This window comes from Benincasa hispida, chromosome 8, assembly GCF_027475165.1.
Source record: "Benincasa hispida cultivar pf3 chromosome 8, pf3_genome.v1.1, whole genome shotgun sequence".
Classification (NCBI taxonomy): Eukaryota; Viridiplantae; Streptophyta; class Magnoliopsida; order Cucurbitales; family Cucurbitaceae; genus Benincasa; species Benincasa hispida.
Genome location: NC_143485.1, coordinates 65,384,342 through 65,528,520, shown reverse-complemented (window position 1 = coordinate 65,528,520; position 144,179 = coordinate 65,384,342). Strand labels below are relative to the sequence as shown.

The following is a 144,179-nucleotide window of genomic DNA, read 5'->3' as shown; positions in this document are numbered from 1 at the left end:
AAGAAAAAAAAGAAGGTAAAGGAAAAAAATGAGAAACGAGAAACAAAAATAGTTATCAAATAAGTTCTTGTTTCTGTTTCTTTTTTTTGAAGAAACAAAAAATAGAAATAGCTACCAAACATATTTTTGTTTCTAATTCTTAAAAAAGAAGAAACATGGAATAGAAAACAAGAAATGGAAAGCGTGAATGTTATCAAACAGGCTCTAAATGTACCTTACAAAAGTACTATTCATTTTTGTTAGTTTTAATATTTCTACAACTAATAATACATATACATTAAAAAAAAGTTAGGGGAATTTTGTACGAATGGCCCAAAATAAAGAGCCTAAATGAAATTTAGCTTATTCACATATTTTCAATGATATATGGTCTTTTTTTTTGCGTCGCCGGCATATGGATTTATCATATTGCCCCCACAAAAGAGAAAGACAGACCCTCACATATATAATTATCGCTTCTCGCTCTCGATTTTTTGCTCGGGTTCTCATTTCTCATTCTTGTTCTACTTCGGTCAAATCTTTTAACTTTTTATCCATCACTCGCTCTTGGTTCTCGTACACCAATCTCGTGCCTTGTTCTTGCTCCTTGTCAACATGTTTTATGGTAATTAATGCACGTTACACATCAATCAAATCTGACAATTCACTCATTCGTTTCAAATCAATTTGAGTAAATTAAGTAAATTTTTTTAACAAGTTTCATTTGTGAAAAACCTTAGAAATCAAACCAAAGAGAAGTCCTCACGTCCAAAATTCGTGAAAAACCCATACAACCGAGCAGTTAAAAAGAATCAACAAGAAGTACGAAATCGATATTATAGTTGTCTAGCATCAAACGCCAAGTAAGTCTTCGCACCTTTTCCCTTCTTTTGAACATTGTTAATGTAATAAGTAATTATAGGGCGTCTGCAATGATATCCGAGTAACAAAAGGGTGCCCACGAGATAGAGATAGTGAATGATTAATGACCAAGAGCAAGGGACGATAGCGAGATAAGAGAGTGTTCGAGGACACGAGTTTGGGAATCGAGAGTAAAAAGCGAGAGCTCAGCCCGTAGTGCGAGAGTGAGACAATGAGAGTAATTAGTGCACCATGATTTTGAGAATCGAGAGCGAGATACACGAACGAGGGGCAAGAGACAAGAAACTGGTACCAAGAGAGAAGCGAGACTATGAATAAGTAGCGAGAATAGGGAGTTTTGTAGCTGGAGACCTTAGTAGAGAGAAATGAGGGAGAAGCGAATAGCGAGGGAAAAGCGAGAAGCTAATAAGAGAGAGCGAGAAGTGAGAGTTGTTAGTGGGTGTGTATTGAGAGTTTTAACGTAATTCTAAATTTTGGTATTGTCTTTTCTTGTTTACTATTTTGAAGGATGGATGGGAAGCAACTGCTCATTCGGAAGGACTGTGAAGTCCGATGCCTAAGCGTGGATCATGTCCCAATTTTATTTTCACAAATAATTAAAATTGCAGAGAACATTTTATGCACATCAATGAATTTACAACATGCTATATAAGGAGAAATAATTAGGGTTTGAAAAATTACTTACCCTTGAAGCCAAATTAATTTCACGAATTCCTTCTCACAAACTCTTCAATTCTTCTCGAACTAAAAACATCAATCCAAGATGGTCACCACTAAGAGGCAATTCTTTGTATTCTCCTTAGGGTAGAGTGAGAATAATAGGAGGTGTATAGGCTCTGTCTATTTTGGATGAGGGAAAAAGAAGAAAAAAATTAGATCTCTCACCACCACAAGTCTATCTGAAGAGAGAAAATAGTGAGAGGGAGTTATAACTCCCTCCTTAAAAAAATCAAAATAATTTAATAAATTATTTAATTTATTATATATAATAACCATCTTATCATACAGTGTATATTATACTATATGTTATATCGAATATAACACATAACCTATAATATTTATATTGTATCAAATACAATATAATTTATAGTTTCAATTCTCTCAATCAATCATGGTATTTAATATAAATCAAATTTATATTAAATTTAATTATATGAATCTAATCCATATAATTATTATTTGAATCATATTCAAATATTTAATTCCTCTCAAAATAAACTTTATATTATAATGTATCAACTACATTATATTAATTATATCACATATAATTAATTTAAATTAATTAATCATATATAATCAATTCTTCAATTAATTTGAATAATATAAATTAATCCAAAATTAATTCTCAATAATCCCAATAGAGCTACAAAGGGGACCTTATGGGTTTATAGATTGAAGGTCCAATAATACTTGAATAATTAATAAAACTCCATTAATGAAATTACTCAACATCTCTTAACTGTCGGTCACTCCACTAAAGACCGACAGTTGCACTCTTCGCACTACATATATATTTCTGTATCCATTGGATATAACTGATCAACAGTACAATGACCTTTCACAAATTGCTCGTAAATACAGTTAGGCCAAAATTACATTTTACCCCTATAGTTACATTTAACTCTTTAAGTACCATTGATCCCTCTAATGAATAATAAGTCATAGTCTAACTATGACCAAGCCCCTCTTGAGCCAAGGGAGGGTGTGGTGCTACATTGTTCAAGCCCCGAAATTAGTCCTTAAGGGTAGCAATTTATCTACCTATCCCAATAACTGGGAATGAGTGAATTCTATCTTGTGTAGCTGTGTTCCCAATACCCCAATCAGACGAATCCCCAAAACAGTTGGCATATTAAGTCGACAAACTGGCTACTTTCACCCATGCAAATCAAAGGATCGCCTTCATAGGCAGGAGTTCACAACTCACTCAGGATTCAGGTCATGTCATCTATGGTTATCCTGGAGAAATGTAAGTCTATACTATTAACGATATTATATAATGAGACTATTCATTTTGTGATCCGATCTTATACAAACTCTTTGTATAGGAAATTCAAATACTACATAACGATTTTGTCATTCAATAGGAAATCTGACTAGGAGGGTTGATACACCAGTTGGGTGTGGTACTTCAGGTGTTGGACCGTCTGTTAGTTTTGTCCAAACGGGAGACATTGTCATGCAATCATAGTCCTCGTCTAGGATGTCTGTGGAGGTAGGCCAAATCTTCTTTTCTAAGGATGACGTCAAGATGGGGTTGTCCATGCTAGGCATTAAGGAAATTTTTGAGATGCGGGTCCAGAAGTCAAATCAGAAACTGTACAGTATGTAGTGTATTCGCGAGATTAGTAAGTGGGTTGTCCGTGCGGTAAAAATGGATGGATGTGAAATATTTAAGATTACAAAATATACGACTATTCACACATGATCTATTGATATTTTGAACCATGATCATTGCCAAGCAAGTGCATTTGCGATTGGTGATCGACCATATGTATGAGAAGTAAAATATTTCAAATAAGCAAGGTCTAAGTGCAAGCATACATTGTTGAAGAAGTAATAATATCAGAGTATTCCGAGTATGGAACCCACAGAACTAATAGTACTTTACCCTGTGCGAGAACGTGACCTAATGAAACCGAAGGTAACAAGGGAGACTTGTGTTGTGAGAGGACAAAAATTTTAATAAAAACAATAGATAATGATGATCAAATGAGACTAACAATGCTTCAACCTTTTGGGCTCTACAATAAAAGTGATGTTGTCGCATCACATCAAGGTAGTGAAATATGTATGGGCAGAAATCTACAAGAAATCTATACCTATTCTGTCTGGTGTTAAGTTCCTTTAAGAGCTCTAAGCAGCTACTATCAAATGTTCGTATAGGTAGTTTAACCCTAGATTAATTAGAATTCAGTTTCTTATCCCTATGGTGTTCGTTATTCCTAAGGTGACGTGACCCTTCTATTCCTAGGCTCATGGTCCCATATCCCTTTGTGAGATTCGTTTATACCCTAGCCTTCTTAGTACTTGAGCTTCACAAGTTTGTTAAATTAAGTGATCAAGTTAATTTACAAAAACTTTCAATAAAATTCAACAAAGAGAATATAATAACAGCAAAGTGATGCGAGCGCAACAGTATTTAAGCCATAGAAACCCTAAGGTGTTCACATGAACCCTTAAGAGGAATCTAGTGTTGGGGTTGATGCCCTAAATATCGTAGGGTCTTATAGTTTGTAATTGTAATGTACAAACATCTTAGTTATTTAATAAAATATATGATGTTTTATTTTAATTTTAGTTGCATTAACCCCAAACCAATAAACTAAGATTCAAGGTTAACTTGTAGCTTAAACATATACAAGTGGATCATGTTTAGGTGACGACCTAAATGATCTGTAGTAGATGGATAAGTCTGGATACCTTATCCTGGTGACACTACGGGTATGACCCACTTTGTAAATGTTACAATCGTTGTAAAGTGCTATAAATGATCTGATTCTGATCATTTGTGTGGAGACATTTGAGCAGAGATATTTTATTCAAAGAAGTTTGTATAATACTGGACCACGAAATGTTTAGTCTCCTTATATAACGTTGTTCATAATAGAGACTTACATTTCACCAGGATGACCATTGGTAACATGATTTAAATACCCAGTGAGTTGTGAACTTCTACCTATGAAGACGGTCCTTTGATTTGTATGGGTGAGAGTGGCCAGCCACTGACTCAATAAGCCTACTATTTTGAGGATTCGTCTTATTGGGAAGTTGGGAACACAGCTACACAATAAGGAATTCGCTCATTCCCCAACGTCGGGGTAAGTAGATGAATTGCTCCCTTAAGGGCTAATTCTGGGGCTTGAAGAATGTGGCGCTACACCCTCTCCTGGCTCAAGTGGGATTTTGGTCATAGTTGGATTATGACTTATTGTTCATTAGAGAAATCAATGGTACTTAAAAAGTTAGATGTGACTACAGGGGTAAAACAGTAATTTTGGCCCAAATGTACTTACGAGCATTTTGTGAAGGGTCATCGTACTGTTGATTGGTTATATTCGATGGACATAGAAATATATTCATAGTGCAAAGAGTGTAGTTGTAGATCTTTAGTGGAATGTTCGACAATTAACAGATGATGAATAATTTAATTAAAAGAGTTTAATTAATTGTTCACGTTCTGTTGGAGCTTCAAGCTATAGTTTCATAAGGTCCTCTCGGTAGTTCAACGGGAATTAATGAGAATCAGTTTTTGGATTAATTTGAATTGTTCAAATTAATTGAGGGAATTAATTATATATGATATAAATAATTTAATTTTAACTATATATGATATAATTACTATAATGTATTTGATACATTATAATATAAAGTATATTTGAGAGAAAATAAATATTTGAATATGATTCAAATATTAATTATATGAATTGTATTCATATAGTTAAAATTTACTATAAATGTGATTTATATTGAAAGCCATTGGTGAGAGAAAATTGAAACTATAGGTTATATTGTATTTGATACAATATAGAAACTATAGGTTATATGTTATATTTGATATAATATATAGGTTAACATATATTATATGATAAGATAGTTATTATATAAATATATATTAAATAATTTATTCAAAAAATAAATTTATTTTAATTTAATTTATTTCTTAAAAATAATTATGGGAGGGAGTTGTAACTCACTCCCTCTTATTTCTCTCCACCACGTTAGTGAGGTTGGGGTTGGTAATCTTTTTTAGTGGGTTAACAAAGAAAGATGTAGAGATCCTTCTTCCTCTCCTCCAATTCTCCTCTCTCATTTTTTTTCCTCTCTACCAAAATAGCCAAAGCCCACAAATTCCTGGGTTTTCATCCCAGAGAATATCGAGATAGCCATTATGGTAGTGCCTATTGTTCGAGGGAATTCCATTGAAGAACGGTTTTCAAAGGTAAGGGTTCTCAAATCCTTTTATTCTTCTATATTTTGTATTTGAGCATGCTGTAAATTTTGTTTTAAATGCATAATTTTTGTTCTTCCACTGTAAAATCTAAGTTCTTGTAGAAATTGGGAAAACGGGGCAATCCGCTTTCACTCAAGAACCTTTAACTGAGTTCCTTTAATTGGTCTCAGAGCCAGACTTTTGTCCTAATTTTTCTTAAATTTCCATTTCTTTTAATTTTTTTGGTGGGTTTCTACATTCTATAACTCATGTGATAATGGTTAATGAATGTGTTTGTATTAATGGATGTTTAGGGATTGAGCAGTATAGATTTATCGCTTTATTTATTTTCTTTTGTAAAGGCCCATGTTTTTGGGGCATTAATTTGTGATCGAGTATATAATATTTATTGTTGAGTCATTCATGAAGTTTTCGGTTGAATTTTGGAGAAAACGAGACAAATTTTGGTGTTGTTTCGAAGGAGTTCGAAGTACTACAGCGGGCAATTGTACTATAGCGTCGCAACGTTGTGCCCTAGCATTGCGACGCTGCGATGTGGCAAATAAAGAAATTTTTCATAGTGTCACGATGCTAGGGCATGACGTCGCGATGCTCCGAGACGGAGTGGATGCGTGGTCCAACTCTGGTTCACACGCGGTTTGTGGCCTGCTGGTTCGATTCAGTTTGTGCGTTCTCCGATTCAAGGTTTTTGGGTTCACCTGGACCGATTCATGGTTTGGTTCGAGTGATTCAAGGTTTGATTCACCTATTTCGAACCAGATGGATATTTTTTGTAATAGTTAGATTTAAATTTCTTTTAGGTGTCCAATCCCGATCCGTTAATTGCTTTTAAATTATGCACATGATCTATGTTTTTTTTTATTATTATATGCCATAATGTGCCATATAGTATAAAATCCCACCATAGGTTATGCATTTAATTTCATGCATCATGTTATATTCTAAATGTTATAATATATCTAGTTGCATGATTTATTTTATAGCATGCTCATGCATCATATAATATAAATATGATAATATATATGCATGCATGCATCAATAACATATTCTTGCATAATTTATATTATAAGTGTTATAATATATGGTTGAATGTGTGTATGGATGATTGTTATAGTTTATTTCATTACCTTATTATATAATTGTTATATATGTTAGTAATGAAATGACTTTGCATGAAGCATGACACTACCTTATGTAACTTATAAATGTTAATTTACTAAGTAGATTAATTACATGCAATGTATTATTTTAATTTGTTCCATTTGTTTATAATTGTTATAACTAATTGAAATTAGAAATTAAAATCAATAAATCAAAATTACATGCAAACCTTAGATTAAAATCATTTTTCAAAATTGTTTTAAAATATAATTCATAGAGAGCAAAGATCACTTTTCTAATGAGATTAGAATTTTTAAGTTTAATCTTTTAATCGGTTTAATATGATTAAATTGATTCTTAATTAAAAGATTAACATTGTAACAAATGTATCTATAAGGAACCTTTTATCTAAGGCTAGTTCTGTCTGTGGTATTTAAGTTGACGGAAATGTAACACCCTTACTTGGGAACTTACCTTGAAAGGTGAATTAGATAGATTTGTTACAAGCATGTAATGTTTGATTAAATTTAGTTAAAGTGTTAAATCAACCTTAATCAAAATTGTTAAACTATCCAAAACAAGTATTGTTTTTGGGAAAATTAAACAATCATTTAGTTAAAATTAATAGCCGCAGAAAATTAAACAATCATTTAGTTAAAATTAATAGTTGTATTTTTCTAGGTTCATTAACCCTAGGTAAAACACTCAGAGGGAAGGAAATGAGGTATATGATATTTCATTTTTTCTTTTCACGTTTCTCCCTAAAAGTTCACACCGTGAGATCTATACTCAGCCTCAAGGCTCCTTGAGTATCCCCTGCAAATGGTGCTTGTATAAATCAATATCAAGGTGAATTGAGAGAGTGTTTATAGTAAGTGGGAGTGGGATGTGTAACAACACATCCCTCGGTCTCTCTCATTAGTTTGAAGTAAAGTTTCATGCACGGTCTTGTGGTACCTTGAGTCCCCCTATGGATGAAATTTTTGCATAACACTTTATTCAAACTCCAGAAATGGATAGGGTTACTTAAGTTTCATGCCCCAATTGGTTTTTTCCTATGGTTGGCTCATTGGGGCGGAACTTTAGAATCTAAAATGAGGGGGTTACACTTAAAGAAATGTTATGCGAGTTTAACAATTTTTGGACCGAACAATGGTGACTGATAGTTACAGTAACAAAGAGTTGTTTTGTCTATTGGTTGAGATTGTCTCATTCCAATGAAGGGGCACCTGATCATCCTATGGTGGCTTTTGTCCTACCTCACTTAAACATCATTGCGAAATAGATGTCACTTAAGGCACATTAGATTATTTTGCTAAAATTGATTGACTTTTCTAAGTGGTTTAATGCAAATAGACTAATATAAATAATTTGTATGGTTTCAGCAAACTAATTCATAATGACTTTCGCAACTCTAAATTTACTCGCCGCTGATAAATTAACGGGCGAAAGTTACACATCTTAGAAAGATACGATCAACACAATCCTATGATAGGAAAAACATTCAAAATGACGAAGCTAACAAAATCATTAAGCATTGTAATTACACTTAATTTGAGTTACAAAAGCATGCTAAAAATAGTTTTATAGAAATAGGGTTTCATGAGTGTATACCTTTGTAGAATCACTTCAAAATCCTTGTTGAATTCCACGAATTGGATCTCCAAAACTCTAGTAGACTACCAAGAGAGCCTTCTATACTAATCTCAGCCTTGGATTGAGTGGTGGAAACTCTCAATTGAGAAAGATTGGACAAAGGATTGGAGAGAGTTTGAGAGTTTAGGAGTTTTTTTTTTCAAAAATTTCTCAAATTCCCAAATGCTTGTCTGAATCATTTCAGAAAATGAAGCTTTTATCAAGCTCAATCATGCAAGCTTTCCTCATTCAACAATGTGACACTTCAAATTGCACTAAATGAGTGGCCTAAGTGTCAAAAAATGGAAAACTCCACTAAAACCCTCATGTGATATTTTTCCACTCAAAAAATTAAAATTAAAATTAAAATTTTATTTAAATTAATTGAAATTAATTTAGATAATAAACTCAATTTCTAAAAAAAAAATTATTAAATTTGAAATTAATTTTATTTAAATAAATAAATAATTAATTAACAATAATTTAATATCAAATATTAAATTAATAAAACACTTAATTTAAACATGAATCTTATTCATGTAATCAATATTTAAATGTGTGTGAGTCATGCCTCGAAGGAAAAATGACTAAAAAATATTTTATTAGGTCACACTGCCAAAGAACTCTTAGAGCTATTACATTCAAATCTCTGTGGTCTGATGAATGTAAAATCAAGAGGAGGGTTTAAATATTTCATCACCTTTACTGATGACTATTCAAGATATGGGTAAGTTTATTTAATGAAACATAAGATTGAATCATTTTAAAAGTTCAAATAATTTAAGGCCAAAGTTGAAAATGCATTAAATAAAACAATCAAGATATTTCGATCTGATCGAGGTGGAGAGTTTTTAGATCTTACATTCTAGAACTATTTGATAAAGTATGGAATTGTATCTCAACTCTTAGCAGCCGGTACACCTCAACAAAATGGTGTATTAGAAAGGAGAAATCAAACCTTATTGGACATGGTCCGGTTCATGATGAGTCACGCTTCCTTACCTAATTCGTTTTGGGGTTTTGCAGTACAGACTGCAATGTATATTTTGAATTGTTTTCTGTTCAAAAGTGTTACGAGAACACCTTTGGAGTTAAGAATGGTCGTAAAGCTAGTTACATCATTTAAGAATCTGGGATTGCCCATGAAGGGATTGGAATTCCTCGCAGTGGAAGTAATCAGATGCAACGATCTCTAAATTTATTTTACAGAACATATAAAATATAGATAATGGAAACCATTGATAAATATTATTAACTCAAGCATGCTACTACAGTGAAAATGGAGAAGGGGTATTAAGAAATCACTCAGCTTTGAAGACCAATTTTTCACGTTCCTTTCTGATTCAATTTGTCTTCTCCCAATCTCACGAACTCGGCATCTACGAACTCAACGAACAGGAACAGACACCACCAAGGGCTCTTCCCCGTTATTTTTAGGGACGGGAATCGTGCGGAGTTGTGGGCTTGTACTCAACCTTGGTGTGAGGGAAAAAGAAGAGATTTTTTTAGAGAAAAATATTCTTCTTTTTTAATAAATACATCTATTAACTAACTTAAAATATATAAATATTAAACTATATGTTATATCACATATAATATAACCTATAGTTTTTATATAAATCACATCATATAATTTCACATTTAAATCACATTCAAATAACGATTCCTCTCATCAAACTATATAAATTTAATATGAATCATATTCATATTAATTTTAACATATAGTTTCTATATGAATCATATTCAAATAATCAATATTTGAATCATATTCAAATATTTATTTCTCTCATAAATTTAAGATGAATCATATTCACATTAAATTCTAACATATAGTTTTTATATGAATCATACTCATATAATTAATATTTGAATCATATTCAAACATTTGTTTCTCTCATAAAACTATATAAATTTAATATAATCATATTCACACTAAATTTTAACATACAGTTTTTATATGAATCATATTCATATAATTAATATTTAAATCATATTCAAGCATTTATTTCTCTCATAAAAATGCATCAGTGTACATTATTTAACTGTATCATATACAATTAATTTTCTTTAATTTATTTGAACAATTCAAATCACACCTAAATTAATTTGATTCCCATCAGTCCTCATTAAGCTAACGAGGGAATCTTATGGACCTATAGATCGAAGCTCCTATGATACAAGATTAATTTATTAAACTCTTTTAATCAATTTAATCAACATTCATTAATTGTCGGTCACTCCAGTAAAGACCGACAACTGAACTCTTCGTACTATGGATATATTTATGTGTCCATTGGATATAACCAATCAATTGTGCGTTGACCCTACACAAATTGCCCGTAAGTACAACTGGGTCTAATTACCATTTTGCCCCTATAGTTACATCTAACTTCTTAAGTATCACTGATCCCTCTAATGAATAATTAGTCATAGTCCAACTATGACAGAACCCTCTCGAGCCAGGAGAAGGTGAGGCACCTCATTGTTCAAGCCCCAGAATCAGCCCTTAAGGGAGCAATTTATCTTCTTACCATAACTATATGGAAGAAGTGAATTCCTTCTTGTGTAGTTGTATTTCTAGCTCCCCAATCAGACAAATCCCCAAAATGGTAGACTTACTAAGTCAGCGAATCTGGCCACTCTCACCCATACAAATTAAAGGATCACCCTCATAGGAAAAAGTTCATAACTCACTCCGGATTAAGGCCAAGTCACCTATGGTAATCTTGGTGAAATGTAAGTGTCTTCTAGCAACAACGTTATAAAGAGAGACTTAATATTTCGTGGTTCGGTCTTTATACAAACTATTTTGTATAAGATACCTCTGCTCACTTGTCTCCAAAGGAATGATCAAGATCAGATCATTTGTAGCACTTTACAATAATTGTAACAATTACAAAGTAGGTCATATTCATAGTGTCACCAGGATAAGGCATCTAACATTACCCATATACTACAGACCATTCAGGTTATTACTTAAACGTGATCCACTTGCGCCAACCACATACATGTTTAAGTTACATTAAATAACCTAAGATCTTAGTTTATTGGATTTGATTCATGCAAGCTAAATGTTAAATAAAAGAACACTTTATTTTATTAAATAAATAATTCGTGTATAAATAATTTACAGACTACAAAACCCACGAGATTTAGCACATCAGCCCCATCAGTGGTGATGGTGGTGGGCCATCGATAGTGGTGGACATGGTGGTTGAAGGCTGCTTGGTAGAGGTGGACATGACGATGCGGGCTACTATACAAATGTAAAGTACTTAGTAATTGTTTTAAATAAACTAAAAAAGAATAATTTAATTTCTTGAGGTTCATACTCGACACAGTGATCTCAATAGACTAGTGATGGTCTGCAGTTGTAGTTTCGTCTCACGTATGTTGAACCTCATATACTTCAATGTAGACTTCATTCTTGCAACCCGTTCATCTAATGAATAGTGGCACTCACTATCCCCAACCCTATTGATTATAGACAACACTAGAGGGTCTATGTCAGGATGGTCGGTATCCTTGATTTGTGACTCATGTGCATCGAACAACATATCGACATGTGTATCATGATCGACGAGGTAGTGGTGCTCTTCCACTCTTCGTCCATGTCATACCGACCATTATCACTAGGTCGGAGTCAAATAGGATCAGACTGGGGAGTCTATCCTTCGTTGGGTTGTCCACTAGGGGTATTCACGGTCAGTTCGGTTTGGTTCGATTTGGGCTCAAACCGAACCGAATCGCAATTTTTAAAAAGTCTGAAATGCATGTTCGATTCGGTTTCACTTTTTTAAAAAAATTGTTTTTTTATGATTTTTCATATTTTCGAATTTCTATGATTTGAACCTAGTCGTCTTGTTCCTCTTGTCTATGTTCTAGGCTTGTGCCCATTCCCACACTCCCTACTCATGCCTCTCTTATATAAAAAAAAACATCTATTAGTGCCAGGCATGAATAAATTCATCTTTAAAACATAGAAGATTTGGGCATACATCAACCATTCTACCTCAAACTTACCAAAAAAGACTCACTAAAATTGAAAGGTTGGCGTGACATGAGGTGAGAGAGGCAAAGACTTAAGGTGAAAGAGACGAAGACGTAAGATGAAACTCACAATTTGGTTTGAACTAAGAGACAAAGTGACAACGACGAAACATGAGAGTGTGAGATAGAGCGACGACGACAAGACTCGTGAGTGAGAAACAGAGCGTCGAGCGACAATGGCAAGAGTGAGAGACAAAATGGCACCCCTATTGTCCATGTACACAACTCGTTCGTTTATTGGGGTATCCTTATACTGTCTATCCTCATCTGACATTATGAAGATTGTCGTAAACATCATCTGCATAATGAATCATGTTAGCATAAGTTCGAGTGAACACGTGTACTAACATATGAAGACAAATAATACAAAACCAAAAAAGAAGCCATTTCATACTATAATTTGTTACTTACAGTAAAGGAGTTGAAAACACCTCTCTATGATATTCTATTTAGGAGTGAGTAAGTACATGCCCAACACAAAAATGGGGCACCATGTTCTTGTTAAGTCAGACCACAGCTGAATTGGCAATCGTAGATATGGTCTTGTATGCCTAAACCTAACAAACAACCTTAGTTAGTTATAAATCAAAATGCACCAGATAATGTTAAAGCAGTGGAATGGTCGCTATCTGGAATACGTGAAGGAAGCCTGACAGATTATACTTAACCACGTACTTACTGTCGTGTTGAATTTTTAGCTTGTATGTAGAAACCTTGTCCATCAACACGGCCACTAAATATTCTCTCCCATATAAGCCCCTCTAGTCCTGACTGTTGAAGAAATCTTGGTCCTCCACATTATTAAACAAAGACTTATCGACATTGCTCTTTGTCTTGTCCTTGCCTATTAACCTAGGTTCATACATGTAGACAAGATTGACCTTCACTACACCTAGGTCATTCTCAAACTACTACCCCTTGTAATGCTCTTCAAAGTGGTCAGGTTAATCTCCTAACTGTGCACATTTTGGTAATACTTCAATCAAAGTGACCGCTCCATCACTTCAATAGTGTGAGCAAAAGTCACATATGACCTTTATAGTCTAACCACTAGTAGGAACACATCCTTGGAGAACTTCACAATATGTCTATTCAGGTCGAAGTACATAGATTCATCACCACCACCCTCATGGTGTACTTCCCTTGGTAGGATGTGGTGGACTAAGGGGCTATTGAAGACTATGTCCATGTACACAAACCTACAAAAAAACAATCCTTCTGAACATGTTGAACGGATTATCAGTAAGCTTCTCTTTGATTAACCTGTTCACAACCCAAATATGAGACGACAAGCCAATAGCTTGGGCAGGAAAATGGTATTTAAGAGCAATCTTGAAGTTTCCTTCTACTAGTATAGGAAAATATAGAATTAGAGGAAGGAAAAAATAGAGATTTCAAATTAAAGCATTATGTAAAACTCTCGTTTCTCGTTTTGATTTAAATCTCTCGTAGTCTCGCTCCCATTTCTCGGTTGCCTCTCTCGGTTTCTTTCTAGGGTCTCTCTTTTTTCACATAACTCTCGATTCTCAAAATCCTAACTCGGCTCTAGCATCTCGGCTCCGGATAATCCACCGACAGCACCCCATGACACTCGACATCACCTAACAACTCACTCTCGATTATTTTCTATAGCTATCAATTTGTTTTCTCGTCTCCTACACTTGTTTCTCATTTCATTCTCTCATCATCTCTGTCCTCTTCATCCTTATCTATCATACCATTCAAGTATTACAACATTGTATAGACCCTAACACCAGTGCATGTAGCAGAAAAGAAACCCTAAAAGTGAAAATCTGAAACCAAAACGTAAATCGAAACGAAAGAAGACGAAACGAAAATAAAGACACTACTTTTAAAGATGAAAATTTGAAGTTGAGAGGAAGTTGCACAAATGATCAATTGTTCGATAGGTGTTCGTCAAGAGATTGAGAGTGAGAGAAGTGAAAATCGAGAGAGAGAGGGAGTCTGTAGGTCCGTCAATTTATATATACCATCAGATTTTTTAAATTCATTTTAACAGTTAAGTTCGTGCTGACGGGGAGCGAGAGCAAGACATAACATTGCTGTACAAGAATTGAGAGCGAGTGATGGATAGAAAGTCAAAATATTTGACTAGAGTGGAACAAAAATGAGAACCGAGAGTCTGAGTGAAGAATCGAGAGCGAGAAGCGAGAATTATATGGGTCAGAGTTTGTCTTTCTTTTATGTGGAGAGAATGTTAGTTTCAATAAGCATGCAGCGGCAGAAAACATAATCATCAAACACTCTAATTCATCAATTTTAGCTTCAAATTAAGCATATTCATACAATATATAGAGGGTTTCAGAAATACCTTTGAAGATCTTCTTGAAACTTCAAAATCAGCTACAATCTTCTCCTCTACTGGTCGTGAACTACTAGAAGATCTTCTCTACTATCTCCCTAGGACCTTAGATTGAGTTGTGAGACTCAAAACAAGCTGGAACAAGGGAATTTTGGAGAAGAATGTGACTGGTTTTTCACACAAACTGAAGAACCCTTCTTCAATATGGAATCTTAGAAAAATCCAGTTGTTTGCATGCCTTCCCTCAGCTGAAGCTTGGGTGTATTATTCAACCTCAGCATGCTACAAGTCTTAATCAAATGAACACCACCTACTTAGTGAATTTTGTGGAATTAGGTGAGTTGTGTGGCGAAAACCCACTTAAATTGGGTTTTTCAATTAATTTTCAATTAATTATTTAATTTTAATCAAATTATAATTGAATTTCCAAAAATTCAAAATCAATTTCTATTTTAAAATTGATTAAAATCAATTAATTAAAATTTTATTAAAAATTCAATTTTTAATCTAATTTTCCAAAAATTAAATTAAACAAAATTGATTTTCTTCACAAAATCCAAATTTCAATTTTAAAATTAATTGATTTAATTAACTAAACAATTTAATTAATTCTATTAATTTAATGTCAAATATTAGATTAATTTAAAACCAATTCTACGACCATGAATCCTTATTCATGTAATTTTGATATTTAAATCGAACTTAAATATCAACCTATTCTTCAATTTCATTTAATTCATTAATTAAATGAGTAATTATATTGCATATAATTACTAATTCCCTTTATTCGTATTTGAAAGTTTCAAATTAACTATCAAGCTATTCTAAGGTTTATTCCATTTGTGAGTTAGTAGGGGACCTAATGGACCTACAGATCATGAGCTCCAACGATCCGAGATTAACCGACTAAACCCTTTAATCTAATTAACCACCATTCATTAACTACCGGATTACTCCACTAAAGCCCAGTAGTTATATTCCCTCACTGTGGATATATTGTACCCATTCGATATAACCATGATTAATAAATTAACCCTTCATAGGCTGTTCGTAATAACGGTTGGGTCAATAGTTGTTTTACCCTCGAGATTACCTCTTGTTGCTTAAGTCCCACTGATTTTCTAATGAACAATTGGTTTGAGATTCAATCATCAAACCAAGTCCTCTCGTGCCAATGAGAGGGTGGGGCCCCTTGTTCAAGACCCAGAGTCAGCACTTAAGGTAACAACCTTTATACTGACCTAAAAGTGAGTACGAGTAAATTCCATCCTACAACCGATGTCCTCAGCTATCTATTTGGTCTTACCCTTGAAATGGGAGGTTTATTGAGCCGACACTGTTGAGCCAACCCTCAGCCATGAAAATCTAAGGATAATCCCAAATAAACAGGAGTTCATAGTTAGCTCAGGATTAATGTGAAGTTACCTAGATTATCACTTTGAAATAGCCAGTCTTAAACAGTAAACAATGTTTTAAAATAAGAGTGATTATTTCTTGGTCCGATCTTATGCAAAATCATTGCACAGGACGCTCCCATTCCTCATGGCACTACCTGAACGAATCAGGATCACTCCACAACTACAGAGTGAGTCGCATCTGATAGTGTTGCCAGAATAAGGTATCCAACCTTATTCGTATACTATAGATCATTTTTTAAGGAACTCTTATAAAAAAGACCAGTGAGCGGAAGGAAGATTGTTCCAAACTCCATTGTGATAGAACATACACATTTACCACCAAATAATAATAGTTATGCAAAAACTCTAAATTACAGCATGATTCAAAAGGAAAACAACAAAGGATCAAGAGAACTTACACTTGAAGAACTTTTCTTCTTGTTCCAGCGATCTTACTGCACGATCATTCACCAACATGAACGTCACGCCTCCGCAATCTCCTTGAACAAAAACAACTCTCACTCGACCCTCGAACAGGAAGCAAACACCACTAGAAGGCTACCTTGGTATTTTTGGTGTGAGAATCTAGGAGTTGTGGGCTCTGTATGGATTTGGTAGAGGGTAGCAGGAATTTGGTAGATCGTATAGATGATCGAATAAGTGGGAGATGACTATAGTCTATCGTATAGACTGAGTACTCGATCGTTTAGAAAACAAGTGACTATCGTATAGAAAACTCATTGCACGATCGTGTATGTTCTCAAGCTATCATATAGCTAATTCTTTTGATCGTCCGATTCTCAATCGCTTAATGATTGCATTATGTAAAAATGAAAACGATTTTCATTTTATCCATCAGTTACCATAACTGATTACAACTTCCCACTTGGTTATTGGGAGAAAAAACCATAACCAATTATCTCATAATTGATTTAATTACAAATATAAATTATATATATTCATAACCTATAGTTTTAATATCACATCTCATGCAATATATAAACCATAGTTCTTTTTCTCCCTTATAGTATTTAATAATTATTCCTCCAATTAATGTATCTAATAGATTAAGTCAATTATATCTTATATAATTGATACAATTTAATTATATCATATATAATCAAATTTCTTCTTGTTAATTTGAACACTTCAAACTAACCCAAAAATTGATTCTCAACATGAATCTATTGAGTTACCAAGGGGACCTTATGGACCTGTAGCTTGAAACTCCAACGGTATGTGAATAACTGACTTAACTCTTTAATCACGATATCCTCCATCCGTTAACTGTCAGGCATTCTACTAAAGATCGACAACTACACTCTTGCTCTACAGATATATTTCTGTGTCCATTGGATATAACTAATCAACAGTACGATGACCATTCATAAATCGCTCGTAGGTACAGTCGGGCCAATTTACCGTTTTTTTCCTATAATTACATCTAACTCCTTAAGTACCATTGATTCCTCTAATGAACAATACATCATAGTCCTACTATGAGTATGTTGGGTTTTATGTCCTAAAACTCGTAGTTTGTAAAAGATAAACATATTTTATAATCAATAAACTTATTATTGGTTCTATAAATTGCATACGTAAAAGTCTAAATCCAATAAACGAAGATTCATGGTTGTTATATGAATACTTGAACTTTATGTAGAGACATAGAGATGGATCAAGTTCGAGTAAGTAGCTAAAATGATCTATGGTACATGATTAAGATTGGGTAACTTATTCTAGTAACACTATTGGATGCAGACTACTCTGTAGTTGTTACAAATTGTTGTAAAGATACTACAAATGAAGTGATCCAGATTTGTTCATCTATTGACATGAGGAGTGAGGGCATCCTATATAATGAGTTTTCATAAGATCGGACCAAGAAATAAGTCACTCTTACTTTATAACGTTGTTTACTGTATAAGACTGACTATTTCACTTAGATGACCTAGGTAACTTGAACTTAATTCTGAGCTAACTATAAGCTCATGTTTATTCAACATTATCCTTAGATTTGCATAAGTGAGGGTTGGCTCAACAGCACCAACTCAATAAGCTTCTCATTTTAGGGGTAAGACCGGGTAGATAGCTGGGGATATAGGGTGCAAAATTGAATTTACACCTACCCGATTTAGGGATAGGAGAAAGGTTGTTCTTTTAAGTACTGAATACAGGTCTTGAACAAGGGGCCCCACCCTTTCACTGGGCTAAGAGGGATTTGGTTTAGTGACTAGATCACAAACCAATTGTTCATTGGAGGATCAGTAGGAACTTAAGGAACAAGACGTAATCTTGGGGGTAAAACATACATTTGACCCAACCGTTATTACGAACAACCTGTGAAATGTCGACTTACTAATTATGGTTAAATCATGTGGACATAATATATCTACAGTGAGGGGAGTGCAACTATGGGCTTTAGTAGAGTGACCCATTAGTCAACGAATGGGGATTAATTCAGTACAAAGAGTTTAACCAATTAATCTCGGATTGTTGGAGTCATGACCTGTAGGTTTGTGAAGTCCTCCTACTGGCTCGTAAATGGATTAACTTTAGAGCAGCGTGATAAGTTTATTTGAAAGTTCAAATTAGAATTAAACAAAATAGGAGAATTAATTAATATTTAAATATGATTTAAATATTAAATTTATGAAGGTGAATTTGTGTAAAATCAATTTAATATTTGATATTAAATTAATTAGAATTAATTAAATTGTTTAAATAATTATTTATTAATTTTATTAGAAAATTAATTTATGGAATTAATTTTGCAAAATTAATAATTTTTTCAATTTTTGAAATCAAGTTTATTTTTTAAATCATTTGGTAAAATTGAAAAGTTTGAAAAGCACAAAATGAAATTATGGATTTTTCCATTAATGCCTTCAATTAGCTCACACTAAATCCACTTAAGTTTGGTTTCAATAACTCAAAGCATGAGCTGCATCTCATGCAGCCATCTTCTTTGTATGAAAGTTTTGCAATAAATAGAGAGGATTGGAGTAGAATTGAGGCATGCATCAATAGAGTTTTTGCTGAAAAATTCGAGTTGAAGAAGTTATTCTTCAAGTGGGTTGTTGCAGTGAATTCTTCTCCAAGTTCCCTTTCATTCAAGCTTATCTTGAGTCCCATAACTCAATCTAAAGCTCCAAGAGAATAGTAGGGAAGATCTTGAGGTGGTTCTCAACAAGATTTGGAGAAGGTTTGCAGTTGAGAATCGAGATTCAAGAAGTTCTACAAAGGTATTACATGAAACCCTCTTGTTATTGTATGAACATGCTTTATTTACAACCAAAATCAATGAATTAGAATGCTTATTGATCTTTGTTGCTTATGCTGCGTGTTGATATACTTCTTTAGAGTAAATCCTTCTCGGGTCTAGAGAAGGTGTGACGCCACATTGTTTAAGTCCCAGAATCAGCCCTTAAGGGAGTAATTTATCTACTTACCCTTAAATCGGGGAAGGAGTGAATTCCTTCTTATGTAGCTGAGTTCCCAGTTCCCCAATCAGATGAATCCCCAAAGTGGTAGATTTGAGACGACTATTTAGCCACTCGTACTCATACAAATCAAAAGACTACCCTCATAGGCAGGAGTTCCTAACTAACTTAGGATTAAGGTCATGTTACCTACGGTCATTCTAAGGAAATGAAAGTCTCTGTCATGAACGACGTTATATAACGAGACTAAACATTTCGTGGTCCGGTCTTATACAAACTCTTTTGTATAGAGCATTCTCGCTCGCATGTCTAATACATTAATGGTCAGGATCAGACCATTTGTAGCACTTTACAACACTTGTAACATCTACAAAGCGGGCCACATTCGTAGTGTCAACAGGATAAGGTTTCCCTACTTTATCCATATACTACAGACTTAGACTATCACTTAAAGCATGATTCACTTGTATGTCATCACATACATACTTAAGTTACAACGATAACCAAGGATCTCATATTATTACATCACAATATGTCTGTCCATACATGTGTTTACAAACTACTAGACCCTACGAGATTTAAGGCATCAACCCTAACAATTTTGACTATTTACTCAAACCTAATCCAGTCTTATGTCTCCACATAAAGTTCGAGTATTCATGTAATAATCTTGAATATTTTAGTTTGCTAGATTTATTTCTAAAACGGAACAAACAATTCATATATTCAATAACAACTTTATTAAATCAAACTTCAATAACAACTTTATCGATTTATAGAATAAGTTTTATCATTTACCAGAAGGCCGTATATCATTGAAAATCTATAAAAAAAAGCCAACTTTTATTTGGGCCCTTGATTTTGGGCCATCTTTACAAAATTTTCAAATGTAACCTCTTATTAGAAACAACCGCGTACTAAGATTTTGCTAATTTTTTCCGACTAGTTAAGTACGGATAGTTTGTGGAGGCCAGATCTAACAATTATGAATTAGATGCAAAATTTAAATATTTGATGTAACAGCTACTTTAAATTTGAAAAGTAGCGTAAAGCGCGAATCTCCTCCATTAACTTCACTCGATAAATGTTCAGCTCCACCACTAGCTCCCCACTACACCATTTACTGAAAGTTGCCCCAACAGGACAAATTTGTTCGAGGGAACACATTCCCTTTATTGCTTCCAATTTTTTTTTATGGGTTTATATTTCCTCTCTTTGTTCCCTTGTGTCAGTCGATAGAAAATTCATTTCCTATAGTATAAATATTTTTTAAATAACAAATAACATTTTTAAAAATATTGACATATATTTAAAAATGCCTAGATTTAAACTTTTTTTAACCAATACTTGAGGTGGGGAGATCGAATCTCAAACCTAAACGTCAATAGTATAAATTCGTGCTCATTGAGTTATGTTTTATTTACAAACTCATTATCAATTTAATCATATCAAGATTTTAATGAATAAGAGTTTGTCTAGGATTTTGAAGGAAAAAAAGATATAAATTTTTTTGCCACCATGAATTAGAAAAATATGAAAATAACTTTCTAGGATTATGAAGGCACGAAAATATTTCGAATTATACTTAATTACACTAACTTCACACATAATAACCCCGAATTCATTAAAATGAAACCAACGTCTCAAATCTTTTCACATTCTCCTCCATCCCCTTTCTTTTTCCAACAAAGAAAGAAAAGAAAACATAAACATGCTTCCTTTCCTATAAATACACATGATGTTTTGTACCTGGCTTGTTTTTACCTTACGTAGACTATGTATTTGCAGGTGTCAAAGCTTCCAAAATAATTGACATAAACAAAGGGTTTTTTATTATTATCTTTCTTCCTAAGGTGATTATTCCCACTCAAATCCAACCACTGCTGCGTCGACTCACGTGAGTTCATCCTATTCTGTTGTAGTTCAGTCTCATCAACCAGTTCACCACGTGGCACCACTGGTCATGTCCTGTCCCCATCCAGAACCGACCCTTCCTCCGATCTCACATCACTCAAAGCCACCGTTTTTCTCTCCTGTTGTCACGAAATCCAAACTGGAAAAATTTGAAACTGCTTATTTGATTTTGTGATGGAAGGTAATTATTAAATTTAAAAAGAGGTTTTTACGGGATGTTGTGTTACACCTTCAAAACCACTGGAAAATCTTTGAGAAAACCCAAGTAGCAAAAACAATTTTTTGAAATTAATTACTCATTAAAAAAAGGTGTGCAGTGGGCTATCTTGGAGGGTAAAAATGGAAACCAAAATGAATAAATCACAACGCGTTAGACATTTTTCCATTAAAAACTCTAATTGGATATTTTTCAAAATCACCCCTGTTGTTTAGACATGTACCATTTCTCCTTTCTTAATGGAGAATTGGTGTTTCGAGCCCGGGAAGATGAGTAATCCGCTCCAATTTTAATTGGGCCTTTTATTGTTTAAGCCCACGATCATATCTGGGCTTTCGGCCCGTTTATCCCTAAACGAAACAGTCGAAAGCCCCAATTCAATACCAATGGACAATGGAGCTTCATCGGGGCGGGTTGTGTTTTCTTCAATTCTCTTCGTTTTTCATTCACTGGCTTCGACCACCCAGGAAAACTGAAAACCCTTCTCCCCAGTATCTTCATTGATTCAAAATTCCCAAGCTTTCTGCATTCAATTGAAATCCAACTTTCGATATCTAAAATCCCGTTTCTTTTTTTTTTTTTTTTGTTAAACTGTTTCGTTCCGGGTGCCGAGGATCGAAGCTCTCATGGCATCGAAGAAGAAACAATCTGAAGGTATAGCTTTACTCTCGATGTACAATGATGAAGATGATGAGATGGAAGACGTTGAAGACCGAGAAGAAGAAGATAGTGAACTGCATCCGCAGCAGATGCAAGAAGAGGGAGGAGAGGAAGATTATGCTGGAGTTAGGGTTGCAGAAGAAGAGTTGGTTGGGAACAGTGATAGAATGATTATCAGTGATTCTGCAAATGGTTCGACGCCGCCGGTTGCTAGTGAAAATTCGACTCCAGATAAGCTCAAATTCGGGTCATCGACACCGCAGCCGCCCCAGGTTGTGGTTTCATCGTCGCCAATGCCATTACAAGCTGGGCAATTTGATAATTCTGGTAGGAGAAGGGGGACAGTTGGGATAGTTGATTACGGTCACGATGAAGTCGCAATGTCTCCTGAGGCTGAGGTACTTACAACATCTTTACTTGGTTGGTGAGAAACGGAAGACTCTACTTTTAATTTTAAAATTTTAGATTCCTTTTATTGTTGAACAAAGGTTGTAAGCATTGTTGGTTGAAGTCATTGTAGAGTGTGAAATCTACATTTTAAACAACAGGATATCAAATAAGTAAATTAAATAAAGTGTTGAACAAAGATCGACGGTTTCACGTTGAGCTGTTAGAAAAGATTTTTGTCGAGGTCAGCTTTACGGGAATTATTAAGCCAGCCTATCTGAGAGAAATTTGTTTATTGAAATTTGCGTTGTAACCTTCATCTTATTTGTATAGTGACTGTTGAAAAGTTATGTCTAATATCTCGTTCCTATTGTCTCCGATCAGGATGGAGAAATTGAAGAATCTGGTCGTGTCACATTTGGCGATGAGCTTTTAGGCACTAATGGTTTGTATGATTCTTTTAATTGTGGAATTTCAGTCTGCTTCTTCTCATTTTTAAAATCTATCAGTGCTGCAAGCTCACGGTTAATATACATCTGCTCTTGAAAACTTTTTACTCCTATCATTCCTTGCCTGTTTAGCTATTAACAATGTTTTTAAAGTTCAAGGTGGAATAAAGTGCAATGATCTTATGGGGCTTAAGCACAAACACAATAATTTGTGCTCTTTTTAGGCACACTATATATGAAAGTACTACGTGAAGAAGAGAAAGCATTGTTGAAGTAAGAATATGAAAAATAGAAGCTACCCTGAACACAAGGAAGTTTTCATTTAGACTTAGTAAGTTTTATTTTTTTGAATTAGTATTGATGGAAAAACCCTAATAATTATTGGGGAAAATATCAATTTATACCCTTGAACTTTGGGGTTGTATCAATTTAAACTCTAAACTTTAGGGGTAGTATCAATTTAAACCCCGAACTAATAATTGTATTAATTTAAATTTAAACTCTAAACTAATAATTGTATCAATTTAAACTCTGAACTTTAGGGGTAGTATCAATTTAAACTCTGAACTTTAGGGGTAGTATCAATTTAAACCCCGAACTAATAATTGTGTTAATTTAAATCTTGAACTTTCATAAGTATATCAATTTAAACCCTGAATTTTCATAAGCATATCAATTTGAACCCTAAACTTTTATAAGTGTATCCAAATATAACATAATGGAGGCTATAAATTGATACACTTGTGGAACTTCGAAGTTTGAATTGATACATTTATGAAAGTTCAGGGTTTAAATTGCTACAGTTATTAGTTTAGGATTTAAATTGTTACAACCCTCAAAGTTCTGGGGTGTAAATTGATATTTGCCCTAATTATTATAATTTTTAAAATTTTAAAATAATGAAAAAGCTCCAAATCCCAGGGCTTCACAGAAGGCGTGGGCCTAATGCACACCTTCTTTCGTGTGTCTGTGCCTTGGAGGGTTTTTTAAATCACTGACTATCAATACATATTATTTAGTTGCTTGTCTTATGAATATCTGGATTTTGTTGCTCCATCCTTAAACTTTGCTTGGTTAGTGGTATCAAGAAATATTCAGTTTTCTTGGGCATTGCCTTGTTTTGGAAGTGCAAAATGGTTTGTTTTATGACATCAACATGTTGCTAGTTGTTTACTCGAAGCATTAGTTGCGAGGGGTGGGGTTTAAGGTTGTTGACTATTTGAGGATCTACTAATGTAACTCATCATGTAGAAAGTAGAAGTGATCTTTTTGTTAAATGCTAAAATCCCTGCAGCATGTTGGCTGAAAACAGTACTTTATCTTTGAAAGACTTGCGAAGTGTAGGTATTTTTTTACCCTTTCACATTATCATAAAAATATATGTGTGGCAAACTTTTTTATTGGCACTGGTTTTCTGTTGTGTTAAATCTTTTAGGACTCAAGATTGATTATGTTATGATGATTTTTTTTTAGTTGTTTAATGAACTTGAAGAGTTATCATTGAAATACTATTTTCAGCTGACAATTTCTTGTGATGCTTATGGTCACTTTACCTAATTCATCATCGGCATATTTAATTTAATTTATTTTTATGATGCAGGTGATTTTGATAGAACATCTCCAGGAACTGTAACGGTCTCAACATCAAACAATCTATCCACTCCTCAAATTTCTGAATCACCACATTCTGGTTCAATGAACAATGTGATATTGGAATCTGAAACTGAAAAAGTTGAGGACACCGTTGAAGAAGAGAAAAAAGACATTGATCCCTTGGACAAGTTTCTTCCTCCTCCACCAAAAGAAAAATGCTCAGAGGATCTGCAAGTAAGTTCCCTTCATGATATAATAGCTACTTACTTATGTTCAGAGGAAATAGTTTGTGACTGACTAACTATTAGTCTAGATTGTGATCAGAAACATAAAGTAGTTATATATGGAATATATTTATTCCTTTTTAGTTTCTCTGTCTCAAGTGAGTAGCCTGAGTTGGTTACTAATGCGTCTGGCAGGATATGGGGTTGGGATATGTTGACATTTTGGTGGGCCTAATTCTACGCTGGTGAGTGTGTTACTTGGTTTCTGACCTTGATGGGGATTGGTTTTTGTTTGGCCCTCTTGATAGACAAAAATTTTAGAATGTGGATGCACAGGGGATTATGTAAGTGGAAGGTTTTAGTGCAATGAAAATGAAATTACTCCAGTTCTGCTGGATGTACTGGTTTCCTAATTCCTAACAACTTGGGTCTGACTTACCTTAAGGACCAGTTAAAAGGCGCCAAGCCCCTGTGGATTGCTAAGTGAAACAAAAAAAACCTTTTAGTCATTGATAACCGCATCCATCTAGTTTATCCAATAACTCAAGGCTTAATTATTTTTATTCTCCTGACATTCTTGTTCCTTTCCTTCATTTTATTTGCAGAGGAAAATCAATAAGTTTCTCGAGTATAAGAAAGCTGGAAAAAGCTTCAATGCAGAAGTACGCAATAGGAAGGACTACCGGAATCCAGATTTCTTGTTACATGCTGTGAGGTATCAAGATATTGACCAGATTGGGTCTTGCTTCAGTAAGGATGTGTTTGATCCTCATGGATATGATAAAAGTGACTACTATACTGAAATAGGTCATTGACAATTCCTTCTGTATACCTCTCTTGTGTTATTTCTTGATATCATTTATAAAAAAATCACATGCTCTTGGTCCTTGTACAACAGTACTTTAAATAATACCTTATATTAAATAATCTTTTTTTAATAAATAAATTCCATTATCATTTGTCTTGACAATTTGAATAGTTTACAAAAGATTGTATTCGAGGAATACTGGTTCTCATGTTGTGATGTTTTGCTGTCATGAACGGACTGATTAGGGTCTTTTGACATCTAGAGGTTATCAAAGAATTAAAATTTGGGCAATGGACAGAATTTATGTCTTACTCCTTTTAAGGGTAAAAAACATTTATGTTGATCTATGTTCTCTGCACATTCTACTTTAACCCATTTGCTAGATGCAAATTTAGTATGTGGTGAAGACTGGATAACATGTTACAAAGTATAAAGAATTGCATTATTTACATGCACTTATTATTAATTTCAGACATTATTTTTAAAGTTGCGTATGTTGTAGTAGAGGCTGACATGAAACGTGAAATGGAGAGGAAGGAGCTGGAAAGGAAGAAAAGTCCGAAGATGGAGTTTGTTTCAGGAGGAACACAACCTGGTGGTACGGTAGTGACTGCTCCTAAATTAAATATACCATTTTCAGGTTTGTTCTAGTCATGCTCTAGTCTCTTTCTTGATATTTTTCTTCTTGTAACCTTTTTTTTGTTGATTCCTTTTACAGGTGTTTCTGCTATCACTGGTAGTGGATTACATTCAGCAGCTCCTGCATCTGATGTCATTCCTAGGGATGGAAGACAAAACAAAAAATCAAAATGGGATAAGGTGATGATTTGCTAACGTGTAACTGTACATATTGGCAATCTATACGGTATTGCTAAGTCTTTGTTGAATGCATTTCAGGTAGATGGAGATAGAAGAAATCCAGTAATTTCCGGCGGGCCAGATGCAGCTAGTGCCCATGCAGCTTTACTATCTGCTGCTAATGTTGGCTCTGGATACATGGCTTTTGCGTAAGTTCGTTTACCCTTTCTCGAAGATTACATTGATTTTGGTTTTTTAATTAGCATTAATATCATACTGCCTAGGAGACATCTTAGATACAATAAGAGTGAAATCTTTTAGTGGTGTCTAATGTTGACTGCATCATTCCGGTTGACAGGCAACAGAGACGACGAGAAGCTGAAGAAAAAAGATCCAGCGAGAGGAAATTGGATAGAAGATCCTAAGAGCAATGAATTTTGTTCCGTAGTATTAAGTATCAAACCATTTTGAAAAACAAGGAGAATGGCTTGTAGCTTCGTATCTGTGACTAACCATGTATACGGTCAGAATGAAAATGTAATACTTCACTATTAGTTCCCTCTTGAAAATGTATTATTTATTGCTTATAAACTCATTTTTTCCATTAAATTTCTTGACTTGTAAAGATGATCCGGGGGGGAAACAAATTACACCAGAGCGAAGGAAGAAGCTCCTTTTTCTGTAAGTTTCACGAGAGTAAGAAAACTGACTACTGACAGTGTACGTGGGAACTTATTTTTAGATTTGCTTTCTCTATTGAATAGAAAATATTAATGAGATCTATAATGATTGCTCCAAGGTCAGAAGTTTAGTCAGGTTAAGGCTTTAAATACCAATCAAGAATTTACTTGCTACTTCCCTAGGCTTTGAAGGTTTAGGAATATTTGTTCACCATGTTAAGCTTTGTTCTATCTTTATTCTGTTATCTTTTTTGGCCATGTAATTTGTCTTTACAGTAGTGGATTCCCTCCTATGAATGAAAAAAAGAGGAAATCAGAACCCCTAAAGGAGATACGTAGATGTACAAAATCCATGTCCTATAACCATCAAGTCAGTGTAGAAATTGACAAATGATCCTCTCTATATAGGTTAGCCATATTGAGACAGTGACATTTTTGCCTTACAGCTTCCTGCCCTGTCCCTGTCCTTTTCCCCACGCCCCTCGATCTTCTTCAACCCTACAAACAGCCAAAATTCCAAGAAATTATGAACCCTACAATCAAGCCGCTTGATTTTAGGCTGTCTTCACATTTATCTCGTCTTCTAACTCTGTTTCTGGTTTTCCCCCACAGGCACACTATCAAACCAAACGTCACCGGATGCTTTAAAGTCAATACCATCAGGGCCTTTAATTCTTCTCTCGATGCATGTTGGCCGAAAGTTACCTCTTTCCCTAAATAATCGCAAAAGAGTAAACATGAGACCCCACACCTTGGCCTACCCCATTCATTATCTCATAACTTTGTTTGCCTTTTGTTCTAAATTAATCTATCACATTTATGTCTCAACTTAGGATATGGGAAAACCGGGCTTGATTTGAAGCAGAATTATGATGTAAATTTGGAAAAAGGAATCTTATTTCCATATTTTTACATCGAAACAAAGGAGATCCGAAGGCAGTAATGAGAAATATGGTCGGTTTGCAATTATAATGTTGTTGAATGTTGAGTCCGATCGATCCCCTCTTTTTCTTCCTGCAGGTGGTGGTTGCATATTTTCAACACAAGTACGTGTGGGTCAGCTTGAAAAGGTAAGCCATCGGCACCCGAGAATTGGTTTGGAGTCTTTTTTTTTCCCCTCCACTCGAGAATATGGGATGAGATTCCTTGGAATTGGAAGGCAAAGACTTTATTCTAATACTTCGATGCACTTGAAGTTATATTTATCTTTGTACATTCTATTTTAATAAAAAATATTAAAAAAAAAAAAAAGGTGAGAAGAGTTTGTCATATAGCAAATTGTAGACTATTGAGTGTGTTTCACAAATATGAGTGTAGTCTTGCATCTAAAAATTAAAATTTTCGTTGATTTGTCGACATTGATAGTAGAAAATAACTAATATCTTTGATATCTTTTATAAATATTCATGAAACATGATAATTTATCATTGATTAATCTCTATATGAATATGATTATTAATAACAAGATAACCATCATGAGTTAGTCTAGTAGTAAATAAACTAACATCTCCTTAATAAAGGGTTAAGAGATTATGGATTCAACCTACGGTAGTCATCTATCTAAGATTTAATATCCTATGAGTTTCTTTAACACTCAAATATTGTAAGGTGAGATGATATTTTTTTTGTCTTGATTGTTGGTAGAAGACCAAAATACCCATATTCTTTGTAGGTGGTGAAAGTGGATTTATATGTTTTTGGTCCCTTGCTTTTTGGTTAAAAATGGTGTTGTGCATGGTTGCTTTTGGAATAGAACACAAGTTTTGTTCTTTTGAGAGAGAAAAAGAAAGGGAAGAGATGCATGTGAAGGTAAAGAGTTGTCCCATGGCCATGGTTGCATGGATAAACCACTGCACGCTTTCGCCTTAGTTGAGACAGGGAAAGGGTGGCGGACTTGCCGGTGCTTCTTATTATTTTTATGCATCGCCTTTGTGTGGTTATACATCATCTATTATCTTTTTTTTATTGGGCAAATAAAATGTTTGATTAAATTATCCTCTTAGCTCTAGTTTTCGTTTGGTCTCGATGATTTTAGAATTTGGATTGTAGCCACTTTGTTATGGTTTAAATCTCTCCAAATGTCCATACAATCCCTAGAAGTTTATAATTAAAATATCATTTTGGTCCATATACTTTGAAATTTGTTCGATTTCAGTTCTCGTATTTTTAAATGTCTAATTTAGTTCTTATACTTTCAATAAGTTTGTTTTTTCTCTCTCTTTTTAAATTTAATTTTTATTTGAAATTTGTTTTTTGATAATAGTAATTTTTTTCTCACAAAAATCAGCAATAAACTAATAACAAATCTGTCCATAGATGAAGATGACTTCTTTGTCCTTGTCTTTGGCTCCCATTTCACTCACTATTCCCATGAAATTCTGAAATTCTTCATTTAATTTCGTAGTGAATGGGTGGGAATTATCTCGAAGAATTTTTTGGAATAGATAGTATGGAAGAATCAGTTAAATTATGTTTTAAGAAAGTTTTTAATTAAATTGTTAATTCTCCCCTATGAATTCTCATAAATCGTTTCAAAGAGTTGGGATCGATATAGAATACTCATGTCGATAAAATGATTTGAACTTCTTTTTTATTATTTTATGTTTTAATAAAATATTAGAATTTTTTTGTTTCATGGTTAATTCTTCTTAGAAAAAAAATATCTAAAGATGATAATAATAAAAATAAATGGTCCGGGGAACAGAGAATGGGGATGGAGTGTCCCTGTTTAGTTTGTCATGAATTTTTCTTCTAACTCCATTTCCTATTCTCATGGAAAAATGACAATAGCCACTGAAAATAAATTTAAAATGTATTGAAAGAATAAAAATTAAAATTAAAGATTTGAAAGTATATAAAGATTAAAATGGAACAAATCTTCAAGCTAAGAAGTAAAGATATTTTTAATTGGGTAAAGAATTGGTATCAAATTCATTGTTGATATGAATGCGTCTAGATACGTTGTAGAAATGTGTCCAATGCATGATTTGAAGTAACTATTTTTTTTTTAATTTTTTTAACTTTTAGATACATGTATCTCTTTTCAAGTACGTGAAGGGATACGTTAGGTCATTTTTTTTTTCAAATTTAAGTTCATTCACTTAAAAAATCCAATCTACAACCTATTTTATTTAAAAATCTACTTAAATTTAGTCATCCAAAACAAAATAGATTAAAAATAAAATAATCAAAACAAAAATAGGTAAAAAAAAATAATGGTAATTAAATCTTTATTGTTCTATTCTCTTCTCTCTCACTATCTAAATCATGATTCACACCTCAACTTCATTATTCAATTCTCATCTCCTACTTCTTTCCTCTGCTTTAGTTGCTCAACAATCGCTCCATATTGTTGGATTTTTTTCCCACTATTTTCTTAAATCCACTTTAATCTAGCTTACAATGAGTATTATAACAATTCATTGGTGTGTATATATAACGTATCTTCAAAGTAATCAAGATATTAGTTTTTTAGAAATTGGTGTATCGTCGTATCTCATCGTATCTGTATTTTGATCCATATCCATATTTGTGCTTCTTAGTTGATCAAAATAATATTTTAACATTTTTTGTTTGTGCTAGACGTGTGGCAAATGGGCACTTACAAATTTAGCTGAATATTAATAAGAAATTGCAAATCTAGCAACATATTCAACCTAAGACCTTAGGTTAGTAATTTCGTTTGCGGCATGACAAGAAAACCACCGAAAAGATATGTTTTGACATTCGGTAACAATGGTCAATAGAGAATAGTTCAGAATAATACACAACCAAATTATAGGAACAGTAATAAAATTTTTGAAATCAGAAAACCCTAATTGAAATCAAGCTCAATATAATTTAATCAGAAAAAAGTTAAAACTTTTCCAATAACATTTAAATAATTAATAGTGAAAAAATGATTTGCAATAATTAAAGACGACACAAAAGAATCCAGATAAAGCTTACCATGGCCATTAGTGAATTAAATAACATCTTTATTAGTAGATTATTTAGATAAATACAAAGAAGATCACGAGTGTCATTTAATTTAATTTAATTTTTCTTTTTTTTAAAAAAATCAGTTTTTAGAGAGAGAGAGAAAAGGCAGCGATTTCGAAGCTGCAGTAAGAGACGTTGGAAATTTACGGATTGGGGAAAGGCCGTTCCTTACAAACACACGTTGGTGTCTACTCACACTTCTGAATCCACTGCTCCTAACTTTATTTATTTATTTATTTTTCTTTCTTTTTATAAAAATTAATACAAAGATTCAAAATCTGTGGTTGATTGAGACATCAACGTAGGTAAGAGTGTTCATGGGTTAGGTTGGATTAGATTGGATTGAAAGACTTTTTAGACCCAACTCAATTATTTGGATTATAAATTTTTTCAATCAAAATAACCCTTATTAAAAAATAACCCAACCATGGATTGGGTTGGTTCGGGTTAATTTGGTCATTTATTTAAAATTTTGTTTAAGTAAAATGTAAATATGTAAAAATCTAATTTAATTATTTTTATATATTGAAATAAGATTAACAATTCAATTTCAATTTATATAGTGAAAATTTTCTTTCTAAAGTGCAAACAAACTATTTTTAAGAGTTGTTGAAGAATAAATTATTCAAAAAAATATTGAAAGTAAATAAAATTAAAATTAACATAGGTACAAATAATTTTGATATAAGTACTAAAAAATATATATTTTAAAGTTAATAATAAATTCGGGTTGGTTTGGATTATATTAGGTGAACACATGAACCAACCCAACCCAACCCATAAAATTTTCATTTATTTGAACTCAATCCAACCCAAATGAGTTGATAACCCAACCCAAACAGCACGAGTTGGATTGAGTTGATCAGTTTTTTCGGGTCATCGAGTTTTTTGAACATCCCTAAATACAGGTCTCGAATTCATGAAAATGTAAAAATGTGGACAACGTTGAAATTGAATACCATTTTATACTATCTAGTACGTTTATACTTTTAATTTTTACTTTGATTTTTATATTTTTAAAATATTCATTTTGATTCATGAAATGAAATGTCTATTTTGATCTAGTATTCTAAAAAAGTGAAAATTTTTATACTTTAAAAAGATGAAGAGACCAATAAAAAAAAGTGAATAGATCTTCTTTTCCCTTCCTTTATGAAATGTTCTATATTTTTCTTGTCTTGTCACTTTACCTTTTTTTTTTTTAATGTTAGATTTAAATTGTATTTTGGCTCTTGAACTTTAAATCTGGTTCAATTTTAGACTCTAAAATTTCGAAAACGTTAATTCTAGTCCTTCAAATTTTGGTATCTGTTATTAAGATTTAGTTAACTCATGAACATAATGGTAAAATGACTTATATTTCATTATTTTTGTGAGTTGGTTGTTGACATTTTACTTTACCTTCATATAGTGCAACCCATACTAGATGCAATTTCATACTTAAACAAATTTCATCCTAAAGAGTTAATAGAATCTTACTAGTAGGAATCAAAATAAACATTTTTTTTTTTAAAGTTTAGGGACTAAAATGAATGTTTTTAAAAGTTTAAGGATCAAAATAGAATAGATTCAAAGTTCAGAACTAAAATAGAATTTAAATCTTTATGTAATCAATTCAATTTGGTTTAAATCTTATTTTGATCACTGAACTTTGAATCTTATTCAATTTTGGTCCCTAAACTTAAAAAAAAGGTTCATTATAGTTTTGAACTTTTAAAAAAGTGCTTACTTTAGTCTCTGTTATTAAGATTCTGTTAATTCATAAACATAAATGTGAGATGACTTTGTAGTTTTGGATGACTAGGTTGCCAAATAAGTTAGTCATGCATGCTAAAAAAAATATAGAGTTTCAACTTTGAATTAGGCAGTAAAGTGAGTTTTTATATGAGATCTCAAAAGTCATTTTACGTCTAAGGTTTTGGCCGTTCATTATTTTGGCACGTTGGTTGATATTTTACTTGACATTGATCTTGCTCAATCCATGTTAGATGCAATTTCATCCCTAAATAGATTTCATCTTTAAAATGTTAACATAATCTTAACGGTATGAACAAAAATAAACGACTAGAACAAATGTTTCTAAAAGTTTAAAGATAAAATTACAACAAAATTTAAAATTCACACACTAAAATAGGATTTAAACCATTTAATTTCAGATTGATTTGAGAGTATATTTAAGCCTTAAGGTTCATTTAATCGTGTAAGTATCTACCCTTCGACTTTAAACATTATGATTGGCCAAAGGAAGCTTTCTCTTATGTTAGGTTACACGTGTTTTTGTTTAATCAATTTATGATATTTGATGTGCGTTATCTAATAAAGTTGACAATGATACTATCAAATTTATTGCCGATCTTAGAATTTTTAATAAGATTTAAATAAGAGATGTAAACCAACCAAATGAATTTATTGCTGGTAAAGTCTTTAATAGGTTTTTTCTTCACTTTATTATAATAGATATTTATGGTGCTCTTTAATTCTAATATCAAGTCTTTTTGTTTTTATGCCACAAAGATCTTAACTTAACTAACAAGTTGTCTAGTTAGTGGATAAAGTACCCATAAAGAAAAAACTATTTTGTTCCTTTAAAATTGAGTGTCTTAAGATTCATCCAACACATAGATTCATATTAGAGAGTTCTAATGTTGTGCATATTATAATACAATTTTCATCATTTAAAATCTTCACTTTAAGTTCACCTTTGTCCCAATCATCCTAATCATGCACACAACAAAAGGGAAAAAAGAGAGCTAAAGATGAAACCAAGTAAAAAGATAGATGTTGACCACATGATTTCCACTTCATGGCCACTATGAACTATTTCCTAGCCATAATTCATGTTATATTCTTACAAATAATTTTTTTTTGTAACAATATTTATTTTCTATAATTAAGAAATATAAAGTGAAATAAAGTTGGTAGTGTTGAGTACCAATTAGTATCTTATTAAATAAACAATGTGAAATGAATATACAAAACCAATATTTAAAAGATAAAAAATGTTAAATTACTATCCAAAATTTTGAAAATTGTGTCTATTTGATATTTTAACTTTTAAAATGACTTATTTGTTATTGAACTTTTAACTTTGTGTCCAATTAGTTGTTAAACTTTAAAAGTGTAATAATCTTTAGTTTTGTGTCTAATAGATCCTTAAAATTTTAATTTTGTGTCTACTAAGTCTTTAAATCGCCCGACATTCTTTTTTGAAAATCTTGGTTGACATTTTTAAACATAAATGGATCTATTAGAGACAGAATTGAAGGTTTAGGATTATATTAGACATATAATTCAAATTTATATCGAATGAATCAATTATTTTTTTTAGTATGATGATATATTAAGCACAAAAATGTAAGTTCAGCGACCTAATAGATATTTATAAAGTGTAAGAACATATTAGATATAAAATCGAAGTTAAACAAACACAAATCTCAAAACTAAAAAACATCTTCCAAATGTATAGACACATATAAAATGATTAGATATCTTACTTAAAAGACTTGGAAAATGATATAACTACGGCAAGAACACATGAGCACAAACATAAATTGGTTGTTAGTTGTCCTTTACATTGACCAAGATTGACCAAATAATAATAATAATGATAATAAAGTTGTCTTGTTTCTGCTGTGTTTGAAGGGAAATTGAAAAATCCGACAAGGAATTAAATAATAATAGTAGAACATTTATTTAGTTGGGTGATATTTTTGTTGTTTTTTTAGTACACTCTATGAGTAAACATTTATAAGGAAGGTGAAGAGGATGGTGAAACAATGGGCAACGGTAACATTTGGGATTTGGCTGTTTTTGTGAGGGTAGTTTGGGAAATTTACAAAAATTTAACGGGCCTTTTGGTAAGTCCCAAAAAACCAAAATGGTGAAGGCCAAGAACTAAAGCTAAAAAGAAGCCGCTTTGGTAATGGGCGGCAACTCTCACGGCATTCAACCCTCGCCTTCAACTTTGCTCATTCTCTTTCTCTAATATCTCTGTAACTTTTTAATTTCAGACCCACTTTTGCTTTTTTCCATTTCTTCTTTTCTCATTGTAGTAGTAGTAGTCTCTTCGTCTCTTCTATTCTCTCTCTGTTTTTGGCTACAAGTTTTCTTGAGAGAGAGACAGGTTGCTTTGCGTTGTTTGTTTGTATCTCCGTTCTTTCGACGTTTGGGTTATTTTTACCACTATCCCATTTGGGATTTTTACACATTGGAAGTTTGAGAAGTGGATTTCGTGAGTAATGGAAGCTCCAAAACCAGAGGAGATTAGCCATCCACCAATGGATCAACTTCAGGGCTTGGAGTACTGTATTGATTCAAACCCATCTTGGGGTAATGCTTCATTTTCTAAAATGAAGATAATGAAACTAATTCACTGATGTTTTTTTTTCTTCTGAGTTCACAATTTGCTGTTGTTTGTTGATGTTTTGATAACAGGGGAAGCCATAGCTTTGGGGTTTCAGCACTACATTCTGGCGTTGGGTACTGCTGTGATGATCCCTTCTTTCCTTGTTCCTTTGATGGGAGGCGATGATGTGAGGAAAAAAAAAATCCCAACTCTCTTCCTATTTCTTCATTTTCAAGTTTGTTTTGCTATTTTCAGTTCAAACGTAAAGACTTTGGAATATTCTGAGTTTCAATATCATGAGTGACAGATTATCCAGCTGCTATATGAAGACAAAAGAAAATAATCTCAAACCTTTTCATCTCAAGATGCTTTTCTGCTTGTTTTTTTTTTCTTTTTAATATGGGATTTGAAACTATGATACAGGGTGATAAAGTGAGAGTGGTACAGACTCTACTTTTTGTTGAAGGGATCAATACGCTTCTACAAACTCTGTTTGGAACAAGATTGCCTACTGTTATCGGAGGTTCTTATGCCTTTATGGTTCCGATTATTTCCATCATTCACGACTCATCTTTATCAAGAATCGAGGACCCTCATTTGGTCAGTATCCCAATTCAATGTTTTTTATTTTTCAACTTTTCCATTTGTCTCCAAAACGTATGGCCAAATTAGTTGTCTTTACTGATGCATAATGGACTCTGAGATTTTGTCCATACATCCAACTCAATCAATGTCCAAAGAGTCAACATTGTTGTCTTTTTGCTTTCTTTTTTTCTCATGAATTAAACTAAAGATCAGAGATTCAGGGATGTTTTACATAAAGTAAAATTAACATGTTACTTCTATAGAGATTTCTGAACACAATGAGAGCAGTTCAAGGGGCTCTAATTGTATCATCAAGCATACAGATTATTTTGGGATACAGTCAGTTATGGGCTATTTGTTCCAGGTAGAACTTCCTGAAGAATTATTACATGACTAAATCTGTTTCACTCTGCATATATATATTAACGAAGGGAAGTTTATCATTCATTTCAGGTTCTTCAGTCCTCTTGGAATGGTCCCTGTGATTGCACTAGTAGGCTTTGGTCTGTTTGACAGAGGATTCCCAGTGGTACATTTCAATTTGCCATTTTAAGGAAGCCCAGTTTGGTGTGTTTTTCAAATTTTTGGTTTTTTGGTTTTTCAGTTTATCTGACCATTGGAATTTAACCAGGTTGGAAGATGTGTGGAAATTGGCGTTCCCATGCTTATACTTTTCATAGCCTTCTCACAGGTGATGTCTAATATTATCTTGCTAATGCAGAACAATACTAATTAAAGTCTTAATTTCTTGTTCTAATGTTCCATGTCCATTGAAGAGGGAAAAGAGTGATGTAGGTAACAGAAGTCAGGGCGCCCTTTTAAAAAATCTATACAATTTGCTTCTTTTGCAGTATCTCAAAGGTTTTCATACAAGGCAACTGCCAATACTCGAACGCTTCGCTCTTCTTATAACAGTCACTGTGATATGGGCATATGCACACCTCTTAACAGCCAGTGGTGCATACAAACATAGACCAGAATTAACTCAAATCAATTGTCGAACTGACAGGGCCAACCTCATTTCATCTGCTCCATGGTTGTTATCTCAACCTGGTCTCGCTTGTACTTTGTTCTGATATAGAAAGAAAAAAGATAACTAATCCTTCTTCTCCAACGATGCCTCCATCATTCAGGATCAAGATTCCATACCCTCTTCAGTGGGGTGCTCCAACTTTCAATGCTGGCCATGCTTTTGGGATGATGGCTGCAGTTCTAGTATCTTTGATTGAGGTACTGTAGTGCTCTACTCTAGCAATATATTATAATTCTTGCTCTGTACTTGTAAAAGTAATATGGAAAACTCAACTATTTAGCAGTCAACCGCAGCGTTCAAGGCAGCATCACGTTTAGCGAGTGCAACCCCACCTCCAGCTCATGTTCTGAGCCGCGGCATTGGTTGGCAGGGAATTGGGATTCTTCTGAGTGGTCTATTTGGGACACTTTCTGGATCAACTGTGTCAATGTAAATTTTCTTTACTGGCTTCTCATTGCATTGTGTCAATTTGGGTATGTAACTATGCAAGTTTTCTGACTTATAATGTATGTACAGAGAAAACGTAGGGCTGCTCGGAAGCACCCGTGTTGGTAGTCGCAGGGTTATCCAGATTTCAGCTGGATTTATGATATTCTTCTCAATTCTAGGTGAGCAGAATGAATTCAAGAAGTTACTTTGTAACATTACATTTTATCTTGCTTAAGTTTATCATGTTGGGACTCTGCTGCTTCCTGCAGGGAAATTTGGTGCATTGTTTGCTTCAATACCCTTCACCATATTTGCAGCTGTATATTGTGTCTTGTTCGGTCTTGTTGGTGAGTAGATTTTGCATATTATTTCATATTTTATATATTCTCTGGAAATGGAGTGTTAACATTTTTAGCTCTTTTTCTCAGCCTCTGTGGGGTTGTCATTTTTGCAATTTACCAACATGAATTCAATGAGGAATCTCTTCATTACTGGTGTGGCATTGTACTTGGGTTTGTCTGTGCCTGATTATTTTAGGGAGTACACTGCAAAGGCCTTTCATGGTCCTGCTCACACAAACGCTGGATGGGTGAGTTTGTTGTGTTTTCACCTAATTTCTCTATGGACATGAACTAACCATTTCCCCTCATCACTATTCTCACACGTTTTCTCATTTTAATGTGCAGTTCAATGACTTCCTAAACACTATCTTCTTCTCGCCACCAACAGTAGCCCTCATCGTTGCGGTTTTCTTGGATAACACACTAGACTACAAAGACAGTGCTAGAGACAGGGGAATGCCATGGTGGGTTAAGTTCAGGACGTTTAAGGGGGACAGCAGGAATGAAGAGTTTTACACTCTTCCATTTAACCTAAACCGCTTCTTCCCTCCATCTTGAATACAACGATAAAACAGAGGGGACGAAGTTTGCATGCACCAACACAGAGAGATGGCAAACAAATTGTGGAAAGTATCATTCCTGGTTGAGGAGATTCTTTGAATGATGGAGGGGAGGGTGAAGATTACTAAAAGACGAGACTAGACTCCATCTCAATGGCCGCCATCCCCTTAGCCTCCCAGTTTTGAATGATAATCACTTTGCTCGGAATATTCGAGTTGGAAAAAATAAAGCCTACTTAGTCTTGAAAAGTCTTGAAAGAAGAGAGACCTGTATTGTCTATTTTCTTTTTTTTAAATCAATGATATTTTTGTATCTCAGAAAATTCAATCAACTCGTGCGAGCCAGCCAGCATTGTGAATGTGATAAATTTACAACCAGCTCTTCTCTTGCTAACGAACTATGATAATGGACAAGCAAAATGAGTCAATCGCAGCAGGTTATATACTGACAGAATAAGAATGAACAAATGAATTTGAATATTGCCAGAGGGGAAAGGATATATGTAGACTTCCATCCAAGGCAGCTAAGTGAATCATTTATACTCTTTGCACTACTGGGATTTGCACATGCATTCTGGGCACCTTGGTTGACGATAGATGCTTCTACCAAACCCTCTGGTCCGGACTCGTTGACCTTCCTCAATCATCTTTCTAACTCTATCTTCAAAAGTATTCCAGCCTATGGTCTTATTCTCGGATAAGATTGCCGCTAACCTTTTCTTGTTTGGTCTTAAAGTAGGGGCATTGCCACCTCCATAGTAAGTTCGAAATCCTGACACCAGAGATGATAGTTGGCTTCCAGAATCGGTCATGGCAAAGACATCAGCACTTACACAGGCAATAAAATCCAACGCTGCAAGCTATATTACAAGCATTTAGCCTAATGAATTAAACATAAAAAACATGCAACTTTTCCATGTAAAAAACAGGAAATATAGCCACATTCGCCCAAGTGCTTGGTTCCTAGAGTAAAAATACTGACTAAGCATCTAAATAAAATCGTTGGGAAAAAAAACAGATTGTAGTAATCAATGAGGTAACACAGACTCTACATCAGAAATGTAGCTTAAAGATTATCATGATACCTCATCTTTCAATAACTTTCACACTCTTCAATGTTATACCTGAGAAGAGAAGTTTTGAAATGGTGCAAGTTCACTGGGAGTAAGAAGTGTTTCCTTCGTGACTAAGTTGGGATAGAGGTCAGAGAAGGTCTGCATCCGGGAATTTCCACCATATATATGAGATCCAGCCAAATAAATATAAGTTCTATGTTTGAATCCAAGACCAGCTAGAACGAGTCCTGCTTCTTCTGGTGTCAATGGGCATCTCCCTGATATTCTCAACTCTGTTGAAGAAATTGTCCTGCAAACCAATTTGCAATTCCAAAACGATCAGCATATACTTACATAAGTTGATGTAGTCTGAAATTTGGGTTAAATTGTGACGAGAAAGAAAAAAGAACATCAAATTAAGTACTTTGACTTCTTCAAACGCTCAATCAGTAAAGGAAAATGGATTTCTCTGTATGCTTGAATCTCCTTCTTCTCATCTTCTCCACCTCCAAAGTCACAGAGGGAGTATGCAACCATATCCACTTCAAATCTCAAATGTAAAGCAAGATACTTCGTTGGACCCCCAAGAACTTTGTCCTCTTTGGACGGCACATAGTCAATGAAGTTTCCAAGCAATTGTTTATCCAACATACTCTGGGCGGCATCATATTTTCTTATCCTTTTGACCAATAAAGAACCAACTCGTTGGATTTTATGTACAAACTTCAGAGCATGGAAGTTGCATTTACATCTTAATTTCTGCAATTGTGAAGAAATTGAAGCAAATTATTAAGAGGTACCTACACTTCAGATTTTGAGCTTCAGACAATCCTCTAGTCACTTAGGAGATGGTAGAGAATAAGCTTTCATACAATGACAAGATTAATTTAGCTTCTTTTAAAATATTGAAGTATCTTTTCCATACAACTTAAAAACTAGCAAACACAGGCACGAACGGATTGGTTTAATTAAGTGATGTTTTCCTTCCAAGCATAGTCACTCGTGACAATGATAGAGAAAGGCATGCTTGAATACAGGAAGACTAATCAACCAATCTTGGGATAAAGGCTCTCTTGTGTATGTTCATTCTCTGCTCTACTCTTGTAAATAGAAAATGAGACTTCAATATCTTGACTACTGCTAATTTTTATTTATCTAGGCTGTTTTCTTTCACAGATAACTAAATGTAAAAAATGACTGGTCTCTCAAGAGAGTGAGCAAAAACATCTCAAATTTACTTCCAAAGAGAAAACTGTAACATCTGAATTAACAGAAATGAAACATTAGATGCAAAAATTCATTCGTGATACCAAGCTAAATACCAGTAGCAGTAATGTTTTCCTGTTATATTTGGTTTACAACCTGAAGGTCGAAAGGTATGGGATCAAAGCCAAGTCGATTTCCAAAGCCAAGGAAGTGAACAACTCCATTCTGCAAAAGGAGAGGGAGAACGGTTCTAATATAATCAGTGGGCTTCGCCTCTTTTGCAATATCTGCATCAGTGATCTGAAAAAGTACCAGGAGCTACTGAGTTGTTTCCAGAGTGAAAGTGGTTGTATGAAGTATATGCATTTATTTATCTTAAATCACCAATTGACCCAAAGCTTAAACTCGTAGGTAGGCAAATTTAATTATATCATCTAACACTCCCCTCACTTGTGGACTTGAAATATGAAGAAGACTCAACAAGTGGAAATCAAGATTAATTGGGGAGAAAATAACATGCAGGGTTTGAACACATGACCTTCCTAGACCTTCTGCTCTGATACCATCTTAAATCACAAATTGACCCAAAAGCTTAAACTCGTAGGAGAAGGAAAATTTAATTATATTATCTAACAATTTATAACATACCTGAGTACCAATTGCCTCTAGATCTAGAGACTTTAAGTAAGAAGGGAGTTCCTTGACAATATGTACATCATCTTTAAGAGTACTCATGAAGTAATCTTCTTGGTATATGTCACCAAACTGGCTGCATTCTCATTAAAGAAACGACGTGTGAGACTCTGCCAATCAATGAAAGCATAAAATGTGAAAGTTGGACGGCCACAAGATCAACAACTACAAATGCTTGCCATGGCCAAGTTGAACATGAATTTTAAACATTATGCAGGAACAATGATTCAATTTTGAAAATGCTTTTATTGGCTAGAGTTTGATGAGATTGCTATTTAATATAGTTGAATGACCATAAATTTCATCCGTGGGAAACTATAATGCATGAAATTTGCTCGACCAACAATGCATAAATGAAAGCAAGGGTATCACTTCACCATTCTTACATAACTACATATGCCAATAAGTGACAGTGTTAAACTAGTAAAATGAATTTAATAGAATGGTATGGGATTCAGAAAGACCTCAGACCTTGGATCCTTCCATACATTGCTGTAAAGAAATCTTGGAATTACTAGAGTTGCATTAAGAAGAGATGCCAGTGCAACAGCATTGCAGATCTGTTAAGTGTCATAAACCCACGTGAGGACTAAGCTAAGTAGAGAAGTCAAAAGTTGGTCCATTTGCAAAGAAGACTGAAACAAGATCTGTCTAAGAAAACATCATCGCATATGCTTGCTACTTGAATTGTAGTTCAGAATATTGCAAGTAAACGTTATGACCCTTATATCAGAAAATGTATTTTCTCTGGACCTAGCCAATAAGAAGATGAGCTATAAAATTATCTGAACTGCATATTTCTTTGACGTTCCTTTCAATTGTCTATTTTCCCTAAATAATGAACCCCAGTTATAAAACGATCAAAATAGCATGTAAAATGATGTTCTTCTAGCTACTCTCATACTCTCATAGGCAGTTATGAAAGCAGAAAATAAATTAATGTAAATTTGGTCATTTGATCATATTTTCCGTATTTATCAGTTGAATATCAATTCCTTGGCTAATTGATTTTCATACCACATTTGCCAATTTTATCATCTATAAGTGTTTGAACGCTCTGATATGCAGGCAGAACATAGAGCACTAAGAATTTGATAAGGATAATAGTGACATGGAAGATACAAACACTTACAGCAACTCGTTGCTGATTAAGACCACCATTTGCACTGACTACTATGTAGCCATTAGTATTATCAAACTTCCCTGATCCAAGATTACAACCGAGTGTCAGTCACATGATACAGTTTCCATGCACTAAATAGTCTATGCATACTCATTAAGTCTGCAGCAGCAATTAGCAATTATCCGAGCAAAAATTAAAAGGACTTTATGAACATCAAACAGCTTAAGGTCTGATTGGGCACCTAAATCTGATCCAATGTTTCCATCTGCACAGGGTACCCATGCAGAGGCCTGAAGATATGGTTCCTTCCACAAACTTGATTTCTCTGGTTTAAACTCAACCTGAATGCAGAACAGTATCATTTTTTAAGAATCATCAGAAAAGTGACGGTGAAAGCTGATTCAAACATTTACAATATGAGAAGAGTCAAACAGCAAACCTCTGCGAGAGAATTAGAGGCCAAATGCACAAGGCGGTCATACATCTGGATTGGTGACTTTTCTTTTTGAACACGGGGACCATTATCATCCTTAAGTCAACAAAAATGGATATATCATCACTAGAGCATTGATGTTAGAACATTGTAATACCAACTGACAATCTCTATCCATAGCATTTGGAATTCTACAAAGTCAGTACTGATGGATCTAATAAAGATTATTACTAAAATCAAGGAAAGAGAGTATGAAGGACCCGAGCATATAAGGATATCTATCAACGCCATACCTAAGAAGCTATTACCAACCTATTAAACTTCCAAATGCTAATTAAATCTAGAAACATTCCTCGAGTACATCAGGATCACTTCGTGCAGAGAATACAAAGCATATCCATCACAAAAATTAGCAAATTTTACCTTGATACCACTTGATTTTCTGGCAGATGGACTGTTCCGGTGAATGATCAAATTGACAAGGGATACTGTTAAAGAATCAACCAAAAAAACAAAACCAATCACCCCGATCATAAACAAAATTGACCTCACATGCTTTTGAAGCCAAAAATTCCTTTTGCCCCCATAAGATCCTTTAGAAACATTCATTTTGGAAAAATCATGTTTCAATCCATGAACTGACACATTTTTCAAACTTGAGTTCACATCTTCTCCTGAAAGCCGTCTGCCAATAGAGGGATTATTCCCACAAAAATTTTCTGAACATCTAATCTGATAATCTTTCATTCCTAATGACATCCCATCATTCTGAGACTCGGGCCGCAGATTCCTGGAGGCCCCTTGCTTTCCCATTGTTATCTCTCAAACAGCCTCAAACATCTATCCTTCCTTACACTATTAAGAAACTTTGGTGTTTTAAGGAACCAAATAACAGAAAAACATGTAACCAGAAACTATGAAAGCCTGCATTCTCAATTTCCTTTTTCTTACAGACTCTCTCTATCTGTCTTTCTCAGAAAACAACCCACCAACACAAAAACAGAAGTGATCTAACAAAAATTCAAGTTTGGTAATAAAAATAGTTGTTAAAGAAGAAGATATGCATACACGTCAGGCATAAAAGGAAAGGGGGAAAGCTGCAAAGGCCGGTGAGAATAGATGAGTGCAATAAAAGCAAAAAAATTAAAGACCAAGTAACACTTTCAGACTAACCTTGAACAACAAGAAATACTTGCGAACAATTACAGGCTACCAACCAGGGCAAAACGTCTGTTTCAGAGCTACTCTCTTTCTGGGTTCCCACGTTATTGAACAATAGAGCCTGAATTGAAGATTGGAGAATGAAGAAGAAGAAGAAGAAGAAAAAGAAGAAGAAATGAATGGTTCGAATTGGCGGGTACAGTAAATCTTGTGAGCCAAGAACCGTTGGAACAACTACCTTGAAGGTTTTTTTTGGAAGATTTGTCCTCCTCTGTGTGACCGTTTTGCGGATCATACATGAGACTGAAATGGGCTGTGATGAAATTTTCCAACATCATGGCCTAAATGCCCCAGACCCAAAATGAATTGGACGCTTGTGGCGGGCACAGATTGTAAAACCGGGAAACCATTCATAAGGGAGATTGGAGGAAATAGCAAAATTGGGGGTTGCATTTTGATTTTTGTAAAAAAAAAAAAAACAAAAAAATAATAAGATTTTTGGCAAGAGCGTGCCACACACTTGACATATATTTTTTAATCCCAAAATTGCCTCTGATATGGTTGATCAACCGTTTTTTATCGTCTGTTATGAGACTATATATCCATTCTCAATGGAATCATCGGTTATGACATAGTACCAGATTTTTCTCTCATTTTAAAATTGGAATCAACGGTTTTATATATGTTTAGATTTGATTTAACCATTTTTAAAAAATATTCAGAATTAGTCAATATCTTATTTGTTTATCATCATTTTGATTTTAATTTATAATATATCTTTAGATTTTATATTATTTTATTCATTTTCTTATTATTTTAATTTCGAATTATTTTTTTTATTTTGATTAGGATTTTACTTAATATTTTATACATATTATCATCTAACAAATTATATATTTTCATTTAAATTTTTATCAAATTTTTATATTTTTTTAATCACCTTTTATTCATTATCATCTTATTATATTATTATACCATTAATTTGTCTTTTTGACGAACAAATAAGTATTCATTTTTGCAATCTTGCTGTTTTTGCTATGCCTCTAGAACGAGTTAGGCTTCATTCGTAGGTTTTGTGGTTGATAAAGTTATAAATATAGTATAATTGTTGAAGCTTAAATAAACATAAAATTATGAATATAATGTAATTGTAAATAAACAAGCTCCCTAATTTTTCTCCTACGAATTATATTTTATTATCAAATTAAAATTTATCTAACTACTTATTGAATTAATCACAATAAACAAAAACTTACTGATTTTTCTCTCAAATTTATATTTGAATTTATCTTTTATGATCAAATTTGATTGTATTGTATCTAACTAAATTTCGATTTGCTTCAATGTTTGTTACAAATTCAATTGTATCTAAATTTTTTTTCATTATTTTATACATATTGTTATTAAATTAATTTATTTTTTTTTCATATTTTTTATCTTTTCAATTTTTCATAATGAAACACATAAAATTGACTTGTTGTACTTAAAAAAGAAACATATAAATGGGAATTAAACTTTAAATGTTTGAAACATGTGCTAGAAATAAAGAGACGTTTTTTGCATCAAAGGACCGTCTTTAAAAGCTGAAGTTCACAACTCATCCAGGATTCAGGTCATGTTACTTAAGGTCATCCTGGTGAAATGTAAGTCTCTATTATTAATGGCGTTATATAATAAGACTATTCATTTCAAAGTCCGGTCTTATACAAACCCTTTTGTATAGAACACCCCCGCTCACATGTCTCTACATGATTTATCAAGATTAGATCATTTCTAGAACTTTACACCAATTGTAACATCTATAAAGCGAGTCGTAGTCGTAGTGTCACCAAGATAAGGTACCTAGCCTTATCCATCTACTATAGACCCTTCAGGTTATTGCTTAAACACAATCCATCCGTATGTCTCTACATACATATTTAAGTTATAAAAGATAACCTTAGATGTTTGCTTATTGGTTTTGTGGGTTAAGGCTAATAAATGTCCAATAAAATACCTCATATTTTATTAAATAAATAAATGGTTTGTACATTACAATTATAAACTACAGGACCCACGGGATTTAAGGCATCAACCCCCAACAAAATAAACTTAAGAAGGAAAGAGAGATAACGCGAACCTTAATTGGGAGAGTAAGGGGAACTTTAGGGCGCTACTCGTGACTTTGAAAATCAATGAGAAAATATGGGCACCACCAGTCGTGGGCTCGACAGCAGTACCAATCGGACGGCGTGTGTTTCCGACAAGGATGGCATGGGCTCTCTGGACAGCTTGGGTTTTGGAGAACAAAGGAGACAAACATCAGGGAGAAGAAAAGAGGGTGTCAGGCGACTGATGAAAAAGAAGAGAGAAAAGATAGGGTTTTAATTCACCCTATCCAACACCTCTAAATAACGTCGGGCCAACTCGGTTCTCCCGATGGTAGTTTAAACTTCCGTCCGAAGAGCTTTAATTAAAATTTTCCCAATTTTTTTTAATCTTAATGCCTCATCTATACCATCGAGATAAGCATTATCTCCCGATGCTGCAATCTTAGTGTTGGGAGAGACCAACAAATTTTTTTCCCTCCATTTTTTATGCCGACGGTCCAAGAAACGACACAATAGAATGTATTTTTTCCCGATGCTATTGAATTTTCATCGGGAGATTATCTTTTTTCCTGGCGCCAAAAAAAAGTGTTAGGAGAACCCATTTTTTTCAACGCTTTTTTTTGGCGTCGAGAAAACATTCGTTGGGAAATCCCAAATTTCTTATAGTGTAACAAGGTCATACGTGCATGCAGAGCTGCCTCAAGGCTAAATATAGATACACACCACAAGCCAGGTTACTCTAGACTTCCTGATATACTCTGGCCACATCTGACCCCAACAATCCCTTGATAGCTTGGGTGGCACTATAGGCGTAGGTTTTTCTGGATTTCCCAGTCTACTTTAGCCATATCTGACCCCGGTAGCCCCCTGATTGTCGAAGCGGTGTTACTGAAACACATTCAAGTAGCATGAAAAAATAACCATCTCTCGGATATAAGAATTAGTAGTTTGAAACCACTTTTGCAAACCATACAAATCACAATAGTGTAAAATTAGGTTCCAAACTACATTTTCATAAATCCAGCTCATATCAAATCAATGGAAATTCAAAAATCAAGATTCAAGAAATTTTTGAAATAATAATAAAGTAAAATCGATCATGCCATCACATTTCACAAATCACAGCATACTATCGTACATATATATTTTTCATATAAAAATACTAAAGGATAAACCCCTCATAGTCACAGGCACAAGTTCCTTGGTTTATAAGCCTTCCTAGTCTTAATTTGACCTGAAACAAAATCCTAGGGTTACTAGGCACTTACAAAAGGTTAAATTAACCTTAAACAACCCTTAGTGATTCGACGAGACCAATTAAACACAATTCAACTCCTAAACCCTCACATTTTGCTCCTTAAGCCCATTTTTCTCGAATTATCCAACTGGTACAAAAATCAATTTAAAATCTAAAATTATTTATTTTAGGGTTAAAATATCAAGAAAATCCTAATTGGGCTTAAAAAATACTCACCAACTCTCAAAATGTTAAAAAACATGTACATAGGCACCAAAAATAGGTGTAAACGCATGACAGGGGGCATGGGTGTGGGGTGCGCACTGAAGAGCACTGGACACGATCGAGGACACGCGGTTATGGGAGTGGGTGGATGGGCAGAGAGCGAGGCTATTGTGTGTGGGGGTGGTAACCTGGGTGCCAAGCGCGTGCAGGCTGGGCGTGCGGAGGGGTGGCTGGCTGCTGTCGTCGCCTAGTGAAATTCCTGCTACAACCTAATTTTAAAGCTTTAAAACACCATTTATAATCAAATAAACTTCAAATAAATTTTATGGAACTCAATAAGGACCTTTTAGCTAGCTTACCAAAAATTTTGGACACCAAAACCTTCCTCGAAATGCCTTGAGAACTCCTTCAAAACAACAAGCTTAGACTTATTTGATTTTCAGACGACCTCTGTTTCCTTCAAGTTTTCTCAAATTTTCAATTTTAATCACTCCGGCAGCTGTAGGATTTCTTTTACACTCAATCAGCTTTCATTTAGTCAAAAAATCATGAAGATTTCACGGGTAAATTGGAAGAACTAGCTTTCCAAATATGCCCTTCATATGTTGCATTTTTTTCATCCAATCATTTTGAACCAACCAGTTGTTTGCTTGTTCTTTTACGTGGATTTTTCTCATTTTTCATTTCCTTTTCATCCTTAAATGACTTTATTAAGTTAAATTAAATAATAAATTTAGGGAATTAATTTAAAAATATTTTCAACCAAAACACTCCTACTCTTCAGTCTCGGCCCAGTTTGTTTCTTCTACCAAATTTTGTTTTTTTTTTCCTTTCTTTCTAACACTTAGCCAATCACCACTCATATTCAATAGCCAATCACCAGATCATAATCAATTACTCCAACAATCAATAATGTTACTAAGTTACTAAATAAATAAAAATGATCTTGCACTTGTAAAGTAATTTTCATCTACTAACTTTAACACTTAGCAACAAAACATGCTTAGGCCATATAATTAAAGTGATTCATTCAGGTAAATTCTAAACTCACTTATTTAAGTTAATACTAAGCATAAATAAGAGGAAAAAGAACAAGGACTTACATTGTGTCCCTCTACGGATGGTGTTTGCATAGGTCAATAATAAGGTGAATAGAGAGAGTGTTGATAGTAAGTGGGAGAGGGGCGTGTGTCAACACATCCCATGATCTCCTTCATTAGTTTGCAGTGAACTTTCATGCTCGACCTCGAGACACCTTTGTTTGTGTTCCCCCTAAGGATGGTGTTTGCATGAATTTTTACTCAAACTCCAAAAATGGATAGAATTACTTTAGTTTTTTTCCCAATCAATTTTTTTTCCTACGGTTGGATCATAGGGTGGAATTCTAGAATCTAAAATGAGGGGTTACACTTACAAAAAAATAGATGTCTCAATTCAATGAAAGGGGTAATTGTTCACCCTACGGTAGCTTTTGTCCTGACTCACTGAAACATCATTGCAAAATAGATGTCACATAAGGTGCATTAGTTTTTTACTAAATTGATTGGTTGTTAAATTGGGTAATGCATTTATAACTGATATAAATAAATTGTATGGTTTCAGAAATTTCATTATGACGAGCGCTACTCTTAACTTGCTTTCCGCTGATAAACTTAACGGTGATAACTATACAAGTTGGAAAAATACTATTAATACTGTGCTAATTATCGATGACTTGCGATTTGTCCTTACTTAGGAGTGGCCTCAAGTCCCAGCTGCCAATGCAGCCCAAAATGTTATGGAGACATATGAGAAATAGGTCAAGGCGAATGAAAAGACCCGAGCATATATATTGACTAGCTTATCTGAAGTTTTGGCCGAGAAGCATAAGTCCATGCTCACAGCCAGTGAGATCATGGAGTTCTTGAGGCGAATGTTTGGACAACCGTCCACACATCTCTGCCATGACACTTTAAAATACATCTTCCATGCCTAGATGAAAAAATGGGCCTCTGTTTGTGAATATGTTCTGAACATTATGGTCCACTTTAACGTGAGGGAGATGAATGGGTCTGCATCAACGAAGCTAGTCAAGTTAGCTTCATTTTGTAAACTCTACCTAAGAGTTTCCTCTAGTTCCGTGGCAACGCTGTTATGAACAAACTTGACTACAATCTGACCACCCTACTCAATGAGCTACAAACATACTCTTTTTTTTATGAAAGTCAAGGAATAGAAAGGTGAGGCAAATGTTGCCTTGTTCTTTAAGAAGTTCTATAGAGGTTCGATCTCTGGGACAAAGTCTGCACCTTCTTCTTCCTACACCAAAAAGTGGAAGAAGAAAGGAGGTCAAGGGAAATCTAACCCTGTTGTTGCCCAAATGGGCAAGAAGGCCAAGGTTGCAAAGGGAATTTGTTTCCAACCAGAAAGAACACTAGAAAATGAATTGTCCCAACTATTTGGTAGAAAAGAAGAAGATCAAATAAGGTAAATATGATTTACTCGTATTGGATACTTGTTTAATGGAGAATGATGACTCTGCCTAGATAATAGATTCATGCACCACGGATCACATTTGTTCGTCATTTCAGGACATTGGTTCTTGGCAGCAATTGGAGACTAGGGAGATAACAATACAGGTTGAAATTGGACACGTCATCTCGATTGTGGCAGTGAAAGGACTTCCTTTAATTTTATAGAATCTTATTTATTGTTAGACAATGTATATATAGTTCCTGATTTGAAAAGGAATTTGATTTATGTAAAATTGCTTACTTGAACAAAACTATTCTCTAAATTTTAATGTAAACAAAGTGTTTATTTACAAGAATGATGCTCTTATTTGTTTAACTAACCTCAAAGATAAACTTTGTATGCAAAAGCCATTAGCATCTAAGGCGTTCCTTAATACTGAAATGTTCAGAACTACTGTAACTAAAAAAAAAAAAAAAAGTTTCTCTTAAAGAAAATGCCCGATTTTGGCACCTAAGATTAGGTCACATAAATCTCGATAGGTTGATTAAGAATAGACATTTAAGCGAGTTAGAATAAAATTCTTTATCAGTATATGTGAGTCATGCCTTGAAGGTAAAATGACTAAGAGACCTTTTACTGGAAAAGGTCACAAAGATAAAAAAAAAAAAAAAAAACCTTTGAACTTGTACATTCGGACCTTTGTGTCCTATGAATGTTAAAGCAAGAGGAGGTTTCAAATATTTTATCACCTTCATAGATGATTAGTCAAGGTACGGTATGTTTACCTAATGCAACATAAGTCTGAAGCCTTTGAAAAATTCAAGGAGTACAAGGCTGATGTTGAAATTATATTAGGTAAGACAATAAAGACACTTCAAATTGATCGAGGTGGAGAGTATATGGATTTAATAATTCAAGACTATTTAATAGAATATGGAATTTTTTCCCCAACTCTCAACACCTAGTATACCTCAGCATAATGATGTATCAAAAAGGAGAAATTGAACCTTGTTGGACATGGTTTGGTCTACGATAAGTTACACTCATTTATCTGATTCGTTTTGGGGTTATGTAGTATAGATTACAACCTATATTTTGAATGAGTTCCATCCAAAAGTGTTTCTGAAACACCTTTAGAATTATGGAATGGTCGTAAAGGTAGTTTACACTATTTTAGGATTTGGGGTTGCCCAACACACATACTTAAGGCCGATTCTAAAAAATTGGAATCTTGTTCAAAACTATGCCTATTTGTAGGCTAGCCCAAGGGACAAGAGGTGGTTACTTCTACAATCCTAAAGATAATAAACTGTTTTTGTCAACAAACGCTACATTCTTAGAAGAGAACCACATCAGAGAGCACACTGCGCAGTAAGATAATATTAAATGAACTTTTCAACAAAATTGTTGAACCTTCAACAAGAGTTGTTGAAGAGTCTAGTACATCAACAAGAGTTGTCGATGTTGGTTCATCGAGTAGGTCACATCCACTTTAACCATTGATGGAACCTCGACATAGTGGGAGGGTTGTGAACCTCCTATTTGTTATATGGGTTTAACAGAAACCCTAATCATCATATCTGATGGTGATGTTGAGGATTCATTGTCCTATAAACAGGCAATGTGGGAAAAAAATGAATGGATCAAAGGTATGGATCTCGAAATGGAGTCTATGTACTATTGGGTTTTATGTTCTAAAACTAATGGTTTGTAAACAATAAATGAATTCTATTTTATTGAGGTTTATTTAGTAAAGATGTTATTAAATATGTGAATTGCGTTTAAGAACCCTAAATCTAATAAACTAAGAACCCGTGACTATAACATGAATTCTTGAACTATATGTGAAGACATAAAAGTGGATCAAGTTCGAGTAAATAGCCAAAATGGTCTATAGTATAGGGATAAGGCTAGGTACCTTATCCTAGGGACACTATCGATGCGACCCACTTTGTATTTAATATAAACGATGTGATCCTGAGTCGTTCATGTAAAAGACATGCTAGTAGGAGTGTCCTTTGCAATGAGTTTGCATAAGATTGAACCACAAGATAGTCATTTTTACTTTATAACGCCATTTGCTGTTAAGACTGACTATTTTAATACGATGACCTAGGTAACTCGATCTTAATCCTGAGTTAACTATGAATTCCTATTTATTTGGGATTATCCGTTAATTTGCATGAGTGAGAGTGGTACGAGTTCGTAGACTCATTAAGCCTACTATTTTAGAGATAAGACCGGATTGATAGCTGGAGACATAATTTTGCAAGATGGAACTCACTCCTACTCGATTTTAGGGATAATAGATAGGTTGTTCTCTTAAGTGCTGACTCCGAGTCTTGAACAAGAGACCCCACCCTCTCATTGGCCTAACATGGACTCGGTTATGTGGTTGGACCATAAATCAATTGTTCATTAGAGGATCAGTGGGACTTAAGGAACGAGATGTAATTATAGGATAAAATAGTAATTTTAACCCAACTGTAATTGCGAACAACCTGTGAAGGATTGACTTACTAATCATGGTTATATCGAGTGGACAGAAATATATCTACAGTGAGGATAGTGCAACTATTGGGCTATAGTGGAGTGTCCCGGTAGTTAACGAATGTTGGTTAACTAGGTTAAACAGTTTAACTAGTTAATCTCGAATCGTTGGAGCTTATGATATGTAGATCCATTAGGTTCCTCTACTAGTTCATATCAGACTAAACCTTAGAATAGTGTGATGAGAAAATTTCATATGTTCAAATTTTTATTTAGGAAGTAAGCGTTAATTATATTTGATATACTTAACGACTTATCGTTTAATTATGAATTAAACATATGGAGAATTGGAAATATTTAAATATGATTTAAATATTGTACACATAAATAGGGATTCATGATCGGGATTAGTGTTATTTATTAATTTAATATGTTGATATTAAATTAATATTATTAATTAAATTGTTTAATTAATTATTTAAAATTAATTATTAAAATTAGTTTCATTTAAAATTGATTTTAAAATTAAGAAAAATTCATTTAAAATTGAAATTTGGAAATTCAAAAATTAAATGAATTTAAAGTTTGTGGATTTTTCCACATTTTGCCTCTCTTAAACACCTAAAATCCCACTTGATTAATCCTTGATTAGCTGTCACTTTGAAGTGAATTTATTATGCATGATTTCTTCTTTAAATAGAAAAAAGAATTGCTGAGATTTATTGTTGGAAAAATTGGCTATTAAAGCTGAATTTTAACTCTCAAAACCATAGCTCCAAGTTTTTTCCAACTCCATTTTTCCTTAAAATTCATCAGCATTTTAGATCCCACAACCCGTTCTAAGGTCGGAGAATAGTAGGGAAGACTCTAGCGCTGGTCCACGAAGTGTTCGTGATAAAAAAAACAACCAGTGGATTACTTCTATTTTGAGCTACACCAAATTATTTCTGCATACATGTTCTTTATTCTTACAATTGGTATTAGAGCATGTTTTAAGCACTTAATTTGCATTAATTTAAGTTTAGTGGGTGAAATTTCATAAGATGAATGTGTTGGTTGCTAAAGTTGAATATATTACGGTTTTGACATCAAATTAACCTTCATTCTGCTGAAATTATTGTAATTGTCCGCTCGTATATGGGCTTTAATGTGTGAGGAAGAATCTGCAATTTTGCTAGAGTCATTAGAGTTAAAATTAGGTTGTAATTTGAAGAAATTTGGAGCAAAGCCAATATTGGGAACTGGGACCTGAGGTGGAGTGTTGCAATGCTCTATAACAGCGTTGCAACATTATTCATCATCTTTCCAAAAATGCGCGGGCGAGGAAGAACGGTCCAACAGGACCAGTTCGCTCCGGTTCTATGCTATTTGAAGCCTTGAGGATCTAGTTCCAGCTATTTTCACTTGGTTTGGGCTGGTTCAAAGTGTTTAGGAGCGGTTCAAGCCAATTTTTCAATTATTATTGTAATAATTTAGTTGTTTGATAGTCTAGGTGTTGGGTTGTATGTCTTAAAATTCACCATTTGTAGAGTTCAATATTTTCTATTATCAATAAAGATGTTATTCAACATTTCTTCAATAAAGTTGTTATTGAATTTATAAATTGCACTTGAACTAAATCCAATAAACTAAGATCCATGACTATTATATGAATACTTGAACTTTATTTGGAGACATAAAAGTGGATCAGGTTCGAGTAAATAGTCAAAATGATCTATAGTATACGAATAAGATTGGTTGACTTATTCTGGTAACACTATCAGATGCGATCCACTCTGTAGTTGCTACAATTTGTTGCAAGGTGTTACAAACGAAGTGATCCTGATTCATTCATGTATTGACATGAAGAGTGAGGGCATCCTATGAAATGAGTTTGCATAAGATCGGACCAAGAAATAAGTCACTCTTACTTTATAACGTTGTTTACTATTTAAGACTAACTATTTTTCTTAGATAACCTAGGTAACTCGATCTTAATCCTAAGCTAGCTATGCATTCCTGTTTATTCGAGATTATCCTTAGATTTGCATAGGTGAGGGTTGGCACAACAGTGCTGGCTCAATAAGCCTCCCATTTTAGGGGTAAGACCAAGTAGATAGCTGAAGGAACTCTTATTCAAGAGTACCTACGAGCGGAAGCGGATCTTTCCAATTCATTGTGACAGAATTACCACATATACATTCAAAACATACTAATATGCATTCATCATGCTAAAGAGATCAAGAATCATACTAGATGAAGATTTCTCCTTCACAGCAAGTCTGAAACCCAACCATCTACCTCGAACAATCACCACTAGGACAGAAGGAAACGAAAAAGACAACACCACTCAGAGCCCTCAGTATTCTTGGAGTGAGAATCCAAAGTGTGGGCTTTGTTCGGATTTGGTAAAGAGAAGAAGGAAGAGAGACCGTACACAACGATTAAGCAAGCGGGAGATGCGGTCATCTATCGCATAGACAAGATGCTTGATCGTTTAGGTGAAATATACGATCGTGTAGGAAAAGTAAGCGATCGTCTAAACGATTGTGTAGGAAAAAGGTGATCAATCATCTAAACGATCGCGTAGGAAAAAACTAAGCGATCGTCTATACGATCGTTTAGTAAATATCAGGAGCTAAACGATCGCTCAGGAAAAAGGTAAACGATCGTTTAGATAATAGCGTGCGACGGTGTAATCGGTATGCGATCATTTAGCAATATCGTATATGTAAGCGATCATGTAGTCACTATCGTATAGGCATTGATTTTCTAAACGATGACACTATCTTTTTACAATGTCCGCGCACCTCGAGATCAACACACCATCAGCTATTTATAATGCATCATTTGATATTTAGAATAGAAGAGGTGCCTTCCCATTTCCTTTATAACCGTCCAATGAATGTAATCTTATCATATTCATAACACATAATTAATATCATATACTACTAGATATAAATCATATTTATATTCATTTTCTTTCAAATTAATGTATCTCATACATAAAGTTAATTATATCATATTTAATTAATTAATTCAATTATATCATATATAATCGAACTCCCTCTTGTCAATTTGAACATTTCAAATTGACCCAAAAACTGACTTTCAACTTGTATCCAAGCTACCAAGGGGACCTTATAGACCTATGGCTCGAAGCTCCAATGGTACGTGAATAGCTGACTAAACTCTTTAGTTACGATATCCACCATCGGTTAACTGCCAAACACTCCACTAAAGACCGACAGTTGAACTCTTCTTGCCATAAATATATTTCTATGTCCATTGGATATAACCAATCATCTGTATGGTGACCCTTCACAGATGCTCATAATTACAGTAGGCCAATTTACCGTTTTGCCTCTGTAATTACATATTCCTCCTTAAGTATCATTGATCCCTCTAATGAACAATACAACATAGTTCTACTATATGTGAATACCTCTCGGGTCATGAGAAAGTGCGTGGCGTCACATCGTTCAAGCCCCGTGATTTGTCACAGATGATTTGATCCTGATCATTCGTGTAGGGGACATACGAGCAGGGGCGTCATATACAAAGAGTTTGTATAAGACCTGACCACGAAGTGTTAACGTCTCCTTATATAACACCATTCATAACTGAGACTTCGCTTCACTAGGATGACCATAATAACATGACCCCAATCCTGAGTGAGTTGGGAACTCCTGTCATTGAGGGCGGTCCTTTGATTTGCATGGGTGCGAGTGGCCAGAACGCCGACTCAAACCTACTATTTTGGGGATTCATCTGATTTTGGAGCTGGGAACTCAGCTTCACAAGATGGAGTTCACTCCTTCCCCAAAGTAGCTACCAGGATAAGGTTTCCCTCCTATATCCATATACTATAGATCATTTTGATTATCACTCAAGACATGATCCACTTGTATGTCACCACATACATGCTTAAGTTACATACAGATAACCAGGGATATTAAGTTTATTGGTTTGTGGTAAAATGAAAAACATCTAAATGTGCAAAGTCAAGTAGTGAAGTAACTATCATTTATATTATACATCACAAATGTTCGTACAAAGTTGTTTACAAACTACTGGACACGAAACTTTAGGGCACAAACCCCGGTGCAAAATAGAATTCACGCCTACCCAATTGAGGGATATGAGAAAGGTTGTTCTCTTAAGTGTTGAATTCGGGTCTTGAACAAGGGGTCTCACTCTCTCATTAGCCCGAGAGGGATCCGGTTTAGTGATTGGATCATAAACCAATTGTTCATTAGAGGATCAACGGAACTTAAGGAGCAAGATGTAATTTCGGGGGGTAAAACAACATTTGACCCAGCCGTTATTACGAACAACCTGTGAAGGGTCGACTTACTGATTATGGTTAAATCAAGTAGACACAAATATATCTACAGTGAGGAGAGTGCAACTATCGAGCTATAGTGGTGTGACTCAATAGTTAATGAATACTGATTAATTCGATCTAAAAAGTTTTAGCCAATTAATCTCAACTCATTGGAGTTCATGATCTGTAGGTCCATAAGGTCCCTCTACTAGCTCGTAAAATATGAACATCTTGAATTAGTAAATTGAATGAATTTGGAATGATATCAATTTGAAGTGTTCAAATTGAATTTCAATATGAAATGTTGAAATTGAATTTAGGGTTTGAATTTGAATAATTCAAATTCAAACTAGGGTTTGTATAATTATATTTGATATAATTAATTAACGTTTATTTTATCGAAATTAAATGAAACTTGAGAGTTTATAATAATGATTTAAATATTAATTACATGAATAGGATTCATATTTAAAATTAGGTGTGTGATTAATTTAATATTTGATATTAAATTATTATTTAATTAATTAAAATCAAATTATTTTTCAAAGTTAATTCAATTTGAGAAATTGAATTTTGAAATTTTAATTTAAATTAATTTTGAATAATTAAAATTCAAATTCAAATTGAATTTGAGAAATGGAATTTCATGTTAGTGAAAACATCCAAAAATTCATCAGAAGGGAGATGTTTCTTGACTATTAAACCACCTATCCTACTTCATGTTATCCAATTGAGGTGGCATTAGCAATCTCTAGTAATGCCTACATGAAGAAGTATGATAAAACTCTAAATTTGATTAGATGAGAAGAGAAAACCGGAAAAAGTTTCTGCAGAGTTCTTTTCCTTCATCTGAAAACTCATCATTTTTCCTTCACAAATTCAACTCAATTGTAAGTTCCACCACTCAAATTCAAGGCTGAGAATAGTAGAGAAGATCTCTTAGTGGTCCACGACTTCAATTAGAGAAGATTGCAACTCTGATTTGTGTTTGAAGAGGATATTCAAAGATATGTGTTGAAACCTTTTTAACCCCTATGAACATGCTTATTTTGATGTCAAAATTAAGAAATTAGAATGCTTAATGATCCTATTTTCTTCCGCTACTTGTTTATGTAATCCAACACTGCCGAAATCGGTCCACTTTAGTGTGTTTAATTATTATGCATTATGAATGTATGTTTTAATTAAATTAAATTTGTTTTTGACCATATAGATTTAAAATCCCACCATAGGATAAACATGTTTCATGCATTGAAAGTATGTTATAAGTGTTATAATATATAGTATGCATGTATAGGATTTCATGAGAATTAATATAAGTTGTTATATTAATTTATGAAATGTTTGATGTATATTATAGATATTGTCTAAGTTATAAGTGTTATTATAGATATTGTCTAAGTTATAAGTGTTATAAAATGATTGGACTTTTAAAATCTATAACAAAGATAATTGCATGTTCACATAGGGTCAACAATCACAATCTTCTTATAGTTAAAATAGGTTGATAACTTGTAAAACTAAGGTTACAAGAAAACTCACCCACAAGATCCTATCTAAGGTTGGAGGTACTTAAGTTGACAGTTTATGGAACACTTGTTACCTGGAGATTGAGCTGGTACTTGAGTTAGGTTAACCCGATTTTATGAGCATGTGTGAGCAATGTGAGGTTTTAAAAAGTTTATCACTTAGACATTGAAGGTTATTTCCAGTATAAAAGTTAAACTCAGATAAACCCCTAGACTTAGTTTGATATCCCGACTTTGATAAGATCTCGGAGCTTAAGAATAAATTTACATTTGAAGCTTAAGGGGTAAAATTTTGGCTAAGTAAAATTAAATTCATAACATATGATACTAAGAAGGACTATAGCAGTAAGCAAGAACTTATGACAAGGAAAATGTCTTGAACCCAAAGGATGGGCACATGGTTAGGCGCATAGAAGGGTGTTCAAGACACTTTCATTAGACAATTTGAACTCCATAGAAGGGAAGGAAATCACCGTGAGTGCATAAAATTTATCTTGGGGACTATGCTATAAACATAAGGAATTATGTTATGAACTTTGAGAACCTCAAGATGGTCTAGGAAAGAAAGGAGGCAATCAAGTACTAAGGGAGTGTAGGGTAGGGGATTGAGCTTGGAATGGTCATTTTGAAGAGAAACCTTTTGTAGAAAGGAAAGGAAGATTTGGGTGCATAATAGAACAAAAGGTGAAGTTGGGCGCATACTAGGGTAGAGGATGAAGGAAATCGAATATGAGGATTTCCATGAGCAGCGGAATGATCGTTCCAAATTCCATTCGTATTTGAACATACACAATTACAATCAAGAAATGGAAACTAACTAGTCATGCAACATACGAAATTACAGCATGCTTTTCAATACGATCAAGGGAAAGATCATACATACCTTTGAAGAATCATCTTCAAAATCCCTCGATCACGAATGCTCATGTAAACTCCAAGACTGCAACTCACGAACGCTCGAACACAATGACTACAATACAGCACGACCACAACGACCACCACATGAACATCGCGAACTCAACGAACGACCTCCAAAAACCTCGAACTATGTCGAGTTGAGTACTACACCACCACAATGGCTACCTTGGTATTCTCGGTATGAGAATCTAGAAGTGTGGGCTTTGTGTGGACTTGGTTAGAGGAAAAGACTGGAGAAAGAACAATCATGTAAACGATTGAGAAAGTGGGAGATGATAAGAGTCTATTGTATAGATGATGCCCAATCGTTTAACAAATGCTATATGATCGTTTAGCTAATAGCCGGCTGAGTGAACTATCGTGTAGTGTCACTCCACAATCGTTTAGTCTCTCTACAACTATCGTTTAGTGAATCTAATCCACTTGACAACCTTTTTGTGAGAACTTTCTGAGAATAGAAACCCTCACAACAACTACTAAATTTAGGACAACATTTTTTCTTTTATCTCACGGTTACCATGAAGCCACCAATACCTCCCACTCAACTGGTTATTAGAGAAAAAGATATAATTATCCAATAATTAATATTATTATAAATATATATATGATAACCAATTATTATAAATATATATGATAACAAACTTACCTTATTATATTTATAACATATAGTTTTAATATTTCATCTCATGAAACATATAAACCATAGTTCTTTTTCTATTTCATGGTACTTAATGTAAATCTCATTTAGATTAATCCTCCACTCGATGTATCTCATACATCACACCGATCATATCATATATAATCGAATTACCTCTTATCAATTTGAACATTTCAAATCAACATCAAGAATTGATTCTTAACTTGAATTCATTGAGCTACCAAGGGGACCTTATGAACCTGTAGCTCGAAGCTCCAATTGTACGTGAATAATAGACTAAACTCTTTAGTCATGGGATCCACCATCTGTTAACTTTCAGGCACTCCACTAAAGACCCACAACTAAACTCTCCTTGCTACAGATATATTATGTGTCCATATCAACCAATCAACAGAGCGATAACCCTTCACAGATCGCTTGTAAGTACAGTTGGGTCAATAACCGTTATGCCCCTGTAGTTACATCTAACTCCTTAAGTACCATTAATCCTTCTAATGAACATAAGTTATAGTCTTACTATGACTGAGTCCTCTCTTCCAAAGAGAAGCTGTGGCCACTATGTTCAAGATCTGGAATCAGCCCTTAAGGGAGTAATCTATCTACTTACCCCTGCATCAGGAAAGGAGTGAATTCCATCTTGTGTAACTGAGTTTCCAGCTCCCAAATCAGACAAATCCTTAAAAAGCTAGGCATGTTGAGTTGGCAATCTGGCCACTCTCACCCATACTAATCAAAGGATCCTGTTTAAAGGCAGGAGTTCCCAAAACACTCAGGATTGAGGTCATGTCACCTATGGTCGTTTAGGTGAGATGTAAGTCTCAAGTATCAATGGCTAGTCATCTCATGGTTCGGTCTTATACAAACTCTTTGTATAGGACACCTGTGCTCACATATCTTCACATGAATGGTCATGATCTACCATCTATAGTAGTTCACAACACTTGCAAACCTCTACAAAGCGAGTCGTATATGTAGTATCACCAGGATCAAGTATCCCTCCTTAATCCTTATACTATAGACATTTTTAGGTTATCACTTAAGGCATAGTCCACTTGTATATCTCATATACATGCTTAAGTTTACATACAATAACCATGGAGCTTTGTTTATTGGATATGAGTAAATGCCAAATAAAATAATTCTTATTTTATTCATAACAATGTGTATAGATTACAAACTACGAGACGCCGAGAGAATTAGGATGCTAATCCCAATAGAGGAAACCTACATGGGCATATACCTAGACAAGTTGACGGATGGAGGAGTCATTCAAGGATGTTTAGAGATAGGGGACTACTTAAGGAAAAGATTGGTTAGATGTTAGGAGATCATGTGATGAGTGTTGCACCACCAAGAGAAGGAATTTGAGATGGACGCATGGTCAATGAAGGATGGACGCATAGAGATGTTGGAAGTAAGAATTTGGCTAAGTGATGGACAACATAGGACAAAACAACTAGAGAAACCTTAGGAAAAACTAGAAACCTACATGGGCACATACCTAGACAAGTTGACGCATAGGGGAGTCATTCGAGGATGTCTAGAGACAAGTGAGTACTTAAGGAAAAGATTGGTTAGATGTTAGGAGATCATGTGATGAGTGTTGCACCACCAAGAGAAGGAATTTGAGATGGACGCATGGTTAATGAAGGATGGACACATGGAGATGTTGGAAGTAAGAATTTGGCTAAGTGATGGACAACATAGGACACAACAACTAGAGAAACCTTAGAAAAAACTAACGGTGGGTGCATAAGAGAGGAGATGGGCATATAACTAGCCTTATTGAGTACTTCGTGTTGGGTTGTATGTCCTAAAACTCGTAGTTTGTAAGTTAAACATAATCTATTATCAATAAAGATGTTATTGGCGTTTATTCAATAAAACTGTTGTTGAATATGTAATTGCACTAGTAAAGACTAAATCCAATAAACTAAATATCCATGGCTATTATATGAATACTTGAACTTTATGTGGTGACATAAAGATGGAACAAGTTCAAGTAAATAGCCAAAACGGTCTATAGTATATAAATAAGGTTGGGTGCCTTATTTTAGTAACACTATCAGATGTGGTCCATTCTGTAGTTGTTAAAATTTGTTGTAAAATGCTACAAATGAAGTGATCTCGGTTCGTTCATGTAGTGACATAAGGAGCGGGGGTATCCTATGCAATGATTTATCATAAGATCAGACCAAGAAATAAGTCACTCTTACTTTATAACGTTGTTTACTATTTAAAACTAACTATTTCAAAGCGATGACCTAGGTAACTTGACCTTAATTCTGAGCTAACTATGAACTTCTGTTTATTCGGAATTATCCTTATATTTGCATGGATAAGGGTTGGCTCAATAGCGTCAGCTCAATAAGCCTCCCATTTCAAGGGTATGATCGGATAGATAGCTGGGGACACAGGGTGCAAAACGAAATTCACTTTTACTCGCTTTTAGGGATAGTAGAGAGATTGTTCCCTTAAGTGCTGACTCGGAGTCTTAAACAATGGGCTCCACCCTCTCATTGGCCCGAGAGGGACTTAGTTTAGTGATTGAATCACAAATCAATTCTTCATTAGAGAATCAGTGGGACTTAAGGAGCAAGATGTAATCTTGGGGGTAAAACAACTTTTGACCTAGCCGTTATTACGAACAACCTGTGAAGGATTAACTTATTAATCATGGTTATATCGAGTGGACAAAATATATCTACAGTGAGGGAAGTGTAACTACTGGGCTTTTGTGGAGTGGCCTGGTAGTTAACGAATGGTGGTTAATTAGGTTAAAGAGTTTAGCCGGTTAATCTCGGATTGTTGGAGCCCATAATCTGTAAATCCATGAGGTCTTCCAACTAGCTCATATTGGACTACCGTTAAATATATACGATATATTTAACGTAATGTTTAATTGTGAATTAAACATAAAGAAAGAAAAAATAGGAGATATTTAAATAAAATTTAAATATCAAGATTATGGATAGGGATTCATATTAATTGGGATTAGTATTGGATTTAATATTAAATTAAATTAATTAAATTGTTTAATTAATTATTTAATATTTATTTTAAAAAAAATTTAGAATTAATTTTGAAATTAAATGGAATTGGTCAAAATTGTATAAAAGCCAAAATTTTGACTTTGGACTTTGAGAGTCAAACTTTAACCTTTGATCAAGTTAGTGGAAAGATCCAACAATTGTGAGTGGAAAATTCTAACATTTGCATTGCTAAGTGTTGTCTTCAATTGAAGACACTTGCCCCACTAGTCCCACTTTGAGTTAGTGGATTTTTTAGTGTCAAATTCTCATCAAACTCAAAGTTGCATGTTTTTCATGAAATGACCTATAAAAAGAAGAGATTTATGAATTTTACAACTCTTGGCCAAGTGGAAATATATGAGATTATTTGATAATCTTAGCTCATTTTCTCACAAAAATCCTTAACCTTTTCCTCTCCAAATTAGTCACTCACTGGATTTCACCATCCCATTCTAAGGTTGGAGAATAGTTGGAAAGACTCTTGCGGTAGTCTACAAACTGTTCGTGAGAAGATTGGAGCTAATTTGAAGAAGTTTTGAGACTACAAACGTTGTCTATCTTTTTTTCCTTTGTTCTTAATTTAATTGCATGCTTATTCTTTGAAATTAACCTAATTAGAGTACTTTAGATCTGTTATTTCTTCCGCTGTGTATGTGTTCATTCCATCACTTTTGACATAATTAAGGGAAGATATCATGTAACAAAAAAGAAGTTGGATCCACGAATGGGGAATAAGAGGGAATTGGACACATGGAAGGAGGAACCATGCACCCAAGAGGGAGGCCATGCACCCATGGTGTGTATGTTCACGAGTTGGTTACAAGAAAGAAAAGAACGTGGCTCAGCTAGGTGAAATTTTGGTTAATCTGAGTAGGAGGTGGAAGATGGAGATGTAATGTGGAGCATGCAAAATGAGGGATGGCCACATAAAAAGGAGGCATGCGTTGTACATGTTGCATTGAGGACAAAACATGCTTACATGTAAGGTGGTGGTGGCAAGGAAATAGAAGATGGCTCTCTATGGTGATGACACTCAAAACTTTCAAGAGGTGGAGGTGTCATGTGTTGATGGCATGATGGCATGACAAGGATGGAGGGTTGAAGCCTATAAATACCCCCGAAGACTTTTAGTTCATCCCACAACTTAAAATTCTTTAGAAAAAAAAAGTGATTGGGGGAAATTTGGAATGATCCATGCACCCATCTACACGTCCATGCTATTGAAGAGAGCTTCCTTGCACCCAACTGTGTGGTAGAGTCAAACCTTGCGCCCAACTGTGTTGTGGAAGTCAACCCTCCGACCAATAGCTATTTTTTTTTTCTAATTTAAAGGTCTAGTTTGAGTCTTTTAGGATTGATAAGCTAAATTTAGGGTTAATGGGGATGCTTTAAGAATACGTTAACCCTAAACATGGGATTTTAAATTGATATTTGAGATAATACAAGCTCGGGATTCAGGAAGAAAAGAAGATAAAGGAGATTGGAGAGCCCTTTTTCTTGGTGAATTGTGAGTGGTTCTTCTTTCTCTGCTTGATGAATTAATATGTTTATATGGTTACATATATATAAATATGCATGGTTTTGAAAGTTATGGCGTGATCGGGAAATATGTTGTTTTCATCAATTTCATGTTGTTTTTTCTATTTTCCTGGTATTATGTGGATGCATATTTATTGTAAATTGAATTGGAAACTAGAATTGTACCTAAGATATTGTTAGCATATCTTGCAGATGACTGACTGGGTTGTCAGTATAATATGGCTAGGACTTTCAGCGTACCCGAGTATGTCTAGTGGGATATTGTCGATATGTACACATTTTGCGGGTTGTCTTGGGTACTGAAATTTTTTCCTTTTGAATTGTATTTGGTTGAATTATTGTATTTCTGGAGAATATATGATCATGCCAATATCGTATCAGTTATCAGACTGAGGTCATACATACTATGTTTGGTTATCTGTGAAATTTTATTCCCAAAAATGATTTTCACTCACTAAGCTTTCCTAGCTCATGTTTTCCAAATGTCCCATTCTCCCCCTAGGTAGCACAAAAGTGGAATTCCAGGGTGCTGCTCAGGTCAAGATCTGCCACACTATAGTCACGTTTCTGGGTTAAAGTCTACTCTTTATGAATTTTGTAGCCTAGAAGTAGAGAGCCTAAGTTGATTCTGGAGTTGTATAAATATTATAATGGTTTGATATAAAATAGATTAACCAGAGAGTAGTTGTTTTTTCATACTTGGCTAAAGAGTTGTTTGTAGTATAGACCCAAGATGGGTAGTAGTTATCACAATAAAGTTTGAGACCATTTGTAGCACTTTACATCCCCGCTCGCATGTCTAATATACGAATGGTCAAGATCAGACCATTTATAGCACTTTACAACACTTGTAACACCTACAAAGAGTGCCATACTCGTAGCATCACCAGGATAAGGTTTCCCTCCTTTATCCATATACTACAAACAATTTAGGTTATCACTTAAAACACAATCCACTTTTTTGTCCCCACATACATGTTTAAGTTACAATGATAACCAGGGATCTTAGTTTATTGGTATGTGATTAATTTAACTAAAATATCTTATATTTCATAGACTGTAGTGAATAAAATATCTCATATTATTACATCACAAAGAGTTTGTTCATTCATGTGTTTACAAACTAAAGAACCCTACGAGATTTAGGGCATCAACTCCAACACGTAGCGGCTTGTGAAGCTGCTAAGGAAGCTATGTGACTCAGGAAATTCTTGATTGATCTAGAAGTGGTCCCAGACATGTCAAAGCCGATCACTCTTTATTGTGATAATAGTGATGTTGTGGCTAATTCCTGAGAGCCTAGGAGTCATAAGCACGGGATACACATAGAGCGGAAATATCGTCTCTTCTAAGAGATTATGCATCAAGGGGGCGTGATTGTCACGCAAATAGCTTTGGATCACGATGTTCCTGATCCATTTACAAAGGCCCTCACGACTAAGGTGTTTGACGGTCTCCTGCAGAGTATGGGTCTACGAGACAAACCATATCTAGTCTAGGGCAAGTAGGAGATTTTGTACTGGACGCATATTATGCCCTAGTTTATAGTTTTGCGTACTTGTCTATTAGTTTGACTTTTATGATGTACACCCCACTAACTTTAGGATTAGTGGGAGATTGTTGTGGTTAATGTATTAAATCTCGTAGGTCTTGTATTTTGTAATTGTAATGTACAAACAATTTTATTTATTTAATAAACTATGAGATATTTTATTTATCATTTAGCAGCATTAACCCACAAAACCAATAAACTAACATCTAAGGTTATCATCTATAGCTTAAACATATATGTAGAGACATATATGTGGGTCATGTTTAAGTGATAACCTAAATGGTCTGTAGTAGATAAATAAGACTGGATACCTTATTTTGGTGACACTACGAATATGACCCGTTTTATAAATGTTACAATTGTTGTAAGTGCTACAAATGATCTGATCCTGATAATTCATACAGAGACATGTGAGCGGAGGTGTTCTATATAAAGGGGTTTGTATAAGATCGGACCATGAAATGAATAGTCTCATTATATAACACCGTTAATAATAGAGACTTACATTTTACCAGGATGACCATAGGTGACATGAGCTGAATCCTGAGTGAGTTGTAAACTCTTTCCTATGAAGGCAATCCTTTGATTTGTATGGGTGAGAATGGCCAGCTCGTCAACTCAATAAGCCTACTATTTTGAGGATTTGTCTGATTGGGGAGTTGGGAACACAACTACACAAAACAGATTTCACTCATTCCCTATGTTGGGGTAAGTAGAAAAATTGTTCCCTTAAGGGCTAATTCTAAGGCTTGAACAATGTGGCACCACATCCTCTCTTATGCTGATTCCAAGACGAAATTCACTCATTCCCTAACGAGGGATTTGGTCATAGTTAAACTATGACTTATTGATCATTAGAGAAATCAGTGGTACTTAAGGAGTTAGATGTAACTATAGAGGCAAAACGGTAATTTTGGCCCAACCGTGCTTACAAGTAATTTGTGAATGGTCATTGTACTATTGACTGGTTATATCCAATAGACACAGAAATATATCTGTAGTGCAAAAAGTGCAGCTGTCGGTCTGGAGTGATCGGCAGTTAATGGATGTTAAATAATTTAATTAAAGAAGTTTAATTAATTATTAAAGTACTGTTAGTGTTTCAATCTACAGGTCCATAAGATCCCTTCTGTAGCTCAATAGGGATTATTGAGAATAAATTTTAGATTAATTTGAATTGTTCAAATTAATTGAAGGAATTAATTATATATCATATAATTAATTGAAATTAATTATATGTGATATAATTAATAGAATGTATTTGATACATTATAATATAAAGTTTATTTTTTAGAGGAATTAATTATTTGAATATGATTCAAATACTAATTATATGGATGAGAATCATATAATTAAACTTAGTATAAATGTGATTTATATTAAATAACAATGATTGATTAAGATAATTAAAAACTATAAGTTAAGTGTTATATATGATATAACATATATGTATATATATATATATATATATGATAATTATTTAAATTAAAATTAATTTTAACTTATTTTAATTTTCAAAATTAAAGGGAGTGAAATAACTTCCCTCCCTTTATTTTTCTCTCAGTTAATCATGTAGGGAATGGACAGTTTGATTTTGGATGAGATTATCTTCTTCACGGAAGATTTTTTTCTAGTCTCTTGCTCTCATAGTGTTGTATCTCAAGTTCTGCCAAAATTTCCCAAGATTTTTCATTCACTCTCAATCTCTCTCCCTTTTCCAAAATCTTAGAGCCCACACAACTTCTAGGAATTCTCATTTCTTAAGGAGAATATAGAGAAAATTCTTGTGGTGGTGTCCTTATTGGCGGTGCTCGGTTCAAGATTGATCGTGAACGTTTTGGAAAGGGAATTTTGTGAAGAAGGGTTCTTCAAGGGTACATATTTCTCCTAACCCTAATCATTTTCCCTCTCTCATACATGCTATAAAATTTTATGGTTTAATGCATAATTGTTGTTTTTTAAATTTTTATATTCTTTGTAAAATTAAAATTGGGATGATCCTGCTTCTGCTGTGGACTTCATCATTCCTATAAATCGGCCTTTGAGCTTGTTGATCTTCTTGGATGACCAACCTTTGGGCTTAATGATCTTCTTGGAGGATTAATGTTTGCATGAGGCTTCTGGATAAATGTATTTTGTGGAGTTAAGCTTGTGTTGATGTAGATTTGATGCGGGTGTGGTTCGATCTTTAGTACTTAATCCTCTTATTCTCTCTCGGTTGAATGCATACGCTTATTTATGAAACCAGAGCGTGTGAATGTTCTTAAAGTTGGAGTCTTGGAAGAATGCTTATATCTTCAAAAGACACTAGTTTTCAGGTCAATTTAAGGAGTCAAAGAGTTTTTTTTATTGTTGTTTTCTCTAAGTTCTCTGGAGTGTAAAATTGCTAACCCCTACAAATTAAGCCTTATTTTGGGCTTAATTGAACTTTAACCCAAATAATAATATCAAATTAGATCAAATTATTTGATTCAATCTTATGATAAAAGTATATGACATCATTGAAATTTGTCAATTTATGTCTTCAATCTCAATTTAGGACACATGTCAATTTTTCATTAGTCATAAATTAGATGACTTGTAAATTCATCATTAATTTAATGAATGACGTAATAATTTGTGATTGATCCAAATTTTTTCCTTCATCACAAAACAAACCTTAATATATATAATACACACAACTGTTCAAAAATATATATTAATACACATAAAAAGTAAAAAATAAAAATAAAAATAAAAGGTCAAATCGAAAAGACATGAGAAAATTGAAAAGTGGTGGACGTCAATTTTTTGAACCTAATGTAACAGAGCCCATTATTGTGGTAGACTTTTTTATTTTCAAAAATAAATATAATGTAGGCGAATAGATTATTGCCACATAATTGGGCTACAAAAGATGGAGATATTCCAATTAACACCTAAGTTTTACACATATTATGAGGTAGGGGTCGGTCGGTGTCAGTTTTGAGAGAAAACCCGCATTGAAAACCGACCTAAAAAGGTGTGACATTCGTCCAACCATCGGTCGGTCGGTTTAGGAAAAATTTTTCAAAGTTGAGTCATTGAAGAGGAACCAAGGTAAATGAAAAGGAAAGATGAATTGATAATGTGTTATTGTTAGGTTAATAAAATTAGCAACTTTTTAATTTAAAATCAATCATTTTTTTAATGAAAAAATTAAATAAATCATGTAATGGATTTGAAAATTAGACAACATAAAAAATAATAATAAATCAATACTAAAATAGTAGGTTTGGGCTTGGATTGGTGGTATAAGCTTGCTTTTATACTTATTTTTTAAAAAAAAAATTTAAAAAAACAAATTTATATTTGTCGATTGATTTTCAACTTTTTTTTTTCCAGAAAAACCGAAAACCAACCTCCGACCCCTAACCTCGACTGACCAACCTTAATTCAGTCGGTTTTGATCGGTCGAGTCGGTTTTGGTCGGTTTGATGTACACCCCTATTATGAGGGGTATATATAAGGACAAAATAGTCATTACAAAAAGAAAAAAAAAACAAAGGCAAAAAAGGATAAAAAAAATTCTCCCCTTTCTACCACATTTATATATAATATAGAATTTATATATAGTATAGATATTGTTTTATATAGACAACCCAACCTTTAGGACGTAGACCTAAGAGAAGCCAGTTAGTAAGGGAGTAGGCAGGGGGGAGTCAAAGGGTGGGAATAGATTGTAGTGAATTGTGGGAGTTTCTAAGGAAAGCTATCTTCTCAAAGTCAAATCTTCAAAAGGATGGAGTTCCAGCACATCAAATCGTGAATCAAAAAGCGTGACGAGAATTCTCAACTCGAAATGCAGGGGGAAGAATTCGTCAACCTAACTTCGAACCTGGTTTCCTACATAGAATGAAGCCACGATGAAAGCCTTAAGCGAGAGACTCTGCATTCATTGGACGGCCGGTATTGATGGGAATGTAGGAAAAGATCTAAATTTGGGCAGGGACTTTGCTAAGCTGTTCGGCCACATTTTATTCCGATTGTCTTGAGAAAAGCAGAAAATCTTTTGCTGGCGGATTCCGAATTTGAAAGAAAAACAGTGTACAATACTAATACGTTATTGTTCTGACATTCGGTTGAGACCGGCAACGAGTTTCATGTTGGTGGGGAGGGGCGAAGCAGCTTTACCTCGATCTAAAATAATAACATCACATAAAAAAAGTTATTATAAATATATAATAGTTTCAAAACTTAGGTCCGATTTGTTCTTACGTTTGCGGGAGTAAAAAGTGATTTTGGAGAATCTCAATCATTTATCCCATTTGGTAGATATGGTTATTTTGCTCTTATGTTCAAAACCACGCCTCACACCAGCTTTTGAATTCAGCTTTCCTAAAAATTTTGTCATATTCTCTAATTTATTTTTAAAAAATTACAAATATACTCACTTTATAATTTTTATTAACAATTAGACTCCTTGTCTACTTTACAAAAAGCATTTCGTGTAATTTACTTGAGGATTTGTTATACGTGCTTTCAGTGTGAGTTTATTGGAAGCTTACTGCTTTGTCAAAAATATATCGACATGACTTTACATAGTTAGCAAACTCCACCAGCCCCAATACCCATCTCACTCACTTGAAACTAGGAATTTCTACTTACCTTTTTTCATTGTAATTTATTTAATCCTGTTCTATTCATATTATATTAAACCAAAAAAAAAAAAAAAAAAAGATTTCACCAATTAAAACTACATTTAAAAATTTTTTATCATGAAAAATAGTTTTTTTTTTTTTTTTTTTTGAAAAAATCAAATAAATAGTACTCAAATCAAGTATCTCACTAGGGCACTTTCTTAAAAAGGCAATCCAAATCCAAACTTTCTTTTATTCATACATACATTCAAGATTCATGAAATTGGGATTATATGTCCAATCCTAAGACCTTTCATATTTCATGAAATTTTTCTTGATATTGTTGAGTGAATCAAGAACATATTTGGCACTTGGTCTCTTCTCTGGTGATTCCACTGTGCAAGACAAGGCCAATGAGATAATAGATGACAGACATTCAATTACAGTCCAATAGTTCAAAGCTTCATCATTCTTTGTAAGCAAATCAGAATCTGCAAAAACATCAGTTATTGAGTGAGGATATGATTTGGCTACCCACTCTCTTAAGCTCATTTCTCCCCCACAAAACATTTGGTCTGTAGGCTTCTTTCTTGTGAATGTTTCCATGAGCAAAATGCCATAGCTATAGATATCACCTCTTCTTGAAACAATCCCATCCAAGCCCAACTCTGCTTGCAATTACCGTGCAAAAACACAGGCGTTTAAACTTGTTATGACAGAAACGAAATCCATAAAGAATAAGAAACATGAAGAAATTGGCAAATAGATTGACATTGTGCACTAATAGTAGAAATTGGCAAATAGATTGACATTGTGCACTAATAGTATAATTGGGTAGAGGGAGAGCGTAGTTTTTTTTTTTTTTTTTTTTTTTTTTTAATTAGAGAGATATCAGATGATATAGATGTAGAAACGCCAATGAGATTAGACGAAAATATAGCATCCTTCTAAACTCTAGGCCCAATATCGTAAATAACATATTCAAAGCCCCAAAAAGATCCATTCCTAGTGTGAGATTATAGATTTAAGACATTCCAACAAAACTAAGACACCATTTGGTTTTTGGTTTTTAGTTTTTGAAAATTAAGTTTATAAACACCCTTATCACCTCTAAATTCCTTATTTTGTCATCTACTTTCTACCAATGTTTTTAAAAAATAAAGTTAAGTTTTGAAAACAAAAGAAATAGTTTAAAACTTATTTTTGCTTATGGAATTTGACTAAGAATTCAACTCTTTTACTTTAAAAAGAAAAACCGAAAACCATGATAAGAAATCGAGAGGAAATGAGCTTAATTTTCAAAAACCAAAAACCAAAAACCAAATGTACCATATGAGGCCTAAATTAATCATGTTATAACATTTGCAAACATAGTTTGTTTGAATTCAATTTTAGTAAAAGAGATCAGTCTCACCTGGAGCCATATATCCCACAGTTGCAAGGGTCATAGTTTGGGTTATAGAGTCTCCTCCACCCAAGAGTTTTGAAATCCCAAAATCTGTCAAGTGTGCAACCATTTCTTCATCCAACAGTATATTGCTAGGCTTCAAATCACAATGAACTATAGGTTCTCCAAATCCATCGTGAAGATACTCAAGAGCTAAAGCAACATCTATCATTACATTCATTCTCTCAATCATATTCAAGTTGCAATGATAATCATAATGATTTAACCACATCTCAAGACTACCCTTTGGCATGAATTCTAGCACCAATGCTTTGAAATCCATATTGCTGCAGCTTGTTATAACTTTCACAAGGTTTCTGTGACGGACATTGCACAATATCTCGCACTCTATTTCAAAGCTTTTATGTGCATTTTCACTCAGCAAATTGAATACCTTCACAGCAGCAATTGTTCCATCTGAGAGTGTTGCCTTGTACACTGACCCAAAGTTCCCTTGACCTATTAAATTTTTTTCACTAAATCCTTCTGTTGCTTGTGAAAGTTCTTGGTATGTGGTTCTTCTCAAAGTGGGTTCATAAGGTAATAGGTCATCCTTCAATACTTGTTCTTTCTTCATCCTCCCTCTGAATGCCAGGACAAGTAGTACAAGTACAATTAAGAATGTGCCTAACAATGTAGGTACAAGGATAATTACCAGTTTATTTGTTTTTTTCTTTGAGCCTTGAGATAAGTTAATTGTGCAAGGTTGGACTTGGAATTTAGAAGAATCAGAACAAAGTCCAGGATTTGATATGAATGACTGAGCTGAGAGATTAGAAAAAGGACCCCCATCTGGAATTTCTCCTTCTAATTGGTTAAATGAAACATTAAAATGCTCAAGAAGAGAGAGCTTCTCCAAAGACTTTGGAATTACACCTGTTAAGTTGTTGTTGGACAAGTCCAAGACTTTCAAACTAACCAAGTTTCCAAATGAGTTGGGAATAGAGCCTTCTAGCTCATTACTTGATAATGAGAGACCAATCAAATTTGTGAGGTCTCCAATGCTACTTGGGATTTGGCCAGAGAGTTGATTCTTTGAGAGATCCAAATCTAACATAAGCTTTAGATTCCCAATATCTATTGGGAGAGATCCAGTAAGAAGATTTGATGACAGGTTCAAGCTCAAGATATAAGAAAGTTTGAACAAAGAAGAGGGCACTGTAGAATTGAAGTTGTTAAAGCCTAATGATATAGTTTTTAAATATGAGAGATTCTCAAAGCAAGTAGGTAATGCTCCAGAGAGTTGATTATTATCCAAAAACAACTCAAACAAATTCTCTAGTTGACATAATTCAATGGGAATGTTTCCTTGTAAGTAATTGTTACTAAGATATAAACCCTGAAGTTGTTTTAATTTCCCAATTGAAGGTGGAAGAGTTCCAGTGATTTCATTGTCATCCAATATAAGAACTGTCAGTGTTCTTAAGTTGCCAATATCTTTAGGAATATGACCCTTGATTCCAATATCTGCCATTGAAAGATATTGTACAGAAGCAGAGAAGTTTGTAATGGAACTTGGGAAGAAGATGTTAAGAGGATTATATGATAACTCTAACCTTACCAAAGTGGTTGAATTGGCAAGAAAATTGAAGATGCTTCTTTTAGAAGGAGATTCTTCAGTGGAGAAGGTGTTATTCATCAAATTAAGCCATTGGAGGCTTGGACAGTTTCCAAGAGCAGGGGAAATCAACCCAGAAAAGAAGTTTTGTGAAAGATCAAATTTTGAGAGCATGGAAGCATTGCAGATAGATTCAGGAATAGTTCCTGTGAGTTTGTTTTCTCCTAAAAAGAGCATGTCAAGATTTGGAAGGTTAGTGCCAAGACTTGGTGGAAGGGTTCCAGAAAGTTGATTTCTAAAGAGTGAAATAATACTCAGTTTTGTAAGGTTGAAGATTGTTGATGGTATTGTGCCATTCAAAAAATTCTCTTGCAGCACCAAAGTCTCTAGGTTTGGAAGATAACCAAACTCCTGAGGAATTTCACCTGTTGCATTCAAACAAGTATTATTTGCCTTATTATATCATTAAATGTGGTCCAACCTAAGAAGAGAGGAGAGTGGATGGCAATTACTATTAAATTAAATTTACTTTATTGATTATTATGTTTAGTCTTTGATCCTGACGAGTTTATGGTGCAGCTCCTACATAGTAATTTTTTTTATGTAGGTAGAAAGATGGAAAACATATTATTCAAGTACAACCTAGACTACACCTAATTATTACTTTTCTTGTATTAAGAAAGTTTTGTCTCTCAAATATGAATGCAAATTTCTAAACATTTTCTTATTTTTAATGTTTTTAGGTTTAAATACTTATTGGACCACTCTATTTTCGAGTTTGATTCATTTTGGTGGAGGTGCTTTCAAAATAATCATTTTAGTTTATATCTACCGGCTATACTTGATAAAGAATTTGTTTTTATTTTTTTAAAAAAAATTAATTAAACTTGTTGACTTAGTCTAATTTTTTTAATGGTTAAATTTGAGTTGTGTCTATTTTTGTGAATGAAATTTCAAAATTATAAATTTAATTTTTGAATTTTAATATTTTTAAAATTCATGTACCTACTATACATAAAACTGAAGGTTAGGGGTCTGTCAGACATAAAATTTAAATTTATTAGATTGATTAATTTTTAAATTTTGAATTTGTCAAAGACTATTTTAAAAATCTAAGGATTAAATAAACACAAACCTCAAAATTTAGAGACTAAACTTGTAATTTAGTTTTTGTACACCAAAGGAATAAAAAATTGACCCTAAACTACTTATTTTGGATTTAGTTTTCAATTTCATCCAAAGTAAATGTCCGCAATTTTAACCACAGATCAATTTTTGTTAATTTTTCCACTAACTTTAATTTTTTTAAAAAAATGGTGTAAACAACTTCATAAATTCATTAATACAATAAAATAAAATTTTGAAAAAAATAAGTTTGACAAAGGCACAAACTAACTATTAAAATAACTTTATCAAAATCCATAAATTTTATTGAAAAAACATCTATAGTATTGTTTTCCCCTAAAATTTTATCAATTTCATATATTACTTAGTTAAATACATAAGAGAACTCTTTTAATAATATTACACTTTTTAACGTTAACTTGTGAAAATTGATTATAAACTTTTGTTTAGTATATATTTGGGAATGATTTTAAAATTATTAAAATTACTTTTGTCGTGTTTAAAATTATCTTAAATACGACTTTAATCATTTAAAATTAATTAAATTATTTAGAGAAGATTGTTTTAAATGGTAAATTTGTTGAAAATATTTTTAAGTATAGTAAAATGATATACCATGATATAATTCTATCGTTAATACATAGTGACCTTTACTATATTTATAAATAAATTAATATATTTTGTTTTATTTGAAAATAACCCTTAACTAATTAGTTTTACATGTTTAAACTTAATTTTTATATCATAAAATATTGTTTTGAAATGATACCTGACAAATAGTTGCCCCAGAGTACGATCTGCTTCGCCCAAGTCAAGTTCCCAAAATTTGTTGGTATTCTTCCTGTAAACTCATTATCTGCCAATCCTACATCCACAAGATCTTCACACCGCCACAGCGTCGACGGAAGCCTGCCGGAGAGGTGATTAACGGACAAATACAAGCCTTTCAGCGCCGGAAGATTTTCACAGATGTCGTCCGGTAACCCTCCGGTGAAGTTATTTCTTGTTAGATCCAATGCGATCAGAGACGAAAGGTTGAAGATGGGCCCAGGAATTGGGCCTGAAATGGAATTAGTCTCCAAGTTCAATGCCTTCAGTCTTCCAAGTTTTCCAATCTCCCATGGGATATCTAATCCAAATACCCAAACAAACACCTATCTATGTATAAATAACCAATTCATTATTTCATATATACAAAACAATGCATCATGAGTCTTCAATTACCTGTCAGCTGATTACCGTCAAGAAATAATTCTTCAAGCATCGTCAAGTTTCCAACTTCCCTTGGTATTCTTCCTGCAGACTAATCTGTTAATTAATTTAACTCTTCTAACCACATACAATAAAGGAAGCCTAATCTTGACTTATTGTACATATCAGTAACCACGACGTTTATAGTTATTTTCAATGAATATTAGTTTGATTTTTCTTTTTCTTTTTTCCTTTTCTTTTTTTTAAAAAAAGTCAATTAAGAACTCTGAACTTGGAATAAGTGACGCAAACATTTACCTTCAGTTCTTTTATTTATTTATTTATTTTTTTAATTCATTCACTAATTTTAACCCAAAAAAGTGTAAAAATCTTTGTAAACTTATTAATTTCAATAATAAAAAGCTTTGCTTATAGATATATTTAGTGATCAACTTTGCCAAAATTCATAAATTTAAAAAAAATTACAATTTTTCTTCATTTTATCAAATTCATATCATCATTTGAACATATGACTAATAATTCATATTCAAATTAAGTGAATAATATTTGAAGTAAGAATTTATTAGACGCTTACAATTGAAGCACTTTTAAAGTTTGTAGTTAAGATTATTGAAATACTTATCTAAATTGTACAATTTGGTGAAATTGAAAGTTGGGGGAGCCAGAATTAATTATTCCTCAAGTTTTTTTTTTCCTTTTTTTTTGAAGAATTCATACTTAAAAGTTTTTATAAGTAAAGCTATATTATTGTTTTTGAGTTCAACAAATATGTGAGGTTAAAGACAAACTCATCAAAATTTATTATAATAATTAATGTGTTATCCATTTGCTCAAATCGACAAAGCAAATCAAATTTAAATCTTTCACGGAAATGCTTCCAAAATAAATATTAAAAGGGTAATACTAGACACATCCATCTTTGTGTATTCATTTCTACTAATATTAAAATATTTCAAAAAAAAAAAAGAAGAAAAAAACCAAAATCCGTCACATCACAAGTTATTATGGGAAAATTTGGTGAAATGTATAAAGATAGGAGCTATCCGGGATGCACTTAAAGTATTTTTCATGTTAAATCAAGAGCAATACTTTTAAGTGGATGCACCTATTTTTACACATCTCACTCTAATTAAAGAAAAGTAAGGTAGAAAGAAATAACAAGAATTTTACAGGTGTGAGATAAACTATGATTGAACAATCGAGTGAAATTAAATCTCTAGTATTAGAAAATTTTCTGAACCTGAGAGCTGATTATTTTGAAGATTAAGCGTGAGTAGCGATGTCATGTTGAAAATGGAGGTAGGAATGGAACCAGAGAAACGATTTCCATAAAGCAACAGTCTTTCAATTCTAGGCAATCGCCCAAACCACGCCGGAATCTCTCCACTGAACTCGTTATTTCCAATACTGAACAGTTTCAAGCGAGGCAAATTGAGTAGCTCGATAGGCAGTTCCCCATGAAAGCTATTGTTTTTAATGGTAATGTAAGTAAGGAAAGACAAAGTTCCCAGCTCAGGGGGAAATGTGGCTGTGAGACCCATGTAAGAAAAATTGAAGCTTGTCACTCTATTGTGCTTTTTACCACATTCTATGCCAACCCAATTGCAAACTGAGGTTGTTGTAGACCAATTGTTTGTTATAATGCCAAAGGGGTCATTTGTGATGTGGGCTTTTAGAGCAAGAAGGGCTGACTGGTCTGTGTTGATGTTTGATTCAGCACAACCAATAATGGATATTGTTAGGCTGCTAGCTATTGCAAAGATTTGGATCAATGATATTGAGAATGAAAATGATGAAGAAGATGAGAACCACCCTTTGATCTCCATGATTGATTTTGTTCTAGAGATTAGAGTTTTGAATGGCAGCTTTGTAGCTATATAAATTATTCAAGTGGTTGTATGAGATATACAAAGGGCCAGATTTTGAATGTTGATTCTTTTCATATTATTCTTTCCTAGTTTTTCATTAAAATAAATGAAATACAAAGTCAAAAACATGAGATGTCATGTGATTACTTTTTTATTGGAACTAAGAGGTAGAGACAATACATTCTTTTCTTAGCTCTCTATTATTAAACTTTCTTGTATGACTAAAAACCCTAAAGAAATTATTTAAATCACTCCAATGATTTCAAAGATTAAGTTGGTAAGTTAGAGTAAACTTAAATATATCATGGATTATTTTTAAGAAAAAAAATTCTCACTTTAGTTCTAGTTCTAGCTTCTTTTTTTTTTTTTAGTTTTAATTCTAATTCTAATTCTTTGTCCTGATTTTTGCTCTGATTATTGCTTTTTGGTTCTTGGTCACATTCTCTTATCTTTACCCTCTACACTTCGTTCATTTGACATAAAGAAGACTCTATTAGTTACCGTTGACCATCACAAACATATCAGAGAAAGAAGAAACGACTTTGTTTAATTTATTGTTGTTGCTAGAGATGAAATACATAGAATGGATATAGAGAAAGAAGACAAGAGGAAGAAGAGGTGGAGAGAGACTTAGGGAGAGAAATAGAATGAAGAAGGAAAGGAAATATTAAAAAAGTGGGTGTTTGATCACCAACTTCATAAGTTGGTTTTAAACAACTAATTTCAATAGTAAACACGATTGAAGTTTACACTTTTATAAAAAAAATTATTTTTTTCTCTTTCAATATTTTGCACATATATCGAGGAGTTTCATCTTACAACTCTAAACTCCAAACACAAACTTTCTAACTCTAACGTATTAATTACAAACTTTCTAACAAAATTCGTTACACTATTGTTACATTGAGAAAGTTCTATGTGTACTAATAGAAACTAAATGACAACAAATTTGTGTACAAACTCAGCAAGAAGAAATCAAGCCAATGGAAGAACTTGAATCCCAACTTGGACTAAACTTAATTCTGATTTAATATATCATGTTTAAATTATTACTGAATTGTAAGCTTAAACATATAGATAAATAGTAAATCTAATTGCATCAATTTTCGACATATGCTTCCTTACTAGCCAAGCAAAGATCATTTTCCTCAAATTTTATATGCGTATTTGAAGAAGTAACTTCTTTAAAAACGCAAAGTTAAGAACTTAAGAACTAGAGATAACAAATTAGGAGTTTTTTTTTTCTTTTTTTAATGAATATTCATTAGGACAATTGCAAATATAGTAATTATGCTTGAAATATTTGTAAATATAGCACAATACAAAAGAATTTATAAATATAGCAAAATTTTGATCTAGTTGTCAGAATCTATCATTGATAAACCATACCGCGAATAAAAATCTATCGACAATAGAGTCGATCATAGATATATTTTGTTACATTTACAATTCTTTTAAAATGTTGTTATACACTTAATCCTTAATTCTAAAAATACTACCCATTACAATTACCACCAATAGATTTTAAGGGTCAAGGGCACATGCCTCCCCTCAAATTATCTGTCTTTTGTATTTTTAATATAAATTGTAACCGATATATATATCCAACAAAATTCCACATCTTGTAGTGTTTGGAACGTTGGCAAGAGGATACACTGAAATTTCCCATGGCAGTGATTCGATTCCATCAATTTAGAAAAACTACTTGCAGATCTTGGTTTCTAACCAAAATTTATAATTATGATTATAATATTCAAAATGAAGTTCCTACTTCTGCAAAAATAAAGTTTGTAGAACATATTTAAAAAACATGATTTTTTTTTTTTTTTTGTTACCTACGAATGTATGGTGTCCCTTATAATTTTTCTTGACCCGCCACTGACAATTCCCCTCCTAATAATTTAAAGTTGCGTTGTGTGTACATATAATTAAATTAAATTGGTCGTAGTCAACATTACACATATTTTGAAATTTTTTGTTCATCAAATTGTCAAAAGTTTGATGGTGCGTTCCAATCTGTACGTATACGTACTATACGATTGTCTTGACTACAATATTTTTTTGAAAAAAAAAAAAAAAACAAATCCCCGCACTTTATGTTATTTTACCCTCTCGCTGTCCAAGTTTCCAACACAAGAGAAAATAAATGCAGCAGATTATATATGAGTTAAATTATAATTTGGTCCTATAATTTTAATTTTTTTTATTTGATAGTTAGTTCTGTAAAAAATTTAAATTTAGTTGACAAGTTAAAATTTACCCCATTCGATAATCATTTGGTTTTTGGTTTTTGTTATTGAAAATAAAACTTATTTCATCTATATTTATTACAATAATTTGTATCTTTCTTAATTACAATAGTTGACTTCTTAGCCAAATTTCAAAAACAAAAAATAACTTTTTGAATGCTTATTTTCTCAGTTTTCAAATTTTGACTTGATTTTTTAAACCAATAGTAAAAATCATATAATAAAAGAAGAATTTTGAAGGTAAAAATAATGTCCATAGATTTGTTTTTTTTTTTTTTTTTATAACAAAAACAAAATGGTTACCAAATAGGCCCTAAGTTACCAAATTTGAGGTGGAAGAAATTTGTAAAAAATTAATTGTCCTATTTGATAAAATCTTATAAATAATTTGTTGATAAAATATACATAAATAGTCCACATGTAAATAGTCCTACACTCAGAAATAGTCCTAAAGTTAATGAGTATGGGCTATTTATGAGTATTTATCAAATCATAAGGACTAAATTTTAATTATAAATTATGGAGATTAAATTCTAACTTTCTTTAAATTATATGGATCAAATTTGTAATTTAACCTTATATATTAATTACATGTCTAAATAATTATGTGTTTGGAATAACTTCTTAAAAGAAAAAAATATTTTTAATTAATTTTTTTATAAGTATCTTTAGAAAAATTAATAAATTAAAGTACGTTTATCAAAGTTTTTTTTTTTTTTTTTTTTGGAATGATTCGAGATAATCAAAGTATTTTATTGGGAATAATATTTTTTTGGTTCTTAGTTTTGAATAAAGTTTTTATTTGGTTCTTAGGTTTTAAAATGTTACACATTTAGTCTTTAAAATTTGAGTTTTACTTTAATTTAGTTCTTAAGTTTCAAAATGTTACAATTTAACCTTGAGATTTAAGTTTGTTTCAATTTGATCCATAGGTTTCAAGATTTTACATTTTTAATCTTAATATTTCAGTAAATGCTCACTTTTAATCATTGGCGTCAATTTCTATTAATTAATTAAAAAGTATTACGAAGTGCAATTTTAAATTTAATTTTAAAAATGATAAAAATAGTGAAACTTAATTAATTATAATTCTTTTAACGATTTTTAATTTAGAGTATTTGTAATTTTTTTAATGTTTAAAGAATCATGCATCTTTAAATGTATTTATATGTTAGTTTTTTAAAAAATTAGTGTATCGCCATATACTAATGTATTCGTATCTTTGTTGTTCTTATTCCTTTCGTCTGAAAAAAAAATGCTATTCTAACCTAAATTTTTTTACTAAAGTGATCAAACTTTACTTTATTCTCTCCAAACATTTTGGGTTAATAGAGTATTTGAAACTAAAATTTATTATCGGGAAGTCTTCAAATTTAGTCTCCAAGAATTTGATACTCATTGAAAAAATAAATTCAAAATTTGTCAAGTCAAACATACTGAAAGCTGGCATTAACATTAGAAAATTTAACATTAAATTAATAATAATATAGATGAAAATTTGAATATAATATTAAGATTATTACTTGCAAGTCATGAACCTTATCTCTCCAAGAATTTGAAACTCACAAAATTTTTCTTAGGGCATGTTTGGTGCCTTTGAGAGCAAGAAAGGGTTGACTTGTCTGTGGTAATATTTGCAGCCAAAGCCATTTGTTTGGAAGAGAATAACCATGAACATATAAGTATAAGATATGATTTTGTTTAGTCTTTTCCCACTGGCCAAAGATTCCAAAGATAGGAGGATAAGTGAGATAAGAAATGTAAGGAAATTCTATGTTACAAGTCAACTTTGTCAATTAAAATCTTTTAAAGCACCAGAAACGGGGAGGTAAGATGACGATTTTAAGTAGAAAAACGCGGTCTTTCTTCCTATAAACTATACAATTTCTTTGACTATGTCATTTCAGGTCACGTTTATCCCGAGGGAAGTTTAATAAATCAATGGTAATCTGAAAAGTGGACTCCATTTGATTATATTTGCTGGTGTATACTTGTGTTCCATGCTTTTACTGACACCTAGGCTAAACTCCAAATATGTAATAAAAAACGTGAACTGACAAACAGAAAATGCTCGATCTAATTGCGTTTGGAAATTACGTTGATATCGTTATCTTTATCGTTATGATTGTCATTATTGTTACTATTACAACATGAAAATTATTCATATTTATTGTTATCGTTACTATTTGACCCTAAACGATAATGGTAATAATAAATGTGACAAATTCATAATTCTAAATAAACGTGATCAAAAGTAATCTAATTACGTCTATCAGATGGATGAAAGACATTCACTTGCTTAAAGCTTTTGTCATCGTTTAGCGGATTGGGATCTACAACATTGTTAATTGAGTGAGGATATGATTTGGCTACCCATAGAATATTTCATATGTTGGCTTCTTTCTTGTGAATGTTTCCATCAGCAGAATGCCATAACTATAAACATCACCTCTTCTAGAAACAATTCCATCCAATCCCAATTCTGCATTCAACACAACAAAGAAACTTGTTGATTAAAGCATGTTATACAATATGCAAACAAAACTTGGACATTTAGAAACTATTGTTATCTGGAGCCATATATCCCACAGTTGCTAAGGTTATAGTCTGTGTTATAGAATCTCCTCCACCCAAGAGTTTTGAAATCCCAAAATCTGTCAAGTGTGCAACCATATCTTCATCCAACAGTATATTGCTAGGCTTTAGATCACAGTGAACTATAGGTTTCCCATAACCATTGTGAAGATAATCCAAAGCTAAAGCAACATCAATCATGATATTCAATCTCTCTAGCATATTCAAGCCATAATCATGATGATACAACCACATATCAAGATTCCCATTTGGCATATATTCTAGTGTCAATGCTTTGAAATCCACATTGCTGCAGCTTGTAATGATTTTGACAAGGTCTCTATGGCGTATGTTGCACAAAATCTCGCAAAATAATTCAAAACTCTTGTTTGCATTTTGATTTAGCAAATTGAATATCTTAACTGCAGCAATTGTTCCATCTGACAGTGTTGCCTTGTAGACTGATCCAAAGTTCCCTCGACCTATCAAGTTGCCTTCATTGAATCCTTCTGTTGCTTGTGAAAGTTCTTGGTATGTGGTTCTTCTCCATATCGTTTGATAAGGTTAACAGCGTATCTTCTCGTACTTGTTCTTTCTTTCTCCGTCGATATGTCGCAAAAAGTAGTAAAAGTATCAGTGAAAACATGGCTAAAAAGATAGGTGGAAGGATATATACCAGTTTATTTGTTTTCTTCCCTGAGGCCTGAGATGTACTACTTGTGCAATGTTTGACTTGGAGCCTAGAAGAAGCTGCACAAAGTCCACTATTTGATATGAATGACTGAGCTGAGAAATTGGAAAATGGACCTCCACTTGGAATTTCTCCTTCTAAATGGTTAAATGAGATGTTAAATTGCTCAAGATGAGAGAGTTTCTCCAAAGACCTTGGAACGACACCAGTAAAAGTTATTACTGGACAAGTCCAAGATTTTCAAGTTAACCAAGTAGCCAAATGAGTCTGGAATTGAGCCTTCGAGTTCATTATGCGACAATGAGAGATTAACCAAGTTTGTGAGTCCTCTAATGCTACTTGGGATTTCACCAGAGAGTTGATTCTTGGAGACAATGTCTAATACAACTTCAAGATTTCCAATCTCTACTAGGAGAGATCCAGTTAGAGAATTTGATGATAGATTTAGATGTAAGATATAAGAAAGACCCCACAAAGAAGATGGCATTATAGAATTGAAGTTGTTGGAGCCTAATGACAGAGTTCTTAAAGCTGAAAGGTTATCAGAGTATGCAGGTATTACTCCAGAGAGCTTGTTATTACCCAGATATAATTCATCCAAATTCTCTAGTTGACAAAGTTCTGTTGGGATGTTTCCTTCTAAGCTATTGTTACTAATATGAAAACCTTGAAGTTGTTTTAGTTTTCCTATTGAAGTAGGAATGGTACCAGTAATTTGGTTGTTATTCATTATTAGGACTGTCAATGATCTTAAGAAGTTACCAATCTCTTTGGGAATCATACCCTTCATTCCAGTGTTTACCATTGAAAGATATTGAAATGAACTAGAGAAGTTTACAAAGGAGCTGGGAAGGAAGATAATCAGAGGATTGTGTGATAATTCCAATCGAACCAAGCTTGTTAAATTGGTCAAAAAACTGAAAATGCTCATTTCACAAGGGGGAGATTCAGCTGTGAAGTTGTTGAGCTCTAAATTTATCCACTGGAGGTTTTCGAATCGACCAAAAACGTTGGGAATCAATCCAGAAAATGAGTTGTCTCGAACATCAAATAGAGTGAGCTTAGAAGCATTGGTGATAGATTCAGAAACGGTTCCAGTGAGTTTGTTTCTTCCTAAAATGAGTTGGATAAGATTAGGAAGTCCAACACCGAGGTTTGTTGGGAGAGTTCCAGAAAGTTGATTCTTAACTAGAGCAATGGTATCTAGTTTTGAAAAACTGAAGATTGTTGATGGTATTGTACCATTAATTTAGTAGAGCTTCACTTGAATTAAGTGTAGGATTTTAATTGTTCATGTATGTTTAATTAGGGTGTGAGTTACGTATTTAAATTATTCATGACAATTCTATAAATAGGATTGACATTTACATTATTGATGTATCCAAGTATGTAGAGAAGAACACACAAAGAGAGTTCAATCAAAAGTGTAAACTAAGTTTGAAGAGTTTTTCAATTAAAAGTGTTTTTGTTTCCTCTCAAATAATCGTGTTGGGTTTAGAAATTGACTTCAAGCCCACAAGGAGGATGCTCAGCCCAAATGAAAGTGGTAGGTGAAACGAAAGGCACACAATGTGCCACACCTCTCAGCTGGCTCTACAACATGTGGAGACCTCCACTATCTCAATTCAGTGGGAGAGAATGAAGCCGACCCAAAAGTTTGATGGTAATTTTCAATCTTTCTTTTCTTTCTGTTTAAAGAAAAACACTCTCAAAATACCTTTGCCTTTAGCTGTATTCCTGTGCGATTTGCAGTGATTGAAGAAGAAAATTAAACAAGCAATTTGAAGAGTAGAAAGAAGAGAAGAGGAACATGAGCATGTATGTGGTTCGGCCTAACTCAGAGCCAACGTCCACGGGAAGGGATGAAGTATATTATTGAAGATTTTACAGAGATAAGTTTCTTTACAGTTTTTGTTTTGAGAAATGTAAAGAATAACACAAAATGTAAAAGTATCAACTAGTTATATTTGAATACATTTCTATTATGAAAGCTGTTAAAGAAACTAGCAGTTGAGGCTTGACTTGAGATTATTATCTTCAAATCTCCACTTTAATCTCAGCTATGTAAATCTTCTCCCTTCCGAATCTGACCTCTGATTATTCTTTTTCAGGTAAAGCAAAGCCGATAAGGTCAAGGCACTTGCTGAGCATGAGCTTCGGAACCGACTTGGTAAGCATGTCTGCTGCGTTTTCTAAGGTATGGACTTTTAACACTTCTACTTGCCCTTTTTCAATTTTGTCCCTTACAAAATGATACTTAATATTGATATGTTTTGTCCTTGAGTGATATTGTGGGTTTTTGGAAAGATGGACTGTACTTTGGTTATCACAGTAAATCTTAACTACTATTTGTTTGATACTAAAGTCTTCCATCAAGCCTTTTAACCACAATACCTCTTTTATTGCTTTTGAAAGAGCCATGTATTCAGCTTCGGTAGTGGATAGAGTTGTTATTGACTATTGGTTAACCTTTCAGCTTAGTAAATTCGAGCCATATAAGAAAAGATACCCTGAAGACCTTCTTTTATCTTGATCTCCAGCAAAATCAGAGTCTACATATCCATAGAGTTCAAGGTCTATCTGTTTAACACTTCTATAGATTAGTTTAGACTGCTTGGACCAAATTAGATATCTAAGGATCCACTTAGTAGCTTCCCAATGCCTTTTCCTTGGGTTTGACATAAATCTGCTCACTAGACTTGCACAATAGGATAAGTCAGGCCTAGTAGAGATCATGAGGTACATCAGACTTCCTACTGCCTGACTATAGGGAACCATCTGCATTTGTTTTAAGTGTTCCAAGTCAGTTTCTTTAGGAGAATTATCTGAGGACAGCTTAAAGTGTTGAGCAATAGGAATAGTCACAGGTTTAACATTGGACAAATTAAATCTTCTGATCACTTTCTCACAATAGTTTGCTTGGCTAATGCTTAGGATAGAGGATCCCTTGTCTCTGTCTATTTCAATCTTAAGGATTTTTTGACATGATTTAGATCTTCTTTTGTGGTCCCAGCTAGCAACATGTCATCCACATAAAAGGAGAAGATACACCTTATTCTTATAGGAGGTAGAGTTAACATAGGTGCAAATGTCATAAGTACTTTTCTGAAAACCAATACTTTCAATGTAGTCACTGAACCTTCTATACCAACATCTAGGAGACTATTTAAGACCATAAATAGACTTATTTAGAAGACAATATAAATCCTCTTTACCCTTTTCAACAAAACCTTTATGCTAAACCATGTAGATGATCTCATCTAAATAACCATGTAAGAAGGCTGTTTTAACATCTAGTTGATCTAGTTCAAGATTATACTGAGCAACCAGTGATAGAAGTAGTCTAATAGATGTTTACTTAACCACTGGTGAGAAAATTTCAGAGTATTCAATGCCTTCCCTTTGAGTAAAGCCTTTGGCCACTTATCTTGCTTTGTACCTTGGCTTTTCATCCTCGGAGGAACCTTCCTTTAGTTTGTAGATCCACTTAGAAGCTATTGCTTTGCACCCTTTAGGAAGGGGTACTAGAGTCCATGTGTCATTAACACTTAGTGATTTCATTTTTTCACACATAGCTTCAATCCAATTCTTAGTATCAGAGCAGCTTACTGTCTCCTCAAAATTGGCTGGTTCCTGGTCATTAAGTGCTATGGTTGCATTTAAAACTAGGTTTATATAGTTTGTTTCAATATACCTAGTTGGTGGGACAATCACTCTTCTCTGCCTATCCTTAGCTAGAAAGTATTGACTCAAATCAGGTTGTGCTTCAATGGTTTCTTCCTGTTGTTCTTCAATAATACCTTCTTCTTCTTATTCATTAGGAGAATTATGGTCTACTGACTTGTCTTTTTGGGCCTCCACCTCAATCCTAGTTGAAGGGCTTTTAGGAACCTCTATTGTAGTTTTTTCTTTTTGCATGAACATTTCCCTTTCTCTAAAGGTAACATCCCTACTGACTACAAACCTTTTCTCAGCTGGGTTCCACGTCTTAAAGCCCTTTACACCTTCAGTAAACCCAACAAACTTGCATTTCACAGCCCTAGACTTTAGCTTTCTCTGATTTTGATGTATATAACCAACACATCCAAAGACTCTTAGGTTATCTAAGTTAGGAGGGTGTTTTGTCCATTTTTCTTCAGGGGTCATAAAGTTTAGGGATGTATGAGGGTACCTATTTAAGGTGTAAATAACATAGTTAGCAGCTTCAGCCCAATACTTCTCACTGAGTATAGCATCTGAGAGTAAGCACCTAACCCTTTCCATAATAGTTCTATTAAGTCTTTCAGTGGTTAGGGTGTATGTCTGATTGTCCTATGCCTAGTTATGTCAGATTCCTTACAGAACTTATTAAATTCTTCACTACAAAACTACCCATTATTTGTCCTTAGATATTTAATTTCCTTAGAGGTTTGCTTCTCAATCGTGAGTTTCCATTCTTTAAATTTATTAAACAATTAGTCTTTAGATTTAAGAAAGAAAACTCAGCTTTTCCTTGAGAAATCATCTATAAAGGAAAGTAGATACCTTGAACCACTTAGGCTAGGAGTTTGAGCTGGATCCCAAAGGTCTGAGTGAATGTAATCTAAGATTGATTTAGTTGAATGGTGTGCTTTGGTGAAACTATGTCTAGTTGTTTTTCCCAAAACACAATGTTCATAGAAAGTTAGCTTGTCTGAGATTTCTTTTGGTAGAATTCCCTGTTTAGACAAAGCTTCCAGCCCCTTGGCACTTATGTGAGACAATCTTTTATACCATACATCAGCTTCTGTCAGATCATTAGGTGTGGCAACATATGCCCCTTTTATCATTTCTATACCTCTAATTACAAACAAGTCATTTATCTTTTCCCCAACAAGAACTACCTTAGAATCTTTAAGGACCTCTAGAGTTCCACCCTTACCCTTGTATTCACACCCTACTGCATCTAACATTTCAAGGGAGATAAGGTCTCTCTTAAGAAGTGGGATATGTCTCATATTCCTTAGAAGTTTGATAGTCCTATCTTTGAGTTTCATGGAGACTGACCCAATTCCTTCAATTTTACAGCCTTGGTTGTTCTCCATGTAAACCATCTCTCCATCTATTTCTTTGTAGGAATTAAACCAGGGTTTCATAGGTGTCATATGGTAAGTACATCTGGAGTCTAAAACCCAATCATGTTTTCCAAGGGGGTTGACATGGGTAACCTTATCAAGGGTTGAAGCTAAGGCATCTGAGTAGATATAGGGCTTTCAACTACAAAAGCTTCAGGTTGCTTGTCTTTCGACTCATTTTCTTTCTCTTAATTTTTCTTTTTAAGGATGAAACAATCTTTGATTAAGTGACCTTTCTTTTTGCAATATTTACACTTGACTTTATAATTAGGTTTGTTTTCATCGGTTTGTGATTGCTTTCTGTCCTTAGTTTGATTTAGTTTGAAATTTCCTTTTACAAACAATCTTTCTCTATTAGGTTGTTCCTTCTTAACTACTTGTAACTCAAGTTCCCAATTCTTGCATCAATAGTTATGCTATCCCTTCCATACTTCAAAACATTTTTAATCTCCCTATAGGATTCAGGTAGGAAATTTAAAAGTACATATGCTTCGTTCTTATCTCCTATATTCTCCCTAAGATTCTTAAATTCAGCAACAATCTTTTTAAACTCATCTAGGTTATCAGAAAGAGTTTTTGAAGAATCCATTTTAAAAGTAAAAAACTTCTCCCTAAGATACATTTTATCAGGAAGATCCTTAGTGGCATATAGGTATTCCAATTTTGTCCAAATCCTATAGGTAGTCTCTTGATCAATAACTTGCCTCAAACATTATCACTAATTCTAGGACTAACGTACCATAAGCTGCTAGCTCTTAATCTTTTTTTTTCTTGAGTTGTCACAGTATTTAGAGATTAGATGGATCCACTAGGGCCTTATGAGCTTTTTGCTGACCGAGAATTGCTCTTATTTTTGCCTTCCAGAGGCCAAAGTCCCCTTTACCATCGAATTTCTCTACTTCATACCTTGTTACTGCCATCTTGAATGAATCTTGTAATCTTTATGCTTCAAGAATTGAAATCTTGAATGTCTTTTGCTCTGATACCAGATTGTTGGGTTTAGAAATTGACTTCAGGCCCACGAGGAGGTTGCTCAGCTTAAATGAAAGTGGTAGGTGAAACGAAAGGCACACAATGTGCCACACCTCTCAGTTGGCTCTACAACACGTGGAAACCTCCATTATCTCAATTCAGTGGGAGAGAATGAAGTCGACCCAAAAGTTTGATGGTAATTTTCAATCTTTCTTTTTTTCTGTTCAAAGAAAAACACTCTCGAAATACCTTTGCCTTCAGCTGTATTCTTGTGCGATTTGCAGTGATTGAAGAAGAAAATTAAACATGCAATTTGAAGAGCAGAAAGAATAAGAGAAGAGGAACACGAACATGTATGTGGTTCGGCCTAACTCAGAGCCTACGTCCACGGGAAGGGATGAAGTATCTTATTGAAGATTTTAAAGAGATAAGTTTCTTTACAGTTTTTGTTTTTGAGAAATGTGAACAACACAAAATGTAAAAGTGTCAACTATTTATATTTGAATACATTTCTGTTATGAAAGTTGTTAACGAAACTAGCTGCTGGGGCTTGACTTGAAATTATTATCTTCAAATCGTTTGTTGGTTATTTATTTGTGAGTGTCCATCACACGCTTCCAACAAAGTGGTATTAAAGCTTGAGTTTGAAAAACAAATAATTGTTTTGCAAATGGAAAATAACAATTTGGTTCCCTTCCAAATGTCTCGACTTACGAAAGAACATTATAGCAGTTAGTGTATCTGTATGAAAGCTCTACTTAGTTCACAAGATGTATAGGATATTGCCAATAATGGTTATGAAGAACCAAAAAGTGATGTGACTTTAAATCAAACTCAATGAGAAGCTTTGCAAAATACAGGAAAGAAAGACCAAAAGACTCTCACCATCCTTCATCAAGCCATCAATAATCCAAAATTTGAGAAGATTTTCGGAGCAACTACTGGACATCAGACATGGAAAATTTGGAAAATGCATACAAAGGAGTAGATCAAGTCAAGAAGGTTCGCCTCCAAAAATTGAGAGGTGATTATGAATCACTACAAATGAAGGAATCTGAATCGATTCCAGATTATACTTCAAGATTGCTAGCAGTAGTAAATGAAATGGAAAGATATGGTGAGACAATAGATGATGAGCAAGTGGTAGAAAAGATACTTCGCTCATTGGATGAAAAATTCAATTTCATCATTGTCACTATTAAAGAATCAAAGGATTTGAGTACAATGTCCTTATGGGTTCCTTAAAAGCCCATGAAGAGAAGCTTCTCATGAAGAACAAACAAACAATTGAGCAACTTTTTCAGTCAAAGTTCCAGTTGAGAGATAAAGAAGATAGCCAAGAAAAAGACAATCAAGGTCGAGGATGTAGTAACAATCGTGGACGTGGTGATTTCATAAGTAGAGGTCGAGGAAATTACGATCAAAGAAAATTTGACGTGAGTAATTCAAACTCTAATTCATCAAGAGGTTGTGGAAAACAAAATTATCCAAGGTCAAATAGAGAAAGATCAAATAATGAAAAAATATATGAAAAAAGACAGGTTGAATGTTATAATTGTCATAAATTTGGCCATTATTCCTGGGAATATAGGAATAAAGTAGAAGAAAATGCAAATTATGCTGAGAAAGATGAAGAACGCGATGAATCATCTTTGCTTCTAGCATGAAAAGGTGAAGAAACATGTGAAAATAATGCATGGTATCTCGATAGTGGAGCTAGCAATCACATGTGTGGATGTAAGTAAATGTTCGTGGACCTTGGTGAATCTGTTGGTGGTAATATCATATTTGGTGATGCCACAAAAATTCCTGTTAAAGGAAAATGTAAAATTTTAATCAACTTGAAGAATAGGAAGCATGAGTTTATATCTAAGTTTATTATATGCCTGATGTGAACAATATTTTGAGTTCGAGACAACTCTTAGAGAAAGGTTATAGTATTTTGATGAAAAATTATAGTCTTTTGATAAGGGATAATTGTCATAATATGATTTCTAAATTGAAAATGACGAAGAATAGAATGTTTTTATTAAACATTCAAACTAATGTTGCTAAATGTTTGAAGACATGTTTGAAAGATCCATCTTAGATTTGGCACTTGAGACTTGGGAATTAAAACTTTGATGGCTTGAGACTATTAGCAAGGTAGAACATGGTGAAAGGACTGCCATATGTCAAACATCCAAATCAATTTTGTGAAGGTTGTCTTTATGGCAAACAAGCAAGGTAAAGTTTTCCACAAGAATCTTCTTAAAGAGCAAAGAGACTACTAGAGTTAGTTCACACTAATCTTTGTGGATCAATTAAACCAAGTTCTTTCGGTAAGAGTAATTATTTATTGATGATTTCAGTTGAAAAACTTGGGTTTATTTTGTCAAGGAGAAATCAGAAGTATTTGGCATGTTCAAGTGATTTAAAACTCTTGACGGAAAAGAAAGTGGTTATTACCTAAAAGCCTTGAGATCAGACAGAGGAGGAGAATTCACTTCAAATGAATTCAAAGATTTTTGCGCAGAAAATGGAATTCGTCGAACTATGACAGTTTCATAGACTCCTAAACAAAATGGTGTTGTTAAGAGGAAGAATAGAACGATACTCAATATGGCTCGAAGCATATTGAAAAGTAAGAAGATGCCAAAAGAATTTTGGGCACAAGCTATTGAATGTGTTGTATACTTGTCCAGTTGTTCTCCTACTAGAAGCTTGTGGAACAAAATGCCTCAACAAGCATGGATAGAAAGAAAACCATCCATTGCTTATTTGAGAGTATAGAGAAGTATCGCTTATGCACATATACTTGATAAAAAACGTAGGAAGCTCGATGATAAAAGTGAGAAGCATATTTTTGTTGGCTATGATGCAAGCTCAAAAAGCTACAAGCTTTATAATCCTGCTACAGAGAAGATAGTGGTAAGTAGAGATGTTGTGTTTGATAAGGAAGCAACATCGAATTAGAATGATGAACGAAAAGACTATAAGTTTTTACTTTTTCCTAATGATGATGATGGGACTAGTGACATTGCTTCTCCATCAACACCACCAATGTCGCCAATCACTCCACAACAAAGCACACCTTCATCATCTACAAGCTCAAGTGAAGGACCTCGTGGTATGAGAAGTTTATGAGATATATATGATGAGATTGTAGAGTTAAGTCAAAGTTTTAATAATCTTACTCTTTTTTTTATCTATTTGGTGGCAGTGAACTTTTGAATTTTGAAGAAGCTTTGCAAGATGAAAAGTGGAAAACTGACATGGATGAAGAGATAAAGGCCATAAAAAGAATGATACATGGAAACTTTCTACTCTTTTGAGTGGAAAGAAAGCAATCAATGTCAAATGGGTATTCTGTTGGGGTTGATGCCCTAAATCTCGTAGTGTCCTGTATTTTGTAAACATTTGTATGAACAAACTTTTGTGATGTAATAATATGAGATATTTTATTCACCACTGTCTATGAAATATGAGATATTTTAGTTGCATTAACCACATTCTTTGATAAATGATCACTATGAGTCAGACTTGATACCTGGGCTCCAGGAGGGGGAGAGTGGGAGATGTAAGAAAAATTACCAACTTGACCCTTAGCCCAACCAATAAACTAAGATCCCTGGTTATCTTTGTAACTTAAGCATGTATGTGGAGACATACAAGTGGATCGTACTTTCAGTGATAAACTAAATAGTCTGTAGTATATGGATAAAGGAAGGAAACCTTATCCTAGTGACGCTACGAGTGTGGCCTGCTTTATAGGTGTTACAAGTGTTATAAAGTGCTACAAATGGTCTGATCCTGACCATTCATGTATTAGACATGCGGGCAGGGATATTCTATACAAAGGAGTTTGTATAAGACTGGACCACGAAATGTTTAGTCTAGTTATATAACGTCGTTCATGACAAAGACTTTCATTTCACTAGGATGACCATAGGTAACATGACCTTAATCTTGAGTACGTTTGGAACTCCTGCCTATGAGGGCGGTCCTTTAATTTGCATGGGTTTGAGTGGCCAGATCGTCGACTCAAACCTACCACTTTGGGGATTCGTCTGATTGGGGAGCTGGGAACTTAGCTACACAAGACAAAATTCACTCCTTCCCCGAAGCAGGAGCAAGTAGCTCCCTTAAGGGCTGATTCTAAGGCTTGAACTGTTGAGATTGGTGTCCTAATTCTCCCGGAGTCTCGTAGTTTGTAAACTTTTTACACATTGTTATTAATAAAATAAGAGTTATTTTATTTGCATTTACTCACATCACATAAACAACGATCCATGGTTATTGTATATAAACTTAAGCATGTATATGAGATATACAAGTGGATTATGCCTTAAGTAATAACCTAAAAGGTCTGTAGTATAAGGATAAAAGAGGGATACCTTATCTTAGTGACATTATGGATACGACAAGCTTTATAGAGGTTTACAAGTGTTGTGAACTACTACAGATGGTCTGATCCTAACCATTCATGTGGAGACATGCGAGTGGGGGTGTCCTATACAAAGAGTTTGTATAAGACCGAACCACGAGATGATTCGTCTCTTTATATAACGTCGTTGATATTTGAGACTTACATCTCACCTAAACGACCATAGGTGACATGACCTTAATCCTAAGTGTTTTCGGAACTCTTGTCTATGAGGGCGGTCCTTTGATTAGTATGGGTGAGAGTGACCAGATTGCCAACTCAACAAGCCTACCTTTTTAGGGATTTGTTTGATTGGGGAGCTGGGAACTCAGTTACACAAGACAAAATTCACTTCTTCCCCGAAGCAGGGGTAAGTAGATATGTTCCCTTAAGGGCTAATTTTGGGTCTTGAACATAGTGGCCACATCCTCTCTTTGGAAGAGAGGACCCAGTCATAGTAGGACTATAACTTATTATTCATTAGAGGAATCGATGGTATTTAAGGAGTTAGATGTAACTACAGAGATAAAACGGTAAATTGGCCCAACTGTACTTACGAGCGATCTGTGAAGGGTTATCGCACTATTGATTGGTTGATATGGACATAGAAATATATCTGTAATAAGGAGAGTACAGCTGTCGGTCTTTAGTGAAGTGCCTGATAATTAATGGATGGTGGATCTCGTGACTAAAGAGTTTATCAGTTATTCACATACCATTGGAGCTTCAAGCTATAGGTCCATAAGGTCCCCTTGGTAGTCCAATGGATTCAAGTTGAGAATCAGTTATTGAGGTTAGTTTGATGTGTTTAAATTAACATAAGAAAATTCAATTATATATGATATAATTGGTGTGATGTATGAAATACATCTTGAGGAATTAATGTAAATATGATTTACATTGAGTACCATAAAATAGAAAAAGAATTATGGTTTATATTTTTCATGAGATGAAATATTAAAACTATAGGTTATAAATAAAATATGGTAAGTTAGTTATCATATTTATTTATAATATATTAATTATATGATAATTAATTTCTTTTTCTCTAATAACCGATTGAGTGGGAGGTTATTGGTTGTTTTATGGTAATTGTGAGATAAAAGGAAAAATGTTTTCCTAAAATTAGAAGTTACTTGATTCGAAAATAACTCACGGAGTAAAGCTATCAAGTGAAAGAGTTTCACTAAGCAATAACTGGTAGAGACTAAACGATCGTGGAGCTAGTTCATCAACTGATCGTAGCTAAACGATCGAGTGGCTTTGTCTATGTGATAGACTGTCATTTACTATACGATCGGTCACATCGTCTATATGATAGACTGTGTTATCTCCCAGTTGCTCAATCATTTACATGATCGTTGTCCTCTAGTCTCTTCCTTAAGCCAAGATCATACAGAGCCCACAACTCCTGAATTCTCATGCCGAGAATATCAAGGTAACCATTGTGATGGTGTTCTTACTCACTTCGTGAATCGAGTGTGATGTGATTGGTTTCGTGGAGCTGTTTGTTGTGTTCGTGCTGTTGGTAGCAGTCTGTTTGTTGCGTTCGTGTTGCTATGGACGCTTGTAGATTGATCGAGGGATTCTTGAAGAATGTTTCTTCAAAGGTATGCATACTCTATCCTTTGATACTCTTGTTAGCATGTTGTAATTTCGTGTTGTGCATGACCTGTTAGTTTCTGTTCTTGTACTGTAATTGTTTATTTTCAATTCAAATGGAATTTAGAACTATTCCTTCTGTTGCTCATAGAAATCCTCATGCTTGATTTCCTTCATGAACAATGTGGCCACACCTTCTCATGGCCTGAGAAGTGTTCACTCATAGGACTATGATGTATTATTCATTAGAGGAATCAGTGGTACTTAAGAAGTTAGATATAACTACAGGGGCAAACGGTAAATTGACCCAGCTGTACTTACGAGCAATTTGTGAAGGGTCATCGTACTATTGATTGGTTATACTCAATGGTCACTGAAATATATCTGTAGTACGAAAAGTGCAGCTGTCCGTCTTTAGTGGAGTGCCCGACAGTTAACGGATGGTGGATATCGTGATTAAAGAGTTTAGTTTGTTATTCACGTACCATTGGAGCTTCAAACTATAAGTCCATAAGGTCCCTTTGGTAGCTCAATAGATTCATGTTGAGAATCAATTTTTGGGTTAGTTTGAAATGTTCAAATTGACAAAGGGAATTTGATTATATATGATATAATTAAATTGATTCAATTATATGTGATATAATTGATTTGATGTATAAGATACATTAATTGGAGAAGCTAATATAAATATGATTTATATTAAATGTAATAAAGGAGAAAAAGAACTATAGTTTATATGTTGCATAAGATGTGATATTAAAACTATTGGTTATAACTATAATATGATAAATTGGTTATTATATCCATTTATAACAAAAACAATTATGAGATAATTGTGGTTGGTTATTTTTCTCTATTAACAAATTGAGTGGGGGGTTTTTATCAGTTTTAATAATTGATGGATAAAAAGGAAAATCATTTCATTTTTTATAAAATGAAACTCATTTCGATCGAGTGAAGAAAATAGTTATATGATAGCCTTTGAGAGAGTGAACGATCAAGCATCAAGTTTGCTAGACGATAGTTCCTCGTTACCCAACGATCAGGTACCAAGTATATACTATAGACGTTCTCATTCTCCCACTTACTCGTAGTTCCTCCTACCCTCTACCAAATCCACACAGAGCCCACACCTCCTGGATTCTCACACCGAGAATACCAAGGTAGCCTCTTGGTAGTGTCGAGTTTTTTGTTCGAGGGCTGAGGATCGAGTCTTACTTGATTGTGTTCGAGGATCTGACAGTTTGTGTCATTCATTGGTTATTCGTTGCGTTCGTGAACTTGATCGAGTTTGCTTGGACGCTTGACTGGTGTTGATCGAGGGAATACTCGAAGAATAGTTCTTCAAAGGTATGTCACTCGATTCCTTTTATTTTTAACTTAAAAGCATGTTGTAATTTACTCGGTGAAGCATAACTATTCTTGTTTGATTGTTAATGTGTTGTTCTTTCACAATGGGTTTGGAATGATCTACTTCCGCTCAACTGTTCTCTTTGAAAAATGTTCCTTCATATTCAAGACGAAAAGAAATGAAAAGGGAGAAGTGGAGAGGCATAAGGTAAGATTAATTGAAAAAGGTTACTCTCAAAGAAAAGGCATGGACTATGATGAAGTATTTGCTCTTGTTGCTCACATGGAAATCATAAGGTTGTTCATTGCAATTGTTGGTCAAGGTAAATGGAAGATCTTTCAAATAGATGTTAAATTAGCATTCTTGAATGAATATTTGGAAGAAGAAGTATACTTAGAACAACCTCTTGGCTATGCTGTGAAAGGTCTGAAAGATAACGTCTTGAAATTAAATAAGGCGTTGTATGGATTGAAACAAGCACCTAGAATATTTTCTTGACAATGGGTATTTGAGATGTTCTTATGAGCATTCTCTATATATTAAGACTAATGCTCATGGAGATATTTTGTTGGTATGTTTGTATGTAGATGACTTAATTTTTATAGAAAATTGTGTAAGTATGTTTGAAGATCTCAAGAAGGCAATGACCATGGAATTTGAAGTGACAGATATTGGGTTGATGTCATATTATTTTGGCATTAAGGTGAAGTAGTCAGAGGAAGATATTTTTCTCGTTTATCTCTCGAGAACGATATGCTAAAGAAATTTTAGAAAAGGTCAAGATGATCAATTTTATTCCTGTCACAACTCCAAGTGAAGTTGGGATAAAACTGTCCAAATATGAAGAAGGAGATGTCGTTGATCCTTTATATTTCAAAAGCTTTTAGGAGTTTGAGATATTTGACATGCACACGACCAGATATTCTTTTCAGCATTGGATTGGTGAGTTTGTTTGTGGAATCTCCTACAATTACTCATTTGAAATTGGCAAAGAGAATTCTCCGTTACCTCAACGGTACACTTGATTATGGATTATTTTATTCTCCATCTAAGGAATTTAAGCTTGAAGGTTATTGTGATAATGATTGGGTTTGAGATGTTAATGATTGAAAAATTACAAGTGGATATATGTTCTTTGTTGGTAATACTGTATTTACTTAGAGATCTAAGAAGTAACCTATTGTGACATTATCTACTTGTGAGGCAGAATATGTTGTCGTAGCCTCATGTATTTGTCATGCAATTTGGATAAGGAATTTGTTGAAGAAAAATGGAATTTTGCAAGATGATGCAACTATGATCCATGTATATAGTAAGTCAACAATTACTCTAGCAAAGAATCCAGTGTTTCATGATCGTAGCAAGCACATTGATACAATATTTCATTTTATCAGAGATTTCATTTCAAGAAAGGAGGTTCAAGTTGAATATGTGAAGACTGAAGATCAAATTGCGAATATTTTCACGAGATCGCTCAAAGTTGATGTGTTTAACAAGTTAAAAAATTTGCTTGGGGTTTTTAGAAAACATGTTTAAGGGAGGATGTAGAAAATGAAACATATTTTAATTAGATAAGTTATAGATGAATTAATTTATGAGAGTTGGAAAAATTAAAAAATGAGAGTTAATTATGTTGATGTAAGAGTTAATTTAGTAGAGGTTCACATGAATGAAGTGTAGGATTTTAATTGTTCCATGTATGTTTAATTAGGGTGTGAGTTACATATTTAAATTTACCCATGACAATCCTATAACTATAAATAGGATTGACATTTACATTGTCGAGGTATCCAAGTATGTAGAGAACACACAAAGAAAGTTCAATCAAAAGTGTGAAAGTTTGAAGAGTCTTTCAATTAAAAGTAATTTTGTTTCCTCTCAAATAATCGTTTGTTGGTTATTTATTTGTGAGTGTCCATCACACGCTTCCAACACAGTACCTGTAAATTTTTTAAAATGAAGAGTAAATGTCAATTTATATCACAAAAGATGAACTTTATGAATATCGGTGGTTATCCTAGGCAAGGCCCAAAGAAACCATGGGAGTCCACGCATCCTAAAACGGGAAGATGTGGTCCTGTATCTTAGGTTAGTCTAGCTGAGCTCACTCAATTTTACCAAAAAGGAAATGACTAAGGGAGTTCATTGACCAAAAATCTTGCGCAACCTCGACAACCACATGTCTATTGACACTACCAACATTGCACACATCCCAAGCGAATGTCAGATTATGAACTTTATAAATAGTCCATTTTACCACTTCAAGAGTAAGCAATCTTTCGTGTGCTTAGTCGGACAAAACACTTGTATACGGAGTGTACTCGGCTTAGCATCACCCTACTGCGAGTTCTTTTACAGGTCAGCTCGAACCAAGCATAAAGAAGGAAAAACTGACTTGATGAGATTTCGCACCAACAATGAACCTTTTCTTTGTAATATGGGATATTAATAAACATCCAACACAACTTTAACTTCATAACTTGACTAACAACTTTAACTTCATAACTTGACTAACTTAAAATTCAAAGCTAAATTAAGCCTAGAAGTCTATAAGCAATTGCAAAGTTGAAAAAGTTGGGTTAAAACGGTACCTGCCAAATAATTAGGATTGGCAAAATTCTCCGCGGGTCGAGGCAGGGAATCCTCAGTTTGACTGGGGATGGGGTCAAACTGGAGAATTTTTTCGAGGCCCTGTCCGAGGACTGGGTGGGGACAGAGATGGTATCCCCATCCCAATCCTGATTAATCCCCGACTCGATTTTATTATATTTATATTTTTAATATTTTATAAATATATATTTATAATATATAAAATAACTTTTTTATATGTATGTTTATAATGTACACTATAGACTTATAGTGTTGTGAGCCCAATATTGAATATATAAATTCTAAATTTAAGCCCAAAAGTCAAGCCCAAACTTAAAAAATTTAAAGAAAAAAATGGAGAATCCCATAGGGATTTAATAGGGAATTCCCGCGGGGAATTAGTAGGGGAATCCCCGTGGGGAAACGGGGAATGGGGCCCCAAAGGGACCCCGCTTCCGCGACGGGGAATCCCCGCCCCCGTCCCCGCCTTCAAATGGTGGGGACGGGGGTGGGGATGGAGGGGGGAAACTTCCCCCACGGGGTCAGGGACGGGGGACCCTCCTCTGCCCCACCTCAACCCCGTTGCCAACCCTACAAATAGTTGACTCCAAGAAGGATCCTTCTTACCCTAGTTAGGTTCCCTATACTTCTAAGTATGCTTTCTGTGAATTGATTATATGCCAATGATACATCACTAAGATTTTCACATTTCCACAATGGAAGGAAGTTGACTTAATAGCTGATTGTAAGACAAATACAATCCTCCAAGTGATGGAAGATCTTCGTAAATGTCATTAGGAAGCCCATCGGTGAAGTTATTTCTTGATAGATGCAATGTTACTAGAGACGAAAGGTTAAAGATGACCAAAGGAATTGACCCTAAAAATAAATTAAATTCAATGTTCAATGTCTTCGGCCTTTGAAGGGGTCCAATCTCTATTGGGGTATCTGCAAAAGAGAAATCAACTTGTGTTGCTTATCGTCGTGTTTAACAAATACTATGTTTGAATGCCTTATGTGTTAGTTTAATTGTGTGGCCAATTGTAGTTCATGCTTTAGTCACAAGTTTTCTTATAAATTGCCAAGTATAAACAACTTATAAGTTTCTCGGTGCGAGTTGAGGTCGACCACAGGGACTTGTGATATGATTGTTTGGACCTTATGTGTGAACACGACTATGATTAAAATTTTTTTGAAGGTAGTCAAATATAATGTGATTAATTAAGCTATGCAATGAAAGAATCTAAATGAGGCTCTAAGTTAGAAAGGTGATGAAAGTTTCAATGCCTACGTCAGAAATGTTTTTGAAGAACTTGAGATTAACAGCAGCTTAAACGTGTGAAAAATGTATGGAGAAGGCAAGCTTTGGGGAAGATCAACACTGCATCTCTAAGTTTAACTTTTAAGGTTAATCCTGGCTCGCATCATCCATTTATCGCACACCTTTCGGTGGCCAGCCATGCTTGTCATATTTCTATGACGCGTGAATGATGTTGAATTTAAGGGTAAAGTTATTTCTATAATGATGTTGTATTTAAGGGTAAGGTTATTTCTATAATGATGTTACATTTGAGGGTAAGGTTATTTCTATCTCTAGAAACATTGCTTACTTTGCTTAATGAGTTCCACAACCACTTATCCTCTCAGGCAGTTAATTATAGCTGCTTGACTTAATAGTGATCACAGGCAAGCATTTAAATCACCATACACTAAGCAAACGGGATTACCAATTAAAGATTCAACTTAGTCATGACATTAATCTTCCTCTTACCCCGTGATAATTAGCAAATCATGGTGAATGAAAGAGCGAAGGTAGAGATAGAGAAAATGGTGAGAGTAGACATGATGAGATATATGAATAAAAAATAAAGTAGTTGATTACAAAATGATTAATCTCTTAGTCAAAATGCAATACAACTATAAGCAGTAGTAAAGAATAAAAGGAAAGGGTAGTTGTTAACAATTTCTTGCTTTCAACAGATGGATGCCAAGGTTGCTGGTGAAGGAATGGAAGTGTGGAATGGAAAAGGCCCTCTCGGACTCTTGCTCCGTTGAAGCTCTGATGAGAAATTGGGGTGAAGTTTGGAAATGGAAACTCTCAGAAAAATCTCATTCTCCCATTCTTTTCTTCGTGGATGCCAAGGCTCTATTTATAGAGCCATGCAATGACAATTTTGGGACTCCCTCTCTGATAAATCGTCATCTTTGACGCGATAGGTGAGATGTCAACATTCTAAATTTTTCAGCAGAAGATCCACTGGTACAAAGTCAGAGATCTCGAGGCCTGCGATCAATTGTTTGTTCCTCGAGTAGAAGTTCAGCGTATGCGACCAAATCTTGCGATCAACTGCAAAATAGACACTTTTGGCGTAATTTACTCATGATATGTGGTCAATGGGAAATTTTTAGTGTACTTAAGTGCAAGTATAATATTTAGCATGAATTTCTAGCATAATCAAGACATATTTGCTTATCTAACCTCGTTATTCTAAGTAAAAGGTAACAATAACTTGTATTTCTACAAGTTATCAACTTGCTTAACAAGATTTACAATATAGTCAAGTAGCATAATCTCTTATTTGACCAAAAATTAGAATAAATGATGAAGTCATTTGGATGACTATATCATACTTTTTTAGCTTATACCAGTCACCCTGGGCATAAATGAAGGGTTTTTCTTGTATGGTTGACTTTAATTTTGCAGCCGTGATGCCATTTGCTCCAAATATTTGACTCTCTATCATTGTCAGAAAATCAAATGCACTAGAAGTATATTGATTATTCATTTTCTCCCTTGCCATTTTGAGAGTGAGACTAAGGTCATCTTGACAATAGTGCTCTCACATGCTATGGCTTTTCCTCCCTCCCTTGCGCTTCCCATCCCTTCTTTGAACTCGTGCTCTCATTCAAATTAAATTAATTCAATATAATAATGCTCTCACGTGCTAGGATTTTTCCTATCTCTCGCCTACTTTTCATTCCTCCTTTACGCTCACGCTTGCGTTTGCGTTAAACTAACTCAATACAATAGTTCTCTCACATGCTAGGACTCCTCCTTCCTCACTTGTACATGTTTGCGCTCATCTCCTTGCACTTGTGCTCGTAATAACACTTGCCACTCTGAAACATCATTGGTGATGTACGGGAGGCAGTATAGCATGCTCTTAGTATGCTCTAATATAGTATATGGTTATGATTTGTTATTCTAAAAAATTGGGACAAACAACATTAACCATCCGAAATTTAAGTCATCCATGCAAAAAAAAAAAAATTCATAAATGACATGTCTTCCTTTTTGTCCATATCATTGGATGTCAAAACTCGATTAGTCTTACCTGTGAACTGATTGTAATTAAGATACAAATCTTAAGAAACGTTAGATTTACAACTTCTCTTGGAATATTCCCTATAAAAGAAGAACAAACTTTTAAACAGAAGCCCAACAAAGAAAAGTTAGAACCTACTTAGTACCTTCCTAACTAACCCATCTGCCTAAGCCAGGGGGTTGTACAAAACCTTACTTGAAATCTGGTTTTCTTGAAGATTAAGCATTCTAAGTGAAGTTAAGTTGAAAAGGGAGGTGAGAATGAGGCCAGAGAATTGATTGCCATAAAGATACAATTCTTCCATTCTCTGCCATCGCCCTATCCACGAAGGAATCTCTCCACTGAAGTTATTGTTTCCAAGACTGAGCAGTTTCAACCTAGGCAAATTGATGAACTCAATAGGTAAAGGGTCATGAAAGTTATTGTTCTTGATAGTAACATAAGTGAGAAAAAGAAAGAGTTCTCACTTCAGGAGGAAATGTGGCTGTGAGACCCATGTAAGAAAAATTGAAGCTTGTCACTCTATTGTGTTTTTTTACCACATTCTATGCCAACCCAATTGCAAACTGAGGTTGTTGCAGACCAATTGTTTGTGATAATGCCATAGGGATCACTTGTGATGTGAACTTCGAGAGCAAGAAGAGCTATTTGGTCTGTGGTGATGTTTTGAGAGGCCACGGATAGATTGGCTATTACAAAGTATGAAAAAAAGGCTATATGTTGTATTTTTTTTCTAGCCTAATACATTTGGACCCTTTATTATATTCAGTGGTCTTGTCTTTTTTTCAGCACATTAATTTGGCTTCTTATTGGGCTTGGTATACTCTTTGTACTCTACAGGGAAAGAGTATTGTTATAGTTTCTTTTAGGCTAGCTGTTTATGAGTGAACTAGAAGAACAAATAAGGAATATTCCTCCACTAAATTTTTTATAGAAGGTTGCATGGGATTGGTTGATTGGTTGAGGTATGTCACCTGAATTCGTTTTTCCTTCTAGGGATATTTATCGTGCATAAAGTGGTCCAGCTGAAGTGTTTCCTTGATATAATTAAATGGCTGATTGAGCATTTAGGGGAGCATCGAGGAAGCGATTAAGCATACATCGAGTAAGCGAGTAAGTATACTCGATGCATGCAAGCGAGCAAGCTTTCAAATGAGCAGTGAGCAGCGAGTAAGCGAGCGATCGAGCATCGAGTAAGGTGCTAGCAAGGATCGAGTATGAGTATGCAAACTCTGAATTACTGGCTATTTAAGTGTTTTCTTCTTATTGCTGTTATGACGAATTTTGTATTTCCTCTTTGAAAAGAAATTCCTCTGTATTCTTGTTATGAATATCAATAAAGAAGATTGAGAGACCTTTCACAATGGATGTAAATCTCACCTTGAAATTGAACGACTATAATTTCTGTATTGTTTGTTCTTTCTCCTTTTCTTATTTTATTTTCATTCAAGTATTTCCTTTGCATTACAATACTGAGCTGAAAAGTTAGTAAGTATAGCTCAGGTCAACACTATAGCTATGAAACCCATATCTCAATTTCTTACTTAAGCAGGTAATTAAGGAAATTAACTAAGTATAAGTTAAATCCTATGTTGAAGAGAAAGAAAAATTCTAAGTATTGGAATAGGTTTTCTTTGAGTAGCTTAGAGTTGAGCCCTAACTAGGGAAATTTGGCTAAGTGTGAAGTCAAAAGAAACCATGTGTTTGGTGTTAGGAAATATTAACACATGAGGCATCTAATGAGGCTAAGTTTGTAGAGGTTATTAAGCCCTGAAATCCAAGTGTGGCCAAATGAAGAAAAGCCAGGCGTTAGACAAGGCATGCGACAACCAAGTTTTGAAGGTTAGCATGCATGCGATAGAAATAAGTGTGTGCGAGTGTGGCGCTAGGCGTTGGAGTGTTATGCGTACGAATGATCATATAGCTACATGCGGTGCTAAACGATGCGCTAGACGATAACACTACACGATAGGCGATGACGCTACACGATAGGCAATGACGCTACACGATCAGCATAAGTGCTAGACGATAGCACTAGACGATAGCGTTAAACGATGGACTTGGATGCTAGACGATGCGTTAGGCATGAGTGCTAGGCGATAGACACAAGCGTTAGACGATGGCGCTACACGATAAAGTGTGAGTGCTAGATGATGGGCGTGATGCGTTAGATGATGGTTCAGTGCTACACGATGAGCGACAGCAAGAGATACGTGATAAGCGACAACGAGATCGTTAGGTGATAAGCGAAAGTGAGAGATCACTAAATGATGAGCTATGTGATAGGCTATGCGCTGAAAGATGAGCGACAACGAGATCGTTAGGTGATAAGCGACAACAAGAGATCACTAGATGATGGAGCTATGCGATGGAGCGTAAGTGTTATGCGATGGGCAGACGTTAGACGATGAGTGGCAGCGAGAGGGCTGGAAGATGAGCCACAGTAAGATCGTTGGGTAATGAGGGACAACGAGAGATTATTAGACGATGAGTCATACGGTAACACAAGGGCTATACAATGTACTACGAGCCAAGGATATCCGAGGGCTGTGGGCTGAAAAGAACTAACCAGACATATGGCAATCAAAGGGGATATTTGAAGACCATGCAATTTGAGTTGGGCGAAGGAGAAGGCATGTAAATCAGTTAGGTTTAGCTGAAGAAAGAAGAGGCAAACACTTCAAGCTAGTGGTGGCAAAGTAGGGCATTGACAACATGAAAAGGGAACGCCTAGGCATGCTGCAAGCTGGAGGTGTCAAGACAAGGTGAAGTAGAAACGTCTATAAATAGGGCAAGGGGCTTCACTTCAGTACACAAAAAGCATTTCCAGTTCGAGAGATCACCTAAGAGGAGAAGTTAAGAGTAATTAAGAGGAAACCTTGCGTCGAGCAAAGGAAGGGTGCATTGATCTGTGCATTGATCAAAGCAAGGACGCAGGGGCTATGCAGACTATACGAACAGACAACAGTACTAAGTTCAAATGAGAAGTTCTTCCAAATTACTCGTGCAAATCAGGTGGTTCTTGAAACAAAAGCTTTTAAATTGAATGTAGTTTCAGTATAAAGGTTTGCTATGAGAATATTCTAAGCGTAAGGCTGTCAAAATTAAAGGGAACCAAGAGGTGCTCACTAGTAAGGTGACAGCCGGGCCAAGCGAAGAAAACTTGAGACTCTAAACTCTCGAGAGGGAATCTCAAGACCAAACTTTAAAGTAAGTTGTTAAGACATTTCTAAACATATTTGTAGAAGGAAATGTCTTGAGATATGGTCCGGAATGATGAGAAATCTAAGCTCCAAAATGAATCTGAAATAGGATTTGACAAGAGGCCAAGGGAAACCCAGTGAATTGGGAAGGAAAAGAAATCCCAACAGATCACTGTGACTGGTTTCTTATTTTAGTCTTTTAGCATATTCTGAATTATATGCTATTGTTATGAATGAATACTTGTTACCATGAGGAGAGCATGGGATTGGGATAGTTAGGGGGTCAATGAACCTAGCTTCTAAGCCCGAGATAGAACCTCACAGGATGGTCAGGGGTCCGAAAAGTCTAGTTCCTGATCTTGTAGGAGGAACCTTGTATGGGATGGTCAGAGGGCCAACGAGCCTAGCTTCTGAGCCCATAAGAGGGAGAATTATGTGCACATAAGGTTATAAATATTTTAAATGTGAAATGTTAACTATCTACCTATGTGTAGGTAGGTTTGTGAAAAGCTTCATTTAGGATGAAGGTTTGCATAGTAACCTCATGTTATGATATGTTGAGATGTTTATAAGTTGAAATATACTTATAGAACTATAATTCCACTCACTGGGCTTCAAAGCTCATGCTTTATTTTCATGTTTTCCTTGCAGGTAGCAGAAGAGTCCGAGTTGCAAGAAGTGGTCGAGGTTTGCCATGAGATAGATTAATTACTAGAATAAAGTTTGTAGTCGGGATTGGGCTACTGTTGTAAAACATAGATTAAAACGTGTAAACTGGTTTCCTAAACAAAGTTGCAATTTCAGTTATTTTCGTTAAGTTTTTCGCTGCAAAATTAATTGTTTTAAAGGATACTAGTAAGAGTGGACAATGGATGTCATGAAAGAGTAATATCTGTTGTCTTCACGCCTCCTTTTGGGTAAGAGGTAAACTCGAGAAGAGTGTGACAATAGTACAAAAGAAGCAATTTTTCTCCATGATTTTGGAAGAGAGATGGATATTGAGGTGTTTGTCTGTGATATTGATATATAAGGGCTACTTAGTTATGTTTTCATTATGAAAATTGTTGGTTGTGTCAAAACTTAGACTGTATTTTCATTCCATCACGAGATCAGTAGAATCTTTTCATATAAATATACTCATTAAATGATGCCATCTGTGTATGGATGCATTGACTTGAGGATTTATATACAATTTGGCACCCAAAATTTTGATTGTTTTTTGGCCTTTTCCCTCTTGGCCAGGTAGAGGATAAGTTAGGCCATTGGCACCTTCTCTTAGAAGTCAACTTGTCACTCACGGCATCTTTAAGCACAAGAAACGGGGAGATTGATTAGATCGACCATTTAATGGGCCAGCATTCTTCAAATAAGCTACAACATTTCTTTGACTATGTGATTAAAATTTATGGTTTTTTTCCTTACTTTTCTTTTAAAAAAAATTCTTGCATTATTATTATTGTTATTATTTGTTTTGGTCAAGCAATGATCATTCTAATCATTTACAGCCAGAAACAATCTGAAAAAGTCAATTGCATTAATTTAATGATGGGAATCATAGTTTTGAGTTGGCCCAAGATTTGGCAAATTTCTAGCCATTGCTCACTGTGCCCATTTTCATGTTGCTAAATATTGCTGATTTACAACCATTTTTTCATTTACTATCTTGAAAATTCCAAATAATTTACGTCCATCCATTTTTTTTTCTTAAGAAAATTTTGGCTTTATTGTTTAGCAGAAGTTCTAAGGCCAACATTAACTGTAGCTAAATAAGTTATGGTTCATTGTTGCCAATTATGTTAATATTGATAAGATTGTTATTGAACTTTTGTTGTTGATGATATTTTTACACTATATATCAAAAGTCTTGATTGGTTCTTCCTTTAATTTATGGAGATGGTCTTGGTCGAAGTTTAATAATGAGTCATAAAACCCATGCATTGTTCACCACATATGGGTAAATTATTATTATTATTATTATTATTTTTTGTTTCTTCTTCTTTTTTCTTTTTTTTTTAAAAAAAACTTTTTTATCAAGGACATATAGTTTCAATGTTCAAAGTTAGCCTAAACAAATTATCCATTTTAATTGATATAACAAAGATGATACTATTATAATAATCGAATGCATCAAAGAGATGATACTTCCTCTTAACAACAATAATTTGAATAATAAATTAATATTGTTGGTATAGGAAGTCATAATTGTAATTGACCTAATTTAACTATCATAGATAGACTCTATAAGAGGCGTACTACATAATTGTTATAGTTAAAGTTTATCAGTGGCATAATTTATCACATATAGACTTCAATCACAATGAATGTATAATGATTTTCCATTTTAACAATAACAAATATAATATTGTTTATCATCTTGTATTATTGATGGCAGTTTATCAGTTATTGTAGTCTATTACTAATAAATTCATTCTAACGATAAAGTCTATCACGCTAATACTACACATATCACCGTAGATTGAAAATATAACTTTTTTTTCCTTCTTCTAAGAAGAAAGCATATATGGCTTATGAGTAAAGATTAAAAAATCGCGATATATTACGATATATTGTCGATATATCCATAAAATTGTACATCTGATAGAGATATTAGAAGGTAAGAACATTTTTTTTCCAAAAATTGACAATATATCGTTGATAAATTTTTTTCATGGAAATATCCTTTGTGACTCAAGAGAATCATAGATATTTTGTCGATTTATTGTGACAATATCGTTAAGTTATCGTGGATATTTTGCCAACATGTCGCTTGAATATCTCTATATGTCATTTTTTTCTCTTTCCAATATCAAGCTATTCCAATGTGTTGCTTTTCCTAATTTTCAATTTCGAGTTTTTCTCAATTTTCAATCCAAAACTTTTATTTTCAAAGAATTTGAATTTGAAAAAACCACAAAAAAAAATAATTTTTAATCTCATGGAATGAGTTTGAACAGTCAATATGAACATAATATATCTATAACAATAATAATTATGATTATTCTCATAATAACTATAGTAATTTAAGTGACTATGGTTCCTATGATTATAGTACGTGGTGGTTTTAACACATTGATCTATATAAGGGAACCACAACTTCCACATGAAAGCGATGAAGTCTCATGTATATATATATTTTTTTAAGGAATGTAGACTCAAACTTAGAGCCTCTATATTATCTGTATTCTTCGGAGCATCCTCATTTGGAGGGAACATAGTTTGATCTAAGGTATCTACCAATTGGTAGCATCAGGGTTTGACGTCGAGACTCATGGATGACATATTTTCACTTATGTTAAAAATTTGGAACATATTATGTGTCTTAAGAGTAATATTATCATTCTCAAATAAATTATGCTAATATGTGTTAGTACCTTTTAAATCATATTTTTATTGTTGAGTCTCGTATGTTAACTTCATTTTATATGACCTAGACTTTATTAATGAAATAGGTAGTTCATATTCATTTTTCGATTTTCATGATTCCATTACCCATCATAGTTGTTTAACTTCTAATTATTTATTTATATACTTAAAATCATAATTAATATTTACATAAGTTTGTTATGAAATTTCACTAAAAAATCATAAATATTTTTATAAATTTATGTGATATCGATCCGTAAATTTGAGTTATCATTATTTACATCATATTTTCGTCCTTGTCTATGAGTTATGAGAATATCATTTTAATTTTCCTTTTTTAATTATTCTTCAGACAAAATTTTAATAGACTAACCTTTTCCAGAGAAGAAAAATTACAGTGCTTAATTTTAACCGGTTACGGTGCCGTGAAAATTTGAAGGCTTAAGTTGAGCGACATCGGAGAAAAACCCTAAACCCCTTCCTCGTCCACTTCGTCTGCTGCGGCCGTCCGTTCCTCTGCCTTGGCTGCCTCATCCGACAATGGTACCCGTTTCTGTTAGATGTTCATATTTGTTTCATGTCTTATGATTGCAGTGTCAAATTTGTAGAGGACTAGCTGATTGATTTATATTTCTGACGCTAACCTGACGGAAATTGCAGGCTTCAGAGAAGAAGCTCTCGAACCCCATGCGAGATATTAAAGTCCAGAAGCTGGTTCTTAACATCTCCGTCGGTGAAAGCGGCGATCGTCTCACCAGAGCCGCCAAGGTTTCATCCCCTCTTCTTTAGCGCACTGGTTTTTCCACCTTTATAACTTCACCCCATTTGCATCTTTATTGATTTCTTGCATTTTATATCGGTTTCTTTATCCTCAGGTGCTCGAACAACTCAGTGGCCAATCCCCCGTCTTCTCTAAAGGTGCTGTGGCTATGTCATTTCAAATTTAAGTTGTTTTATTCTTAGCCCCTTAATTTAATCACTATTGTTTAGATTATCTAATTTTCGTTTCTGGGAATGAAACAGCCCGTTACACCGTTCGGTCTTTTGGGATCAGGCGTAACGAGAAGATCGCCTGCTATGTCACTGTGAGGGGCGAAAAGGCAATGCAACTTCTTGAAAGTGGTTTAAAAGTTAAGGAATACGAACTCTTGCGCAGGAACTTCAGTGATACAGGCTGCTTTGGTTTTGGTATTCAGGAGCATATTGATCTTGGAATCAAGTCAGTTTTCAATATTCTTATTTCTTTCTTAATCCTTTTGTGTTTTCTTTAGCTAAAGATCTTTGTGCTCGTTTTATGTTTTGCTGGCTCATTTGCAACCTTATGGCCTACCTTACAACGATCTGAGAACATCCATTCATTAGTTTTGATTTTTTCTGTAGTTACAGGAATTGCAACTGCCCTGACTAGAAATCTTTGAATACAGATTATAATGTGTTTGTCGTGATGTAGAAACATAGTTTACACGTGAATCAAATGCACATATTGAATTGAGACTCGAGAAGTTTAAACCTTTGATTGTATTTGGTTATGCATCAGTGGTTTTCCACTCCGTAAATTGTGTACCAGCTGAAAATTTATAAGCCAAGTAAAATCCTAAAGGGTCTAGTTTTCCTGACTTAGAATGCTAACGTATGCGCATTATTGAGCTTCATGGAGGCTGGTGTTTGACAAATAATTACTTTGCTTCATCTTTAGGTATGACCCTTCGACTGGTATATATGGTATGGACTTCTATGTTGTTCTAGAACGTCCAGGCTATCGTGTTGGTCGTCGACGTCGATGCAAGTCAAGTGTTGGAATTCAACATAGAGTCACCAAAGAGGATGCTATGAAGTGGTTTCAAGTTAAGTATGAAGGTGTCATCCTTAATAAGTCCCAGAACATTACAGGCTAGATCAATCCCTCAATTTTGGTGGCTTCTACAGGTTTTTGTAGTCTTCTTATTTTTGTATCAGAACTTTATTTCAAGGTTTGAAGACATTCATTAATTCTTCCTGTATTTGAACTTCAGACGAAAAAAATGGTTTCCTCCTAATGAGAAATTTTGTTATTTTATGACTCAAATTTAAGTTCCCATTTTTAATATATGTACTTAAGGTTGCTTATCGTTCTTGGCATCCTGATTTTTTGCATCTAAGTTTGAAATGCAAGCAGTGGTAACTGTCAAGCAAGATGACTAGTAAGCTGTTATGTTTTTTTGTGGTTATTATGTGCCTAACATTAGATTATACTCGTGCAGTAGTTGATACTAACAGGAATTTGTTTCTGTGACCATGTGCACACTTGTATCTGTACTTGCCAGGATTAGGGTGCCTCTATGGATGCAGTCTGCTTCAGCGCAGCTGTTTTTGAACCTTACAGAATGTTGAAAAATTTCCGAGAATTAAATTTTAGAACATCGTCATAGATTTAAATGTATGAACAAATGTTTTTGAATGTTACACTGAAGGACCAGCTTGCAATTTTGTTAATAAAACATGTGAAGCAAGTAGAAAGAGGAACACCAAATGAAAAGTAAAAAAAATTAAAAATATAAGAGATTGAGGATTTCTCCTCAAAATGCCTCGACATGGCTCAGGATCCCAGGAGTTCTATGAGCTCATTTTTCTTCAATTTGGAGTAACCCTTAATTCCTCTAGATTTTGCTAGTGCTTTCAGCTCGGTAAGTTTCATATTCTTTATACTTGGGAACTTCAACTCCCTGCTTTCAGCTATGGCCTGAGTTGCATCAACTCTAGGATGCGAACCATTTCCTCGTGGGGGAGATGGGATTGGTGATCTCTTCACAAATTTAGAGGGTGGTCTAACCAACTGGAAATCTGCAGCTGGTGGTGAAGGATCGTGTATTTCCTTCTCTTCAGACGTGCCTTCACTTCTCAACGCTTTAGCTCCTGCCTTCTTTGAACTTTTGCCTGTCCATAGCTCTATTATTTGGTAAGCACAGATCGAAATCTTGTAATCATACCTTGTGACAATGTATATCACTTGGAAGTGTCGCCATGTTATTTCACGAGGTAATAACAATGATATTGCTAAATGTACTTGATGTGTATGTTGGTTCGAGAATAGAATCATATTGCCAATTAGTTCTTGCAAGATGCATTCATAGATTTAAAGGTGGACTAAATATCCCACAAAAGCATCAGACGAGACAATCAAGAAAGTACCTTTCACTTGCTTCCTTGATTCACGAAGAGTCTCTAAAATAGACTCGGCTCCATGTTCATCCTTGCAGGATTCTTCATCATTGGAGCTTGCAGATTCCTTAGCAATGGAAGTCTCAATCTTTCTGAAGAGAGCAATTATTTCCTCCTGGTTATTGTATTTTGATTTTTTTAGGTCTTCCTCATTCGTATGGGCTTCCGTTTTCCTCGAAGAAGGTTCATTCTTCCTCGTTTTTCCTGGCGCAGAGATTCTACGAGGAGGCCGATTCCCTGCTTTTCCATCTGGTCTATTGTTTGAAACAGAGAGTTGAATGCCCTTACTTGGATAAACATCTGCAATGTCTGCCAAATTTAACAAGCTGCATCAAAAATTAATCCCTCAGCTTGTGAAGTTCACAAGATCTACAAATTCTGCAATTAAAAGTGATGACAAAACTCAAATAGATTGTTCACTTTAATTACTTGAACAATGGATTTGCGAAATTCAAGACAATTTCAGGCTCGATACCTTTCGAAGCGAACGTGGGTCTCCTTCCCAAAGAGACCAATTTGGGAAAGCGAATTAGAATTCGAGGCTGGAAAATTACTGCTTCCATCTGATTTTTCCCAGAAAAAATGCAATTCTACGAATATCCAAGTTGCATCAGATCCACAGGCTACATGTATGTTATATAGTCACAGCTGGGCCACAATGATTTCTGAAGCGCATGCTCCCACGTGGGCATCTCACTATTTATTCATTTGTCTCTATTATTGCTCACTCTCTTTCTATAATAGCAGAATTTCGTTACCCTTTTTGCTGTTTCTTACTGACGCTCATCCGCGAAAGCCATGTTACTGGTAGCAAAGCCCCCTACAACCTTCTGGCTATCTCCGGTCGGGTACGATCATCGTGGCTTATTGAGCTTGAAATTCCGGCAATCGTTTGTCTTTGTCAAACCTAATTCGAAATTTTCCTTTTCGAATTCAGCCCATGCATGTACAGAGGGCTACACCCCAGCATTGGAAACGAAAAGGAAAAGCTATATTGATGTTGAACTGGATAATTCCCACAAAATTGTCGAGTTTTGTGAAATGGGTGATCTCAAAAATGCTATGGAGCTTCTTTGCGGTTCTCAAAATTCCTACTTTGACTTGGATACTTATTGCTCCATCTTGCAGCTATGTGCTGAACAAAAATCTATACGAGATGGAAGAAGGGTTCATTCTATAATTGAATCTAATGGGGTTATGATAGATGGAATCTTGGGGGTGAAACTAGTTTTTATGTATGTTAAATGCGGGGATTTAAAAGAAGGGAGGGTGATTTTTGATAAACTTTCTGAAAATAAGGTTTTTCTATGGAACCTTATGATCAGTGAGTATTCGGGAAATGGTAACTATGGAGAGAGTATAAATTTGTTCAAGCAAATGCTGGAGTTAGGGATAAAGCCTAATTCATATACATTTTCTAGTGTTTTGAAATGTCTCGCAGCAGTTGCACGTGTAGAAGAGGGTAGGCAGGTTCATGGGTTGATCTGTAAATTGGGTTTTAATTCTTATAACACAGTCGTTAATTCATTAATTTCTTTCTACTTCGTGAGTAGAAAGGTTAGAGATGCACAGAAGCTGTTCGATGAATTGACTGACCGAGATGTCATTTCATGGAACTCTATGATCAGTGGCTATGTTAAGAATGGCTTAGAAGACAAAGGAATCGAGATTTTCATAAAGATGTTAGCTTTCAGTATTGATTTTGATTTGGCTACAATGGTCAATGTGCTTGTAGCTTGTGCAAATATGGGTACTCTTTTGTTGGGTAAGGCACTTCATTCTTATACAATAAAGGCTGCTGCTCTTGAGAAAGAAGTTATGTTCAATAATACTTTACTGGACATGTACTCAAAATGCGGGGCTTTGAACAGTGCCATTCGGGTTTTTGAGAGAATGGATGAGAAAACTGTTGTATCGTGGACTTCGATGATCACAGGCTATGTTCGTGAAGGTCTGTCCGATGGTGCAATCAAGTTGTTTGATGAAATGAAAAGCAAAGGCATTCTACCAGATGTCTATGCTGTTACAAGCATTCTTCATGCTTGTGCTATAAATGGCAACTTGAACAGTGGGAAGATTGTACACAACTACATCAGAGAAAATTACTTGGAAACTAACTCGTTTGTTAGTAATGCTCTTATGGACATGTATGCCAAGAGCGGCAGCATGAAGGACGCACATGATGTATTTTCTCACATGAAAAGGAAGGATGTTATTTCATGGAATACTATGATCGGAGGTTACTCGAAGAATCGTCTTCCAAATGAAGCTCTTAACTTGTTTGCAGAGATGCAAAGAGAATTAAAGCCCGACAGCACCACAGTGGCGTGCATCCTTCCTGCCTGTGCGAGCCTTGCAGCTTTGGATAGAGGGAGGGAAATCCATGGATATGCATTAAGAAATGGATATTCTAAAGACAAATATGTGGTTAATGCACTAGTCGATATGTATGTGAAGTGTGGGCTATTAGTTCTTGCCCGGTCACTCTTTGATATGATTTTCAATAAGGACCTTGTTTCATGGACAGTGATGATAGCTGGATATGGGATGCATGGCTTTGGTAGTGAAGCCATCAATACCTTTAATCAGATGAGAATTGCTGGGATTGAGCCCGATGAAGTATCCTTCATTTCAATCCTTTATGCCTGCAGCCATTCTGGATTGCTCGATGAAGGATGGAAATTTTACAATATTATGAAGAAAGAATGTCAGATTGAACCCAACCTGGAGCATTATGCCTGTATGGTGGATCTTCTCGCCCGAACCGGGAATCTGGTGAAGGCACATAAATTCATTGAAACGATGCCAATCAAACCAGATGCCACAATTTGGGGTGCGTTGTTGTGCGGATGCAGGATACACCATGATGTCAAACTAGCAGAGAAAGTTGCAGAACAAATCTTTGAGCTAGAACCAGAAAACACTGGCTATTATGTACTTTTGGCAAACATCTATGCAGAGGCAGAAAAATGGGAAGAAGTTCAAAAGTTAAGGAAGAAAATCGGACAACGCGGTTTGAAGAAGAATCCAGGCTGCAGTTGGATAGAGATTAAGGGCAAGGGCAAGGTCAACATCTTTGTTGCTGGAGATTGCTCCAAACCCCAAGCCAAGAAGATAGAGCTACTTCTGAAAAGACTAAGAAGCAAGATGAAAGAAGAAGGTTACTCTCCAAAAACAAGGTATGCTTTGTTAAATGCAGATGAAAGGGAAAAGGAAGTAGCCCTTTGTGGGCACAGTGAGAAGTTAGCCATGGCTTTTGGTATGCTGAATCTCCCACCCGGTAAGACCATACGGGTGACTAAAAATCTCCGAGTTTGCGGCGACTGTCATGAGATGGCTAAGTTCATGTCGAAGTCCGCCTCAAGAGAGATCATTTTGAGAGACTCTAGTCGATTTCATTATTTCAAAGATGGAAATTGTTCTTGTAGAGGTTACTGGTGAATAAATTGTTAGTGGCTTCATAATCCAATTGGTATTTTTGCTCTTTTTCCTATTGAAGTTAACAACTTTGCAAATGAATTGATGGATGAAAGGAAGAACCCAGTTCGAGACAGAGAGTTAGAAAGTTGAAAAACTGAACATAAATCTTATTGAGACAATACAGCAAATCAAGTCATAATAGGAGAAAAAACAAAAGCGAAAGAAATGATGTTGATAACACCTAAAATAAACACATCAAAACATGCCGCACTGAAAATCCTCCTCCCTTCAAATAATTGAAACCAATCCACTAAAAAGAACAAACGCCAACCAAATTATCTTGTCCCTACATTTACAGTGCTTATGCCTCTCATGATTTCTTTACTATTACTTCTAACCAAAAAGAAAGAAAAAAAAAAAAAAAGAACCAAAAAATTCTACTCTAAAAGTAAAACCAATTGATCTTCACTCTTAACGACAGCACTTGGACATACAAACCAGAAAAATAATGAGAAAAATTATGGAAGAAAGGCCAATTGCGACTCCAAGCACGACTTTATTGGGTCCATTATGAGAATCCTTGTGGTGGGTGTTAGAATTATCTTCATCGCTGTCATCGTAGTCGCTGTTTTCATCAGCTGACGAATCTTCCTTAGCTGGCGGTGGCGACAATGGAAGCCCATGTCTATCGCAAGGAGCTATTCCAAGCTTCAGTTTGGATGATAGAATTGAATGGTTGTAACAAAGATTGCTATTCCCTTTTATTCTAAAAATTTCCAACCTTTTCAAGAAAGACCCATTGAAAGGCATTACCCCATGAAACTGGTTGTTCTCGAGATTCAGATACTTTAAGCTCTTCATCTCTGAAAGGAAGCTCGGAATTGTTCCGTTAAACTGATTTGAGCTGAGATCGAGGTGAACCAATCCAGGAATTGCCGAAATTGATTCCGGGATCGATCCCGAAAGCGAATTTGATGCCAATGACAGGTTCTGAAGCGATATCAGGTCCCCAATTGAAGTGGGTATCTCGCCAATGAACGCATTAGAAGCTAGATTCAGAGATTCAAGATCCTCCAACAGAGTAATCGAAGTGGGTAGCTTGCCTTTGAGCATATTACCCGAAAAATCAATGTGGGTAAGTTTGCGATTCAAATGCTTTGGAAAGTAACCCGTGAGATTCGCATTGGATACAGTCACAGACTTGAGGATATTCATTTTGCCGAGTATGACAAAAGGACCCGACGCGTTAACAGGGACATTGGAAACGGAGAGATCGGTGAGGTTCTCAAGACGGCTAAGCCAAACACCGGTGAGCCTACGGAGGCTGTTGGTGCAAGTGAAGGATCGGAGAGAGGCAACCAGATCGGCAGGGAAGCGAATGGGGGAAATAGGGCAGTCAACAAATTCGAGAGATCTGAGAGTGGAGAGGGATTTAAGAGCTGTGAATGACAAAGCGACATCGTCGGAGCAATTAGCCAGGCGGAGGAAAACAAGGTGGCGAAACGGCTCGGAAGAATCACAAACGGTGGCGTTGTGAAGTGAGGGTTGCTTGCAGGGGTCCTTGAAGGTGGGGATGCTGAGCGATTGCAGAGCTCTAAGTTGCTTCGGGTCAAGAGAGTTGGAAGATGATGATGGTGAAGAAGAAGGCGATGGCGATGTCGGTGGCAGTAATGGGCGTGCTTGGGATGGGGCGGAGGTCGGAGATGGAGTTGGAGGAACTTCAATGGGGGCCGCTGGAGTAGCAGTGGGCTTGGTGGCTATGGCGGCGGCGTTGACGGTGGAGATTAAGAGGAGAATCGAGAGAATCACGGCCTGTTGCAGTGGCGGTTTCATCGTTATTTAGAAAGACGTTGGGAGATTGAGCTGAAGGAAGCCAGCTGAAGCTCAGTGTAATTTTAATGAGCGAAGGGAGGAAGTGGCATGATTACTATAATACCCTTGCTTTTGCTCATTTTCACATAATGCCCAACTAACAATTTTGGCTGCTGACTAAGAAAAAGGAAAAACTGATGAGAAGTTAAAGCTTTATTTCCAAATTCATAATTAAGCTTTAATGTTGAGATCAGATCTTGATAGGTTTGATGATTAAAACCTACAAGTTATTTCCAATCATAGTTGTAAAGTGGGCCTTTTTAAATATAATAAAAAGGTCCAAATTATTTATAGTGGATAGCAAAATTTAATAAGAACTCAAAATCGGTAGAAGAAAGTCCAGTCCAAAGAGTGAAATACCGAAAGTATCTCTGCCCACACAAAAAATCACGATCCGATTACGGTTAAATCGGACTATCCAAATCTACCTGATACCTGCATCCGTCTTTCACGTTTTCTTCTTCAAACGACAAAAGATCTCAGTCTATCGTCCTCTATCTTACCGGCTTTTACCTTTGTGTTCGCTTCACGTTGCTGCTGCTTTAAATTGTGAATTTCTTCAACTCTGATACCGAAATTTCTCGAACCAAAGTTTACTTCATCTTCATCATCTTCTCCGTTTGTGCTTTCAATTTTTCAAGGTTACAGTCTATCATCATATCCTTCAAGGTAATAATCATTCTCTTTTCTTTTCATTTCATTAATTCTTCTATTTAATCATACTTATTAAACATTATTGAACTTAATTTTGTTTAACTAGATAGTAAGCAAAAAAAAATAGTTAAAGTTGATGGAAGTAAAGGCAAAGAAAAGAAAATAATGAAAGCTGAATCATTAATAATTAGAGCAAAAATAAACAAATTTGAAGAGAAGAAGGTAAACTATCCATAGAACTTTAACAGCAATACATACTTGTTGTGCCTTTTGTCATCGATCTATCTTAGGAACTTTAGCAAAAACTTTAACATCAATCCATCTATATTTCATAAATTTGAATTAAGATAGATAGAGATAGAGGACTATCTCTGTCTATCTGAGATAGACTACAGATAGACAGAGATAGAAACTATCTCTATCTATCTCAGATAGACAATGATAAACATTGAACACTAATATCTGTTTCTATATGGTTTGCATTCTATATTAGTTTAGTTGAGTGGATCTATTCATAACTTTGAATTGAGATAGATGGAGATGAGATAGAAAGCGATAGAGCACTATCTCTATCTATCTCAGATAGACAGTGAGATATACAGAGATAGATATTATTAAATATTATTGATAGTTATCTTAATAATTGTCGGTGTTTTTCAAATTTTATTTTCTAACATATTGTTAAATATATCATTTCAACAGGTGGAACATAAATTGATCATGAAAAATGAGAATAGGTACTTAAAAGTTATAGTCTACTTTAGTGTAGAGGTCTTAAATTTGATAAGAACAAAGTTAGATGGAACAATTTTTCTAATAGTATTAAATGGCCTATTTGGACACTTTCTTAATATTAAAATGGCCAAAATACCCAACAAATTCCTCAACTACTTAATAAGAAGGCAATGCTATACAAAGAAGCCAAATGTCCTTGCATTTAACTTCAATGGCCATATAGCAAAAATTGGGTTGAAGGAATTTTGTTTAGTAATGGGTTGAAAGGCTCAAATTCCCTCAATTAGATTTAGGCCAAAGAAAAGTGTCTAAACTTAGGAATACTTTTTTTTCTCTTCATGACGATCATATAACAAGGAGAGATATAGAGAGAACTTTCAAAGCATTGTGCAATGAGGAGGAAGAGTCGTTGAAAGTTAAATTAGTCAATCTCTCCATCCTAAAAGCTCTTTTAATCCCCAAACAACAACACAACCATGTCAATTTCAAATATCTAAACATTTTAGATGATGAACAAGTCTTCAAAGAATATCTTTAGGGAAGATTGTCTTACAACCTAACCTATCAATTTTTTAAGAGAGCACCATATACTGAGAAGGATGTTGTCTACCTTCAAGGATTCCCATTAGTATTAGTTCATTGGGCTTTTGAGACAATCTCAAAACTTTCTGATTTAGATTTTGGATTTGGAATGAGACTTGGAATCAAAGGTCCAAGAATCATCACATGGGAGTACTTGGAGTCAGACGAATAGATGACTCTAAATGAGAACATTTTTGAAACTGAAGATGTAAGTAATTTCTTAAATGAGAATATTTTCATTGTCTATCACTTTAAGGATAGACAGTGATAGTGTTTTATCTTTGTCCATCACTAATAGACGTTGATAGACTAATATCACTGTCTATAACTGATGATGCTCATTTTTTTTCTTTAATAATTTAAATTTTTTGTTCACTTGTAGTTTTACATGAAACCACTTCATCCAATAGAAGAAAATTGTCAATCAATTTTCAAATATTTCATAAAAGTTGAGGTAGAGGAGAAAAGAAGGAAAAAAGAGAAGGCGAAATAAAGACAAATGAACGGAGAAAAGAATGAACAAATTCAAGAAGAAGAAGCAAATAGAATAATGACAAAAATTAGTGAATTAAGAAAATGCCAACAGAAAATAGTAAAAGAACGAAAACTTTTGAAACAAGACCAAGAAGAAATCAAAACAATGTTGAGGTCAATTATGAAAATCCTAAATTGTAGACTTCCATTAGAAAATCTTCCACAACAAAAACAGCATGAAGAAGATGTGGAAAAAAAATAAAGCATCTTCTCTTAGCTTTCGAATATTGGAAGAAAGTCATGATCTTGATATAATGGTTGACTATGCAACAACATATTTATCTGGGGTAAGTTTTTTTTTTTCTTTTTTGCATATTTATTAATTAAAATTATTTTTTCCTTGTAGATCCAAGTTGAAAATGAGAGTCAAAGGGAAAAGGAAAGAGAGGTTTGTATGTACGATAGACAATGATAATCCTCTATCACTATCTATCTTAATATTATATAATTTTTTAAATTTCTTACTTTCTTAGATAGAAAACAATATATTCTTAAATAGAAAACAAAAACAAATTGTTTTCTTGTAGGAAACTGAGATGCAAACACAACAACTTGAAACAGAAGATGATTTAGATCTGATTCCAACTACAAATTTGGAAACACTCAAAACACAACTGTTGCCTGAGGTTTGATTATTTTCTTAATCTATTTTTTTGTTCAAACAAAAGAGATAGAAAAGTGATAGTCCTTTATAACTTTGTATCTCAGATAAACAATCTCACATAGACTCTAATAGAGGTCTATTATTGTCTATCTAAGATAGACGGTGATAGAGTGCTTGCACGTAAATGAAGATGAAGAAGACAATGAAACTAAACTTAAATTGAAATAGAATAGGAAGAAGATGTTGAAATAGACAAAGAAGAACAAAAAACTGAAGTAGATGAAGTTGGACCAGAAGAAAATAAAAAAAAAAAAAAAAAAAAGAGAAAGAAGATCTAAACATAGAAATGAGAAAATAATAAATATGGTTGTTTATATACGTGATGATAGACAATGATAGTAGACTATCATTGTCTATCATTCAGTGTTCTTCTGATGAACTCCAATATCTTCTTGCAGCAAATCAATGAAGAAGAACAAATTGAGAAAGAGAAACAGGATGAAGAGAAAAAAAAAGTAGATAAAGAGAAACTAGAAGAAAACCAAGAGAAAGTAAATGCAGATCAAGTAGAAGAAGAGCAAAATGAGGAGGAACAAGTTGAAGAAGAGCACAAGGAAGATATCGATAAGGAAGAGAGTGAAGAGATTCACTTTCAGAACGAGAGACCAAAGAGAAACCAGAAGCGGAAGCAAATTATTGATGAGGAAGATGAAATAGAAGAAGAAACTGATAGTGAAGAGGATATGGATGAAGTGATTCAAACAAAAGGAAAAAAGAAAAAATAGAAGGAAAAGCAGCAAGTGCGGGGCAAACATAAAAAGTTTAGACCAAAGGTGCTAGAAGATACACACTTTCAAAAGGAGAGACAAAGAGGCAACCAAAACCAACCTAACATACACAAAAAATATCAAGAAGAAACATGAGAAGAAGAACGAAGTACAACCTTGAACTTTAACTTAAGAAGTACAAAATTGATGATGGATACTGCTCCAAGCTTTAGCTTGAACATTTCTCAAACTCAATCTCAACCTAAATCTCAATCTCAATCTTAGTCTCAATCTTGATTGTAGAATTACTTTATATAGTTTGTAAAGCTTCAAATTGAAGATTTCTTTGTACTTATTTTCTACTTTATACAATTTGTAAGTTTCTTTCTACTCGTTGACAATCAACTACTTCTGGAATTTATAAAATTAACATGTTTTTTTCATTGTCTTGTTGTACTATCACGATCTATATTAGGAACTTTAGCAACTATTGAAAAACTTTAACATCAATGTATACTTGTTTATCTGAGTAGATCAATTATTGATAAATATGAATTGAGATACTTCTATCTCTGTCTATCTGAGATAGAAAGTGATAAAGCACTATCATTATATATCTAAGATAGTTATTTCTATCTATCTTAAATAGATAGTGGTAGAGAGCTATCTCTATCTTAGATAGACAGTGATAGAGGGCTATTATTGATAAATTTGAATTAAGATAGATAGAGATAGATGACTATCTCCGTCTATCTCAGATAGATAGTGATAGACTTCAATGGTAAACACTAATATTTGTTTCTATAGTTTCTATATCATTTGCACTCTATATTTGTTTAGTGGAGTGGATCTATTTAGTTGAGTGGATCTCAGGGAGATAGAGCACTATCTCTGTCTAGATAGATAGTGATAGATGGCTATCATTGTCTATCTCAAATAGACAATGATAGAGGACTATCTCTGTCTATCTCAGATAGACAGTGATAGACTTCAATGGTAAACACTAATATCTGTTTCAATAGTTTCTATATCGTTTGCACTCGATATTTGTTTAGTCGAGTGGATCCAGAGAGATAGAGTATTATCTCTATCTATCTTCGATAGATGGTGATAGATGGCTATTACTGTTTATCCCAGATAGACAATAATAGAGGACTATTTTTGTCTATCTCAGATAGATAGTGATAGACTTCAATGGTAAACACTAATATCTGTTTATATAGTTTCTATATCATTTGCACTCTATATTTGTTTAGTCGAGTGGATCTATTTAGTTGAATGGATCTCAAAGAGATAGATCACTATCTCTGTATATCTTAGATTAACAGTGATAGATGGTTATCACTATCTATCTTAGATAGACAATGATAGAGGACTATCTCTATCTATCTTAGATAGATAGTGATAGACTTCAATGGTAAATACTAACATCTATTTTAATAGTTTCTATATTGTTTGCATTCTATATTTGTTTAGTTGAGTGGATCTCAGAGAGATAGAGCATTATTTCTGTCTATCTCAGATAGATATTGATAGATGGTTATCACTATTTATCTCAAATAGACAATGATAGAGGACTATCTCTATCTATCATATCGTATTTTTTGTTGGTAGATAATTGTTTACCATACATACTTATTTATGATAAACAATAATAATTTAACATCAATACATACTTGTTTATCTGAGTGGATCTATTATTGATAACTTTAAATTGAAATAGACAGAGATAGAACACTATCTAAGATAAATAGTAATAGAGGATTATCACTATGTATCTTAGATAGACAGAAGATGGGTATATCTGTCTATCTCAAATAGGCAGTGATAGACTTTAATGGTAAATACTAATATTTGTTTCAATAGTTTCTATATCGTTTGCACTCTATGTTTGTTTAGTTGAGTGGATCTCAGAGAGATAGAGCATTATCTTTGTCTATCTGAGATAGATAGTAATAGATGGCTATCACTGCTTATCTCAAATAGACAATGATAGATGACTATCTCTGTCTATCATATCGTATTTTTTTTGTTGGTAGATAATTGTTTACCATACATACTTGTTTATGATAAATAATAATAATTTAACATCAATATATACTTGTTTAATAACTTTAAATTGAAATAGACAGAGATAGAACACTATCTGAGATAGATAGTGATAGAGGACTATCACTATGTATCTTAGATAGACAGAGATAGATGGGTATATCTGTCTATCTAAGATAGACAGTGATAGAGAGCTGAGATAGGCAGTGATAGAGGGCTGAGATAGACAGTAATAGAGGGTTGGGATAGACAACTCAAGAACAAAATGTCAAAAAATATCATTCATAAACTCTAATGTCAATCCATATGTTTATACATATATTACAATGAAAAAATAATGATCAAATCATTTGATTAATTGGTTCAAGTTTGCAAGTTCTACTATTGTGGCCTTTACGATTACAACGAGTACATTTTGATGAACTTTTGAATTCACCTACAGATTGAATTATTTGTTTCTTAGGTCTTCCAGCTTAACGTTTAACAATAGAAGGTAATATTTTCATGATATCATCTTCAGCTCTCCAATCCAAATGAACTCCAACAGGTTGAACACAACCATTATATATTGCTGATAATGTTCTTCTATAATAAAAGTCAGCTACATAAGAATAGGTATCTAAATTAAGCATTCGGAGCATGGAAACTGCACATGCACATGAAATTTCCTCAAAATCCCATACTCGACAACTGCAAGATTCCAAATGTAGCTTAACAATGAACTGTTTATGTCCATTCATTATCTTGTATTCAGTATTACTAATGGGATCAACCTAATAGATAAATACGAGAAAGTAATCAGTATCAACAAATAGAATACTATCATTGTCTATCTAAGATAGACAGAGATAAAAATCTATCTCTGTCTATCTCAGATAGACACTATTAGTGCTTTATATCTTTGTCTATCTGAGATAGACAAAGATAGATCACTATCAATGTCTATCTGAGATAGATAGTGATAGATAGACAATAAGAAAAAGATAGAATTCCTACTAAGAAACTTCTTGAATTTTCATGTTCTCGCCGTAATATGTTCTCAGCCTAAGAATTCAAATGAGTTTTTATTGAAAAAGAAGCTTTACTTTGATCATGAAACCAATTTTTGCGATATATTTCTAATTGAACTTAGCATGCTAGCCACGGGAAATTCTCTAGCATCTTTAAAAACTAAGTTTATACTTTCTGCAACATTCGATGTCATCATTCCATACCTTCTTCTTTGTGAATATGCCTGAAACCATTTCTCAAATCCAACATTACTAAGATAACTTCTAATGTTTGGACAAATTAACTCCATGGATCTCATATGGTACTCAAAATCAGCAGTAGTGTAGGAATTAGTACAACTAAAGAAATAACTATCAAGCAATGGATCCTTAAAATGAAGTTTCAACTTTCTTAAGAGATGATGCACACACAATACTCAACATTAGCAAATACTCTTAAAACTTCTTTAGGAATGCTAAGATGCTTATTAGAAACAATGACTATATTCTTTCGTTCCCTAAAACCACTTTGTAAGTTTTCAAAAAATAATGTCCATGATGCGTCATTTTCAAAATCTATGATACTAGATGCAAGGGGAAAGATTTAATTGCTACTATTTATTGATGAAGTTGTTAATGGCATGCCACCAAACTTACACTTAAAAAACTGCCATCAATAAATATGATAGGTCTACAATACTTCCACCCCTCGATTGATGCACCAAAAGCCATGAAGTAAAACTTAAAATGACCATTATCATCCATTTCTAAGGCAGTGTAAGTACCTGTAAAAACACATAAAAAAAATTCTATCAGCGTAAATAATAACAAAAATGTATAGATAGATAGTGATAGATGTCTAGATAGACAGGGATAATTGTCTATCCTTATCTATTGTAGATAGACAGTGATAGACAACTATCCCTGTCTATCTGAGATAGACAATGAAAGACATATATCACTGTCTATCTACGATAGATAGATGGTGATAGAAATTTGCTAAACAAAATTTATCATACCTGGATTCATTTCATCCACTTTTTAAAAAAATCTTGGAATCAAGGTGTATGATTCAACTACATCACCTTTTAACATCTTTACTATGTATTCTTTTGCCCTCCAAGCTTTTTGATAACTTATATTAACTCCAAGTTTTGTACAAGTCTTATGGATAATGTCTTTAGGAATGGATTGATCAGTGAACATGAACCTAAATCATCAATCATGCAATTGCCAATTATTGATGAAGAAGCTTGCCTATGACAACTCCAAGTTGTGTTCAATGGACAGTCATGCTCAGAAATGTACTTCCTAAGCATTCACAATGCACTGTTCTCATACCAAGATGCCTTAACATACCAATTACAGCCTTCTTGCAAACATTTGAACTGACTTAAAATTTGATCTTGTAGTCCTAAATTGAAAACTATTATTGTAACATCCTGAATTTCAGGAAAATTTAAGTTAATTATCTAAAATTATTGAGTTTAAATTTTCCTTTCATTTGGAAAATTGGGGTTAAATTGAAATAATTGAAAAACTTTTATTGGTTAAATTGAATTTAATTGATTAGATATTTGAACTGATTATTTTGAAAATATTGAATTTTTCTTCCCTTTGATTTTGGATTTTAAGGCCAACTTAAAAAAAAAATTAAAAGAGATAATTAATTTCATGTGGCTTTGAATTGATTTAAATATTTGGAAAGATTTAATTTGTATTAAATTGATTGATCTTATACCCTTTAATTTTGGTTTTTGAAGTCTAAATTAAGATAATTTGAAAAGTTAATTGATTTCTAAATTTAATAGAATCTTTGGAGATTTTGGAGATATTGTGATAAAATATTTTATTTATCTTTTCAAAATTTGGAAAAAAAATCTCAATTCTTTTATTTTTTTTTCCAAATTTTGAAAAGATAAATAAAATATTAAAAATAAAAGAATTGAGATTTTTTTCGAAATTAAATGAGAGTGAAAAGAGGTCAAAAATTGGGAAAGAAAGCAATTCAATTTTTCAGCGATAACTTTCACAAAATTGTTGATTACTAGAATTTGAACCGTTGGATCGTGCTTAAATTTGGTCAGTCTGTTCGAGACATATAGAGTTTTATTTTGAATGGGTGGATTGTTGTTTGAAGCTCTGGTTTGTTCGCAATCACTGCTGAATAAAATCTATAAACTAGAAATTCCTCTTCTCTCTCACAAACCCTTCTCATGCAAGACCCTCACTACCAGCCGCTAGCCTAAACAATTTATGTCGTCCGACAGCAATACACGCTGCCTATCTATGGCAGCCATAAGTCGACGCGCCTTCGGCCGCCATTACCCTGATCTTTGCCGGGATTTTAAGGAGAACCTTGGAAAATTGGTGAAGATCGATTGGCTAATTAAATCGAGTACTGGAATTTGTCTTGGACCAAGCCATAACTTTAGATTGATTCAAGTGTGCTAAAGAAGTTCTAAGGAGATTTTTTGTGTGTTTTTTACTAAGTTAAGGTAAGTAATCTTACTATTGGAACTGCCCTAGTGCCCGACAATGATAATTATAATTTATTGAGGATTATTAATTAGTATGATATTTATGTCTGCCTTCATTAACTAAGGTTTGAAATGACTGGAGTCAGGAATTGACAAATATGATTTACTGAGGATATATTGATAGTTTGATGTTTATGTATGCCTTGTTGATATGAGAGTTTAAAAGGCTAGTTGCGCATAGAGATGTTTGAATACTAGTATGATTTGAGTATATTATTTTTATTGGAGATCCTGCTGAATCTGAGGAGGATGAGATGCATACATATGTTGTAAAGCTATGATGAAGAAATTTATATGTATATTGTAGAATCATGATGATGAGATGTATAAGTATGTTATAGAACCATGTTGAGATTGTGATGTCGAGATTATGATAGTGATTTTACTGATTAGTTAGAATGCCCATCAATTTATGTTTCCTTTGGGATTCACCAGTTTGTGTTTCCTTCGAGATTCACCAGTTTGTGTTTCCTTCGGGTTTCACTAGTTTGTGTTTTCTTCGGAATTCACCAGATTTTGTTTCATTCGGGATTCACCAGTTTGTGTTTCCTTCAAGTTTCACTAGTTTGTGTTTCCTTCAAGTTTCACTAGTTTGTGTTTTCTTCGGAATTCACCAGATTTTGTTTCATTCGGGATTCACCAGAGGTAGTGGGCATATTTAGCCACAGTAGGATAGAACTCAGCTTTTCATGTATGTATATGTCCAATGAGGACTAGGACATTTTATATGTTCCACTAGAGGTAGGCATCTAGAGGACATAGATGCCTAACTTGACCCTAGTAGTGGGGTTACTTACTGAGTATTTTATATTCATTCTTTCTCATGTTATTATTTCAGGTAAGGGTAGAGATGCACCAGCGATAGACATACGGAATTTGTGATCGAGCCACTAGGACTAATTTTATGCTTCTGCTCATGAGATTTAGATTTCTTTTCATGTTTTTCTTAACTTTCAGTTTTGATGTTTGAAACTTACTATTAAGAATCATTTTTAGACTTATTTATTATCATTTATGATTTATGGGTACTCTATTGTTGTTTTTAATATTTGAATTTAATGAAAGCCTTTTGCACTTACCTTATTTATTTAGCATTTATTTCACCATAAAAGAGTGTCGTTTTAAGTTCCATGCATGCATGTATTTAGTAACGGCCTAACTTAAGTCCTAGGGGGTCAGGTCGTTATAATTATTCACTGCATTTATGTAAAAACACTTTGAGAGTACTTCTTTACTTTCAAATATACTTTTTACCTTCAAATCACCATTAAAAAAAAATATATTTCTTATAACTTCATCATTTGAAGAAGAAGAATAACCTAAATATAATATTCTATCACCATCATCACCTACACTACTAATAGCACCCACACTACTAATAGCAGAAGAAGACCCTTCCAAAGAACAAACACTTATCTGAGCAACTAATGGATGTCTATTGATTGCATCTTTAGTCAAAGTCAAATACCAAAAAACATCATTGTCCTTTTTTATTGGAACCACAGTTTGAATATTATTTTACAAAATCCAGTAAAACTGACAAATCTACCAATCAATTCAATCGAATCTCTTCATATGTTAAACCGACTAAACCATTAAAGTTTATATAGTCATCTACCAAAATTCCACCAACCTTATAATTCTCATAACAGTGATAATCATTACACTGTCTGATAACTTGTAGAAATACAAGCTATTGTAGCATTTTTTTTTAAATTATGAAGGCTAATAAGTAGAATATGTGTTAATAACACCAAGAATTCATATGAAAAAGTGAGCTTGCGTTGACCAGCACCGAAGATCCTCAGTAACCCTATATCATGCGTTATTCTGCATCAAAGTGTCTATTTTTACAGTTATTGCAGGAATTGATCTCATGCATTGGTCCCAGACCGCCACAAGGCTAACTGCATGCATTGATCGTCATGAAGACTAATTCATTGCATGGAATGTTGCATCTACAAAATGATAATCATGATAGAAGGATGATCGCGAGGTGGGTGGAATGCATTGAAACTTCAGAATAAACAAGCATGAACGCATTCCTTGGGAGTATCAGTAAGATAAGGTGATGCTGACATTTCCTATACCGCGATAGAAGTAGGAGTGAGTCAGAATGGAGTATTAAAACTGTCAGCGTTTGAACTCTATAAATAGAGTCTTGAAGCTTAACTTCAAACCATTCGAGTTTTTGCCTTAAGGTAGATTCTAGTGATCACAGATGAGAGCAAGAGCAAGACATTCTATGAGGGTTCTTCACCTCCACAGCCCCTTCCGAGTGACGATCGAAATTTCACTAGAGATAGAGCTCGAGAGAGACTTCTCCACCATCCATCCACGACACCACCACCAACCTTGATGCATTTCGGATGAAAAGCAAGAGATTGCTTACATCTAGCCCTCCACCTCGCCTCTTATATCTGTATTATTTTACATTTTGACTTAAGACATTAATACATTTTGTAATCAAGGCATCTCTTAGTCCTTCAGTACCATCTTCATCATCTTCTTCTTATTTATCATCATCTACATTCATCATTTAGTTAAGTATCGAAGACAATCTCATACTCAGTCATGCGGCCTAGAGATATGACGCATGTAGACCACCGAGGGGTGTGCATTGCAAGAGTACAGAGAGTTAATCCTCTTTGCTTGATGTGAGGTTGTCGCAATGCTTGTCTATGAACTGATTAGCTACAACCAACTGCCCGAGAGGGTAAGTAGTGGAACACACTAAAGCAAAGTAAGCATTGTTCCTAAAGATAGGAACGATCTTATGCTCGACGCAACCATGCATTATAGAGATATAAGCATGCGGCCAACCACCGAGAGGTGTGAGATGCATTAGTGTGGCGAGCTGGGATTACTCGAGCGACCAAACATAATGAAGTCACCTTAAAATGCGTTAACAGTTGCAGCATCTCTACCAATCCTCAGTTAAACTTTCATTGCTCAATCTGTTTAGTTAAGAGTAAGAATAGTGCATAATCCATTAACTTCTGTCTTTTTACTTTTATTCATTGCCTCAAACGCATTACTACATAAACATTATTTAGTACAAGTTCCTGTGTTCAACCTTGGATCATCCCGAGAAACTTGCATTCTCGTTATACTTGGCAAGAAAGCAAGAAAACTTGTGATAAGAATGCATTGTCATTGCATACGCACTTAACACATATTGCATATTTTTCAGTCCAACACATGATCATCAACGCATAGAGATTAACGCATAACAAAAGATGTGCATTTTTCCTCTCCCTTTTCCTACCAGCAAGCATAAAAAACAACTATAGGAATATTCATGGTATTCTACAAAATGAAAAAATATATATATATTATATGAGAAACTCATATTGAAACTCTATCACTAAGATTTTGTAAGAAACTCATAATCAAAATATCCAATAGTGATAGGCAGAAATAGAGTTATATCTTTGTCTATAAGTGATAGACAAAGATAAAACTCTATCACTGTCTATCAATAGACAATGATAGAGTTCTATCTCTATCTATCACTATAGATATGCATAGTGATAGACACTATCTATGTCTATCTCTGTCTATCTGATGTTCCAACCATATAAGCTATTATAAATGGAGTGAAGATCAATCAAAGATAGAGTTATATCTTTGTCTATCCCTGATAGACAAAGATAGGTGTTTATCTCTGTCTATTTGTGATAGAAAAAGATAGAGTTATATCTTTGTCTATCACAGATAGACAAAGATAGGCATTTATATCTATCTATTTGAGATAGACAGAGGTAGAGTACTGTCTCTATCTATTGGAGATAGACAAGTAATAATATAATATATCATCAATCATTTATGTACTTTCAATTGAATAAGATGTTAATCGTGTTCAAAATTTTAAGAATTTGATAATCCAACCATATAAGCTATTATAAATCGAGTAAAGATCAATCAAAGATAGAGAGTTCTATCGACAAAGATAGGCATTTATCTCTGTCTATCTGAGATAGACAAATAATAATACAATACATCATCAATCATTTATACACTTTCAGTTGAATAAGATGTTGATCAAGATCCGATGTTCCAACCATATAAGCTATTATAAATAGAGTGAAGATCAATCAAAGATAGAGTTCTATCTTTGTCTATCTGTGATAGACAAAGATAAAGTTCTATATTTGTCTATCCCTAATAGACAAAGATAGGTGTCTATATCTGCCTATCTGAGATAGATAAATAATAATACAATACATCATCAATCATTTATGCACTGTCAAAAATAAGATATTGATTGTGTTAAAAAATTTATGAACTCAATGTTTCAACCATATAAGCTATTATAAATGGAGTGAGGATCAATCAAAGATGGAGTTCTATCCTGATAGACAAAGATAGGCGTCTATCTCTGTATATTTGTGATAGACAAAGATAGGCGTCTATATCTATCTATCTGAGATAGACAGAAATAGATCACTATCTCTATCTATATCGACTCTTTTCAATCTGATCCTCTGCTAATTTGGAATTTTCAACTAATTGGCTTCCAAAATTGCTTTGCAGTGATGTATGCAACAACTTGTTGGAATTGTGGAGCAAAAGTTCAATAGTTTGGTTTATGAATTGGTTCGAGAACAGTTGTTGTCCTCTGAGTTTTTTATTTTTATTTTTATTTTTTTGCATAAAAAAACATTAGAGTGAAGAGAATACTGTGAAATTCGAAGAAGAACTGTTTTTCACTCGGCAACGCAATGTGAGACATTGCAAAGCAACGGAAGAAGGAGAAGAAGAAGTACCTATGTGATCGATCGAATCAAAAAGAAGAATAAAACCTCTGAGTTGTGTGGTGACAATGAAATGATCAATTGAAGTGAAATCGGGGAAGAAAATGAATTGGAATCGGCGATTGAACAAAATTGTTTTGGAATTGAATGAAAATGAAGCTCAGAAGAAGAAGAGGAAGAAGAAGAACAACAACAACAACAACAAAACGTTGTAGGAAATCGAGGGTAGTTTTGGAATTTTTTAAAAAAATATCTGTCAATATGATTTTTTGCCATAATATGTAAATACTTTGTATTTTTTTTTCTATTTTTGACAAATTCCCTAAAACAAATCATACTTTCCGATAATATGTTCAGATTGGGATACTGATGACAAATAATATTGAGGTAGTATTTAGCCCACTAAGTGGAGTTAGTAAGTCTAGATTTAACATGTTTGAGTTAGTGAGTTTGTGTTTGGTTGTAACGTTGTAAGATCGAGTTTCCAAAAGTAGATTACGAGGGAAGACGAAGTTACTTGATAAATGTGAAAAGTAAAAATAGATGAAAAGATGAAGTTCTTTGATAATGTGAAAAGTATATTAAAAAATGAAAAGATAGAGTTAATTTTTTTTAATGAAAGACGGAGTTACTCGATAAATGTGCAACTTCAATAATGTTTATTAATAAAGTTGATGAGTTGTTTACACTAACCTAAAAAGTTGGTGAACCAAATGGTCACTAAGTTCGTCAAATTTTGAAATCATAACAAAAAAAAAAAAAAAAAAAAAAAAAAAAAAAAAAGTGAACAAAATAGAACACAGTTTCGTGGAAGGTAATAGCTATTGAATTCAAATTGGTATTTCTCACAAGAATCACTTGCATTGTACAAACTGAATCTCAAATGTTTAAACAAAACATTCATACATATTCAGATGAATCTGTATATTTTCATCTCAAACTATGACATAAAGGAACCAGTAATTAATCCTATAAACAATCACAGCAGAGTCTTTGACAAGCAATTGAAGGTTTTTGATAAATTTCTTCAATATTGCTCAACAATCTATGGCAATGCAGCTTTGTGCAACGGTTGTACTGTCAACTTGGTTCACAAATGGGTTTATCTTCACCCAAACAAGTGAGAAAACTGATGCTAACAGTACTGACCATAGAACAACAATGGTTGGAGTCCGGTTTTGGCGACCCATGAGACCTTTGAGGAATGGATAGAGATGAAAAATCACCCAGAAGGCAAAAAAGACCTTGCCAAAAAGAGGTCCCCAAGCTTCATATCCACCATTTAATGCATCAGAAAATCCAGCAACAACACCGACCATGTTAATGACGATAAGTGTTGTAGGAGGGATCAAAAGTGTTGTCCATTTCACCATATAAAGCTCTCCGAACTCAGTGTCGTCAGCTGCCTTTGCAGTAACTGTGAAGTTGGTGTCTACGCCAGCTAACATCTTGAGGAACCCTTGGAAGACAGCAAAGAGATGGGCTGAGACGCCTCCTATGACCCAAAATTGCTCATTACGCCATATATCTTCGATGCTCACACCACTCCAACGCAGCTCAAGGACACTTGTGAGAATGATGGACAAGAAGAGACCAAGAAAAAGGGTACTTGCTAGGTTTGAGAGCTGCAAGATGTTAAAGAGATGACTTGTTTTAAAGAAGCAAAACTAATGAGCAAAAAACGTGAGGAAACATACAGAAGGATTTTCATGATAATAGGGATATACAGTCCCACAAATGCAAGAGCCACATAATTCTACTTGAATATTTCCAAATACTATGAACAGACGAGGCAAAAAAAATGCTTCTTGAAGTACACATTTTGTGTTAGTTAGAACAACAATGCGAGGGTAGATATATTTACCGTTGGTATGATAAATTTTCCAGTCAGCAGGCAGATTGCAGGCAATGAACAGTAGGCAATTAGAGGGAGGGAGGTGAACGGATAGACAATGGTGTTTATGTATGCCATTCTTTGGAGCCATTTGAGCCGACCACCTGCGAATCCATACCATAATGGACAATGTCTACTGAGAAAAATCTCAACAGATCCAAGTGCCCATCGAAGAACTTGGTGCAGACGATCGGAAAGATTAATCGGTGCCGATCCTTTGAATGCTGGCCTCACGGGCATGCAGTAGATGGACCTCCATCCTCGGCAATGCATCTTGAAACCCGTTAAGATATCCTCAGTGACTGAACCGTATATCCAACCAATCTGAAAAGCAGAACCATAAGCCCAAAAATGGTGGACAAGTGTTCAGAAAATAGTTCAAATAATGTGCTAGTATCAACTAAAACCAACCTCTTTTCCCCAGGCAGTCTTCTCTTCATAACCACAGCCAATGACATGAATTGCTTCTTTAATCAAAGTAGATGGATTTACAGATTCTGCAACTCCTCCATTTTCCATTAGTGTAGACTCAATAAATACAGAAGATAAGCCAAAAGTTTTCTCAAAGCTTAATTGAGAAATTAGCATTGACCTCTCGTATTCATCATAATCTGTAGAACAAAGCCAAGACTAAATTTAATGACAAGCCGAAGAACTACTGCTTTAAATTTCTAAAACCAAGTTCCACCAAGATTATACTTACTATCTATTTCCCTGAGATTAAAGATTGCAGCATCAAGCTCTTCTCTTTTTGCATCTCTCTGAATCTCAGTCGGATCTTTTGAGATCTTATTGGAAGGACAGCAGCACGAGCAGCAGCCACACCAAGAGCAGGATGATGAGGATGTCTTAGATATGCTAGGCAGAGTAGGAGGTCCGTAGCCATAAAGAGCCTGTCTATTGAAAACGCAACCTGTACCCACGTAAACTGGTCCCTGGATGCCATCCAATCCTTTCATGTTCACCTGAAACAAAAATGAAAATCCTCAGAACTGAAGAACTCAGATGCTCTTATGAAACATGGAAGATTTCTATTAATTATTCTTCTGCAGGGAATGGATAGAGTGATCATATATGCCTTTAGAAAATAAAACCAATTTAAACTCACATCAAAGAAAACTGTGTTACGATTGGCATATCGATCACTTCGATCAATGCCATCAAACCTCTGAGGAAATTGAACATAGCATACATCTCGGCCTACTTGTGGGTCCATCAAGAAACACATTGCCTCACGTATAGCTTGGCTATTGTTAACATAGTGATCACAGTCAAGGTTGAGAATGAAGGGGGCGTTTGTGAGGACTGCAGATACTCTCACCTGTTTAAGGACAAAAATATTTGATCATACACCTTTTATGTGCCTGCAAACAAATAAAAGTATGGTAGATAATTGAGTACCAGAGCATTTTCAGCACCAGCTTTTTTGTGATGTTGGTAACCAGGCCTCTTCTCTCTGGACACATAGACTAGTCGAGGGAGTTCATTGCCCTCTATGTCATGGGCGCCAGTATTTCCAAGAAAAACCTGAAACAATCCATCCTTGATCCTCGGTGATTGAACATTTTGATTCAATTTTTCAATTGAAAAACAAAGTAAGCGTGTTGATGGACCACTGAACAAAATGGGCACAGAAAAACAGAAGGGAACAGACATAATTTCAAAGATATTAAAATTCTAATGGACAAGCAGACAGGTCTTGAACCATTTTGAAATAGAGATTTTTATGACCACTTGATGAACTTTAACTGGGGAAATTTATAACTGAAGAACTTCAGAAATCTTCAATCATGGCTGAACATATAAACAAAAACATATTCAATCCTATGTCAATCAAAATTGATCCAGGATTGATACAATTTGAACTGAACTTTTCTATTCAGGCAAGATATTCAGAGAGTCAAACATTTCATGATGTACAAGATAAACTAGCATTAATTTGCTTAGATAATTAAAGAGTATAATAGGAGGTGAACATTCTTTTCTGTTAGTAGAATTAGCAAATGCAATAAAATGAAAAGTGTTTAACCTGAATCATTCCAGGGTGGTCACGTGGGTTATTTCCTGGCCAAGCTGTTCCATCTTGCATGGACCAGCCTTCATCAGGCGTTTTCTGAGCCTTCGCTACCAAAGCATTAACTCGTACTTTAAACTCTTCATAAGCTCTCTGCCACAGATCACCAGACTAATTGTTAAATAACTGTTTCCGACCATTGACATACTAAATGATATATTTTTAATACAAATCAAGCAAGTCACTTAGTCATGGCAATGACTAACGAACAAGGAGCAGAATATGAAGAGGAAGCTTGAAGTTCTTACTTTCATTGCTCTACGTTCCTTGACAAAAGAAGGTTGCACTTTATCTTTCAAATAGTCTATTTTCTGAGAGAAGTAAAACTCAGGAGCTCGGGGTTCAATGGAGAATTTCTTGCAGAATGGAACCCACTTTCTTGCAAAGTCAGCTGTTTCAACTAGAGACTCAAATGAAAGCATAGCTGCACCATCGTCAGACACGTAGCAGGAGACTTTATCAACAGGATAGTCCACAGCAAGGATTGAAAGCACGGTATTGGCAGTGATTAGTGGAGGTTCTTTCAATGGATCAACAGTACTCACAAAAAAATCCACAGCAGCAAGCTGGGAAGGTTCTCCCTCTCTTTCAAACCTGACGTCAAAACAGATGAACACAATCGATAACATATCAGGAGCATTAGATTGAAGCACCCATACCCACCACCTTTTTTATTCCTAATTAGTTAGTATTCCATATTATATCTGACATTTTTATCATTCTTCCTGGACTAAATGGTACCCAGATATATTTCCTGCAGCCCAGTTACAATGTTTTGTGAAGTGAAGAAAGGGGCATTGACTGAAAAGTTAAGCGAAAAGACTATCACAGTATTATTTTGCCATATCAGACCATAGCTCAACTAGTTAAGCAAGTGTTCTCAATTAAGAAGGTTCAAATCACCCTACCCTTATTGTTGAACTTAAAATGAGAAAACTTATTAAAACAGTCCACATAATTATTTAGAGACAAACTATTACAACTAAGTGAGGGCAATAGATGGAATCTCCAAAACTTTTTGATATGGTATAGTACCCAAAAAAAGAATTATGAAAACAACACTCCCAAATTACTTCGGCTTCATTTGATAACTATTTTATTTTTAGTTTTTAGTTTTAAAAAATTAAACTTATAAACATCACTTCCACCCCTTATTTCTTTGTTTTGCTATTCACTTTCTACCCATATTTCCCAAAACCCAGTGAAGTTTTGACAACTTAAAAAGTAATTTTTAAAAACTCGTATTTTATTTTAGGATTCTAATAATTCAAGTATTATTTTAAGAAATATGAAAACCATAGTAGAAAAATTCGGAGGAAACAAGCATAAATTTTAAAACAGAAAATAAAAAGTAAAACCATTATCAAACAGGGCCACATCAAGAAGTTCTGCTCTCCTACCTGGCTGATAATCTGTCAATGAATGTGTCTCTGCAGACGGGAAACCATTTAGGGAACTGATCCAACACCCAGGAGAAGGCGAACCAGATTTCGCATATGATAGAAGTGAGCCATAGACCAAAAGCACTATCAACAGGATTGGTTATTCGATACTGAAAGAAAAGAGCTAGAATGATCAATCGCATGATTATCACAATTCTGTACGGTGTTAATCTGCTGGAAGGAATTGGATAAACTGAAGAAAATGAGTGTGTAACCCCAGCCTCCCCTGAAATCCTGGAAGAAAAAAAAAATTCATATTTTTCATAAGCTGTTACGACAATATCATATAATCAGAAGAATGTAATTCCACTCTTTCCTCTGACTAAAATTTATAACATTAGCTTACATTCTCCTCAGAAATATGATGTCAAAAATCTAAGTCATTAAAAAGTATGCACATATGAAGCCAGTTCAATAGAAAAGCAAATCAGCACACAGAAACCAGCTTTTATCTCCAATCATGCATTCAAAATGTTAGAGACATGACCAATATGACCATTAAATTCTTAGAAATCAGATGGGAAAAAAAAAAACACCAAGACCTGCTTGTACTTACTGTTTCTCTTCCATTTGCTGATGGACAGGAATTTGAGCTTCCTGTTCAGTCTTCACGGTAGGCCGTTTCTTTTTATTCTTCTTATCCTTCCAACTCTCTACTCTGTTCTTCCAAATTGGGTTCCCAGATTCATCATTCAATTCTTCACAAAACCAGGAAGAGATTATTAAGAATAGGAACAATATCAAAGGCTCCCAACATGATTCATAAAATGTAAATTCATTACCACTATCCACTGTCGACACACTACTGACATGTCTAGCATGAACTCCAACGTCCTAAGCAAAAAACAAAAGCATAAAAGAAAAGTAAGAAATAACTTTGAGAGAGTCTAATATTAAGGAAATACAATAGTAAACACAAGTAAACAGAACTAACAAAATAAATTGTACCTCAGAATGACTGAGATGAGATGCCATTGTGTTTCGATCTCCTGATCTCTTTGTATCAGCATCCATCAGCAAGTTCTCTGAAAATTCAAAACATGCTAACAAATTCAGAATGACTTATTTATGAGATTAAAGAGTGCGAAATATAGGATCAAAATGACTTTCTAAATATTTTTAAGCACTTAACAAGTCATTCCAAACAGGTTTATAACTCCATAGGTACTCCAAACTTCCTAACCAATTCCTTTAAGTATTAGCAAATCCATAGTTAACATAACTCCCTACGTTAGAGTATCCAAGACTATCACAACTCTCAAACAACTTATGGTCAATTACAAATGAACTCAAACAGGAATAGAACTGCCACTCAATGAAATTCAATTGCCTGAACAGAAAAGGCACAAGACTCCAAAATGAAAGCAAATAGGATAGTTCAACCGATCAGAAGATACCGTCAAATGGAGAGCCACACCGCAAGCAAACATTTCGGCCTTCCTTAATATCATATTGAACGCAGACTCTACAAATAGGAAAATGGCACTCATGGCAAGCAACGAAAACCTCGCCATTGCCATCAACTCCGACTGGTTCACCACAAGTGTGGCAAATGGGAATATCAGAAACCATCATCCTGTTTCTCACTTGCCCTTTCTCCAAACCCAAATCAAAGCTTTGGTCCTCGAAGCCCCTAAATCCAGGGTTTGGAGGTGATTTTAAATGGAATACGCAGAACCCAGATGGGTCGTATCAATCTGTGCGAGAAGAGGGGTGAAAGCATTTTAGAAATGGGGGGAAATGGAGGGTAGTAGTTGGAAAGATGAGAGGTTGGGAAGTTGGTTTCACCCATCTGCAGAGGAGAGGAAGAAGAGATGAGAAGCAAAGTGTGTGTAGAAACAGATTTGAATTTTTGCGGGAAGTGTAAGCAAAGATTTAGTTAGGGAGAGTACGTCTTTGATTTGAACTACTAACAGACAATTGTGCACCAAACCAAACCGCTGCAGGAGAAACTAGAAAGTAACCCCACAAACGCAAGCAACTCTAGTCTGTGAATCTTCTAATTGAAGTGCGCTCCTTACTAGAGTGTGAATCTTCTTCTTTCGAACTAGACCTATGAAATGATCAATAGAAAGAAAACTATTGGCGGAAAAAAATCAAAACTTGGCTACTGTTGATTCATGGATTGGTTAACCGTTGAGTTCATATGAATGAATGATCAATGAAGTCGGTTTAGTCCAGCTGAAATATCCTGATTTCACAATTTACCCTTGTTTTCTTTTCTTTTTTCTTTTTTCTTTCTTCCTTTTTTTTTTTTTTTTTTTTAATAATAATTTCAATTAGGTTAACTTTGAAATGTTTTACTTCTATCTTCAACTTTGGTTTTTTTAAAAATAATAATAATGGTTGTAAACTTGCGTAGCACGATGAAAACCAATAAAATATAATATAATAAAATAAATAATAAAATAAATTAAGCATAATATATAAATAAACAAAATAAAATAAATTAGTAAAATATAAAATAAGAAATTTCTCTAAATTCTCCACTTTTTCCAATTTTCATGGAATTTGCGCAATGTTTTTGTGTATTCCAAAACCCACCAAATGTCACCATAAAGGCAATTTGGCAAGTAAGAGGTGGATTACATGGATACTAATAATGTGTAATGTTGAAACACATGGATAACACTTTGAAAAATGGGGGCACGACACATGATCAATGGACACTAAACATGAGCATCTAATGAGCATTTATTATCATAATATTTATAATACTTCCCCTTAGATATCCATTATATATATATGAAATATGTCTCGTTAAAACCTTACTAGGAAAAACCCAATAGGAAAAAAAATCCTAGTGAAGGAAAAAAAGTACATATTTTATATAAAATACTCCTAAAAAGTATATTTACTCACCCTCATAAAAACATCACTTGAAATCTTTGAGTCACCACATTTCAATGTTATGCACCAGTGTTTCAAAATTTGCAATAGGTAATGCCTTTGTAAATAATTCTGTCAGATTATCTTTCGAACAAATGTGTTGTACAGTGATGTTGTCATTTTCTTCAAGATCATGAGTATAGAAAAGCTTTGGTGAAATATGCTTTGTTCTATCTCTTTTAATATATCCTCCTTTGATTTGAGATATGCTTGTTGTGTTGCATTCGTATAATATTGTTGGAAGATTTTTAGTAGAAGACAAGCCACATGTTTACGAATGTGTTGAGTCATTGATCTTAGCCATACACATTCTCGGCTAACCTTATGGATTGCAAGAATTTTAGCATAATTTGAGGAAGTAGCTATTGTGGTATGTTTCCTTGACCACCACGATATAACAGTTCTTCCACATGTGAATAGATAACCTATTTGAGACCTAGTTTTGTATAGATCAGATAAATATCTAGAATATACATAACTAACTAGATCAAAATTTAATTTATTTTAATAAAATAAACCCATATCATTCGTTCCTCGGAGATAACAGAGAATATGCTTAATTTTGTTCCAATGTCTTTATGTTGGAGAAGAACTATATCTTGCTAACAAATTTACTGAAAATGCAATATCTAGTCCGGTATTATTAGCAAGATACATAAGTGCACCAATTGCACTAAGACTTCAGGACCAAGAAATTTTTCATTACCATCTCGAGATCAAAATATATCTTTCCTCACATCTAATGAACAAACTTTGATTGGAATGTTTAATGGATGTATTTTGTGTTGGGGTTAATGCCCTAAAGTCTCGTGTCCTATAGTTTGTAAACATTTTGTACGAACGCTTGTGTTGTTAATGTGTGACATTAACTTCACATCTTGTATTTTTGTTCAGTTACTTGTTTTACTTGCTTTATCACAAACCAATAAACATAAAATCCCTGGTTATCTGTATGTGACTCAAGTATGTATGTGGTGACTATAAGTGGATCATGTTTTGAGTGATAACCAAAATGGTTTGTAGTATATGGATATAGGAAGGAAACCTTATCTTGGTTACACTACGGATGTGGCCCGCTTTGTGGAATGGTCACAAGTGTTGTGACTTATCACAGATGGTCTGATCCTGATCACTCGTGTTGGAAGATGCAAGCGGGGGCATCCTATACAAAGATTTTATATAAGACCTGACCACGAAGTGTTAACGTCTCGTTATATAACACCGTTCATGACAAAGACTTCACTTCACTAGGATGACCATATGACCTCAATCCTAAGTGAGTTGGGAACTCCGCCATTGAGAGCGGTCCTTTGATTTGTATGGGTGCGAGTGGCCAGGTAGCGGATTCAAACCTACTGTTTTAGGGATTCGTTTGATTTGGGAGCTGGGAAATAAACTACACAAGATGGAATTCACTCCTTCCCCAAGGCAGGGGTAAGTAGATAGATAGCTCCCTTAAGGACTGATTTTGGGGCTTAAACGATGTGGCGCCACACACCTTCTCTTGGCCCGAGAGGTGTTCACACATAGTTGGACTATGTTGTATTGTTCATTAGAGGAATCAGTGGTACTTAAGGAGTGAGATGTAACTATAAGGGCATAACAGTAATTTGGTCTAGCTGTACTTACGAGCATCTGTGAAGGGTCATCGTACTCATGATTGGTTATATCCGATGGACACAGAAATATATTTGTGGTAAGAAGAGTTCAGCTGTTGGTCTTTAGTGAAATGTCTGATAGTTAACGGATGGTGGATCTCGTGGCTAAAGAGTTTAGTAAGCTATTCACGGACCGTTGGAGCTTCAAGCCACAGGTCCATTAGGTCCCCTGGGTAGCTTGGATAAAGTCGAGAATCAATATTTGGGTTAATTCGAAATGTTCAAATTGACAAGAGGAAGTTCGATTATATATGATATAATTGGACTGGTTAATTATATATGATAAAATTGGCTAAATGTATGAGATACATTATTTTGGAGGAAATTAGATATAAATATGATTTATATCAAGTAGAGGAGAAAATAGTATAGTAGATATGTGATATCAAACTATAGAATAAAAATATAATATGATTATATTTATTAATTAATTAGTTGGTGAATTATATGATAATTAATCCAAATTTCACGTTCGGGCGTGGGTTAATGTAACCGATGAATTAAAATGAAAAAGGTTTTCATTTTGATCGTCCGTCGTTCAATCGCCCGAAAAGAAAAATGAGAGCCCGTTGGTGTTGATCAAAACGATTGCTTGAGAGACTATACAATACCTTTTCTCTGCCTAAATGATCGTCCACCTCGCGCTAAATGATCGCATGTTATATCCTACACGATCGGATAACTTCTCTAAACGATCGTATAATGTGCCGATTATACTAAACGATCGTGTACCTTTTCCTAAACGATCGTTCAGTAAATCCTACACGATCGTGTAGCTCCTCCTAAACGATAAGCATTTTTGCTATGCGATAGCGTTTTCTTCCCGCCTACTTGCTTATCGACTACACGATTCGTGTTTCCTCCATCCTCTACCAAATTCATCAAAGCCCACCCTTTGGATTTTCACTCCGAGAATACCTGGGGCTCTTTAGTGGTGGTGTTGTCCCCGTTGCGGTTGTGAGTTCGCGTTGTTCATGCTACTACAGTCGACGTTTTCGCTTGGTGTTGGTAGATCGCGTGGAGGGTTTCCACTGCATTGGAGTTCTGGAGTGTGAAGATTGTCTTCAACTGGTATAGAACTCTGTCCCTTTATTATTTTGTTGTTTGTAGCATGCCGTTAATTAGAGTTTATTTGCATAACTGTATGTGTTGAATGTATAATGTTATATTTCGGTCACTGTGAGATCGGAGCGATCCGAACGCGCTCATGGAACTCTACGGTATGAGATCCTTCAATTGGTATTAGAGCCAGGTTTTGATACTCCAATTTCATCTGTTGCAATGAAATGACATATAAATTCATGGTGGGTGCATTTCTACGCTATTTAATTGTTAAATCTGCTATGGATGTGCGGGATTAATGGATGGTTTCGGGATGATTGGCCTCGGTTTGATTTAGATTCTTTTACATTTACGATTTTTTGTAAAGGCCCCTGCATTTTTGGGCATTAATAATCGTTATCGAGTTTGTATTCAAAGTTTGTTTGAAGTTTTGAGTTGTTCGTCGAAGTCTGGGCAAGCGTTGCGGTTCTTCGAAGAAGAAGGCGATCTAGGGTTGATCGCATTATGCAGAAGATGTTCTACGCGATCGCTGTTCATCGCATCGTAAAGATGAAGGAGTACGCGATCGCTGATGAACACATCGTTATGGGGTATATGATCAAGAGTTGATCGTATCGTGTTAACGATCGGGTATGCGATTGCTGAGTATCATTTAATGCGCGTGCGCTAGATGATCGTTTAGGTCAGTAAGTTTCATCGCTTAGCAACTGACTAAACGATCGCTTAGTATTGCAAGGTAAATCGTTTACCTGGTTTCACGCATT

At 34.3% G+C, this 144,179-nt stretch overlaps 9 protein-coding genes and 3 pseudogenes across 17 annotated transcripts; 5 read left to right on the top strand and 7 right to left on the bottom strand.

Moving 5' to 3' along the window:
- The first annotated feature begins 22,280 nt into the window (after positions 1-22,280).
- LOC120083338 (transcriptional regulator family protein) lies at positions 22,281-27,612 on the top strand. 3 transcript variants are annotated; one of them, XR_005483403.2, is made up of 9 exons: positions 22,281-22,953; positions 23,327-23,387; positions 24,992-25,218; positions 25,814-26,015; positions 26,519-26,656; positions 26,735-26,835; positions 26,914-27,023; positions 27,173-27,351; positions 27,441-27,612. XR_005483403.2 is itself a non-coding variant. In XM_039039058.2 (8 exons), exons 1-8 carry the CDS (start codon positions 22,522-22,524, stop codon positions 27,237-27,239), a joined length of 1,335 nt encoding a protein of 444 aa, XP_038894986.1. In that variant the 5' UTR covers positions 22,281-22,521; the 3' UTR covers positions 27,240-27,423. The 3 variants fall into 3 exon arrangements, 2 of the variants coding, with proteins under 2 accessions (XP_038894986.1, XP_038894985.1); XM_039039058.2 differs by lacking the exon at positions 27,441-27,612 and having other exon boundaries at positions 26,522-26,656; positions 27,173-27,423; XM_039039057.2 differs by lacking the exon at positions 27,441-27,612 and having other exon boundaries at positions 27,173-27,423.
- A 7,641-nt stretch (positions 27,613-35,253) lies between these two features.
- LOC120083354 (Xanthine/uracil permease family protein) lies at positions 35,254-39,146 on the top strand. Its single transcript, XM_039039082.2, has 13 exons — positions 35,254-35,804; positions 35,910-36,007; positions 36,244-36,420; positions 36,669-36,769; positions 36,859-36,934; positions 37,037-37,096; positions 37,257-37,441; positions 37,539-37,635; positions 37,722-37,867; positions 37,955-38,046; positions 38,137-38,214; positions 38,296-38,456; positions 38,554-39,146. Exons 1-13 carry the CDS (start codon positions 35,714-35,716, stop codon positions 38,764-38,766), a joined length of 1,575 nt encoding a protein of 524 aa, XP_038895010.1. The 5' UTR covers positions 35,254-35,713; the 3' UTR covers positions 38,767-39,146.
- On the bottom strand, positions 39,018-44,301 carry LOC120083352 (O-fucosyltransferase 8). 2 transcript variants are annotated; one of them, XM_039039078.2, is made up of 10 exons: positions 43,702-44,301; positions 43,285-43,374; positions 43,087-43,186; positions 42,855-42,925; positions 42,194-42,282; positions 41,678-41,798; positions 41,186-41,329; positions 40,248-40,582; positions 39,893-40,133; positions 39,018-39,628 (listed from the first exon to the last, which is right to left on the bottom strand). In XM_039039078.2, the coding sequence occupies exons 1-10, from the start codon at positions 44,089-44,091 to the stop codon at positions 39,320-39,322; spliced, it is 1,890 nt and encodes a 629-aa protein (XP_038895006.2). In that variant the 5' UTR covers positions 44,092-44,301; the 3' UTR covers positions 39,018-39,319. The 2 variants fall into 2 exon arrangements, with proteins under 2 accessions (XP_038895006.2, XP_038895007.2); XM_039039079.2 differs by having other exon boundaries at positions 39,018-39,540.
- A 26,989-nt stretch (positions 44,302-71,290) lies between these two features.
- LOC120083475 (uncharacterized) lies at positions 71,291-78,240 on the bottom strand. Its single transcript, XM_039039242.2, has 5 exons — positions 77,650-78,240; positions 76,422-76,493; positions 75,967-76,326; positions 72,482-74,497; positions 71,291-71,735 (listed from the first exon to the last, which is right to left on the bottom strand). Exons 1-5 carry the CDS (start codon positions 78,233-78,235, stop codon positions 71,371-71,373), a joined length of 3,399 nt encoding a protein of 1,132 aa, XP_038895170.2. The 5' UTR covers positions 78,236-78,240; the 3' UTR covers positions 71,291-71,370.
- Positions 78,241-82,798: 4,558 nt separating this feature from the next.
- Positions 82,799-105,705, bottom strand: LOC150034798 (uncharacterized; annotated as a pseudogene).
- A 4,345-nt stretch (positions 105,706-110,050) lies between these two features.
- On the top strand, positions 110,051-111,760 carry LOC120082706 (large ribosomal subunit protein uL5z). Its single transcript, XM_039037985.2, has 5 exons — positions 110,051-110,238; positions 110,356-110,463; positions 110,571-110,613; positions 110,719-110,914; positions 111,392-111,760. The coding sequence occupies exons 1-5, from the start codon at positions 110,236-110,238 to the stop codon at positions 111,588-111,590; spliced, it is 549 nt and encodes a 182-aa protein (XP_038893913.1). The 5' UTR covers positions 110,051-110,235; the 3' UTR covers positions 111,591-111,760.
- A 319-nt stretch (positions 111,761-112,079) lies between these two features.
- On the bottom strand, positions 112,080-113,509 carry LOC120082705 (Rho termination factor). Of its 4 annotated transcripts, none has more exons than XM_039037984.2 (3): positions 113,369-113,509; positions 112,864-113,202; positions 112,080-112,620 (listed from the first exon to the last, which is right to left on the bottom strand). In XM_039037984.2, the coding sequence occupies exons 1-3, from the start codon at positions 113,454-113,456 to the stop codon at positions 112,271-112,273; spliced, it is 777 nt and encodes a 258-aa protein (XP_038893912.2). In that variant the 5' UTR covers positions 113,457-113,509; the 3' UTR covers positions 112,080-112,270. The 4 variants fall into 4 exon arrangements, with proteins under 4 accessions (XP_038893912.2, XP_090172616.1, XP_038893910.2 ...); XM_090316490.1 differs by having other exon boundaries at positions 112,080-112,608; XM_039037982.2 differs by having other exon boundaries at positions 112,864-113,219; positions 113,323-113,456.
- Positions 113,510-113,691: 182 nt separating this feature from the next.
- On the top strand, positions 113,692-116,362 carry DOT4 (Pentatricopeptide repeat (PPR) superfamily protein). The gene has a single exon (XM_039037980.2). It carries the CDS (start codon positions 113,692-113,694, stop codon positions 116,332-116,334), a length of 2,643 nt encoding a protein of 880 aa, XP_038893908.2. The 3' UTR covers positions 116,335-116,362.
- Positions 116,363-116,451: 89 nt separating this feature from the next.
- On the bottom strand, positions 116,452-118,146 carry LOC120082704 (receptor-like protein 51 pseudogene; annotated as a pseudogene). Its single transcript, XR_016531328.1, has one exon. The product of XR_016531328.1 is annotated as a receptor-like protein 51 pseudogene (transcript).
- A 3,075-nt stretch (positions 118,147-121,221) lies between these two features.
- Positions 121,222-122,359, top strand: LOC120082708 (uncharacterized). The gene is made up of 2 exons (XM_090315977.1): positions 121,222-121,316; positions 121,753-122,359. Exons 1-2 carry the CDS (start codon positions 121,227-121,229, stop codon positions 122,077-122,079), a joined length of 417 nt encoding a protein of 138 aa, XP_090172103.1. The 5' UTR covers positions 121,222-121,226; the 3' UTR covers positions 122,080-122,359.
- A 2,092-nt stretch (positions 122,360-124,451) lies between these two features.
- On the bottom strand, positions 124,452-125,419 carry LOC150034797 (uncharacterized; annotated as a pseudogene).
- Positions 125,420-133,199: 7,780 nt separating this feature from the next.
- IRX1 (cellulose synthase family protein) lies at positions 133,200-139,962 on the bottom strand. Of its 2 annotated transcripts, XM_039039688.2 has the most exons (14): positions 139,699-139,962; positions 139,204-139,598; positions 138,755-138,831; positions 138,589-138,640; positions 138,363-138,504; positions 137,765-138,040; positions 136,613-136,958; positions 136,320-136,457; positions 135,692-135,817; positions 135,399-135,611; positions 134,994-135,255; positions 134,702-134,901; positions 134,261-134,614; positions 133,200-134,021 (listed from the first exon to the last, which is right to left on the bottom strand). In XM_039039688.2, the coding sequence occupies exons 2-14, from the start codon at positions 139,379-139,381 to the stop codon at positions 133,434-133,436; spliced, it is 2,952 nt and encodes a 983-aa protein (XP_038895616.1). In that variant the 5' UTR covers positions 139,382-139,598; positions 139,699-139,962; the 3' UTR covers positions 133,200-133,433. The 2 variants fall into 2 exon arrangements, with proteins under 2 accessions (XP_038895616.1, XP_038895615.1); XM_039039687.2 differs by having other exon boundaries at positions 139,204-139,962.
- Positions 139,963-144,179: the final 4,217 nt, after the last annotated feature.

What these genes read in the sequence shown, in the direction of transcription:
- LOC120083338 (XM_039039057.2), top strand. Translation starts at nt 22,522, where the DNA reads ATGGCATCGAAGAAGAAACAATCTGAAGGTATAGCTTTACTCTCGATG. An exon ending in CAATGTCTCCTGAGGCTGAG is followed by an intron (nt 22,954 to 23,326) that starts GTACTTACAACA and finishes GTCTCCGATCAG; the next exon opens with GATGGAGAAATTGAAGAATC. An exon ending in AATGCTCAGAGGATCTGCAA is followed by an intron (nt 25,219 to 25,813) that starts GTAAGTTCCCTT and finishes TTTTATTTGCAG; the next exon opens with AGGAAAATCAATAAGTTTCT.
- LOC120083354 (XM_039039082.2), top strand. Translation starts at nt 35,714, where the DNA reads ATGGAAGCTCCAAAACCAGAGGAGATTAGCCATCCACCAATGGATCAA. An exon ending in CTCATTTCATCTGCTCCATG is followed by an intron (nt 37,442 to 37,538) that starts GTTGTTATCTCA and finishes TCCATCATTCAG; the next exon opens with GATCAAGATTCCATACCCTC. An exon ending in TTCTAGTATCTTTGATTGAG is followed by an intron (nt 37,636 to 37,721) that starts GTACTGTAGTGC and finishes ACTATTTAGCAG; the next exon opens with TCAACCGCAGCGTTCAAGGC.
- LOC120083352 (XM_039039078.2), bottom strand. Translation starts at nt 44,091, where the DNA reads ATGGGAAAGCAAGGGGCCTCCAGGAATCTGCGGCCCGAGTCTCAGAAT. An exon ending in AATGTATGGAAGGATCCAAG is followed by an intron (nt 41,799 to 42,193) that starts GTCTGAGGTCTT and finishes ATGAGAATGCAG; the next exon opens with CCAGTTTGGTGACATATACC. An exon ending in GAGCGTTTGAAGAAGTCAAA is followed by an intron (nt 40,134 to 40,247) that starts GTACTTAATTTG and finishes ATTGGTTTGCAG; the next exon opens with GACAATTTCTTCAACAGAGT.
- LOC120083475 (XM_039039242.2), bottom strand. Translation starts at nt 78,235, where the DNA reads ATGGAGATCAAAGGGTGGTTCTCATCTTCTTCATCATTTTCATTCTCA. An exon ending in CTGGGGCAACTATTTGTCAG is followed by an intron (nt 74,498 to 75,966) that starts GTATCATTTCAA and finishes TGAATGCAACAG; the next exon opens with GTGAAATTCCTCAGGAGTTT. An exon ending in TGTGGGATATATGGCTCCAG is followed by an intron (nt 71,736 to 72,481) that starts GTGAGACTGATC and finishes AATTGCAAGCAG; the next exon opens with AGTTGGGCTTGGATGGGATT.
- LOC120082706 (XM_039037985.2), top strand. An exon ending in GTCTCACCAGAGCCGCCAAG is followed by an intron (nt 110,464 to 110,570) that starts GTTTCATCCCCT and finishes CTTTATCCTCAG; the next exon opens with GTGCTCGAACAACTCAGTGG. An exon ending in CATATTGATCTTGGAATCAA is followed by an intron (nt 110,915 to 111,391) that starts GTCAGTTTTCAA and finishes CTTCATCTTTAG; the next exon opens with GTATGACCCTTCGACTGGTA.
- LOC120082705 (XM_039037982.2), bottom strand. Translation starts at nt 113,456, where the DNA reads ATGGAAGCAGTAATTTTCCAGCCTCGAATTCTAATTCGCTTTCCCAAA. An exon ending in TTCGCAAATCCATTGTTCAA is followed by an intron (nt 113,220 to 113,322) that starts GTAATTAAAGTG and finishes TTTTTGATGCAG; the next exon opens with CTTGTTAAATTTGGCAGACA. An exon ending in ATCAAGGAAGCAAGTGAAAG is followed by an intron (nt 112,621 to 112,863) that starts GTACTTTCTTGA and finishes ACCAAATAATAG; the next exon opens with AGCTATGGACAGGCAAAAGT.
- DOT4 (XM_039037980.2), top strand. Translation starts at nt 113,692, where the DNA reads ATGTTACTGGTAGCAAAGCCCCCTACAACCTTCTGGCTATCTCCGGTC.
- LOC120082708 (XM_090315977.1), top strand. Translation starts at nt 121,227, where the DNA reads ATGCAAACACAACAACTTGAAACAGAAGATGATTTAGATCTGATTCCA. An exon ending in AAACACAACTGTTGCCTGAG is followed by an intron (nt 121,317 to 121,752) that starts GTTTGATTATTT and finishes ATCTTCTTGCAG; the next exon opens with CAAATCAATGAAGAAGAACA.
- IRX1 (XM_039039687.2), bottom strand. Translation starts at nt 139,381, where the DNA reads ATGATGGTTTCTGATATTCCCATTTGCCACACTTGTGGTGAACCAGTC. An exon ending in CAGCAAATGGAAGAGAAACA is followed by an intron (nt 138,041 to 138,362) that starts GTAAGTACAAGC and finishes TTTTTCTTCCAG; the next exon opens with GATTTCAGGGGAGGCTGGGG. An exon ending in TAATCTCAGGGAAATAGATA is followed by an intron (nt 134,902 to 134,993) that starts GTAAGTATAATC and finishes TTTGTTCTACAG; the next exon opens with ATTATGATGAATACGAGAGG.